Here is a 114,085-nt window from a genome sequence, read left to right as displayed (position 1 = left end):
AAATACTGGACTTGTGAGGAAAATGTGGCCTCTGTTATCACAGAAGTAGGAAGCTAATTCTTGACAAATAAAACCGCATCTGAGCTAACACTCGTACCCAATATATGATGTATATGGATGAATCTGGGGACACGTTATCTCTTTGTGTTCTTATCAATTTGCTGAATATGATATGGAGTCAGTTTGTCCTCATCATACAGAATCTATTTTGGGGATGCGTACACTGAGTGCACACTATGCTGAAGTTAAGTAAGGATAAGAATTTATGGATGAACAACTTCTTTATTACAATTTATAAATACAGATCGTCTTATATTTTATTAATTGGAACTAACTGAATGTTATTATAAAGTTATAGCTGTAGCAGTTTTAGACGCTAGTTCATTGTGGTCTGGAACTAACGTCACGGTACAGCATGTCTTGAATCTCAACACAAATACACACAGGCTGCTTTTCTGCTCCGTCTGATACACACGACGCCCCCGACAACGACGGTGAGCAGAGCAGCTACACCTACTGCCCCAACCCTTTTAGAGGGGATCTGAATCTTTGTCATCTGAAGATGCCACAAGATAATGTCACACTTGATCCAGGCTGTGTACAGAGCAGCTTCTTTGTTTGTTTGTTGTTTTTAACGCCGCACTCAGCAATATTCCAGATGTATGACGGCGGTCTGTAAATAATCGAGTCTGGACCAGACAATCCAGTGATTGACATCATGAGCACGTCATTGTGTGCGATATTATTGACAGGTGATATTATTGACACGGCTGAATTTATGGACAAATATGACAACATTTTTCAGGACCATGGTGAAATCTACAACACACATAATCTAACCATTTTATGCAAATCCAGGATTTATGATTGATGATACAATCATCCAGCTTACACAAACACTGTATCCCTTTACGCAACTGAAATACCTGTTCGTTTGTGTATTAAGGAAGTGACTTTTTGTCAAACATACGTACAGGTATTGCTGTTAGTGCGTGGATTAGGGCGGTGTGTTTATGTGGGTTGTTGATTAAGTGATTATAATGTTATCTATATTCATAAAGGTATGCCGCTATTTGAATCGTTGAAATAGGAAAGATTGATAGCATTTGTTTTGTTTCAAGTCATGTGTCTGACACGTTCATTCGTTACTGTGAAGTCTGTGTAACGGTTGTGTATGTTAGTATGACCTGTTGACAGATTCTCGGTTTCAATATTTAAATATCACATAGAATGCAGCTTGTTTCTATTACATCCTATGCTGTCATATCCCGAGATATGCTCTGTGCCCAGAACATCTGTATGGCATGTCGCTCCTAATATCAACCACTGATCTGTCTGTCCTTGTGAAATATTTATAGCTGCAATTCCTCTGACTGCGTAAACATAATCAAAAGTCAGGCACACTCCTACGGAGTTTTCGAATGATTTGTATCGGAGATGTTCATTTTGAGTGATCTGATCGTGCAGTGGTGAACAAACAAGTCCGAAACAGTGCCACAAAATACGCTTCGAAGGGGACACAACCGGATCATCCCAAGTAAGTCTAGGTATCTGTCCAGGTAGTTTAGACTGACTTCATTTCACTACGCTTATCGATTTACGTTAAATCAAAATGAAAGTTTTGAAATGGTTCGGGTGCGTCACGCTCATGGGGACCCTCGATCTATTGATCGGTACTCGTAGAGTGTAAATTGATATAGCTCGATAAAATAGTGTCTGTATACATAACTTATATAGAATGCAAACCAAATTTGATGCGTGCAACTATCTTGTTTGGTTTAATAAAGTGTTTGTTAATATCTCTCGCTCTTATGAGATTGCTTCAGTTTTGCCTTGTAGACCCGGTGTGGGTCAGGTCACGGTTATCTGATAAACGAATAAAACGAGGTCAACCTGGAACGACACACGTGTGACGTACGGATTTAGTATCTTACCACCTGCATCGTCACCACGTGGGTAATATGTGTCAATATTATCGTCCTACGTTGAGCAATAAACTTCATTACAACACGATTACATTTAGTTTTAGATGGGTGTTTTTTCTGGAACGAAATAGAACTATTTGTTATTGTACAACCATAATATTATACAATTGGACATGTAACTTTGCTGTCGCTTATGTCTGGTGTATGTCGCTAAAAGTGCTGATATATATACTGAAAAAAGGATGTTGTAAGTATGTGTACAATGTTATCAAATACGAATGACGAGAGATTGTAGTGTCCTTCAGGCTAGACATGGCGCGGTGTATGTGTTTTAACTATGTGTTTTACTAATGTAATCCTGACACAATAATAAACTATCAGTAGCAGTAGCAGTGATAGTAGTAGTATAGCAGTAGCAGTAGCAGTGATAGGAGTAGTATAGTAGTAGTAGTAGCAGCAGCAGAAACAGCAGAAGTAGTAGTAGTAGCAGAAGTAGTAGAAGTAGCAGCATGCAATTGTCGTAAAGAAAAGATGAATGGGTTATGCTGATATCGATTGTACCAAATACGTTTATATTAACAACAACGCAAAATTCACACTTCAAGATTCATATTATGAATTACTTATGTGAACATTTTGGCATACACGTATGATCAATAGTATTTAACATTATGAATTATTGAAACACGTACATAAAACGTTCATTTATTCTTATACATTATAATGTTTAAACAGCAAGATTGAATTCACATTTTTCCTTTAATGTCGAACATGCAGCGACATTCCATCAATGACGTCATACGGTGCCATGGCGTCAGTCAGTGAGGATACAATGTTTAAACAATTTGCAGCACTACAATGCCTTAAGGAATGCCCCTTAGTAAAATTGCGAAAAGACTATTTAAAGAGCGACAATTCGACAACGTGACAATGCGACAAATGGCTAAAAGGTTGTGTTGTCGAATTGTCCTGCTTTGGTTAATTTTGACACGTTTTGCTTGTTTTTGTAAGGGGGACATCGTGACAATGTCCCTTCCATGATTTCAAAGTGATCCGTGCGAATAAAACTGAGTTATGAAATAGAGGTCTAACATTCCAATTAAAATATAAAGTGTAAAAATGCGCTATAGAATCTTCTGATTTCATAGCTCTTCAAGAAGGATATCAATAATTGGATGGGTGATGCGTTCAGCTGCATGCCGAGTGTATACACAAATGCTCTGAGTCAATACATTTTGTCAAATGTATGACATATATTCCCTGTAGGAACATATTGTTTATACTCGTCCATGTTTTTGACGGACAATATTATTTACATGCTCGGTAATAGTGAGGACGGGCATCATTGTGTGTCTCCGTGCTTTTTTCAGGTGAACATTTGACTTGTCCTTGCATGTGTTTGTGACGGATGCAACCCGTGTGGTAGGATACGATCACCTTTTCACGAACACTCGTTGGATGGCCTGAGCCACTTCGGATTTTATCCCACATTAGTCTGATACACCGTGATATAACTGAAATACAATTCAAAGTGGCGTTTCATGCGATCACCGTAGTTTGTGACTGTAAGTTCCACATTTTATGAAGTGATGTTATGTAATATGTATAATTAAGCATATTCAATTATCCAATTGATTTAATTAGAATATACTTGCGTCAGTGTATTATATTAACGCCCCTTGGATGGGTTGTAGCGAGGGTATCCTTGCACGGGCATGCAACCAAACTCTATTACTTATCCCAGAGTATGCTAAGACACTACGTTCAAAATTAGAGGGTCTAAATGATGAGAAACAACGCTTCTGTATGAATTAGTACCTGGGAATTCCCAGGGTTTTCCCCAGGAATGTGAAGGTAGTCAGTGTTTACGTCATTTCAAGAATGTAGTCATGGAAAAACCGTCATGTGACCCACCTCTTGTCCTATGGAAAAGCCGTATATCGTGTAAACTTCACATTATAATATTAGTTATTGTTATAACTAAATGAAACACAACCCATTATCCGATAGAGGTAAGAGTGCAGGGATATGTGATCTCAATAAACTTGGTAACATGGTTTGGTTTGACTTCTTGGCTCTTGTCTGAATTCCATTAACTTGTTACATATCCTAAAACTGACTAATCAACAAATCTCGCTGCACTCCGCGCGACAAATACCAGAGCAAGGCATGCCAGAAATACGAAACCTAATGCTTAAGAATGGAAGCTTTGGGCATCATGTGCGTCGGGGGACCAGCACCATCTGATTGGCCGTTAACAGTTGCACAAGGCGGAGCAAAAAGCATCGTTTTCCGTCCATTTTACGCTTGAAAAACTCGACGCTTTTCCGGATACTTTCTAGACGCTAACCAATTAATCAATTTTACTGAAATTTTAATCGTTTTTCCGTCCAATGACTATATACGGAAAAAACGACGTTTTCTGTTGTTCCCAGCTATGTAGTTGCTGGGTGCCGTTGTACAAAACAACCTTAGCGCCACGACTGTCGTAAGTCTATGTTAAGGTATGGGAGTTGCGACCATCTTAGCGCTATGATCGCTTTCTACAACGGCATCCAGGACTATTGCTAAAGGTGGCGTAGAAATCTACTCGTTCACACAAATACACACGCACACAAACACAATCACGCACGCACACACATACCAAAATGATAAGAGATTTGTGTAAACATGCCTTATTGATACTATTGACGTCACTGTCTCTCAGGTATTGATTAGGCGATTACACCTGACATGACCATCTCAGGGAAAGTTAACACCTACACAAAGACATTTACAAAATGTAAGTAGATCTATTTGTTTCTACAAAAGGACAAGTAACTTTAGTCAGGGTTGGAGAGGGAGGACCCTTTCGCCTCACACGGATGGCATGCCATGCTATAGGTGTTGGCGGCACAACAGACATGCTAGTGTATTGTTGTGACACGTTTACAACAAACGATATCAAGGTTTCATTTACAGCTTCCTGAAAACGAACCCGAGATTTGCATTTTAGTCATTCAATGACCTCCACCCACGAGACAGAATTTGCTCTCATCGGAGAACATAACACGTGCCCAGTCACGCAATGGCTGGTCCATATCAGTCTGTCGAGGAGATGTTCAGGTGTCAACAACACTCCTCGGTAGGGTCGATGTGCTCTGATACCATGGGCTCGTAATCTCCTGTACACGGTTTGCCGACTGATATCTTTTATTAAAATATATATTAATTATTGAAATTGGCTGAAACCTTATAAACACATATCTAAATAGATGTGTGAGTCTGATAGTCAAAGCCATTAAACCGGAAGTGATTATAACAATGTAATGTCTGAGACAAACTGAAACATGATGATCATGATATTTGTGGTGGGACTACTTCGATTTTTGCATGTAAGGATGACAGAAATGTATGCAGTAATATGTGATCGAACGACAAATAAATCATTTAAATTTTGGTGAAAAGACAGGAGCTTTATTAACTAGTAGCAAAGGTTGTGACAAAAAGTGAGAATATATTACAAAATAGTGCATTAAATATATATTTATGTCATTGATTGGCATAGTGAAGTAATGGTTATACATTTATTTCAGTATAAAGTGCAATGTAGATACGTGTATTATATACAAAGTGAAGTATGGTTTTAACAAGAAACTGTATGAATGACAACTGCTTCTGTTATGATGCTTTAAGTTTTTGGTGCATATACATATACTTGAAACATGTGATTGTATCTAAAGTCAGAACAGTTAAAAGGTAGGAAGAAGTCATCCAAATACCTGATTGTATACAAGGAATACAGCTCCATACAAGGGATAACAAAGATTTTGGAATTCCACGAGGATTTGTCGATCACCGAAGCTTAATGCTGCCGTAAGAAAGACATTTCGTTCAAGAGATCAATATGAGGAGTGGCATCCACAATCATATGTATTCCAAACCTGTCTCATGGACGTAATAGTTAAGAGTGTTTACCTTGCAGTAACTTTTTTATGAGTGTACTAATGTTATATCATTTATTCCTTCGAACCAAGACGAAAGAATAGTTCCAAATGCATCAATGCACTATGAACGGCAGATGTATTTGGTATCTTGTTTGAGATGAGGTTGGACCATGTTAATTCAATGCAATTAAACTGATGTGCTAGATTTAATTGAGTGTTGCTGTTTTCAATTTTAGTTATGTATTCCAAACAAAGGACTATTTACTCGAATCAAGACTTTGTAAGGCATTTAGAAGTGATACACATAAGAGGAATTTATGGATGTCAACTTCTTTATTGTGAGGGACACAACGTTTCGGAATATATACTTACTCTTTCATCAGGTGAATAAATGCTATGAGGCAGAGAACATATATATGTACATGTAAGGACAACAAAAGCAAATTTTGCCCATTGTCCATTGCCTATTACCAATCAATGACATGTTAAGTGTTGGCTTCCATTTGTCCATTGCTAATCATCTATCAGCGCCCATTATCTGTTGGCTTGCTTGTTACGTTTCCCCCTTGTTATCCTTTTACTTTTGTTGTCCTTACAGGTACATATATATATATATTCTCTACGTCATAGCATTTTCTTTACCTGATGAAGGAGTAAGTATACACAAGTTGACATTCATAAATTCTCTTCCTTATTTTCTCGTAGCACAAAGGAGGTGAGAATTTATTCATGTGGGCCTTATATGTGTAATGCAAAAGACGGCCGTTTCTTTTCAGGTTGTTACTTCACATGTTGGCAATTACTTCATATGTTGTCAGATGTTCATAGATGTTTGAGGGTTGGACAGCATTCCTGTCAAGAGCAACATATTCTCCTCTCGTTTTAGGATGTAGGTTATCGCCACCTGAAATAAATGCCAAATTTTTCAAAAACATTTGGACAACTTGTGGTTTTGAATAAATATTGATCTTTGAAATTAGAACTGAAAATGACCAACAATTGAAAACACAATTTACATAATGCAGGTTCAAAATGTATTTTATTTATGAAATCTAATATTATTAAATAATAAAGATTCCAAAACTATTAATGGATTAGCATGTTAATATTTTCACCCGTGGGGATTCTAGGTTAGAACTGCAACCCAGTGACTAAGTTTGTCATAAGAGGTAACTTTATGAATTGGGGGTCCGTCTCCATGACTTGGTTGATTGTGTATAATCATATTCCAATTGTGTGGATCGATGTTCATGATGTCAATCACTGGATTGTCTACTCCAGACTCGACTATTTATAGACATCATTCAGGTGGAATATTCCCATGTGCGGCGTTAAATAACAAACAAATTGTATTATTTTGAATAATAATGTCAAACAATAACTGAGGGCAATTGTGGTATAAACAAAGAAAACGGCAAACGGGTACCACTGCTGATCGCCCTCGGCCAGGTCGACCAAGTCTGACGTCACATGCAGAGGATCGTCAAATTGTCTTACGTCACCTCCGTAACCTATTTTTGACGGCTACATCAACCAGAAATGAACTGTTTAGGGGTAGACTGAGTGCGCAAACTGTTCGAAACCGTTTGAGAACTGCTCACCTTCAAGCACGACGGCCATACTACGGGCCGATTCTGACTCAATTACACAGATTTCAACGTCAATTGGTGTCAATGTCAACATATATAGTTTATGAAATCCATTCTGAAAGTGTAAACATTGCGCAGCCAACGTGTATCAATATATTGATAGACATGTGTATTAGGATAAGAACCCTACATGCAATTGGAATGTCAAACTAGTGTCATGTAAAGGAGTGGACCTACCCATCACACCTGTCCCTGCCAATGTCCCTGTTGTGACTATTCTGTCACCTACAGTAGTTGGGACGTACGCAGGATTAATGCGCAGTGCGGGTCCTTGTTGATCATTACCAGAAGCAGATCCTCCAGGGCCGACTACAACCTTGTCCCCAGCCTGGTGCACAGCGTCCTCAGAAGGGGGATATACGACTGCTACCTTCCTTATTCCTTGTGACACAGTAACAACCAAGTCATCATGTGCATGAGTGTCTGCTGATGCTGGCACCTGTTGTAGTCAATGGCAAAATAAATATCCCATGTAAGTTACGTTAGCTTTTTGACATTGATATATTATATCAACAATTATATCTTGGTTATGGTTTTGGGCTGCCAATGATTAATCCATCCAACATTCACTCGCATCAATACTATATTTGTCAGGGAATTTATGATTTGCAGTAACCCAAGGTCTTCTATTAATTGCCCGACGAAGGAGCGCAGTTGAAAAGACCGAAGGCTTCTGCAAATATTACCCTGAAAAAAATAGCCTTACCGTTATTATAGCTAAAATGGATAGAATTTGTTTTCACAATAACAACAATATTGATTTTGAAACATTTACTGCAATCAACACGAATGTCACTGACCCACTTTTACAATAATGAAACATCATAGAACAAACCAGATGACGTCTCTATTGAACGTGACGTCATCTATCCCTATCCCTATGACTCTCCTAACAACGGGCGTGATAATGGTCCGTCGTCAAGCAAATATGAGGGCATTATCAAGTTACAGTGGCCCGCTCATTTTTCGATATCATGTGGGGGGTTTAATGATAATTCTATCCGTTTTAGCTATAAAGACGAATAAGATTCAATGTGAAGAATTTACTTCTGCATTGTGTAATTTGGAGTGTTTTATATTCACGTCGGAATCAGCCGTATTTGCTGGCCAATACACAGTTACAGTGTTAGGTTCAGAGCTGGCTTACCTGTTTTCTACACCGGCGGTAGCAGCAACCAATAGTGATAATTATGATGATAATAAAAGCTCCTGCTACAACTATAGATAGCTCTAACACGCCTGAAGAGTCTGAAATGCCACTTGTGTCGAGTAGAGTAGTTCCTGTAACAGAACAAATTGTATTTTCAACACACAAGTTTTTAATTAATAACTGTTGTTGTGACAAAGTAGCTGTAAAATATTTGCAAGATATTTCATACAAGGATGACGTGAATTCTTAGATGGACGACATATATCACGTCTTCACCGTCAATTACACGATTTTCGCTCTGACAAAATAATCCGTTCATGCCAGTGTTACATGGCACAATATGGTGCCTACTGCTGTCTCGTTGACGATCTCATTCCGTGGATCCAATGCCCCGAGCGCTCACCCTCGAGTATTGTCAATAGGTTTGACATGGATGTCAGCATTTAGTATAGTAAAACATTGTTTCCAGATTAATGTTAGTAAAGCATGACACGACGAGATGTCTGTACATGCCAGCCCGATGAATGTACACACTGAAAAGATTATAACTTACTTATTACGTGTGCTATTTAAATACCACATGGGACACATGTGATGCTTTTGATCTCGTCTGTAGTGATTGCCTTTGTGCTACTTAACGGACAAAACGTAGCATATGGAGGATTGTCCGATGAACAAAGGTATCGCGTGTCTTACGTTGACTGTCAGGTGAAATATTGTCAGTTGCATATGCTTGTCAAACAGGGCACATCGCTAGGTTTATGTATTTTTTAACACTAAACAACTATTTCAAGTTACAAGTATTCAGTAAACATTGATATTGAAGCGGATTTTTCTAAAATTGGTTTTAAAACTCGCATATCAGTATTTTACTTATTTTATGTACTTGTAATTCAAGTTAAACATCTCATTGTATGCTCGCAAGACACTCTGGTGGACACAGCACGTTTGATTTCTATTTCGAAGGCAGTTGCAATGTAAATTAACCGGTATCGGTCGTCCTCTGTTTATGTTAATGTTTTCAAATGTTCACCTACCATTTAATACATACATAACCGAAGGAAATGTCCCAGTTACCTTCCCAAATTATGCTTGCGGTATTGAATAATACTTACTGTTCTGCTGTAGCTCGTTTACACCTTCAGGGGTAATATTCCACTGGTGATGTCCACAGACAAACACAAGCTTCACGTCCCCGAAGTGTGCTTGTGTTACATTGATGGGTACAGTTTGGGTCAGGTGTTTGACAGTGGCGTTCTTCCAAGTCTCACGTGTATAGGTGGCACTCCCGATCTGTAGTGTTAAGCTGTAAGCGTCAGAGCAGTGGTAGTCTCCAATGTCCACTGTGAGGGATATTATGTCACCCAGATTCACTGAATCAGCATCCACCTCACTGGTTATGTTGACCGAGGGAATCTCTAAAACATCAAGTAAAGCATATTGTGTTACATTTTATTATGTTAATACAATCCTGATTTTGCAAACATATAATTGTATTACCTGCCATATGTTTGTATTAAGGTGGCTGACATCGTGCATACCACACAAAGTTTCTCAGAACGGAAAGTGTTGCTTTCAAATGTAGAATGATTACATACTAGTAATTGGCTGATTAGTACTTTTCATCTACAAGTTATCTTCTTTTGGTTTCAATATTGTAATGTCTCGGTGATATTTTAATATGGTTGGCAAGTGTATATCTCACATGCGCAGTGCTGATATAAGGTACCCTTTCAACAGAGATCTGTGAATGTCCCGATTTGTATTGTCCGAATGGCATAACACGCCACCGTTAGCCAGCTGACACTTGCTTTAAAAGTAAATGTTTCAATGCTTGATTACATTGTAGGTATTCTATATGTTATTCAAAGGTTACCTTTGCATTCTTTCACCTACTGTTCTCAATATTTGTCCGAATCATCCTACTTACTTGCGACAACAAGAAGACAAAACGTTGTTCCCACATTTCCTCCATCAGCACATGACCAGTTCCCTGCATGTTGTGGCTGTACACTGATTATCGTGATTTCAGTCTGTGTTTGGTTGATGATGCTTGCATTATATCCTGACACAGGGGTGCAGTTTGACATCGCCGGACACTGTGGTGCAGCTCCGCATGGGCAGGTGTAATGGATATTAGTGAAGTTGCCAGACGTGGAACAGGTAATTTGGGCAGAAGTACCCAAGTAGGCTATGTCAGGACAGTGTATTACAGCTGTATCTAAGAGAAAATAAACAGTAAAAGAATACACCATTTTGTGACCATATCTTACATGTTAAATATCTGTAAATACCCTCGTTCACAACTCCCATATACATTGTATTGCAACAATCCCATTACATATTATCATAGAGGAACAGTACTTCAAATATTGTTTTATCAAAACTCGCAGACAATGTTGTAAATCATCCATTCTCGTAACGTGATTATCCCGATGATGAAGTGACGAACACAATAATTAGCATTAACTGGTCAATCTGAACTATGTCAGAAGTGAGCGAGAGACCCGCGAAGATCCGGGGTAAAATAGGTCTTCATCAACCAATGCTTGCCGTAAGAGGCGACTAATGGGATCGGTTGGATAGGCTCGCTGACTTGGTTGATGCCATGTCATCTTATCCCAATTGCGCAGATTGATGTTCATGATGTCTCGATTATTTACAGACAGCCGTCATATGGCTAGAATATTGCTAAGTACGGCGTTAAACAACAAACAAACAAAAACTGAGGAGAGGTGAATGCAACCGTGCTACTTATTTCAAATATCAAGGTCAAGGTCAGGCAGTGTTAAGATGAAAACATTACCTCTGACAATTGTTTGTATTTTTGATTGTATCCCATTTTTCTTTATGTTTTTTTCTTTCTTATTATTCACTTTTTTTTAATACATTATTTTATAAAACATGCATTTTTTTCAAAATCAGAACATAGGTTACCGTCTGTTAATTAACTGAGAGTAAGAGCCAAATGACTGTTACATTTCTCAAATTAGGTGAACGCGATTGTTGTGGATATAGAACAGTTGTAACATTTAAAGGTGAACAACACTTATATGACAATACAGGCACTTAAAGAATTGAAACAAAATATGCTGTTTCGTTGTCGTGATATGAATATAACAATTCGGGGCCTTAATATAAAGATAATGGCCAGACATATTTTGTCTCAACTGAAAACCTTTAACTGCATTCATGTGCCGACTAACATTATAGATTCCTGTCAGACAGAACGCAAAATTAGTGTAAAAATGTGGTCGAGTTGATTGTATTTCTATTTTGTAAATATTTTAGTAAAGTCCTTTAATTGTCTTGTTTCTGTTTTAGCCTGTTTCTGTCTCAAGCTAGATTACTTGAGTAGTATATAAACAACAACAATTAGACTAGCTCCAGTACTTACATAACTACTAACATAACAATAGCCACTTTCACATATACAGTCACCAACAGCACAAGCGTCTTGCTTTGTTTTCCTTCCCAGCTTCTGTATTATGTAAGTAAAAGGTTTCTTCTGTTTTTAGCTGACTTTGCTAAATTAGTTGGTCACTTACACTTGAAGGAAATCAGTGGTTCTGTGGACTGGATTCAAATCAGTGGATGATATATTTGTTGTGTTCAGGATCACTATAAGGATAGTTTATGTTTGGTTCATATTTATGTATCTTGTAGATATGTCTGTGTATTTAGTTTTGTGAATTAGATGCATTAAGGTAATGCATTGATTGGTAATTATAGGTATTTTATATATATCTATATATGTCAAACTGAAAACAGTTGAAAATATAAACTAGTACTTCATAATAAGTATACATGTTATCTCGATATCTTCAGATATTCCATACCTTCCCTCTTAATTTGTTAAACACTTCAGTTAAATCTAAACTAAATCTATAATCAAATTTAACTATTAATCACTACTTAAATACCATCTAACTATCTGTGTGAATGCAGTATGTATGTATGTAGATTATGATTGAATGGATACATATGAAAAGGTCATTTTACATGTTCTTAATTTTATTGGGCATTTCCTTTTTCTTATGGGGCCTTATTGTTTCAATGTTTCTAGAATATGGCAATCGATGTTACGATGCCTGTGATCTGCCAACGCTAACATAGTTGCCAGCTCATTGTCACACAGTGGTAAGTTATGTGTATAGTTGGTGTATATTGTGTTTATAAACTGAAGTACAAAAGAAAGTACACACCCCACTATTCTGACAATAAAAGAAGACAGGGCAAACTTTATTGTGATTGTAATGTTTAATGTGATTGTTGAGTCATTTTCAAACATGTTTAGAATGGATTTAAAGATTTGTGGCCACATAAAACTTTTCAGTTGACAATAACGTCCATAGGCGGTCACTCATCAAAAATCACACTTGTAGAAATGATGACAGTCCCAGGTATGAAGGCCATGCGAGTGGTCTCAGTACCTCGTATGACCCCCATTTGAGTTAATGCAAGCCAGGACACGCCTTCTCGTGGAAAAGGTCAACCATCGGATGACGTCATTAGGGATCCGCTGCCACTCTTCTCGCAGAGCCTGTTCCAGCTGTGGTATGGTGGTTGGTGGCTGTGCACGTCGTCGCAACTGTCTACCGAGATGGTCCCACAGGTGTTCAATGGGTGACAAGTCCGGAGAGCGTGACGGCCAAGGCAAAAGCTGAATGTTCTGACGGTTCAGGAAGTCCATAGCGAGTCCAGCGGTGTGTGGTCGGGCGTTATCTTGCTGAAAAAGAAACCCCTGCCTTTGCCTTTGCCTCTGCATGACGGGGATCACCACCGGCTGTAACACTTGGTCCCTGTACCTCTGGGCTGTCAGGGTCTGGTGGAGAATGACCAAATCCGTCCTCTGTTCGCCGCAAATGCCTCCCCAAACCATAACGCTGCCTCCGCCAAAAGGATGAACTTGTTGGACACATGCTCCAGCCAGTCGCTCGCCTCTACGTCGGTAGACTCTCACTCTACCGTCAGCATGGTAGAGGTTGAATCGACTTTCATCGGTAAAGAGGACTCGTGACCATTCACGACGTTGCCAGCGTCTGACTCTTCTTGCCCAGCGAAGACGGCTGATACGGTGTTGAGCGGTCAAGGTCATCCCACGGAATGGTCGATAAGCCCGGATACCGGCAGCTCGTAGTCGTCTCATGACTGTGTTCCTGCTGATGTGGTGACCTAACGCTGTCGACGCTGTTGATGCCATGGTGAGGAACCTGTTGCGCAGGTGTAATGTGCGTATGTACCGGTCTTCTGCAGGGGTCGTCACTCTCGGTCTTCCTCTTCTTGGGCGGTCGGATGTCTGGCCAGTCTGGTTGACACGACGAAGGAGTCTGATAATGGTTTGCCTGGTGCAGCCAAGGGTCCTTGCGATGTGACTGTTCGACGCCCCCACTTGGGACATTCCCACGGCTCTCTCTCGCTCCGCTGCTGTTAAACGTGGCATGTGTCTTGTGTTTTTTTCGTTGAATGTGTACTGAACGATAGAATCCACTGCCTTTTATACTGTTTCTACGCACATTGCACGTGCAAATGGAGAAAATTGCCATTTTCACAATGTGTGCTTTTGTTGCCTATCATAATGTCAAGGTTACGTTTCTGCGATATGCTCTCAATGGTTTTGTTCATTACATTACGATAGCGCCAAAAATGTAACAACTTTTTCAACCATATGCGTAATATATGATATTTTAGGGGTGTGTACTTTCTTTTGTACTTCAGTTTATTATGTGTATATCATTGCAATCTGTAGAGGCGGTATTTATGTAACCGTCTTAAGTATTATTATATGTAATTTGGCTTAAAACCACTAGGGTAAGTGTAACTACTGCTCAGCATGTTTGATACATTAATCTAAAATATCAAGTATAAATAATGTTTATGGTATATATTAAACTTGATGAGCCGTTTATGCATTGGTGTGTTGATACTATGTGATATGTTTGTTATATTTCATCTATTAGATATTTTCATTGTATTTTTATACATATTTGCAGAGTTCAGAAACAACTAGCGTGTGTGCAAATAAAATCAGCTGTCAACTCACACCCCAGTAGCCTGTTCTGCGTTTACTGCCCTAACCGGAGCCTTGCCCGCTACTACAGAAACATTTGTATTCTTGAAAACAAATGGGGGAGTCATTTGAGCGTGGGGAGTTATCTCAGCCTACACCGGTTGTTGTGTTGAGGTTGGCTGTGTTCTGATTCGTTTTATTCATATCATCTGGGGTTGATAAGACTTGGTTGAGATTAGGAGCTGATTTAATCTGATGAGAGATTAAAATAGAGAGTTATATAATGAAATAGTTCCATGTCATTAAATAATATTCTGCTTTTGCTCTTTGTCCTCATCTTTCATGGAATGTTTCTTCAATCAGACACTTACCTTGCGCCCACACAGTAGTAATGATGGTGAATACAAAGAAGATATGGAGAAGCTTCATCTGTCAACATAAAAGAAACAACTGTCCTACTTGTCTAAAAGGTGAGGTGAAATGGGGTTTAACGCGTCAAAGATTATTGCACTTATAGCGACGTGCATGTACGTGTGTGTGTTTGTGTGGCTGCTTATACTAGTCCGGACTGATACCGATTTATAGTGCTAGCTCACTGAGATACCATGCCGCAGTTTAGCAAGAATACCCCACTCAGACACAGTATACTGACTTCGAGCTGGCCAGTCCTTGTTTTAGCCCCTTAATGCCGAGCGCCAGACATGGTAACAACAAGTACCATACCATCTTTTAACGTCTTTTGGTATGACGCGGTCGGGGATCGAACCCCGGACCTTCCGCTCTCCGGGCGGACGCTCTACCAGTAGACCACGGAGGCGGTCGTTGTCTGAAAGTCGACTATAATCGACAACAGACTACAGGAAAACAACTTCCTCACAGTGGGTCCCTATAACCTTGCAACAGTGCACCTAGTTTTTTTCTGGGAAATAGCACTGCGTGTATGAGATTGTCCTATACATATGAGAAACTCTGCTATGAAAATTCCATACATTCATTCAACATTCTATCAAGCTCCGTTCATCCAACATGGTTGGTTGCACATGATTATGTCGGATTAACAAGTATGTCGAATAAACGAAAATAAGTAGTATAAACGTAAAAAAAACACGATAGATAACGATACAAACATGTTGTAATAAAATATTCATATTGTTATGTTACATTGTCAAGCTTAACACAAAACTACTGTTATCGTATGTAATCGCCACTACTTCGCTTGTCGTGGGTAAAATGTGTGAAGTTAATCTGTTGTTCGCAGCTATGTAGTTGCTGGGTGCCGTTGAACAAAACAACCTTAGCGCCACGACTGTCGTAAGTCTATGTAAAGGTATGGGAGTTGCGACCATTTTAGCGCTATGATCGCTTTCTACAACGGCACCAGGACTATTGCTAAAGGCGGCGTAGACATCTACTCGTTCACACAAATACACACACGCACACAAACACAAACACGCACACACACACACACACACATACCAAAATGATGAGAGATTTGTGTAAACATGCCCTACTGATACCATTGACGTCATCGTCTCTCAGGTATTGATTCTACGATTACACTTGACATGACCATATCAGCGAAAGTTAAGACGTACACAAAGACATTTACAAAACGGCTTTTTACAACGGCACCCAGGACTATTGCTAAAGGCGACGTAGACATCTACTCGTTCACACAAATACACACGCACACGCACACGCACACGCACACACGCACACACACACATACCAAAATGATAAGAGATTTGTGTAAACATGCCCTATTGATACTATTGACATCACCGTCTCTCAGGTATTGTTTAGGCGATTACGCCTGACATGACCATCTAAGAGAAAGTTAAGACGTACACAAAGACATTTACAAAATGTAAGTAGATATATTTGTTTCTACAAAGTAAGTACGTTTAGTCAGGGTTGGAGAGGGAGGACCCTTTCGCCTCACACGGATGGCATGCCGTGCTATAGGTGTTGGCGGCACAACAGACATGCTAGTGTTTTGTTGTGACACGTTTACAACAAACGATATCAAGGTTTCATTTACAGCTTCCTGAAAACGAATCAGAGATTTGCATTTTACTCATTCAATGATCAGTTACCTCGATTCACTCGGTAGCATGAATTTGAAACAAATCCTTCAGTAAATGTTTGCAAACATGTTAAGCAAAAACCCTCAAAGCAACCTCGATCGAGATTAACGTGCATCAAAGATCATGTGGCCAGGTCCAACAAGAAACTCAATGTTATATCCCTAAGAATACAACCAAGTGTGCATGAGGCTGATGACCACACAGTTCAGGGAGAAGACCTCACCACTTCCATCAGACATACAATAACATCCATGCGACTGATATACATACGAATGAATTATTAAGGAAATCAAACTTTATGGCGATTTTTGTCGTTACACAATCACCTTTAGTTCGTGATATGTACGTTCAGTACTCACTCGTAAATCATGAACCATTCAATAACAATACACACAGTAAGCACAGTATATTAACATCTCCTGAGGACTATTTGTTAACTGGTGGAGTCAATATCACTGTGCAAAGGCTAATACTCCTAGACGGGTAATGTATTACTCACGATAGACAACACGTAAGTATATTTCTCATTTAACTCGTCAATCGAGACTGTTCGTTTCGCAAAACGCCATTTTAATGCCTTGACCAGCGTGTATCATTTCGCTTCCAACAACACTCTTGTAGTTTACAAGAGTACTTTTTGTTCAAGTTGATTTTGTATATAATCGTATCTAAATGTATTAGGAGTTTTCGTGACCTTAAATAACACACGCTGGTCAAGTTACAAAAATGGCACTTTGCAACATGAATAGTCTGGATTGACGAGTTAAATGATAAATTTACAGTTTCTAACGAAACATTTTCGAGAGAATAACAAACAGCAAGAGGACATTTAACACAAATAATTACCATCAGTCAGTATTTTGCCTTGTCAACCTAACGTCAAAAGGATGTCAACAGTCTGTGTACAAGCTAGACACGTACTATAAAGGGAGACAGTTTGAGGGGAGGTAACTTATGTATGACAATAGTTCCGAATTTGAAATATGTGGGTAATTAATAAAACAATTGTGGTATTATGCGAAATCAAGTCAGCCAATCAAAGTATATGCAATCGTTGTGAAACACGTGTTTATAACAGTTTTCCTTTTATGACATCTGTTTACATTGTACCGCTTGGGTTATTGTTCACGTGACAGGTGAAGATTCTGGGGTAGAATTGGTCCTCAGCAACCCATGCATACCTGTCGGGATTGGGTGGTCAGGCTCGCTGACTTGGTTGATGCATGTCATCGATCCCAATTGCGTGGATCGATGCTGATGATATTAATCACTGGATTGTCTGGTCCAGACACGATTATTTACAAACCGCCATTATATAGCTGTAATATTGCTGAGTGCGGCGTTAAACAACCAACCAACATATATAATTCAAGTTGTACTAGTGTCATTAAGTGCCTCACCTCAGAAAAGTGCCTCACCTCAGATAGTTCCCTTACACCCAGTCTGTTGTGAGTTATGTTTGCAAAATACCCTAACTTTTGTAAATACTGGACTTGTGAGGAAAATGTGGCCTCTGCGTTATCTCAGAAGTAGGAAGCTAATTCATGACAAATAAAACCGCATTTGAGCTAAAACTAGTACCTGGATATATGAGGTATATAGATGAATAATATCATAATCTGGGAACACTTTATCTCTTTGTGTTCTTATCAATTTGCTGAATATGAGTCCTATTTTGGGGATGCGTACACTGAGTGCACACTATGCTTAAGTGGTTATTATATTGCAAAGAATGATGTATTTAATGGTATATGTCACTGTCCAACTATATACATTAAATACTTTGTTAAAATATTGTATCGTATGGTAAGTTAAATATTTATTTTTGTTAAATTCACGTTTTATATCAAGTAAACTGTTAATTGTAAAAAAAATTAATTCACCAGACCAATAGAGATGCACTTAAAATATTAATAATTTGCACGACCGGAAGCTGGACGATGTGGAGGTATTTGCACTATTTTTTGTGCGTATCCGTTGCCTTTCAGGTTATTTTACTGCTCTGGAAGTTTCACTTTCAAAGGAAATTTCAATCATTGTTAAAAACCTGTAATATTGTACAGATTACAAACACAGATCGTCTTATATTTTATTAATCGGAACTAACTTAATGTTATTATAAACGTTATAGATGTGGCAGTTTTAGACGCTAGTTCATTGTGGTCTGGAACTAACGTCACAGTACAGTATGTCTAGAATCTCAACACAAATACACACAGGCTGCTTTTCTTCTCCGTCTGATACACACGACGCCCACGACAACGAGCAGAGCAGCTCCACCTACTGCCCCAACCCTTGTAGAGGGGATCTGAATCTTTGTCATCTGGAGATGCCACAAGAAAATGTCACACTTGATCCAGGCTGTGTACAGAACAGCTTGTCTGTTTCTTTCTTTCTTGTTTAACGCCGCACTCAGCAATATTCGGTATTGCTGTGCGTGCGTGGATTAGGCCGGTATGTTTATGTGTGGTGTTAATTTAGTGATTATAATGTTATCTATTCTTAATAGAGATATACCGCTATTTGAATCGTTGAAATAAGAAAGATTGACAGGGTTTTTTATTTTGTTTCAAGTCAAGTGTCTGACACTGTCATTCCTTACTGTGAAGTCGGTGTATGTTAGTATGAGCGGATAAGTGAGTGAGTGAGTTTGGTTTAACGCCGCTTTTAACAGTATTCCAGTTATATCACGGCGTGTCAGCTTAATGTTGGAGGAAAGCCCGAAGTGATGTAGGTCTCAGGTGTTTACCACTTCGGTGAAACCCACGAGCACGGGTATGGTGCTGACAAACCTAGAAACATAATAGGGGCGAACCGGGACTCGAACCCACAATCATAGGTTTCTGGCGTGTTTAAGGGACACAACTCTGCACAGTGAATCGCGGCGCCTTAGACGACTGGGCCCCCCGTGACCCCTATGTTAGTAAGACCTGGAATGCAGCTTGTTTCTGTTACATCCTACGCTGTCATATCCCGAGATATGCTCTGACCCCAGCACTATCGTATGGCATGTCGCTCCTGATGTCAACCACTGATCTGTCTGGTCCAGACTGATATATTTATAGCTGCAATTCCTCTGACTGCGGCGTAAAATAACACTCACTTATATACATTGACGCTATCGTATCAATATTATATCATATACATTGACGCTATCGTATCAATATTATATTGTTGTGGAACGTCGTTGCATATATCGCCCTCCTCTGCATTAGCAGTCGTTGTGAAGTGAATCATCACGTTTGTTAACACAAAAAATCCTGAACAGGTCCTTTTTGTTAGACTACGTGGGAATATATAAGAGCGTTGAGGGGTAGTCGCCAATAAAGTTGTGACAGAAGAATAATGTTGACAAGGTGATATATGCTTTGAGAACGTGACAACATGATAACAGAAAAAAAGCCTATGTGCGTGTAGTTATGTCTAAGGTTAGTAAATGGGCTGCCTGTCTAACAAGGAAGTTGTATATTCCTGGAGAAATATCAGTTGACTAACTTTGTTGTTCTGAAGTAAATAGAGTGTGTTATCTTTTCAACGCCTGTTCAGGGATTATTACCCGACTGTGCTTCCGTATCGTAAAAACCCTGTAATATGAATACACATTGATAGTTTGCGAGCTTTTGGCTTTGCTTACTTGATAGTGAAGTCCTAACATAAACACATTAATATGTTATCTATAGAGAATACCACACTCATTCTCGTTAGATACCATAGAAAGTTCGCGAGGTTCGTTAAATTGGTATCTAACGACAATGAGTGTGGTATTTTATTTATTACCCACGTTAACTATATCTGTAAGTGTAAATACATTACAACTTTTGTTCGTTGACAGACCAAACTGAAACCGGTTGCAAAATCTGGTTGTGCATGAACATTGATAGATGCTCAGATATGGGCATTGTTGACATTTCTATGCATACGCATTAACAACATGCGCCTGCAGTAGTGTTTGCCAAAAAACAGCACCGACGCTCAAGATCCTTTTTGAAAAAAAATCGTCAACTTATGGTTATTCGAGCGCCCTGTTGTTAGTACCTAGGACACCTATAAGAAAGTTTGCAGCAAAGTCACATTAGCGCCGCGCTTTGAATATCGGACCAACGGACGGTCACTCGCACTGCCGGAGTCCTGGCTGTGCAGTCAAAATTGTTCAGTTTCCTTGATCTATCAGCTGAATTCATATCATGTCCATACCATTTGGGGAGAGGAAAATCAGAGTGTTCGCCAAAGACATTCATGTTAACTGTACCACCCTACACTGAAGACGTTAAAATCAACAGACGCAAGTCTGCTTGCATGCCAGTGACAGCTTCGAACGATCGAATGGCAAGGTATCCACCGGAATAATAAAATACAACCGTGATCTACTCACAGCGTTTTACCCTGGAGACATGGAATGTTATTGTTCACATTTGGTATATTTTGGTAAACATAATCAGAAGTCAGGCACACTTCTACGGAGTTTTCGAATGATTTGTATCGGAGATGTTCACTTTGAGTGATCTGGTCGTGCAGTGGTGTACAGACAACTCCTGAAACAGTGCCACAAAATACGCTTCGAAGGGGACACAACCAGATCATACCAAGTAAGTCTAGATATCTGTCCAGGTAGTTTAAACTGATTTCATTTCACCACACTTATCGATTTACGTTAAATCAAAATGAAAGTTTCGAAATGGCTCGGGTGCGTCTCGCTCATGGGGACCCTTGATCTTTTGATCGGTCGTACATTGTAAATTGATATAGCTCGATAACTAGCGTCTGTATGCATAACTTATATAGAATGCAAACCAAATTTGATGAGTGCTACTATCTTGTTTGGTTTAATAAAGTGTTTGTTGATATCTCTTGCTCTTATCAGTTTTGCCTTGTAGTCCCGATGTGAGTGAGGAGTTGAACACTAAGCACTTTTAGAGAAGAGCTCACAATTAAACGTTATTGACTCGCGGACGGACTTGTGTTTTCAATTCAAGACGTACGTGTATCAGGTTGAAATTCAGCGACAGATATAACATGATTACCGCTCCCTAACTGTAACATTAACTGAACTTTATGCCTTTTATACACATTTGTGATGGGGCGACAATGCAACAAGGACACATATCTTGCATTGAAAATGTCGCCCTTTAGTAAAATATAGAAAAGGATAACTCAAAGAGCGACAATTCGACAACGCGACAATACGACAAATGGCCAAAATGTCGCATGGTCGAATTGTCGCGCTTTGGTTAATTTTGACACGTTTTGCTTGTTTTTGTAAGGGGACAACGCGACAATGTCCCTTCAAAGATTCCATAGTGATCCGTGCAAATAACACTGAGTTATGAAATAGAAGCCTAACATGCCAATTAAAAGATAAGGTTTAAAAATGCGTTATAGAATCTTTTGACGTCACCGTCTCTCAGGTATTGATTAGACGATTACACCTGACATGACCATCTCAGTGAAAGTTAAGACGTATACAAAACATTTAGTAAGTAAGAAGATATATTTGTTTCTACAAAAGAATAAGTAACTTTAGTCAGGGTTGGAGAGGGAGGACCCTTTCGCCTCACACGGATGGCATGTCGTGCTATAGGTGTTGGCTGCACAACAGAAGTGCTAGTGTATTGTTGTGACACGTTAACAACAAACCATATCAAGGTTTCATTTACAGCTTCTTGAAAACGAACCCAAGATTTGCATTTTATTCATTCAATGATCAGTTACCTCGATTCACTCGATAGCATAAATTTGAAACAAAGCCTTCAGTAAACGTTTGCACAAACGTTAAGCAAAAACCCTCAAACCAACCTCGATGAGTAGTCGAGATTGAGGTGCAGCAAAGAAGATGTGGCCAGGTCAGGCTAGATTGGAATAAGGTTCATTTCAAAGAAATGTATAAGAGTTGTTTGCAAGATTGAAACATATAAATTTAATTTTATCAGTTGTTGATAATAATAACAAAAGTAAAATGACAGTGAAATAAGTAATCATTAAGTAATGGAAGTAGTAAATAGTCGCAATAATTACTCTTAATTGAATGTTGTGTTTTGATAACATGACCAGCATTGTGTTTCACTACTGTTCATAGAAAGAATGGTGGACTCGAAATATGCGGATATTACAAAGCGGCATGAAGAAAATCAAAACCCTTTTCATTTCGTGCCACGGGAGCTAATGTATGAACAGGTTTCCTGGATTTGATTGAATGTTTAAGATTGTTAACATCTCTGCCCGGTATGTGATCTACATAAGCCTCACAAACAAGCAAAAGTTTAAACTCACATTCTAAATATCCAAAGTTACATACATTAAAGTCCAAAAGAAACGATACCAAGTGTTTGAAAGATTATGAAAGAAAAACAAAACCATATGGAAATATCGCTTCGCATTCATGTTAACATTAGTCTCGTTTTCAAGTCATCGCAGATTTCTCCCAGACCATTACGTCTCCGCCTCAAAAAGCCCGGACTTGATGAATGCAATTCAGCGCTAAATGTTCAACAACTCTTCTGCAAACACGTTGCCGACCATCGTTCCTCACGAGACCGAATTTGCTCTCATAGGAGAACATAACACGTGCCCATATCAGTCTGTCGAGGTGATGTTGAGGTGTCAACAACACTCCTGGGTAGAGTCGTTGTGCTCTGATATCATGGGCTCGTTATCTCCTGTACACGGTTTGTCGACTGATCCTGTGTCGCAGTGTCGTCGCAGTCGTTAACGTCGCCGTGACGAAACGGCTTTGGAGGTGAATTGTCCGGACGCAGCGTGAATTGAATTGGCGTGGTCACCTGTGGTCTTCCGCCTCTCGGCATATCTGTGGTCCGGCCTGCCTGACGTAACCACTGGAAAGGTTTATACGGGCACATTCAAACGTTCTGGCAATGACGGCGTCAGACGCCTCCTGTTAGGCCTTTCCAACGGCTCTCTCCTTTTCTATCGGAGTTACACGTGCCATTTCATTTTTGTGCTTTTTTTATTTTGGTGTTAGTTCAGCAGTTATTTATAGTAGATTTGCACGTGCATTTAGTGCTACGGCACCAGACATCGTTTTTGCAGTTGCAGGTTTCTAACACAAACTGTCATATTTTCCCGCCCTTTCCACCGATTACATTTGACTTGGTACGTGGGATATGTTTAAATATGTTTTTATATAAAATAAATCACTTATAACAAAAATATTTTAAAAAAATAGTTGGTATTGTTTCTTTTGGACAATAGTTTACTTTACAAATTCTTTCTTCTCTTGTTTTTTTCATTATATCGACCAGTTTTTTTGCATGCATTCTGATGTATCAATATCATACTCCCCGTTAATGACAACCTAGCTTGTGCAAGCTGGACAGAGCATCATGTGCATACATGAAGATTTGTTTCAAATTCACAATACAGAGTGAATCGGGGTCATAAACTCTTCTGCTAACTGTCAAAGTGGTTGAATCAAAACGTTTACGTTTTACATGGGTCATCTATTTAGGGTCTTAATGAATGATTGTCGGTGAGATAAATTCGCTGTCAACCGATCTCGAGGGTTATATGGTGGTATGTAAACTGAGTTTGACGGCTCGGGGTTCATATTACCATTGGCCCGTATGTCGCCTCCTACAGCTTAGTACTGGCCGCTAAAAGTAACACCATCGACGATTTCATCCAGGACCATTGAGACCGATAATGTATTATATACATTGTGAGTTTAGGAAATATAGATTTTCTTTTTGGAAATTTCGCCCTGGAGACAATGGCCGGCGCTATAACGTCCAGCACATTTACGACAGAAGCTTCACTCGAGCTTCCGAGAGCCTTCCAGATGGAACGTGAAGCACCCAAACTACAATCCCTACCAGAGCAACCATTCAGAAAACCAACTAAAACTGATCTAAAAGATTTGGAGAACTTGCACCAGTCTAAAGCAACCAAATCTCACCAAATTGGGTGGTAAAATGTACGTATCACTTGATCTATTTTCTAAAAGCAAATGTGAACGCTGATTCTAAAACTATCTTATTCAATACAAAGGAACAACAGAATCGGACAAGCAAAGTACGTAATATATATATATAAACAAACATGTTGTTCTCTAGTCTATTATCTGGACCTAGTCTCGCAGCTGCCACCGTGACGTTCAGATGCACATCATGTTAGACTATTGCAAGTTGTGTTGTTTTTCTTTACTGCAGTCATATTATATGCTGGCATTGAGTATTGTACTCCCGCTCTATTGTGTACTGCCATTGTAATTGCTGTGCAATAATTTGTGTTGATTTGTCCTGCATGTCTCAGTGCAACAAATCCTTTCATATTCAGTCATTTTAAAAAGCAATGTTTTTCACTTCGCCCCAAGATGTTTCAAAGCCTTCTGCCAGTCATATGTATAAGCAAAGTCCTCTGAAACACGGATGCAGTGGCTTCAGTTGTACAGCCTTGCCATCTCTTTATAAAATAGTGCCGGTCATAAGACAGGGACTGTATCTAGTTGAATGTTATCCCTCTATTCTTTCTTTCATTGATTGAATATGACAGGACTTGCTGCACTGATCCATGCAGGACAACAGTAATACTAAACATAATATTATTTGTATTAGAAGTGGAACATTTTAATCATGTTGTGGCAACACATGCATCTAACTTGTCCCAAAGAGAAGAAATAATAATATGTATATAAAACACATCTCACCGGACAGCCGTCTTGTCCACTCTGTGTATACCCCTTTCCACAACGTTCTGGTTAACAAATTATGCTGCAAAATATTATTCAACAGCCTGACTCGCTGTATTGGTATTGAAATCTAATCTATGAACCGTACACTGAACATGTATTGTCCTCTAAACACAGGGGAGGAAAAAAGGCGAATGATGACTTTTCATCGACACAATGATTCCGAAACACTACCGTGCTGGTTAACTACAATCCGTTGCTTGTGTATGCATTCGACCGGATATCTAACTGACTTTCCTTGTTATGATGTTGACAAACCAACATTAAAGATAGTCATTTAGTCATACTCGAAGAGGGGCACGGGTAGCCCAGTCGCTGTGCAGAGTTACGTCCCTTGGGCACGCAAGAAGCCTATGATTGTGGGTTCGAATCCCGGTTCGCCCCGATTATGTTTCTTGGTTTGTCAGCAACAGACCCGTGGTCGTGGGTAAACGTCTGAGACCTGCATTAGGCTAACACGCCGCGATATAACTGGAATACTATTAAAAGCGGCGTTAAACCCAACTCACTCACTCCCTAATACTAGAAGGCAGGAAGACTTCAAATTACGTGTGGCCTAAATTCTTCACAGTTGAATTCCCTTTCAGCGTACGTCAGCATAACACAAATTAGATAAAAGGCATCGCAAAAAAACACAATTAGTTGACTTAACGTTGTATCGTTGTATCATGTTGAAGATAATTTTAGAAGGAAACTTAGTGCAAGGCAAAAACATTAGGTAAAACATAATGAAAGCAAGAATTACATAAAATCGCGCCAACCGTGAAAGGTACTTAACAGTTTAAAAAGTTAGTCCTTAAACTGGTGCAAACCACGACATTGACTGCATGTTTCAAATGTTTCTCAGGTTAATGTTACGGGTGTCTGCTGATATTGTGTTGACTCTTTGAAGTGTTTTACCGGGGCGGTCGGGTAGCCTAGTGGTTACAGATTTAGCTCGTCGCGCTGAAGACCCGGTTCGATTCCCGACATTGGTACAATGTGTGAAGCCCATTTTTGGTGTCCCCCGCCGTGATATTGCTGGAATATTGCTAAAAGCGGCGTAAAACCGTACTCACTCACTCACACACTTTCAATGTTTCCAAAAGATTTCAAGAGATTTGGTCACTGGAAATGGTTTCTAAAGACCTGCACATTGATGCCCAAAACGAAAATTGGCACGTTTCTCAAACACACAAGGTAGAACAATGGCTTGTCGGTTTGCTGACTTGGAAGTCCTTTTGCTGGAGAGGTGAAAAACACATTTTTGTCAAATATCAAGCGATTTTAGTGCATGGTGGCTCGTTAGAAAGCTCTTCAAAATCTAAATTTGATACCAAATCCGACGTACCTATAAAGGGTCGTTAGAGAAATACAACCATTTGAAGGTGTTCAAATTGACGTCATAGGGCTCTGTTATATTAGGGTGGTAGCGCGCGTGCATGTGCGACACCATGCTGGTTACTTTAACATAGTTGGATAGCCAATGTAACTCTTTCAATGCTTCCGGGTGTCTGCTGATGTTGTGTTGACTCTTTGACGTGTTTTACCGGGGCGGTCGGGTAGCCTCGTGGTTTTCAACAGAAGTGGATTGTAAAAGGGAGCTCTGATCTGGATAGTATCTGTTCGCAAACGTCACTGTTGTCATACACAGTCATGTCAATATTAATGTCGTTTCTCTGATGTTGAGCTGACCACTTGTCACTCTTAGTGTTACTGCATTTTGTCAGAGTCAGGTAAAACGTTAGTTTTTAATGTTCGCTCTTGTTTTAATAAAACACATTGCTTTGTGGTGACAATGACGCTCCTGTGTCACCTCTAGTGGATGTTCTCTGACCACATTGACTGTCGAGCCAATCACACATGAACCCATCATTATTACGTTTGTTTTTGTAGCCGCACTCAGTAATATTCCAACTATATGCTGACAGCATGGTCTGGACCACACAAACCAGGGACATATATTAAGGTTGATAGGGATCTAGGGTAACCAGGAATCTCTTCTCTTATACTTCTGCTAAAATCAATACTATTATTGCTACAATTATTGATGCGTGTTGATTCCCAAACTGAAACAATATGTTAACCCAGAAATCAGGCCGTAAAAGAATCTAGTGTGAAACCAACAAACAACCAACAAGCGATGTACAACCAACAAATGTATTACACAAAATAACTAGATTAACAAATCAATACAAATTACTACACAGAAATAAGAATGGCGGTAAAAAATAAAGTAGTAGTACAATAGTCAATGAGTAATGAGCACTATGATGATTTTGGAAAAAATAATAGCATTAAAATTTTGTTGAGGGGTAGTCGACTTTAAGTTGTGACCGAAAACTCTAGTTGACAGGGTGGATATGCTCTTCGACAGCATGACAATGTGCTCACTCAGTTTAATGGGTGATAGTCCAAGGACGTGTAGTTAGGTGTAACGTTACGTAAGTGGGCTTCCAGTCTAACAAAGAAGTTGTGTTTTTCTGGAGAAATATCATGTGACTCCCTTTGTCGTTCTGAAATAAGGAGATTGTGATGCCCTTTTATTGCCAGCCCACGAGAAGCCGTTTGACACCCACGTATTATTGACGAGACCCTCAGTGAAATAATTTACACCCTGTATTCATAGGGAATACATTTATCAAACAACCAGTGATCATTATACGAGTGTGTTTCTGTATCGTAAATACACTGTATAATGAATAAATCTTAATAGTTCGCGAGCATTTGGCTTTGACTACTTCATAGTCAAGTCCTCACATAAACACATCAATATGGTTTCTTTGCCAATATATATTGGGAAAATGACTGCAATAACACGTGACCAATTCAGCAGGAATTAATCAAAATGCAGGAATTTAAATGAACACAATGAAAATTCCATTATTTAATATTAAAATCTCCTCATCAGTTCATCTATTATACCCAAAACACACAAAGTACACTTGTCAGTATTCATCTGTACGCATGTTTTGCAAAGGTTTGGCGATTCTAAATGAAACTATGCTTACTAGACCAAGACCTAGAACACTAAATGTTATGCGAACGATGAATCATTCACCAGTTTACACAATATAATTTTGCTTTAATAAATAAACCTGCATAAGATATCGACTCTTTGTAAACAAACTTATAAATGAGACAGTAATTTAATATATACACAACAGTACCAGAAAGTTACCAAAACCCGTATATTTCAATGAAAAGTGTTTTGGCACATAAGAATTTGTTATGCTATGTTTACATAGTTACTAAAACTATAAGTTTTGGCTCAGAAAAAGCGTGCGGTTTTTGCTTTGAAGGAGTGTTTTAGGGATGTGTTCTGTCTCTCAGAAATGCACGTGCAGATTGTAGTGCTCGTGGTGGGGTATAAGAGATTTATGCCTCGACTGAGAATTGTATTACCCTTCACAGTATTTGATCAAGATTCTGACAAGCAGATATGATAACTTAAAATAACATATGTATATTCTCCAAGGTAACATTAAAAGTAAACTAAAGGTAAAGATATTTATCTGTTCACGGGCTATGTATAACTTTTCATGCTTCTTTGTGTATTCCCAGCATCTGGAAATGAAAGACATATATTGAAGGGTCAATACCATAATGCCATAGTATCACATGAATACGGTACAGAAAGTGTCAGATTTGATACAAATTCTACAATAGAACAGAGAAGAAAGCATATGCTTCTGCTTGAGAGTAAAATTCGCTTCGTGTATACAGTTTATTATGTAAGCTTACATTTTGTTTTCAAGGGCAGAGCTATTTTGGATAGTAGCTACCCTAATGTTGAAAGCGGGTGTTCTGATATGGAGATGCGTTGATGGACTCGTAAGACAGAGGAGGCGCCTCTGTCATGTCTTCGTAGGTACTTGTCTCTGCTTTGGCTTCCACTGAAAAAAAAATACAAAAAACAAATTCAAATGTTGTATACCCTTCTGAAGGTAACACAACGTTTAATATCATGCCGGTATCCTGACAGTACCTTCACTGAGTTGAGAATGATTGAGAACTCCTATAGTATATAAACATGCCACAATAGCTATTTACCGTTTGTATTCTGGTAAATCTTCAACTGTGTGTAAGGTTGTTTTTCAGATCCCTCTTTATCCACGACTGAGTTCTGAGCCGGACCACCGATGTGATCTATAATATAAGCGACAAAACCATTTCCATAATCAGATTCATTGCACAATTCCAATTATATGACTTTAAGAAATCAATACGAACACTTAATATCGGTATCAACGCGAAATAGTTCCAGGCATAATTGTGACCACTGCAATGTATCTGACGAGCAATGCTTACTTAAACCTACCCAAGGAAGAATATCCTTTGTTTTCCATTTCTTCAATTTCTGGATTTCTGGTGCTACAAAAGTAAGTTAGGTCGGTTTATATAATTTATTATTGAAACGATCGACTTTAAAGCATTATGTTTGTTTCTCATTATAACAGACATTAATTTTTTTTGAAAACAAATTAATTCAAAACGTTGTTATTAGTACATTTACGCTACCTTGTTTGTGAAGCAGTTCCTGAAAAGCAGAGAATGTTTATAAAGTATCTGTAATATATACATCACAAAATGATGACGATGATTTTGGAAATATTGCAAAAGTGAAATGGAACTTATGATATCATTAATTGTGTATATATCAAAAACCTACTGGATATCCTCGTTCTTAGTCAATAATGATTTAGATCACGTCCACGCACAACAATCATCAATATTAATTAACATCACTTTGGAATGAAACATCTCTTCACTAGATATCGCCACACCACTGTTTGAAATATACTACAATACTACTGAGATTTAACAACATACCTTTCAAGATGTTTCCAAACCTGAACCCCTTCCTACAGAGGACCGTCAGAACTAGTCCTTCAATCAGCAGGGTAAGAAGGAGGGTTCCTATTGTGCTTCCTGCTATCACGGCCAGTGTGTAACATTCGACATTGAGTGGTTGTGGGTTTAAGGGGCCTGCAGTATAAAATGAGTATTGTATGACATAAGTATTGATTGCGTGTTTACTGAACACAGAGCTGACTTATTGACTTCAAGTTGTGTATTCTTTAAATGCAATATGTTTGATGCATTTTTTAGATAATGCATGTTACGGAGTCAAAGGTAAAGTTATCCCTGACTAATTTCCATTTCCAAATCCAAATATATTCTGTAAAACAGTAAGGAATTATGAAACATAGGTATCACATAGAGCCACTAGTATTTTTGATTATCAGTATCTACAGTAACGCGAAAGCTTTCAACGTTTGCTTGATGTGGTTTGTGATCAGACTGGGAATGCGTCATGTACAACGCGAAGAACGCATACGGACTGTTGACATGCTTGAAACTGGTACAACTCCGCGAGATGAATCCAGTGTATTTGATGTGTCTCAATCTGAATACGCGAAATCTAACTGAAAATGGAGTTTCCATCACAACATGATCCGTGTTCCTACGCAGCTGATGTGACTCATTCTGCAGTGAGCTAAGCACTCGTTCCGTTTTCGATCTAAGAAGGGTCAAGGCAAATACATCAATTATAACATGGTCGGTAAACACATGACTCTTTTGCATAACATACTATGAACAGACGGTGCGACAATGTTGCTGCATCCTATGCCTGTATAATGATTCCTATAGATCTCAAATTTATAAATGTAATTATATGATATGGTGCTTTATCATATAATGGGTAGGTTTCTCGACAGGATAAAGCCAACGGATAAAAACGATATCCGTTGGGGTCATATGCGGATAGAGATGCAAATATCAAAGGTCAAGTAGGGACTACTTCCACTGTTTATAAACAAACATGGCGTCGCCCTCGTCATTTGGCGATCGAGTCAGAATTAACCATCGGGAATCTGGATAAACTACAGGGATAATTGCTATCATTATCAAAAGAACAGTCTAATATACTGGAAATCAGTGTCTAAGTGTGACGTAGCTAAGGCATTTCATAAGTTTTGGCAACTTTCGAGATATAAATTTCGAAACAATTTTGCGAGGGCACGAGGCCTAGCCAAGTGGGATCAGTATCCATATCTGTGCTTGTAGACCTCTGTGGCTTGAAACCTTCTCCACAAATTAAAATAGTTTGATTTGGAACCAAATATGTTTGAATTGTTACCTTGTTTCGTTTTGTCGCTGTGTGTACATCTGACTACACTTCTCAACGTTATGACAGACCGACGGTCAACAACGTCTGACCGTGGCCGTGACGTCTCATAGACTAGGGTTAGAGTAGCTTCCCTTTGACAAAGGGCAGTTACTCTAGCGGACAGAGCGATGGATTGCCGCAAAAGGCAAATAAAAACAATAGTTGTTTTGCGTATATGTTGCTTCGCCACTGTATAAGAAACAGATTTCAGTTGGAACTATATTGGCTACTGTCACTGTCCGACTGACACATCACTTACCCTGTGACGTAATAAATATTAATGCGCGCATTCCAGGAAAACTCGCAATGTTTCGGTAATGTTTGTGAAAGAGGGAAAGTGATTTTGAAGCACAGAATTAAAGAATGACATTATATGATAAAGAGGTTATCACGCTTGTGTGTTTGGGCTCGCTAAATACAATGTTTATTCCTAATGCAGGATATTTACCATCCCCAAACACACTCGCGTGATAACCTCTATTTACTTGTTTTGGGTTAGGAATGTTACATGGGGACGGGGAAAGATGTAAACTTATTACTAAAAGGAACCTTATCTTTTTATAACACATGCATCATGATATTTGTACACACAAACTGCATAAATCATTATGGAAATATATTTTAAAACTGTAAACTGTAAATTATTCCACTAAACACGTTTGTGTTAGACGGGCTCAATGGTCAAAGGCAGGTCAGGTATGTCATAGGGACAGGTGGGAAACGTTGACCAAGAGTAGCGAGGTATGAGTACTTTTGTACAGCGTGAATAATTGATATATCAGGCCATATGAGTAAACATACAGTACGCTGAGCAATAAAGTGTGCTTCAAGGTTATATAAAAACTGTTCACTCACGACTGACAATATCGGCATGTCTCCATTCATCTACTTCATTAGAAAACAATAATGCAACCATATAGCAATAACTTTGAAAAGATTGATCACATTTGATCAATGCACTTCTAACATCGATAGTGAAGCTTTTCAATTCAAGTCAGGAAGAACCTTCTAAAACCACCCTGAAAACCCATTCAAGGCAGCTTTCAGGTCATCGTTGTCGTCAAAGTGCTTTCCACGAAGGTGTTCTTTCAGTTTAGGAAATCACTTGGTGACAGTTCTGCAGAATATGGAGGGTGATGAGGCTCTTGGAACGCACATTGTCGCACAACATCCTTTACATGTCGAAAGGTCTGAGAAGAATCATTGTCATGAAGTTACAGAACTCCGACTGTCAGCACATCATCGACGCTTTTCTGTGATAAAATCTCTAAGGCGATGATTTCTTTGGTGCCAGAGAAGTGGATAGGTGTCATTACATGGGCTGACGTTTTGACTCGGGATCATAGAGGTAGAACCATGTTTCATCACCCGTTACTAATCTCTTTTTGAATTTGACGAAATCCTACATAATTAGTGCTAATGTTCTGGACCTGTCGTAGTTGTTGCTCCATAGCATACATTCTCATGGATAAGAGGTCTGGAGAAACAGCCGGCCATGGCGGTACAGCAATGTTATGTTGCCTCTAAACGTCACCAAAAAACATAAGCTACCAGTAGCGAAGGCCTATCAAATTGCCATTAACAATTAGCTGTGTTCTCACATGAGCTGTGACGCTACCCTATACCGCGTCAAACGTGACAACGTTGAATAACATAAACCCTTGAACGGCCATTAGAGCTGTCCAGATGAAACCTGGACTCGCCTGTGAACAGTATACTGTCCACATCTTATCTTATGAACTTCGAATGCTGTGACGAGGGACTAACATTGGGCGTATCGCTGCACGTGGGGACCGTATGTTGCGCTCCCTCAAACGCTTGCGTACTATTCGGCCACTAACTGGACAGAGCTGTTAATGCGGCAGTTTGGTATCGATTCCGTAGATACCCCAAACTAATATGGTTGACTTGACGTACTGAACGTCTCCAAAGAGATGATATAGTATTTTGTTGAACATAAAAACATGTCTAGAAACTTCGTTTTTCGCCATTCCTGTTTGCAGCATACTCACGACGTGTAGACGTTGACAGTCAGCAAGCCATGACACAGTGTTCGCGTTATTTACGGTTAAACAAAAGTTGTTCTTTTAGCACCTGTTAGCTGCAGAATTATTGTGTGCTGTTCTCATTCAGAAACATGTGTATGAGGATCATGTTCCCCCAAAACAGGCAATGAATGTCCAAGCTGTGAATCGTGACCTTAAAATCGAGGAGATATATCATTTAATTTCAGAATCAATTCAGTTTCTTCAACTTTATATTAAGCATAGTTACGTTTTTCCCGTAACTATATATTGTATAATGTTTGTTCCATACCAGTGTTTGTGTGTGATAATGTATGTTCATTGATTAGGTGCAGTTCACCATGTAAACAGTGGTCAGTGTTGGGTTTCCTTGTACATCCTGCACCTTTCAGAATTCGATGTAGTCTCAATGTATCGGGTCGTGACTGATAACGATTGTGTTGAAATAAATACGTCACTGACTTAATGTTAGGGAATGTTCCATGGAAACATCAAGTAATATGTTCTTGACAACTTACTTGCCTCATTTAGCCTAATCTTGACACTAAAAAAATCCTTTTACATTTCCTTGAATACAAAGTGAAGAAAAGATCCAGGTTTCAAATATGTTAAATAATTTTAGACAACGATTTATCTGTTGGGTAATATGTTACTGCTGATGCAGAATTTTGTGGAATGTTTTTTCCAATGCCTCGTGTCTGTCACTGAAATAAGTATTTTTGCATAGTTATATTTTTCTACTAATTCATAGTGATAATGATTATGTTTGTGACAATGTTCTTTATCTTTAGGCCCGTGAAGAATCGGTCTTCAGCAACCAATGCTTGTCATAAAAGGTGACGATGCTTGTCGTAAAAGGCGACTAACGTGATCGGGTGGTCAGGCTCGCTGACTTGGTTGATGCAAGTCATCGATCCCAATTGCGTGGATCGATGCTCATGATATTAATCACTGAATTGTCTGGTCAAGACTCGATTATTTACAGACCGCCGTCATATAGGTGGAATATTGCTGAGTATGGCGTTAAACAACACACCAACCAACCAATCTTTATCTTTACACATTCTCATTTGAAAGAGCACTACCTTTCTTTAGCGTCACTGTATCAGGATCCGCTGTAGTCTCCATATATCGGTCCGTTGTTGATAATGACTGTGTTGACATGACAGGACTTGATGTTTGGTCATGCTCCTCGGCACCTGTAGGCAAGAGCTTATCTCTGTGTATATCGTTTGACCTGGCCATTCATTTTAGTAGCTCGCATAAGTAAATGAAGTTAATAGTGAAGGTAAAATAGAAAAACATTACAAATACATCAAATTATTCACACAACGATTTGTAATATGTTAATCCAGTGATTATGCCATACCCACCTATTGTATAATTGTTGCTTCTCGGGTATATCTTCGTATCGTTAACAAGTTCTCCACACTGCCACGCTGATCCCTGGTCTGTGGTGGAGTTAAATCTAAACGTCATACTATGGGCCGTGCTACTGCAACTCACAATGATACGGCTGATGATGTCCTGACCATAGGCGAGTGCTTGCTTCATACATTTAGAGGTTTTTTGAGTAACGACCTGTGGTTTGTTGTTCTGCAGCCAAGCAATGTTTCCTGCAGATTCTTCACCGATGCTACAGATCAAGGTGAAGAGTGCTCCATCTGTTGCTGTTAATGGTGAACTCGTCAGTAAAAAATCACCTACGGAAGCAAATTAATCGTCATAAAACTTCACATATCTGTTATCGAAAAACCAAGATAGCCGCCATTCGCTTGAAGTTCAAATATGGCAGAGACACGAGGTGACCACTTCACTAGCCTAAGCAACTGTAGCACTGTGTAAACCTGAGATGACTGGAGTGATGATGGTTATAAAGTTGATTATGTGCAATCAGTGACATCTTAATTCACATTTGATATGTTCTCGGGAACAGTGGCACTAAAGAAGCTGCATAGTGAGGGACCATATAATGGTTCATTGGCACAAAAAGGGTTAAGGTGGTTGGATTACCTGGATGTTAACGCATTCGCATCACACTGTGATTGGGAACGAACATGCTTATTGTTCTTGGAAACCTTAATGCCATAAACCATAGGATGATCACATTTTGAAACTAAGTGGGTTTACGCGGCAATGTAGAGCAAATATTTTGCATGATGTTACAAGATAATAAATGACGTCCGCAAGATGGTGTTTGTGTTAACTATGCAACGGACAGAAATGAAGACAAACAGTCAGTCAGGCGGCATATTTTAAGACTGTGAAAAGTAAACACATCTAAATAAACACATAAAGGCATTCATCTGCCTTGATCATTCTTTTTACATTTTTTTTGTTTATTAATGAGCAGTTTATTTTAAATATTACTAAATAAGTTAAAACAATATTATAATCATCAGATAATACAGGGTTTTAAAACGTATAACCAATATATTTTAAAACATTAAAACAAAATCATTTAAGAAATCATGCATATAAAGCATAATTATGCATCCACTGGACTGCCAAAACGACAGTGCGTGGTGCAACAAACACGACGATTCATGAAAGCGGAAAACGGCGTGCGGCAAGCCACTCGTGTTTGAGTTTTCTCGACTGTTTTAGTTAGATCATGTAAGATCATGTTAGATCTGGTGGCATCGATTGTCCCCCTGGTTACCATGTGGGATTCCACGATAAGCCCATTCTTATCGACAACATTTAGCCCAGCTTATTCACTCGCCTATGATTCTAAGCTGAGAGCCAAAAGACACGAACAATGGTTTCAAATCACCCTAGTTTAAAAAACAGAAACGATAGATGCATAAAGTAAAATGTATTGACAAAATCAGCAGGAATTGGGGTAGCAAAAATAAGATTTCAACTTAATGGACAAAGGCCACACACACCTAAAATTGCACAAGTTCAATGACACGTCACATCAATAGCGTATTTGACCTCCCCCTGCTACAAGCCAAAGCGCACAGGCAAAATCATTCGTCTGGTGACATCACTTAGGATACGTCGCCATTCTTCTTGGAGAGCATGGACCAGTCCATTGGTTGGCTTGAGGATGTGGTCGCTGTCGATCACGACGTTCCATGACACCCCAGAGGTTCAATGGGGACACGTCCGGGTAGCGTGCAGACCATGGCAACACGTTGACGTTGCTTTCAGCAAGGAAGTTCTGTACGATTCGGGTCGTGTTGGGTCGGTTGTAGAAATAATCATACGAATCGGACGACGAATGTCATCCATGTAACGCTGAACGGTCAAGTTACCGTTAACGATGACCAGTGACACCCCTCCACAATAAAGCACGACCGGTATCAGCTCTGAACAGACGGAACCGGTGTTCTTGGTATATATGCATATCTATAGTTGACTGTGATTTGATTATCTATTCATTAAGGTCTTGTGTTAGCATTTTGCAATTTAACTTTCTGCTTTTAAAGTAAATGTATGATACAAACTGGAAAACCCAAGATATTCAGAATTTGAAATCAGAACATCACCAGCGGTATTGACATACTACAAATTACTGTGGATCATAATTAACGTCAAAACGATGTTTCACAGTTTAGAACACGACATTGAGCTGTAAACATACCAACTGAACCTCGTCTGAGCCGAGTCACTCTTAAATACTTAGTGGATTGAGTAAGTGAGTGCCTTATGTTTAACGTCACTTTTACGCGGCTTTTAGCAATATTCTAGCAATCTCACGGCGGGGGACCCCAGGAATGAGGGGAATCGGAACCGCGATGAGAAAACACTTTAACCACTAGGCTACTCCGCCGCCCCACTTTGAAGAGTATTTGTAGATCGTGTCAGCACAGTAAACTAAACAAGATATTGCAGCATACCCTAAAATGTGTTCAGATCCTAAACAGCTTTTGTCATCTGGTGATCTGAACATGACATATAATTTTAGATCCTGAAGGTAAATCAACTCTTAACGTGAATGGTTATGAAGATGCATAGGCCTCTAAACTCTAAATATTCTGGATGTTTGGATCAGTTAGTAAGATTATCGTTAATGTGTTTTGACATACCAATCTACAGTAGATTAGATTTCGGTTAAGAAAAACAATCCTCAATAAGTTTCAAGCTAAACTTATTAAACACGTCTTTATAACCTTAACACATTTCTCAGAGTAGTTGATAAGGCAGTTCTGTGAGACGACTTTACTCCATTACTGTATAAGATCCGGGTGGATGTTTCCTTTGTCTGTAAAGGAAGTGCTGCATTTCAGTTAAACACAAGTATTGTTATGTTTGCATGCTGAAATAATGGTAAGACAACTAAGCTACTAACATGCTGGACGACTTCACGTCTGACTAAAACAGCCGATAGTTGGTGAAATCTAGATCAATACCTTGTGTGTTTCCGAGAAACAAGCGATGTGGCAAATATACTTGCCGGCACCTCGTTATATACTGAGGAAGAAGTTTGATATTTTTACAACGAATGAAATTCATCATGATTAAGGAAAGACGTATAAATATGTTTCAACCGTAGATGATGCGGCTAGTCGATAAAAAGAGGCTGAGCCATTAAACTCGACTGGTCTAACAGAAGTACCTAATGCACTGAGACGCATATATAAACGCGGACCACTAAAATGGCCTAAGCTATTTCAAGTAGATCCCGGTCGCGAGTTTATGGGATCAGTAACTAAACTGTTAACAAAACACGATGTCGAAATCAGGCATGGTGAAAAAGAGGCCCACCATAGTCAAGCTATCGTTGAAAGATTTAACCAGACATTAGCGGAACGTTTGTTTGGATATCAGTATGGGATTGAAATAAAACCGGATCGATTAAGGTCAACCGAATGGGTGACACGATTATCAGCTGTTGTATCAGCGTTGAATAATGAAGTAACGAGATTAATTGGGAAGAAAACATCCAATGTGATTAAAATGAAATCTGTGACTTCCGAATCTTCAGCACCGAGGAGATGCAAAAAACAAAAACTTCTGGATAGAGTAAGCGTAAGATGTTTATACCAGCCAGGTGAACTCGATCCGATTTGGTCCCTTAAGATATATAACATTAGTCGATTGGTTATGAAGGAAAGAGAGCCTTTTCTTTAATATCTTAAAGATGGACCGGGCAGGGCATTTGTACGAGAAGAGTTGCCCATAGTTCCCAACGATACAGTATTAGCACCATAACCATAAGCATAGTTGTTACACCATCCTTATCAATCCATCACTTTGTATCTAAGGGGGATAATGATGTCTTGTTCATTCTTAATCCATATATCCTATGATTGACACTTCTTAAAGTGTTCATCTCGTGTTTGAATGTTCTACCATTGAATAATGATTCTTTATACTGTTCGAGCTTTTTACCACATACTTCTTAACACCCTTAACTTTTCTTATCTCCCTATTATCGGATGTCTTTATAGAATACATCTTAGGTCTTCATCCGACATACTCCGCTCTAGGGGTCCCAGCACATTCATCCTTCATCTTACCAAACACCTGTTTATTTACCATTCTGTGCAGTGGGTTATCTTTTGGGTAATCGGTCGTGTTGTACATATCTATTTTTTCTGCCATATCTTTACACACATCCTCGGTTTGCATTTTTCATCAACAAAGAATCTGTGTCGGTTTATAACACCTCGCATCTATCGCCGTATTGCTTCTTAAGTTCGTTGTAATAAAAGTCATATGTTAAGTGTTTTGACAAGTCAAGAATACTCATACCAACGTACACCGGTCTGTTGAATTTTATAATACTCTTCCACATATGTAGTGTGGCTAAGTCGTTATCAAATATCTTGCTTCTGTTAAAAGCCGGACTGGCGATAAGTTTCCTGAGTATTTCTTCCTCATTAGATCTGACCAATTTAACATCAACACGCTTCCTTAGATTCTCCATAGTTTTACCAAATACTGAGTTATTCATGAGCTGATATAGGTTCTTTTCGAAATCGCTGGTAGCTTTCTTTCTTAAATCTGTGTTCAGGCTTTTATAGGGCTCCATCCAAGGGCTTTTATAAAACTTACGAACTCTGTGTATTTTCTTTAGTTTCATACCTAACGATAGATATAACTGGAGATTTCTGAAGTGAACTATATATTTTGTCTTATCCATCAAATTTGGTTCGAGTTTTTCTACGTTAGCCAACCTAGTATTACCCGTCAAGGAGTGTTGATATTCCGAAATCTAACCTTTATGCACCATTAATCTCTCGGGAGCTAGCGGATAACTGTTATGCTCTTTATGTAACTCTGTTGGATATTCCCAGTCAACTTCTACTATGTACCCTTTATCGGAATCTGTGTGGATATCATTCACATCGATCCATTCAAAACCACCCGTGGGTAAAGGTTGACAAATTGTTTGCGTCGAGATATAATATATGCGTATCGGGTTTACCCGAATCATGTTCTTCCACTAATTTATTATTAGCCTTAGAATACCTTTAAGCCTTCATCGATATACCACCTCTTAATCCTTTCTCAACAAACAAGTGTATATCGTAATTGGTGAGTGAATTCAGTTCTACACCGGTCTACTTCAACAATGCATCCAAAGATAGTACGGGACTGGAATAGTACCACTCAGGGTCCAAGCCGTTTTGTTTTAAACATTGTCTTTCTAAATATCTCGAATATATCGGCGAGTAACAGTACATCGTTTTTTAAGTACAAATCGTGGTGATCGCCTAAATTCTTACAACCTAATTTATCCCAGACCGCGAGGGCGTGTTCATAATCGGTTATTTTAGATTCCGTTAAGTTACTATATAATGATTCAAGGAGTGGTAATTTAATTTCGTCGAATCTAGACCAGTCAATCATATGCAGCAAATGTCGTGTTATCCTATCAGTATATTGATTTGTTATTGCAAAGTCATCGGGATTGTTCACATTAGCTAAATTGTCAAGGGAAGATAAGAGAAACGGTACGGAGTCTATGAATCTAAGCACAATACTTTGCTTTATTCTGGCTTTCCCATCCTTGTCCGTATAATGTATAGTTTTTGTCAACGAGAATGATACATGTATGTATTTTTTCCATATTATAAGGAATGCACGTTAAGCCACCGTCGGTCTTTGAGATAGCTTGCATGATGAGATGTGAATTATATCCTCTAAGGTTGTGAAACACAAGGGGGGTGGGTATTGTTTGAGAATTCATTTTTAGTTTCAAATTACACTCGTTATGCGCCGCTCCCGGATAATTACCCGTGGCAATGATCTCTTACAAAATCCCAGTTCAGGGGTTTATTACAAACATGGCAACTCGTTGACTTCTTATAAGTCCTCCAATCATCTCTCGTTATACGCATGGGTTTTTTCCGCGATAAATTTCCCCTGTTTATGCTCTTCGTTTTGTAGATATTCTATCGTAAGTATTCAACCAAAACACTTGAAATTAAATTTGATGAATATTTATAAGTCATTAATTGTTTCCTGAAAGTTTTATAACATGACACGTTAGATTAACCCGAATGTTCGTATGTCTGCTATTGACATAATGACCTGGAAATTAAGGTGTGTTTTTTCTGTTTAACGATTGGCTAAAAAAATCACTGAAATGGTTAATAATCTGTTATTTGCCGATAAAGAACATCGATTTTATACTCAGTTATAATTAAGATATCAGAGATATGATTATTGAAATAAATTGGCACAAATGTAACGATTTACAAAGGTTCCTAGCATGAAACTCAAGCCACCTCCAATAATGTTTGTGTTCGCTTTGGTCTTAACCTTGGTATGATTGAAACATCTTGATCAATTATTTTTATATGGTTATGTGCAGTTTTCTATCAGGAATAAATTGCAAAATATTTCTTCAGTAGGCCCTTGTTTAATGAAGCACTGACTGTTTGACTTCACCCATCCTCTACACAGCACTTTATGCTAAAACAAAGCAGCATCCTAAAAGTAAATTAATTGCAGTTCTCCATATAAACATTGGTCTGTCTTGGGTTTTCTTGTACATCATGCACTTTTCACAGAGTTTTAATTATCTTTCTTTGTCGTCGCTGTCTCAGAATCCAAGTAATTTCAATGTATCGGGTCGTTGTTGATAATGATTGTGATGACATGACTGGACTTGCAACGTCTAAAAATATATTTGTCACTGACATTATGTTTGGGTGTGTTCCATGGGAACATCGAGTAATACTTTCATGACTTCTTATTCAAGCTACTGGTCTCATATTTTGCCTTGACACTCAGAAGATGCTTTATGAAGAGATGAGGTGAGGTGAGGTGAAATGGGATTTAATGTCGCGTCCAAGATTATTGCACTTATATAGCGACGTGTTATGAAGATATCAGAGGTATACTATTTGAATACAACGTGAAGAACCGACCCAGGTTCCAAATATACTAAATATATATTTAGACAATAATTTATCTTTTGGGTAATATGGTAATCTTGATGCAGAATGTTGTGGTATGTTTTTCCAACGCCTCGTGTCTGTCACTGAAATGAGTCTTATTTCAGACTTACATATTTTAACTAGTTTTGAGTTATTAATGATTATGTTTGTGACAGTTTACTTTATTGCTTGATATATATAATACAACACAGTGATTATGTCATACCCACCTATTGTATAATTGTTGCTTCTCGGGTGTATCTTCGTATCGTTAACTGGTTTCCCGCACTGCCACGCAGATCCTTGGTCTATGGTGGAGTTAAATCTAAAAGTTATACTATGGGCCGTGGTACTGCAACTCACATTGATACGGTTGATGAAGTCCTGACCATAGGCGAGTGCTTGCTTCATACAATTATCGGCATTTTGAGTAACGACCTTATGTTTGTTGTTCTGCAGCCATCCAATGTTTGCTGCAGATTCATCAGGGATTCTACAGGTCAAGGTGAAGAGTTCTCCATCTGTTGGTGTTAATGGTGAGCTCGCCAGTGAAAAATCACCTACGGAAGCAAAATAATCATCATTAAAGATTCATATATAGAACATCCAATGTGCAAGAGAGCAGTCATTTGCTTGAAGTTCAAATATGGTAGAGAAGCGAGTCAACCACTTTACTAATCTCAGCATATAAAGTACTTTGTAAACGATGAGTGACACGATGTTGAACCTGAGATGATTGGAGGGATGAAGGTTTTAATGTTGATTTTATGCACAAAGTGACATCTAAATTCACAGTTGACATTTTCTCGGGAACATGTATGGTCCAATGGCACAAAGTGGGCTGCATTGTGAGAAACCATATATTATGCATTCACAACATAAGTGTTTAAGGGACGTTAACGCGTCCGCTCATCCCACTCTGATTGGGAACAAGGTTCGTTATTGTTCTTGGAACTCTAAATGCCATAACCCATGGAATGATCACAATTCAGAGTTGTTTATGGGAGGTTTTGAACAAATAATTTGCATAATAATGCATCTACAGTGTGGGGTGCAGCAAACACGACTGTTCATAGAAGCGGAAAACGGCAAGCGGCAAGCCACTCGTCTTTGAGCGAAGTTTTGTCAACTGGTTTGGTTGTCATGAACAAATCTGGTGGCATCGATTTTCTACCTGGTTACCATGTTTGATTCTACGATAAATCCCTTCTTATCAATAACACAATTTCAGCTTTGGCCCAACTTATTCACTCGCCTTCGATTCTAAACTGATGGCCAAAATAAAACTAATCATAGTTTTAAATCACCCTAGTTATAAACCACAAACGATAGATGCATGAAGTAAAAGTATCGACATGATCAACAAAATCAACATTTAAAATGACAGTCATACAGCAGACATTGGGGTAGCAAAACAAGATTTCAACTTAATTGGACAAAGGGCACACACATCTAAAATTGCTCAAGTCCAATGACATGTCAAATTAATAGCATGTATGACCACCCCCTGCTACAAGACACGTAAAAACTATCCGGCGCAAAGACAAAGTCAGTCGTCTAATGACGTCACTTAGGATACGTCGCCCTTCTTTTTGGAGAGCATGGATCAGTTCTTGTCGGTTGGCTGGAGGATGTGGTCCATGACATACCAGAGGTGTTCTATGGGGGACATGTCTGAAGTAGAGTGCAGACCACGGCAACACGTTGACGTTCCTGTCTGCAAGGCGGTTCTGTACAATTCGGGTTGTGTTGAGTCGGTTGTCGAATATTCGAACGAGTCGAACGACAAATGTCATCCATGTAACGCTGAACGGTCAAAATACCGTCAACGTTGACCAGTGACGCTCCCTCCACAAAAAAGCACGACCTTCTGAACGCAACATGCTGCTGTTCATTCTTTCCTTCCGTCTGACATCAGCTCTGAACAGACAGAACCGGCTTGCATCTGCCAATCACGTCGCTTGAGGCGTCATTGTCAGGAATCGTACAAAGTACGCAAGTTCCAGTCTTTATAGGGCGTAGTTACCATGCATCTGCCTGTTCTTGGCCTATCTGCCCGAGTGTCAGTCGTGGCATTGATATGTTATGTGGCACTGAGTTTGAGTGTCACTTATATACCCTTATTGCAAGTGTAGTTTCGGCTGCTGTTGCGGTACGTGTTTTATATCTTTTCGCATTATATTTATAAAACGTGTCGTGGACGTGTATCATTTACTGCATGGAGCATTTGTGTGTTTGGACGATATGTTTCACATTAATTTACTTTATAAATCTGAACACTTTCTTGTTTACAGTGGTGAAGTTTCTTTTGGCTGTCAGTTTATATGGTTTTTTGCATGTGATTCCTTACTATTCCTAAGAAATGTTATCATTTCTTGTATGAGTACCCGTAGGATATCGCTATAGTTGCAGTATTGTTATGATCTCACTCATACAATGTTATTAACTTATATTATCATCATGCTTGCAAACGAAATTAATTCTTTTTAGACACAAGGGGTGGCCAAGTCGTCTAAGGCATCGCGATTCACTGTGCAGACTTGGGTTACTTGGGCAAGCCAGAAACCTATGATTGTAGTTCGAATCCCGGTTCGCCCCGAATATGTTTCTAGGTTTGTCAGCACCATACCCGTGCTCGTGGGTTTCACCGAACTGGTAAACGTCGGAGACCTGCATCACTTCGTGCTTTCCTTCCATTTAGCTGACACGCAATGCTATGACAGGAATAATGTTAAAAACAGCGGAAACCAACTCACTCACTCTTATACACAAAATAAATATTTGGTGTAGACAAAAAATTGAAGACACGATTATATGTAACACTCTATGTCACACTTGTTTCACTTTTTTGTGTATCTTGGAGTGGAGTGGATTTTCGATTCAGGAATAGTCATAAAATCCCCTACAGTATGGATTGTATTGTGTTGTCAATATAGTATACATCTAGGCAAAAAGATCAACCTTGTATAAACGAATTCTAAAACGAACAAACACTTAAACCTTACTTGCATGGGAAAATTGAACAAAGACGATATACAAGACGAGTATGTGATATGTTAGTGATTGGGGTAGTGGGGAATTATATAAATTGTGAAATAAAGTAATCCTACTGAGGGGCCACATTCCTATATATTGTATGAAACGCCAGAGAATGTCTGATATTGTGTTTGACTATTTCAACAGATGCAAACAATTGTCGTGTTACCTTGAATGGTGCAATAGTCGGGTTGTGAATCTAAAATAAGGTGTGTGTCGGCGACAGTTTCATCCTCGTAATGTTTTGACGTTTCTAATTTTGTGGTTAAGTGTATACCTTCTTTTGCCTGATAAGTTACAGCGTATCTTAATTATATGCAGTTACTGCAATACCTGTAGGTTCATGTGATTTTTTAAACTCGTTATGCCTATGTTATACCATTTCAGATGGTCTCTTTGTAATACTGTTGTGAATATATTATGTCAATCCTGTCAACTTTATTATATTGTTTTACTTTACAATATGTATCTTGACTAACATATACTGTATCTTGTGCGAATGACTACTCGGGGAAATGTGTTTAGATGTAAGGAGTGGGCCATATCGTTTTAACCACTATTCAAGTAATAGTCCTTAACATGTAAATTATTGTGCGTATGATGCTGCTCTTAATAATTCTGATCAACCATTGTCATACAATCCTTCTATGTCATGTTCATCGGACGTTTTTTGTTCATATGTATGTCTTTGAGATATGTGATCTGACTTTCTATTCACTCTGGTCTTGTGTTAGTTTGAGCTTAATTCAATTTAACTTTCTGCTTTTAAAGTAAATGTATGACCCAAACTGGAAAACCCAAGATATTCAGAATTTGAAAACAGAACATGACCAGCGGCATTGACATATATGTGAATACACATCATTACTACACAATAGTGTGGAACAAAATGAAGATAAAAACGATGTATCCTTTGTGTATTAAGGATGTGCTGTATTTCATTTACACACAGGTGTTGTTATGTTTGCATGCTAAACTCAGGGTAAGAAAACCAAGCTACTAACATGCTGGACGACTTCACGTCGGACTAAAACTGCTGATAGTTTGTGAAATTCAGATCAATACCTTGTGTGTTTCCGTATCATAAAACTTGGAATAATATTTGGAATAAAAAGTATCGCTTGACAGCGGTGAGATAATACATATTTGTTATCCCTAATATATTATATTTACGTTATCGAAACATACGAGATTAAAAATCTCTAATTACTGTCATACTTTAACTGACATATTACTATTTACTACTTTCTGTTGAGTGAAACGCCCCATATATGATACAGTTCCAAATGATTTGCAGCCATTTATGCTTATGTAATTACTCTCACACCGGGAAAGCACTTTTTAATCTTTAAAGGAACGGTATACAATTGTATTTGAGCACGTAAATACTACCGGGCCTACTAAAAGTCATTTGCAAACTAGGTATTTTTGGTTCGTGACAAAAGGTTTATCGGGTAGGTTTTTTGCATTGAAAACTCTATCCATTGATCATGAACACTTTCCTGTTATGTTGACACTAGACTTTCTAATAATGAGACAATGCATACCCCATTACAAACGATATATGACAGCCTATATCAATGTGACTAATGATGAGCTTTTTGCGGTTTACTGTAATTGACGCGGGGAGTCATGGGGCATAGAAATAATTCCACTTAATACAGCATAACAGTATGAGAATCCCAGTTGGAACGCTTGTCTACTTTGTGGGGGGTCCATAATCTTATTAATGTGTACATTAATACTTGCCATTAACATGCTGAATATGGATAACACCTATCCACATACATATCGGTATATTCCACCAGGTCTTCATTGTAGCACCACACGGCCTAGTGAATGTTTTCCTGTATATCCTTCCTACACAACGTGTGTTGTCCTAGACTGAATTATAGAATCCACTTCTCTCACCTGGAAAGAAACAGGAGGCCGTAAGCAGCAAATATAACACTCTTCTACTCGCAACAAAGCATGACTTGAGTGTGGCTTCATACTTGCCAGCTATATGTCATCGCCAATATTATTGCATTGTATCCACAGCATGACCTGGGTATGAAACGTCCATATGCCCCAGTCCTCTCTGTCAGGCATTAATACTCTTTCCTTCTTATGCGATTCACACTTGACAGAGGTAGGACAAGTGCTTTGTAGAAAGGAATCCTGTGTCGTAACTCAGCATAAGAACTACATGTAGTTTTATCCACACTAGCTTGTCTGTTCACAAGTGTCACTTGGCAACCCTTGTGTAAACAAAATACCGCTCCTTCCTGTTACTATTTATACTACACGAGCTTTGCTCTTTCCCCGAGACACCTTTGTAGTCTCGACAGTTAACAGAGCGTGGAAGTGTCATGTCATGGGGATTTACAGCACGAATGGACCGGTAATAACATTGAGATTGTGCATGCATCTGTCCTTAGTCAATAGTATAAGTTGCTGTATTCGTATTACAACATGCTACAAGGCTTTTTAACGTTGTATATACTGGCCTTGTCATGTTGTATACAAAGGCCTTGTAACATTGTATATACTGGTCTTGTCATGTTGTATTTGCTGGACTTGTAACGTTGTATATACTGGCCTTGCTATATTGTATATACTGGCCATATTGACAGTAACGGGTGACGTCGCCAAGATGAACACTACCAAGCTGACTGTCGTTCATTTCCCGATGAACGTCAGTATGTCACGTGATAACGTTATACATATAGCGGAGACATACAGAGCTACTTTAGGGGAATTCCTCAATGTCTAAAAATAACGTCAAACAGGGACGGTATCATCATATGACATTTTTTTTAGATTGTGCACATTCGAGAAAAACTAATGCCACAATCTACGTTTTCAAATAAAGAATTTATTTTGATCTTTTTATAATATAATTGTTGTCACAAACATATGTTTGTTAGTATCGAACGCGTCGCGTGCGCTGAGCGAACCTCACTGCATGGCCCATGACATCACCGATACCAGAACCATGGCGAACGCTGGTCAGGACGTGGATTTTGATGAATTGATGTATTTTAGCGATTTTGATATGGGCGTTCCTGATGTTATTGCACACATTTTTAACGAAAATATCTCGGCATCATCGGAAATATCAAAACGAGAAATTGAAGATGAATTAGCACTTTCTGACTGCAAAGGTTTAACACCCCCAGCAATTCCGTCTCAGTCAAACACTGTTCTGAAGCATTTCAAAGTGGCTAATCAGGACAAGTTAATGCAATAGGAGTCATTACATCAGTCTGAATCAACGAAGAAAAACACAAAGTGGGGACTGAGAATTCTTCAGGGTATGAGAATATTTTTAAATGTTTGGCTAAATGAGCCTAAATCCAACTAATTTAAGTTTATGGAATTCTGGGTGTGCATTACATTTACAGCTTGTTTTATGAAATGGAAGTATCAGACAAAACGAAACATGAAGAAATTACATTTATTTCAGAGTGGCACCTGGAAACTTTTAACGAGGTGCTCGACGTGGAAGCTGTACCCCCGGAGGCACTTGCTGAGAAGATGGCCAAGTTTTATTGTCAGGAAAAACCTAAAGGTTCCGAGAAAAGGTCGTCACATTGTGTAGACTATCACAGAAACACACTGAAAAACATTCGTGCTGCCATCAATCGTCATATATCTGATATTGGTAGACAGATAGACATTGTTCATGATAAGTTGTTCAAAAAAGCAAATTAGACCTTAGATCGTTTGCTGAAGCACAGGATGCAGAGTGGCACAAAGAAGTTATTGAAATGGCGGATATACAAAAACATCAGTAGGGGAAACTAGTTTCAAAGGTTTTATGGCTGATGTTTTCAAAGTGTTCAAAACGGTTCTCAGCCCAATGTCTGAGAGCGACATCGATTCAGGCTATGAATGATGCAGGCTTTGAAGCCAGACAGATTATGTATATGTCGGGTCACCGAAATGAAGCGTCCATTCAAAGCTATAACAGAGAATGCTCGACTTACCAAAATAAATCACCGAGCTACCCACTATCGTGCATCGGGAAATCTACTGCGCCTCCTCAAGGGGTATTACCCGTCATCGGCAGCCGTAGTATGACTTAAACACACACCAAAAATTCCCAGAACGTTAATATGTATCCATTTTCAGCATGAACCGGGTCTGGATTTCTTTCCAATTCCAACGCTACTCTACACTTGTATTTCAAGCGAATGACATTGCGGTAGCCGCCATTTTCTGCCGTTTGTAAAACCAAAGGATGTCACTCCAAATGGAAAGTTTGGGACGGATGACGTCACGACTCTCCTTGTTGATATATTTCGCTTCTAATAATTTGATGTTTAATGGATTGTTTTGTTATGATTTATGCGTTGAGTGATTGAGTTGGGTTTAACGTCGCTTTTAACAGTATTCCAGTTATATCACGGCGTGTCAGAAACCAACGAGCACGGGTATGGTGCTGACAAACCTAGAAACATAATCGGGGCGAATCGGGATTCGAACCCACGATCATAGGTTTCTGGCGTGCCTAAGGGACGCAACTCTGCACAGCGAATCGCGGCGCCTTAGATGACTTGGCCACCCGTGCCCCCCTCCGCGTTGATATAGGTCACTTTCAATAAATAAAGTTTGGATTGTTTTGTTATGATTTATGTATCTGTCAATATAAGAATTGAAGTTGTATTTGTTGACGTTCATCAGCTGATGAAGACAGTGCCTCTGATTGACCATGAAGTTGTTGCATTTAAAGGCCTTGTTTCGTGGTATATACTTGCCTTGTCATGTTGTATATAATGGTCTCGTCCTGTTGTATATACTGCCCTTGTCATGTTGTATATACTGCCCTTTTCATGTTGTATATGCTGATCTTGTCATGTTGCATATACTGGCCTTGTTATGTTGTATATGCTGATATTGTCATGTTGTATATACTGCCCTTGCCATGTTGTATATACTGGCCTTGTCATGTTGTATATACTGGCCTTGTTATGTTGTATATACTGCCCTTGTAATGTTGTATATACTGGCCTTGTTATGCTGTATATACTCCCCTTGTCATGTTGTATATGCTGATCTTGTCATGTTGTATATACTGCCCTTGTCATGTTGTATGTATTGCCCTTGTCATGTTGTATATACTACCCTTGTCATTTTGTATATACTCCCCTTGTCATGTTGTATATGTTGATCTTGCCATGTTGTATATACTGCCCTTGTCATGTTGTATATACGGCCCTTATCATGTTGTACATGCTGATCTTGTCATGTTGTATATACTGCCCTTGTCATGTTGTATATACTGCCCTTGTCATGTTGCATATACTGCCCTTGTTATGTTGCATATACTGCCCTTGTCATGTTGTATATAATAATAATAATCGATTTGTAAAGCGCCTAATATCCATCGACAATTGCTCACCTGCGCTGTGACAAGGTTAAAAAGTAAGATCTATGTACATATGCCAACAATAAGGAGATCTATTGAAAAGCTGAGGTGAAGAAGTGGGTTTCGAGGAGAGACTTAAATGTTTCCTTAGAAGCAGAGTTTCTCAGATTCAAAGGCAAAGCGTTCCATAACTGTGGACTGCAAAAGGAGAAGGCACGGTCAGACATAGCAGAAGTAGACAGAGGCTGATACAGTAGAGTTCCACCAGAGGATCGGAGAGCACGCTCTGGAGTGTACAGAGATATAAGATCTTTGAGATAGTCTGGATAGTCGCTATTGTTGAGGCAGTCGTGAGTGATGATACATATCTTATAGTGTATACGAAAGGAGACTGGAAGCCAGTGTAGTGCTTTGAGGACAGGACTGATGTGATTGGATCTTGGAACTTTAGAGATGCATCTAGACGCAGAGTTCTGAATGCGTTGTAGCTTTGATATGGCTTTCATGGGAAGATTAGCATACAATGCATTGCAGTAATCCAGTTTGAAGGTCACAAGACATTGCATCAACAATTTAACTGTTGGAGTTTCAAGTAGGTGGCGGACTTTACTGATGTTATAGATGCTATGGTAGCATGCTCTGCTGGTTAGTGAAATATGAGTGTCCATGGCCATTGTTGAATCAAAGGTGATTCCCAGATTACGGGCCCTGGCAGTTGGGTACACAGTGGTATCACCAATATGAAGGTATACAGAGTCAGGGTGAAGCTTTCTGACTTGCTGTCGTGAACCAATGATTAAAAACTCAGTCTTCTCTTCATTGAGTTTGAGATAATTGAAGCTCATCCAGGATCGTATGTCATCAATACAGCGCTCAAGGGCGGCGATACTTTACCTTGTCATGTTGTATATACTGCCCTTGTCATGTTGTATATACTGCCCTTGTCATCTTGTATATACTACCCTTGTCATGTTGTACAAACTGGCCTTGTCATGTTGTATATACTGGTCTCGCCCTGTTGTATATACTGCCCTTGTAATGTTGTATATACTGTCCTTGTCATGTTGTATATACTGCCCTTGTTATGTTTTATATACTGCCCTTGTCATGTTGTAAATACTGCCCTTATCATGTTGTATATACTGCCTTTGTCATGTTGTATATACTAGCCTTGTTATGTTGTATATACGGCCCTTATCCTGTTGTATATGCTGATCTTGTCATGTTGTATATACTGCCCTTGTCATGTTGTATATAATGGTCTCGTCTTGTTGTATGTACTGCCCTTGTCATGTTGTATATACTGCCCTTGTAATGTTGTATATACTGGCCTTGTTATGTTGTATATACTGCCCTTGTCATGTTGTATATACGGCCCTTATCATGTTGTATATGCTGATCTTGTCATGTTGTATATACTGCCCTTGTCATGTTGTATATAATGGTCTCGTCTTGTTGTATATACTGCCCTTGTCATGTTGTATATACTGCCCTTGTCATGTTGTATATACTGCCCTTGTCATGTTGTATATAATGGTCTCGTCTTGTTGTATATACTGCCCTTGTCAAGTTGTATATACTGGCCTTGTTATGATGTATATACTACAGCAAATTTACTGAGGCGCTCGTACAATTTTTAGTTGTGGTTGTGATCAAGAGTGACCCCGGAATCACACAGGCACTTAATCAAACAGACAATGACTGAGAGATGCTTATGAGTAAGCATATACTCCGAAACGCTGTGTTCATCATTATAAAGAAGTTGACATCCATAGACCCTCTTCACTATCAGGGAGGTTTCATGCTTGAGATGTTAAAATGACACAGCATACAACTCCGTGCTCCTTCAATGCAGCTAATGTGTGATTTCCCCTGACACAATTACTGTGTTGTTTGCGAGATACTTCAGACAACATACAGATCAACCGTCACTGGTTGTTCCCTCGCGGAGCTGTTGGCGTCTCTACCATGTTCAGTATTAGAAATACCGGTCCGTCTTGGTTCACATATCTCCCTCAACAAAACCTATGTAAACACAGTTTCTCCGCCGTTGCCTCAGTGCATTGTTCAAATGGAAAAGAGACTCCCATTAACAACTGTTTAACGAGTTAAATAAGTAAGAACACGATCGAAGTCAAGTGCTCTAACTAATAGTGTGTGTGTTAGTTGGATATAAGCCTCCACAGATAGAGGGCCGAACATTCGTGCGTGCTCCAGTGAATAAGTACAGATTTGTGAAGAGTTTTAATGCATGAACCCCCTTTAACCGCAGTGTACACTTGCATTCAATTGATGATAGGTTCGAGTTCTAAATTGATGATGGTTGACATGGTAGCACCGTACCCGTGATGTTTACGGCTGCACTATATTTGTCGAACAATAAACTCAATGTTATATCCCTTTAATACAACCAAGTGTGCGCGAGGCTGATGACCTCAAAGTACAGGGAGAAGACCTCATGTACACAATGTTCCTCAAATTTACAACGATTATTTTTTTAATCAATTCCGAGCAAAAATTAGCCTGTGTGTCCTTACAATCCGATCAAAGTGCGTGTGAATACAACATGCGCAAAATGTGAACACTGAACCGCATCACTTCCATCCGACATACAATAACATCCATGCGACTAATGTACATACTTCACTTGCTTGATAAAGTTGTTCGGATCTACACCGAAACGTTGCACTAATTGTAATAAAGAAGTTCATTCATTGAACTTGTCTTTTTTTCTTAATGTACATCCTACTGAATTATTAAGGAACTCAAACTTTATGGCAATTTTTTTGTCGTTACACAATCGCCTTTGGTTCCAGATATGTTCTTTCAGTACCTGTTCGTGAATGATGGAACATTTAATAACAATACACATTGTTGTAAGCAGAAGTACTATTTGTTACATGAGGTGATTACAACTCGGGGAGTCAGTATCACTGTGCAACGGGTAATGCTCCTAGACAGGTAATGTATTACTCACGATAGACAACACGTAAGTATATTTCTCATTTAACTCGTCAATCGAGACTGTTCGTTTCGCAAAGCGCCATTTTAATGCCTTTACCAGCGTGTACTCTTTCGCATCCAACAACGCTCTCGTTGTTTTCAAGAATATTTTTTTGTTGAAGTTGATTTGGTATATAATCATATCTAAATGTATAAGGAGTTTTTCGAGACCCTAAATAGTACACACTGGTCAATTAACAAAAATGGCGCTTTGCGACACGAACAGTCTAGATTGACGAGTTAAATGAGAAATTAACAGTTTCTACGAAAAACATTTTAGAGAGAATAACAAACGCCAAGAAGACATATAAACTCAATAATCAGTCATTATTTTGCCTTGTCAACCTAACGTCAACAGTTTTTGTACACGCTAGACACGTACTATAAAGGGAAACAGTTTGAGGGGAGGTAATGTATGTAAGTAGTTCCCGTCAAAGGGCAATGTTCAATGCAATGAAAATATCACTTTTCTCAACTTCAGAAAAATCACTCTTTCACATTGAAGTACATGACTAAATCACGAACGTGGTTTCTTAATTAAAGTCTATGCTTATCACAATTAATTACGGGCGATCTGTTAGCCTAGTGGTTAAAGCGTTCGTCACGCCGAAGACCCGGGTTTTAGCAATATTCCAGCAACATCACGCCGGGGACACCAGTAAAGGGGCTTCGCGCATTGTACCCATAGCGGTATTCGAACCCGGGTCTTCAGCGTGACGAGCGAACGTTTTAACCACTAGGCTACCCGACCGCCCCCGTTCTAGTTTGGAATATCACAGCAACAATATACCTGTGGTGTTAGTATTACTAGCAGGTTTAAGAAAATGTCATTACCCTGGATGATATTCGCTATTTACTCTTTATGATTATAATAACATAACGGATTTCATGGGTGTCGATCAGCCGGCGAGGACATAAAACACAAAGTGCAAGATACAAATAGAACATTGTGTAGGTTCACCCACGACCCATCTGACTGGATTTCTTGCATGACAGACCATATAGCATTCATTTGGTATCAAAACCTCACAAGCAACAGTAATATAGCTTCAACTTCATTTTACAAAAGATCCATCTATTTTCATTTTGTGTACATGGCTTTTTGTTCGACCCCTTTTTCCAGTTGATCAGGAGGCAGGTCCTTGTTGTATCAATTGTTTCTAATCTTCTACACACTGTCCTTGTTGTTTCAACTGTTTCCGATCCACTACACACTGGCTTTGTTGTATCAATTGTTACCAACCTCCAACTCACCGTCCAACTGTTTTAATCTCCCTACACACTGTCCACGGTTTATAAAATGTTTCCAGCCCCCTACACCCTGTCCTTGTTGTATCATCTGATACCAATCCCCAACACACTGTCCTTGTTGTTTCAACTGTTCTCCCATCCCCCAAGACACTATCCTTGTTGTATCAACTGTTGCTAACCTCCAACTCACTGTCCATCTAACATCAACTGTTTTAATCTCCCTACACACTGTCCACGGTTTATAAAATGTTTCCAACCCCCTACACCCTGTCCTTGTTGTATCATCTGATACCAATCCCCAACACACTATCCTTGTTGTATCAACTGTTTCCAGCCTCCAACACACTGTCCTTTTTGTGTCAATTGTTTCCGGTCCACTACACACTGTCCTTGTTGTATCAACTGTTACCAACTCACTGTCCATCTAGCGTCACCGTTTTATCTCCCTACGCACTGTCCTCGATTTATCAATTGTTTCAAACCCCCGACACCCTGTCCTTGTTGCATCATCTGATATCAAACCCCAACACACTGTCCCTGTACGATCCATTTTTTTTCAACCCCTACACACTGTCCTTTTTGTATCAACTGTTTCGAAACCCCAACACACTGTCCCTGTACGATCCACTTTTTCCAACCCCCAACACACTGTCCTGTTTGTATCAACTGTTTCCGACCCCCTCAACACTGTCCTAGTTGAATCAACTGTTTCCAACCCCCAACATACTGCCCTTGGTAAATCAATTGTTTCAAACCCATTCACACTGTCCTTGTTCTATCTGCTGTTAACAGCCCCAAACACCCTACCCGTGTTGTATCAACTGTTTCCAACCCACTGCACACTGGTCTTGTTCTATCAACTGTTTCAATCTCCCTTCACACTGTCCTTGTTTTATCAAATGTTTAAAAAACCCAGCACACTGTCCTTGTTCTATCATCTGTTTACAGCCCCCAAAACCCTGTCCGTATTGTTTCATATGTTTCCAACCCCCTACACCATGTCCCTGTTGTATCAACTGTTTCCAACCCCAACACACTCTCCTTTTTGTATCAGCTGTTTCTATCTCTCTACACGCTGTCCATATTGTATCAAATATTTCCAAATCCCTACGCACTGTCCGTATTTTATCAACTGTTTCCAACCACAACACACTGTCCTTGTTTCACTACCTCTTCCCGACCCCTATATGCGGTCATTGTTGTATCAACTGTTTCCATCCCCCGACACAATGTCTTTGTTCTATCAGCTGTTTCCAACCCCCCAAACACCCTGTCCGCGTTGTGTCAACTGTTTTAAACCCTCTTAATCCTGTCATTATTGTATCAGCTGTTTCCAACCCCCTACACCCTGTCTTTGTTTTATCGACTGTTTCCAACCCTCTTCACACTGTTGTCAACACCCTACACACTGCCCTTGTTGTATCATCTGTTTACAGCCCCCAACACCCTGTCCGTATTGTTTCATATGTTTCCAACCCCCTACACCATGTCCCTGTTGTATCAACTGTTTCCAACCCCAACACATTGTCCTTTTTGTATCAGCTGTTTCTATCTCTCTACACACTGTCCTTATTGTATCAAATATTTCCAAACCCCTACGCACTATCCGTATTGTATCAACTGTTTCCAACCTCAACACACTGTCCTTGTTTCACTACCTAATCCCGACCCCTATATGCGGTCATTGGTGTATCAACTGTTTCCATCCCCCGGCACACTGTCCTTGTTCTATCAGCTGTTTCCAACCCCCAAACACCCTGTCCGTGTTGTGTCAACTGTTTTAAACCCTCTTAACCCTGTCCTTGTTTTATCGACTGTTTCCAACCCTCTTCACACTGTTGTCAACACCCTACACACTGTCCTTGTTGTATCATCTGTTTAGAGCCCCCTTTAGACTGTCCTTGTTTTATCAACTGTTTTCAACCCTAAAACACTGTCCGTAATTAATGACTACACACTACCCTTGTTGTATCAACTGTTTTCACCCCGCTACACACTGTCCTCGTTGTATCAACTGTTTTGAAACCCCAACACCCTGTCCTTGTTTCATCAATCTTTCCAGCGCCCTACACACGGTCCTTGTTGCATAAACTGTTTCCAACACCCTACATACAGTAATTGTTCTATCACCAGTTTCCATCCCCCTATACCCTGTCCTTGTTGTATTAACCGTTTCAAACACTTGCACACTGTCTTTGTTGAATCAACTGTTTTACCCAGATACACACTGTCCTTGCTGTATCATCTGTTTAGAACCCCTTACGCACTGTCCGTTTTGCATCAACTGTTTTCAAACCAAAACACCGTGTCCTTTTTTCATCACCTGCTTCCAACGCCCTACACACGGTCCTTGTTGCATCATCTGTTTCCTACCCCCTACATACAGTACTTGTTCTATCCACTGTTTCCTACCTCCCACACCGTCCTTGTTGTATCAACTGTTTCAAAAGACCAAGACTCTGTCCTTATTGTATCAAATCATCCCAACTCCCGACACCCTGTCCTTGCTCTACCAAATGTTTTCAACCCCCTACACACTGTCCTTGTTGCATCAACTGTTTCCATCTTCCTACACACTGTCCTTGTTGTATCATATTCTTAGTGCCCCCGAAACACTGTCTTTGTTGTATCAACTGTTTCCAACCCTATACACACTGTCCCTGTTGTTGGATATGTTCACAACCCCCTAACCACTGTCCTTGTTTTATCAACTGTTTCCAACCCCCTGCACCCTTTCCTCGTACTATCAACTCGGAGACAAATCGCAAACTATACGGATTTGGATGACAATGTCGAGAATGAGTTCCAACTTCACGACAGGTCGCTTATGAATGCCAGCAGCGCCGTAAATCTTAATATCTGTTTTGAAAATTTAAGATGTTCACTTTCTGAGTTGATTGTATGAATTATATCCTCTGCTGTTCTTGTAATTCCGTGTTTTTCAACAGAAGTGGATTGTAAAAGGGAGCTCTGATCTGGATAGCAGCTGTTCGGACACGTCACTGTTGTCAGATAAATGTCAACATTAATGTCGTTTCTCAGATGTTGAGCTAACCCCCTGTCACTCTTAGTGTTACTGCATTTTGTCAGAGTCAGGTAAAACGTTAGTTTTTCATGTTCGCTCTTGTTTTAATAAAACACATTGCTTTGTGGTGACAATGGCGCTCCTGTGTCACCTCTAGTGGATGTTCGATGACTAGATTGACTGTCGAGACATTCACACATGAACCCATCATTATTACGTTTGTTTTTGTAGGCGCACTCAGTAATTTTCCAACTATATGATGACAGCATGGTCATCCACACAAACCAGTGACATATATTAAGATTGATAGGGATCTGAAGTAACCGGGAATCTCTTCTCTTATACTTCTGCTAAAATCAATACTATTATTGCTAGAATTATTGATGCGTGTCGATTCCCAAACTGAAACAATATTTTAACACAGAAATCAGGCCGTAAAAGAACCTAGTGTGAAACAAAAACACAACCAACAAGTGATTTCCAACCAACAAATGTATGACAAAAAATAACTAGATTAACAAATCAATACAAATTACTACACAGAAATAAGAATGGCGGTTAAACATAAAGTCTTAGTACAATAGTCAATGGTAATGAACACAATGATGATTTTGGAAAATAAGATAGCATAAAAATCTTGTTGACATTCAGAGGGACATTTGTTGATGATAAACAAATAACATTGTAAAATGTTTACGTTATCAATGAATAATATTACCTGTTGAAGTGTTCTTTCTGTTAAATATATTTTATTTGTAAAATATATCTACATCTGCATGTACCTTGCAACAATTGAAGACAATTTGAGAAAGGTACTCAGCTTTAAATAGATAATAGTACAATATTAGTGTGGGTAGAAGACAACAGTGCTGTGTCGGTAGTGCTTCCTTAGCAGACTCAGCATACATTGTAGCTGGCAGTCTTTGATAGTTGAGTTTATTTATTCACAACATTACATCCCAGTGCTCCTTTGTTGCATATATCTTCACGCTCTGTATTATTTGTCCTTATTCGTCGTGGTGTGATGAGGCATTGCATCTGTCCGACACCAAAAAAACAGTATTTGTAATCCAGTAATCGTCTTTGTTAAACCAGTTGTGGATATATTACAGCGTTGAGGGGTAGTCGACTATAAGTTGTGACCGAAAACTCAAGTTGACAAGGTCAATATGCTCTTCGACAGCATGACAATGTGCTCACTCAGTTTAACGGGTGATAGTGCACTGACCTGTAGTTAGGTGTAACATTACGTAAGTGGGCTTCCCGTCTAACAAAGAAGTTGTGTTTTTCTGGAGAAATATCATGTGACTCCCTTTGTCGTTCTGAAATAAGGAGATTGTGATACCCTTTTATTGCCAGCCCACGAGAAACCGTTCAACACCCACGTATCATTGACGAGACCCTCAGTGCAATAATTTACACCCTGTATTCATAGGGAATACATTTATCAAACAACCAGTGATCATTATACGAGTGTGTTGCCGTATCGTAAATACACTGTATCATGAATAAATCTTAATAGTTCGCGAGCATTTGGCTTTGACTACTTCATATAGTCAAGTCCTCACATAAACACATCATTATGGTATCTATGCCAATATATATTGGAAAAATGAATGCAATAACACGTGACCAATTCAGCTAATCAAAATGCAGGAATTTCAATGAACACAATGAAAATTTAATTATTTAATATTTAAATCTCCTCATCAGTTCATCTATTTAGTGTTTAGTGTTGATACCCCAAACACACAAAGTACACTTGTCAGTATTCATCTGTACACATGATTTGTAAAGGTTTGGCGATTCTAAATGAAACTATACTTACTGGACCACGACCTAGAACACTAAATGTTATGCGAACGATGAATCATTCACCAGTTTACACAATATAATTTTGCTTTAATAAATAAACCTGCATTATAAGATATCCACTCTTTGTAAACAAACTTATAAATGAGACAGTAATTTAATATATCAACAACAGTACCAGAAAGTTACCAAAACGCGTATATTCCAATGAAAAGTGTTGTGACACATAACAGTTTGTTATGCTATATGCTTACATAGTTACTAAAACTATAAGTTGTGGCTCGGAAAAAACGTGCGATTTTTGCTTTGAAGCAGCGTTTTGGGGATTTATTCTGTGTCTCAGAAATGCACGTCCAGCCTGTAGTGCTCGTGGTGGGGTATAAGAGATGTATGCCTCGGTTGAGAAGTGTATTACCCTTCACAGTATTTGATCAAGATTCTGACAAGCAGATATGATAACATAAAATAACATATGTATATTCTCCAAGGTAACATTAAAAGTAAACTTAAGGTAAAGATAAAGATAGATATATATATCGGGCTATGTATAACTGTCCTTTGATGTCATCACGTTTCATGCTTCTTTGTGTATTCCCAGCATCTGGAAATGAAAGACATATATTGAAGGGTCAATACCATAATGCCATAGTATCATGTGAATACGGTACAGAAAGTGTCAGATTTGATACAAATTCTACGATTGAACAGATAAGGAAGCATATGCTTCTGCTTGAGACTAAAATTCGCTTCGTGTATACAGTTTATATGTTAACTTACATATAGGTTTTCAAGGGCATAGCTTTTTTAGATAGCAGCTACCCTAATGTTGAGCACGGGAGTTCTGATATGGAGATGCGTTGATGGACTCGTAAGACAAAGGAGGCGGCTCTGTCACATATTCGTAGGTACTTGTCTCTGCTTTGGCCTCGACTGAAAATTGGATTCGAAACGCATTTACAAAAAATCAAATTCAAATGTTGTTTACCCTTCTGAAGGTAACGCAACGTTTAATATCATGCCGGTACCTTCACTGAGTTGAGAATGATTGAGAACTGCCATAGTATAAAAAAATGCCACAGTAGTCATTTACCGTTTGTATTCTGGTAAATCTTCAGCCGTGTGTAATGTTCTTTATCCGATACCTCTTTCTCCACGCCGGAGGTCTGAGCCGGACCACTGATGTGATCTATGATATAAGCGACAAAACCATTTCTATAATCAGGTTCATTGCACAATTCCCATTATATGACTTTAAGAAATCAATACGAACATTTAATATCGGTGTCAACGCGAAAAAGTTCCAGGCATAATTGTGACCACTGCAATGTATCTGACGAGCAACGCTGACTTCAACCTACCCAAGGATGAATATCCTTTGTTTTCCATTTCTTCAATTTCTGGATTTCTGGTGCTACAAAAGTAAGTTAAGCCCGTTTTAATAAGTTATCATTGAAACGATCGCCTTTTACGCCTGTTTCTCATTATAAGAGACATTTAATTTATTTTGAAAGCAAATTATTTCAAAACGTGTTATTGGTACATTTCACTACCTTGTTTGTGAAGCAGTTCCTGAAAAGCAGAGAATGTTTATAAAGTACCTGTAATATATGCATCACAAAATGATTACGAGGACATTTAGGAAATATTGCAAAAGTGAAATGGTACAAATGATATTAATTGTATTAATCAAAAACCTAGTGGATATGCTCGTTCTCAGTCAACATTGATTAGATGCATTGGCAACGTGCACGTCCACGCACAACAGTCATTAATATTAATTAACATCACTTTGGAATGAAACATCTCTTCACTAGATATCCCCACACCACTGTTTGAATTATACTACAATACTACTGAGATTTAACAACATACCTTTGAAGATGTTTCCAAACCTGAACCCCTTCCTGTAGAGGACAGTCAGAACTAGTCCTTCAATCAGCAGGGTAAGAAGGAGGGTTCCTATTGTGCTTCCTGCTATCACAGCTAGCGTGTTACATTCGACATTGAGTGGTTTTGGGTTTAAGGGGCCTGCAGTATAAAATGAGTATTGCATGACATCAGTATTGATTGCGTGTTTATTGAACACAGAGCTGACTTATTGACTTCAAGTTGTGTATTTTTTAGATGCAATATGTTGGATGCATTTTTTAGATAATGCATGTTACGGAGTCAAATGTAAAGATATCCCTGAATAATTTCCATTTCCAAATCCAAATATATTCTCTAAAACAGTAAGGAATTATGAAACATAGGTATTACTCTGAGCCACTAGTATTTTTGATTATCATTATCTACAGTAACACGAAGGCTATCAACGTTTGCTTTATGTGGTTTGTGATCAGATTGGGAATGCGTCGTGTACAACGCGAAGAACGCATACGGACTTTTGACAGGCTTCAAACTGGTACAACTCCGCAAAATGAATCCAGTGTATTCGATGTGTCTCAGTCTGTGATTGCGAAAATGACGGAAGGGTCAATACACTAATAATAACATGGTCGGTGGACGCATGACGCTTTTACAAAACAGACTAAGAAGAGTCACGGTGGGATAATTCCCATAGATCTCAAATTTCTAAATGCAACTACATGATCTGTCACTTTTCTTGTTTTGGGTTGAGAATGTTACATGGGGATGAGTAACAGTTGGAGAGAAATGTTTCTGAAAGAAACTTTGTATCTTTGTATCACACATATATAATGGTATTTGGTCCCGTTAAATGCATAAACCTTAATGAAAATAGTTTTGAAAACATTCCTAAATGTAAATTATTCCACTCAACACGTTTGTGTTAGTCGGGCTCAATGGTCAAAGGCAGGTCAGGTCTGTTATGGGGACAGGCGGGAAACGTTGACCCAGTTTCGGAGTAGCGAGGTATGAGTACTTTTGTCCAGCGTGAATAATTGACATATCAGGCCACATGAGTAAAGATACAGTGCGCTAAGCAATGCTTCATGGTTACATAAAAACTGCTCACTCACAGCTAACAATATCTGCATGTCTCCATTCATCTACTCCATTAGAAAACAATAATGCAACTATACAACTATTACTTTGAAAAGATCAATCACATATTGATCAATGCACTTCTCACATCGATAGTGAAGCTTTTCCAGTCAAGTCAGGAAGAAGCTTTCTGAAACCACCCTGAAAATAACATTCAAGGCAGCTTTCAGGTCATCGTTGTCGTCATAGTGCTTTCCACAAAGGTGTTCTTTCAGTTTAGGAAATCACTTGGTGACAGGTCTGCCGAGTATGGAGGGTGATGGGGTTCTTCAAACGCACATTGTCGCACAGCAACCTTTACATGTCGAAAGGTCTGAGAAGAGGCATTGTCATGAAGTTGTAGAACTCCAACAGTCAGCGCATCCTCGACGCTTTTCTTTGATAGAATCTCTAAGGCGATGATTTCTTTGGTGCCAGAGAAGTGGAATGGCGTCATTACATGGACTGACGTTTTGACTCGGGATCATAGTGGTAGACTCATGTTTCATCACCCGTTACTAATCTCTTTTTGAATTTGGCGAAATCCTCCACAATTAGTGCTAATGCACTGGACCTGTCGTAGGTGTTGCTCCATCGCATACATTCTCATCTTCTCATGGATAAGAGGTCTGGAGAAACAGCCGGCCATGGCGGTACAGCAATGTTATGTTGCCTCTAAACGTCACCAAAATCCATAAGCTACCGGTAGCGAGGGCCTATCAAATTGCCATTAACAATGATTAGCTGTGTTCTCACATGAGCTGTGACGCCACCTTATACTGCGTCAAAGTGACAACGTTGAATAACATAAACCCTTGAACGACCTTTAGAGCTGCTCAGATGAAACCTGGACTCGCCTGTCAACAGTATATTTTCCAAATCTTGTCTTCTGAACTTCGAATGCTGTATTCACCAAGTTAGGCGTGACTGACGGTGACGAGGGAGTAACATTGGGCGTATCGCTGGACGTGGAGACCGTATGTTGCGCTCCCTTAAACGCTTGCGTACTATTCAGCCACGAACTGGACAGAGCTGTTAATGCAACAGTTTGGTATCAATTCCATAGTACCCCAAACTAATATGGTTGACTTGACGTGTTGAACGTCTCCAAAGAGATGATATTGTGATTTGTTGACCATAAAAAAAAAAATGTCTGAAAACTTCGTTTTTCGCCATTCCTGTTTGCAGCATACTCACGACGTGTATACGTTGATAGTCGGCAAGCCATGACACAGTGTTCGCGTTATTTACGGTTAAATAAAAGTTGTTCTTTTAGCACCTGTTAGCTGCAGAATTATTGTGTGCTGTTCTCATTCAGAAACATGAATATGAGGATCATGTTCCCCCAAACCAGGCAATGAATGTCCAAGTTGTGAATCGTGACCTTAAAATCGAGGAGATATATCATTTAATTTCAGAATCAATTCAGTTTCTTCAACTTTATATTAAGCATAGTTACTTTTTTCCCGTAACTATATATTGTATAATGTTTGTTACATACCAGTGTTTGTGTGTGATAATGTATGTTCATTGATTAGGTGCAGTTCACCTTGTAAACAGTGGTCAGTGTTGGGTTTCATCATGCACCTTTCAGAGAGTTTGAATAACCTTTCTTTTGTGTCACTGTCTCAGAATTCGATGTAGTCTCCATGGATCGGGTCGCGACTGATAACGATTGTGTTGAAATATAATACGTCACTGACTTAATGTTGGGGAATGTTCCATGGAAACATCAAGTAATATGTTCTTGACAACTTACTTGCCTCATTTAGCCTAATCTTGACACTAAAAAATCCTTATACATTTCCTTGAATACAAAGTGAAGAAAAGATCCAGGTTTCAAATATGTTAAATAAATTTAGACAACGATTTATCTGTTGGGTAATATGTTAATCCTCATGCAGAATTTTGTGGAATGTTTTTCCAATGCCTCGTGCCTGTCACTGAAATAAGTATTTTCGCATAGTTATATTTTTCTACTAATTCATAGTGATAATGATTATGTTATGACAATGTTCTTTATCTTTAGATCCGTGAAGAATCGGTCTTCAGCAACCAATGCTTGTCATAAAAGGTGACGATGCTTGTCGTAAAAGGCGACTAACGGGATCGGGTGGTCAGGCTCGCTGACTTGGTTGACTCGATTATTTACAGACCGCCGTCCAAGGTGGAATATTGCTGAGTATGGCGTTAAACAACACACCAACCAACCTTTATCTTTAAACATTCTCAGTTGAAAGAGCACTACCTTTCTTTAGCGTCACTGTATCAGGATCCGATGTAGTCTCCATATATCGGGCCGTTGTTGATAATGACTGTGTTTGGTCATGCTCCTCCGCACCTGTAGGACAAGAGCTTATCTCTGTGTATATCGTTTGAACAGGCCATACATTTTAGTAGCTCGCATAACTGAATGAAGTTAATAGTGAAGGTAAAATAGAACAACGTTACAAATACATCAAATTATTCACACAGCGGTTTGTAATATGTTAACCCAATGTCATGTCTTTTTGGTCTTATCGCATAGTTTCGTAATTTAAATAATTTATGGCCTTTGGTGCCCATCTTTGTGACAATTTACTTTATTGCTAAAGATATATGGTACAACACAGTGATTATACCATACCCACCTATTGTATAATTGTTGCTTCTCGGGTATATCTTCGTATCGTTAACAAGTTCTCCACACTGCCACGCTGATCCCTGGTCTGTGGTGGAGTTAAATCTAAACGTCATACTATGGGCCGTGCTACTGCAACTCACATTGATACGGCTGATGAAGTCCTGACCATAGGCGAGTGCTTGCTTCATACAATTAGAGGTTTCTTGAGTAACGACCTGTGGTTTGTTGTTCTGCAGCCAAGCAATGTTTTCTGCAGATTCTTCACCGATGCTACAGATCAAGGTGAAGAGTGCTCCATCTGTTGCTGTTAATGTTGAACTCGTCAGTAAAAAATCACCTACGGAAGCAAAATAATCGTCATAAAACTTCACATATCTGTTATCGAAAAACCAAGATAGCCGCCATTCGGTTGAAGTTCAAATACGGCAGAGACGCGAGGTGACCACTTTACTAGCCTCAGCAATTGTAGCACTGTGTAAACCTGAGATGATTGGAGTGATGATGGTTATAAAGTTGATTATGTGCAATCAGTGACATCTTAATTCACATTTGATACGTTCTCGGGAACAGTGGCACTAAAGGAGCTGCATAGTGAGGGACCATATAATGGTTCATTGGCACAAAAAGGGTTAAGGTGGTTGGATTACCTGGATGTTAATTATAACGCATTTGCATCACACTGTGATTGAACGAACATGCTTATTGTTCTTGGAAACCTTAATGCCATAAACCATAGGATGATCACATTTTGAAACTAAGTGGGTTTACGCGGCAATGTAGAGCAAATATTTTGCATGATGTTACAAGATAATAAATGACGTCCGCAAGATGGTGTTTGTGTTAACTATGCAACGGACAGAAATGAAGACAGACAGTCAGGCGGCATATTATAAGACTGTGAAAAGTAAACACATCTAAATAAACACATAAAGGCATTCATCTGCCTTGATATATTCTTTTTACATTTTTTTTTGTTTTTTAATGAGCAGTTTATTTTAAATATTACTAAATAAGTTAAAACAATATTATAATCATCAGATAATACAGGGTTTACAAACGTATAACCAATATATTTTAAAACATTAAAACAAAATCATTTAAGAAATCATGCATATAAAGCATAATAATGTGTCCACTGGACTCACGCCAAAACGACAGTGCGTGGTGCAACAAACACGACGATTCATGAAATCGGAAAACGGCGTGCGGCAAGCCACTCGTGTTTGAGTTTTCTCGACTGTTTTGGTTCTCATGTAAGATCTGGTGGCATCGATTGTCCACCTGGTTACCATGTGGGATTCCACAATAAGCCCCTTCTTATCGACAACATTTAGCCCAGCTTATTCACTCGCCTATGATTCTAAGCTGAGAGCCAAAAGACACGAACAATGGTTTCAAATCACCCAAGTTTAAAAAACAGAAACGATAGATGCATAAAGTAAAATGTATTGACAAAATCAGCAGGAATTGGGGTAGCAAAAATAAGATTTCAACTTAATGGACAAAGGCCAAACACACCTAAAATTGCACAAGTTCATTGACACGCCACATCAATAGCGTATTTGACCTCCCCCTGCTACAAGACAAAGCGCACAGGCAAAGTCATTCGTCTGGTGACATCACTTAGGATACGTCGCCATTCTTCTTGGAGAGCATGGACCAGTCCATTGGTTGGCTTGAGGATGTGGTCGCTGTCGATCACGACGTTCCATGACACCCCAGAGGTGTTCAATGGGGGACACGTCTGGGTAGCGTGCAGACCATGGCAACACGTTGACGTTGCTGTCTGCAAGGAAGTTCTGTACGATTCGGGTCGTGTTGGGTCGGTTGTAGAAATAATCATACGAATCGGACGACGAATGTCATCCATGTAACGCTGAACGGTCAAGTTACCGTTAACGATGACCAGTGACACCCCTCCACAATAAAGCACGACCTCCTGAACTCAACATGCCGCCGTTCATTATTTCCTTCCGTCTGGTATCAGCTCTGAACAGACGGAACCGGTGTTCTTGGTATATATGCATATCTATAGTTGACTGTGATTTGATTATCTATTCACTGAGGTCTTGTGTTAGCATTTTGCAATTTAACTTTCTGCTTTTAAAGTAAATGTATGACACAAACTTGTACAAAATTGAATGTATTGTCTAGGACTTTGAATTCAGATTAGGGATATTCTTGGGTGAGCCACTCTCACACATATGTTTATTGTATGTCAGTAATTAGTAATTAACAGCACAGCAGTATTCAGCATTTCAGAGTTTTGATGTCGGAATTAAGGATATTTATTTCTTGGGCATCGCACCCGCAATATCTGGGCAAGCTCCGTCAAAGACACGGGAAGAGCACCCATTGTACTTAAAAGGACAGTAGTACCCACAAGTAACGTTTAAGTTGCGCGGTAAAGTTAGACTCCTGGTTTCAAATTTCTTTATTGTGAAATATTTGCTGAGATGTTTTATTTGTACTTTTATGACATTACTCATTATCATTATTCGGTACTGAGTCGCACCGCCAAGCCAGACTCCTGAATTCAAAGAACCTCAATAATATATTTATTGAATCTGTCCAAAGCGGTAATTAACTTATAGTGAAATTGCACATTACAAAGATCACTTTCAAACTGGCACTTAATCAAATTGGCTAGATGATCACTTTCATACCGCCATTGCATAGGTATATTTGTTGCACAAGAATTTCAACGATATCATGAATTCATCTAACTGATTTTGTTCACATTTGCACTATTGTTTCCGTTGGTGAAAAAGTTCACACATATCAATTTGGACTTGTCAAAGCTTGGGGTCCAAGCTCCACGGAACGGAGGGAAGTTGTCATAGCGACTGATTTATTACTGCCATTGTCTGCAGTACATTTGACTCCAAGGGCAAATTATCCTGTAGCCATGTCTCCTTAACTTAATTGTCATTACGTTTTCGGCGCTAACCCCCGTTGTTAATCCTCACCAACATTTCATTGTATATTGACTGTCAGTCAGCCTGGACTACCATATCACTTTCCTTTAACTACTGCTTTTTATAGTATGGCATTTATTGCCCTAATTGATCATCCCATGAACCGTGTTGGTTAATCACGCCCATATGTCAAATGTCCAAAGCAATGTCATTGTCTCTTTGTCTGTCCATTTTTGTTTATTACTATATATGTGCTACCATTACACTGGTACTTGGGTGTTAGTCAGACTTGGTATTCCGAGTGCTGGCATAGAGACGACCTCGAGCAGCATGTGCTGCTCGTAGGAAACGCCCTGAGGTGAGCTGTATTCATGAGCTGATATAGGTTCTTTACAAAATCGCTGGTAGCTTTGTTTCTTAAATCTGTGTTCAGGCTTTTATAGGGCTCCATCCAATTAATCTCTCGGGAGCTAGCGGATAACTGTTATGCTCTTTATGTAACTCTGTTGGATATTCCAAGTCAACTTCTAGTATGTAGACTTTATCGGAATCTGTGTGGATATCATTCACATTGATCCACTCAAAACCACCCGTGGGTAAAGGTTGACTCATAGCGCATCCGTACAATTTTTTTGCGTCCAGATATAATATATGCGTATCGGGTTTACTCGAATCATGTCCTTCCACTAATTTATTATTAGCCTTAGAATACCTTTTAGTCTTCATCGATAAACCACATCTTAATCCTTTCTCAACAAACAAGTGAATATCGTAATTGGTGTGTGAATTTAGTTCTACACCGGTCTTCCAACAATGCATCCAAAGATAGTACGGGACTGGATAATAGTAACACTCCGGGTCCAAGCCGTATTGTTTTTTACATGTCTTTCTAAATATCTCGAATATATCGGCGAGTAACAGTACATCGTTTTTTAAGTACAGATCGTGGTAATCGCCTAAATTCTTACAACCTAATTTATCCCAGACCGCCAGGGCGTGTTCATAATCGGTTATTTTAGATTCCGTTAAGTTACTATATAATGATTCAAGGAGTGGTAATTTAATTTCGTCGAATCTAGACCAGTCATCCATATGCAGCAAATGTCGTGTTATCCTATCAGTATATTGATTTGTTATTGCAAAGTCATCGGGATTGTTCACATTAGCTAAATTGTAAAGGGAAGATAAGAGAAACGGTACGGAGTCTATGAATCTAAGCCCATTACTTTGCTTTATTCTGGCTTTCCCATCCTTGTCCGAATAATGTATAGTTTTAGTCAACGAGAATGATATGTATTTTTCCATATTATTAGGAATGCACCTTAAGCCACCGTCGGTCTTTGAGCATGATGAGATGTGAATCATATCCTCTAAGATTGTGAAACACAACGGGGATGGGTATTGTTTGAGAATTCATTTTTAGTTTCAAGTTACACTCGTTATGCGCCGCTCGACGATAATTACCCGTGACGTGGCATTGGTCTCTTACAAAATCCCCATTCAGGGGTTTATTTCAAACATGGCAACTCGTTGACTTCTTACAAGTCCTCCAATCATCTCTCGTCATACACATGGGTTTCCTCCGCGATAAATTTTCCCTGATTATTCTCTCTTCGTTTTGTAAATATTCTATCGTAAATATTCAACCAAAACACTTGACTTTGATGAATATTTATAAGTCATTAATTGTTTCCTGAAAGTTTTATAACATGACACGTTAGATTAACCCGAATTTTCGTACGTCTGCTATTGACATAATGACCTGGAAATTAAAGGGTTTTTTCAAACGATTGGCTAAAATAATCACTGAAATGGGTAATAATCTACCATTGCTCTGTTATTTGCCGATAGATTAAATCGAATTTATACTCAGTTATAATGAAGATATCAGAGATATGATTATTAAAATAAATTGGCACACATGTCACGATTTACAAAGGTTTCTAGCATGAAACTCAAACCACCTCTTATAATTTTTGTATTCGCTTCGGTCTCAAACTTGGTATGATTGAAAACATCATGATAAAATATTTTTATATGGTTATGTGGTTTATATGGTTTTCTATCAGGAATAAATTGAAAAATCTTTCTTCAGTAAGCTCTTGTTTAATAAAGCACTGACTGTTTGACTTCACCCATCCTCTATACAGCACTTTATGCTAAAACAAAGTAGCAGGCTAAAAGTAAATTAATTGCAGTTCTCCATGTAAACATTGGTCAGTCTTGGGTTTTCTTGCACATCATGCACTTTTCACAGAGTTTGAATTATCTTTCTTTGTCGTTACTGTCTCAGAATCCGATGTAACCTCAATGTATCGGGTCGTTGTTGATAATGATTGTGATGATATGACTGGACTTGCAACGTCTAAAAATATATTTGTCACTGACTTTATAGTTGGGTGTGTTCCATGGGAACATCGAGTAACACTTTCATGACTTCTTATTCAAGCTACTGGTCTCATTTTGCCTTGACACTCAGAAGACCCTTTATGAAGAGATGAGGTGAGGTGATGTGAAATGGGGTTTAATGTCGCGTCCAATTAAGATTATTGCAATTATATAGCGACGTGTTATAAAGATATTAGAGGTATACTATTTGAATACAACGTGAAGAACCCAGGTTCCAAATATACGAAATATATATTTAGACAATAATTTATCTTTTGGGTAATATGGTAATCTTGATGCAGAATGTTCTGGTATGTTTTTCCAATGCCTCGTGTCTGTCACTGAAATGAGTCTTATTTAATACTTACATATTTTAACTAGTTTAGAGTTATTAATGATGATGTTTGTGACTGTTTACTTTATTGTTTAAGATATATAATACAACACAGCAATTATGCCATACCCACCTATTGTATAATTGTTGCTTCTCGGGTATATAGCTGTATCGCTAACACTTCTCCCGCACTGCCACGCTGATCCTTGATCTGTGGTGGAGTTGAATATAAACGTCATACTATGGGCCGTGCTGTTACAACTCACGTTGATTCGGCTGATGATGTCACCCCCGAAGGCGAGAGGTTGCTTATCACAATTAAGGGTATTTTGAGTAACGACCTTATGTTTATTGTTCTGCAGCCACCCAATGTTTGCTGCAGATTCATCACGGATGCTACAGGTCAAGGTGAAGAGTTCTCCATCTGTTGGTGTTAATGGTGAGCTCGTCAGTGAAAAATCACCTACGGAAGCAAAATAATCATCATTAAAGATTCATATATAGAACATCCAATATGCAAGAGAGCAGTCATTCACTTGAAGTTCAAATATGGTACAGAAGCGAGTCAACCACTTTACTAATCTCAGCATATAAAGTACTTTGTAAACTATGAGTGACACGATGTTGAACATGAGATGATTGGAGGGATGAAGGTTTTAATGTTGATTTTATGCACAAAGTGACATTTAAATTCACAGTTGACATTTTCTCGGGAACATGTATGGTCCAATGGCACAAAGTGGGCTGCATTGTGAGAGACCATATATTATGCATTCACAACATAAGTGTTTAAGGGACGTTAACGTGTCCGCTCATCCCACTCTGATTGGGAACAAGGTTCGTTATTGTTCTTGGAACTCTAAATGCCATAACCCATGGAATGATCACAATTTAGGGTTGTTTATGGGAGGTTTTGAACAAATATTTTGCATAATAATGCATCTACAGTGTGGGGTGCAGCAAACACGACTGTTCGTAGAAGCGGAAAACGGCAAGCGGCAAGCCACTCGTCTTTGAGCGAAGTTTTGTCAACTGGTTTGGTTGTCATGAACAAATCTGGTGGCATCGATTTTCCACCTGGTTACCATGTTTGATTCTACGATAAACCCCTTCTTATCGACAACACAATTTCAGCTTTGGCCCAACTTATTCACTCGCCTTCGATTCTAAACTGATGGCCAAAATAAAACTAATCATAGTTTTAAATCACCCTAGTTATAAACCACAAACGATAGATGCATGAAGTAAAAGTATCGACATGATCAACAAAATCAACATTTAAAATGACAGTCATGCAGCAGACATTGGGGTAGCAACACAAGATTTCAACTTAATTGGACAAAGGGCACACACATCTAAAATCGCTCAAGTTGAATGACATGTCAAATTAATAGCATGTATGACCACCCGCTGCTACAAGACACGTATCTGGCGCAAAGACAAAGTCAGTCGTCTAATGACGTCACTTATGATATGTCGTGCTTCTTCTTGGAGAGCATGGATCAGTTCTTGTCGGTTGGCTGGAGGATGTGGTCCATGACATACCAGAGGTGTTCTATGGGGGACATGTCTGAAGTAGCGTGCAGACCACGGCAACACGTTGACGTTCCCGTCTGCAAGGAGGATCTGTACAATTCGGGTTGTGTTGAGTCAGTTGAGTCGAACGAGTCGGACGACAAATGTCATCCATGTATCGCTGAACGGTCAAATTACCGTCAAAGATGACCAGGGACGCTCCCTCAACAAGCAGGAACGACCTTCTGAACGCAACATGCTGCTGTTCATTCTTTCTGACATCAGCTCTGAACAGACAGAACCGGCTTGCATCTGCCAATCACGTCGCTGCCAACGACGATTTTTGTGCCGTCAATAACTGTCCTCTGTAAGTTCTGTAAGCCCTAATTCCTTGAACCATTAGGCACCTGGCCACTGCCTTTCGACTAACCATATACCTTAAGGCATTTATCGCTGGAGGCGTCATTGTCAGGAATCGTACAAAGTACGCAAGTACCTGTCTTTATAGGGCGTAGTTACCATGCACCTGCCTGTTCTTGGCCTATCTGCCCAAGTGTCAGTCGTGGCATTGATATGTTATGTGGCATTGAGTTTGAGTGTCATTTATATACCCTTATTGCAAGTGTAGTTTCGGCTGCTGTTGCGGTACGTGTTTTATATCTTTTCGCATTATATTTATAAAACGTGTCGTGGACGTGTATCATTTACTGCATGGAGCATTTGTGTGTTTGGACGATATGTTTCACATTAATTTAGTTTATAAATCTGAACACTTTCTTTTTTACAGTTGTGAAGTTTCTTTTGGTTGTCAGTTTATATGGGTTGTAATAATGAGGATATTATGTTTTTTGCATGTGATTCCTTACTATTCCTTAGAAATGTTATCGTTTCATGTATGAATACCCGTAGATTATCCCTATAGTTGCAATATTGTTATAATGTCACTCATACAATGTTATTAACACTTATTATCATAATGCTTGCAAACGAAATTAATTCTTTTCAGACACAAGGGGTGGCCCAGTCGTCTAAGGCGTCGCGATTCACTGTGCAGACTTGGGTTACTTGGGCAAGCCAGAAACCTATGATTGTAGTTCGAATCCCGGTTCGCCCCGAATATGTTTCTAGGTTTGTCAGCACCATACCCGTGCTCGTGGGTTTCACCGAAGCGGTAAACGTCTTAGGCCTGCATCACTTCGCGCTTTCCCCCCATTTAGCTGTGACAGGAATAATGTTAAAAACGGCGGAACCCAACTCACTCTCTCTGATACACAAAATAAATATATGGTGTAGACAAAAAATTGAAGACACGATTATATGTAACACTCTATGTCACACTTGTTTCACTTTTTTGTGTATGTTGGAGTTAAAGAGTGGATTTTCGATTCAGGAATAGTCATAAAATCCCCTACAGTATGGATTGTATTGTGTTGTCAATATAGTATACATCTTGGCAAAGAGTTCAACCATGCATGAACTAATTCTAAAACGAACAAAACACTTAAACCTTACTTGCATGGGAAAATTGACAAGCCGATATACAAGACGAGTATGTGATATGTTAGTGATTGGGGTAGTGAGGAATTATATAAATTGTGAAATAAAGTAATCCTACTGAGGGGCCACATTCCTATATATTGTATGAAACGCCAGGGAATGTCTGATATTGTCTTTGACTATTTCAACAGATGGAAACAATTGTCGTGTTACCTTGAATGGTGCAATAGTCGGGTTGTGAATCTAAAATAAGCTGTGTGTCGGCGACAGTTTCATCCTCGTAATGTTTTGACGTTTCTAATTTTGTGGTTAAGTGTATACCTTCTTTTGCCTGATAAGTTACAGCGTATCTTAATTATATGCAGTTACTGCAATACCTGTAGGTTCATGTGATTTTTTAAACTCGTTATGCCTATGTTATACCATTTCAGATGGTCTCTTTGTAATACTGTTGTGAATATATTATGTCAATCCTGTCAACTTTATTATATTGTTTTACTTTACAATATGTATCTTGACTAACATATACTGTATCTTGTGCGAATGACTACTCGGGGAAATGTGTTTAGATGTAAGGAGTGGGCCATATCGTTTTAACCACTATTCAAGTAATAGTCCTTTACATGTAAATTATTGTGCGTATGATGCTCCTCTTAATAATTCTGATCAACCATTGTCATACAATCCTTCTATGTCATGTTCATCGGACGTTTTTTGTGCATATGTATGTCTTTGAGATATGTGATCTGACTTTCTATTCACTCAGGTCTTGTGTTAGTTTGAGCGTAATTCAATTTAACTTTCTGCTTTTAAAGTAAATGTATGACCCAAACTGGAAAACCCAAGATATTCAGAATTTGAAAACAGAACATGACCAGCGGCATTGACATATATGTGAATACACATCGTTACTACACATTAGTGTGGAACAAAATTAAGATAAAAACGGTGTATCCTTTGTATATTAAGGATGTGCTGTATTTCATTTACACACAGGTGTTGTTAGGTTTGCATGCTAAACTCAGAGTAAGACAACCAAGCTACTAACATGCTGGACGACTTCACGTCGGACTAAAACTGCTGATAGTTGGTGAAATTCAGATCAATACCTTGTGTGTTTCCGTATCATAAAACTTGGAATAATATTTGGAATAAAAAGTATCTCTTGACAGCGGTTAGATAATACATATTTGGTATCCCTAATATATTATATTTACGTTATCGAAACATACGAGATTAAAAATCTCTAATTACTGTCATACTTTAACTGACATATTACTATTTACTACTTTCTGTTGAGTGAAACGCCCCATATATGATACAGTTCCAAATGACTTGCAGCCATTTATGCTTATGTAATTACTCTCACACCTGGAAAGCACTTTTTAATCTTTAAAGGAACAGTATACAATTGTTTTTGAGCACGTAAATACTACCGGGCCTACTAAAAGTCATTTGCAAACTAGGTATTTTTGGGGAGTCATTGGGGCATAGAAATAATTCCACTTAATACAGCATAACAGTATGAGGATCCCAGTTGGAACGCTTGTCTACTTTGTGGGTGGTCCATCATCTTATTAATATGTACATTCATACTTGCCATTAACATGCTCCTCTCCATTGATAACACCTATCCACATACATATCAGTATATTCCACCAGGTCTTCATTGTAGCACCACACGGCCCAGTGAATGTCTTCCAGTATGTCCTTCCTACACAACCTGTGATGTCCTAGACTGAATTATAGAATCCACTTCTCTCACCTAAAAAAGAAACAGGAGGTCGTAAGCAGCAAATATGACACTCTTCTACTCACAACAAAGCATGACTTGAGTGTGGCTTCATACTTGCCAGCTATATGTCATCGCTAATATTATTGCATTGCACCAACAGCATGATCTGGGTATGAAACGTCCATATGCCCCAGTCCTCTCAGTCAGGCATTAATACTCTTTCCTTCTTATGCGATTCACACTTGACAGAGGTAGGACAAGAGCTTTTTTTAAAGGAATCATATGTCGTAACTCAGCGTAACAACTACATGTAGTTTTATCCACAATAGCTTGTGTGTTCACAAGTGTCACTTGGCAACCCTTGTGTAAACAAAATACCGCTCCTTCCTGTTACTATGTATACTACACGAGCTTTTATCTTATCCGGAGACACCTTTGTAGTCTCGACAGTTAACAGAGCGTGAAAGTGTCAGGTCATGGGGATTTAAAGCACGAAGGGACCGGTGATAACATTGAGGTTGTGCATGCATCTGTCCTTAGTCAATAGTATAAGTTGCTGTATTCGTATTACAACATGCAACAAGGCATTTTAACGTTGTATATACTGGCCTTGCCATGTTGTATACAAAGGCCTTGTAACATGATTGTATATACTGGATTTGTCACGTTGTATACACTGGCCTTGCTATATTGTATATACTGGTCTTGTCATGTTGTATATGCTGGGCTTGTAACGTTGTATATACTGGCCTTGCTATATTGTATATACTGGACATATTGACAGTAACGGGTGACCTCGCCTAGATGAACACTACCAAGCTGACTGTCGTTCATTTCCCGATGAAGGTCAGTATGTCACGTGATAACGGTATATATCTAGCCGAGACATGCAATACTACTCAATTCCTCATTGTCTAAAAATAACGTCAAATAGGGACGGTATCATCATATGACAATTTCTTTTAGATTGTGCACATGCGAGCAAAACTTATGCCACAATCTACGTTTTCAAATAAAGAAGGATTTTGATCTATTTATAATATAACAGTTGTCACAAACTTCTGTTTGTTAGTATCGAACGCGTCGCATGCGCTGAGCGAACCTCACTGCATGGCCCATGACATCACCGATAACAGTAATATAGCTTCAACTTCATTTTACAAAAGTTCCATTTTTCAAAGGGAAAAGACGTGAGCTATCATTTTTTTCTATTTTCATTTTGTTTACATGGATTTTGGTTCGGCCCCTCTTTCCAGTTGATCAGGAGGCAGGTTGTTCGAAATGGACTTAGAACATTCAATATAACTTGCAATATAATAATAACAGTTTTCTTTTTATGACATCTCTTTACATACATAATGTAGTACCACTTGGGTTATAATTCACGTGACAGTTGACGATTCCGGGGTAGAATTGGTCTTCAGCAAACCATACTTTTCGGGATGCTATTAATCACTGGATTGTACATGCTTGGTCCAGACTCGATTATTTACAGACCGCCATCATATAGCTGTAATATTGCTGAGTGCGGCGTTAAGCAACAAACCAACATATAATTCAAGTGGTAGTGTCATTAAGTCAAAACGGAAAGTGCCTCACCTCAGATAGTTCCCTTACTCCCAGACAGTCTGTTGTGAGTTATGTTTGCAAAATACCATAACTTTTATAAATACTGGACTTGTGAGGAAAATGTGGCCTCTGCGTTATCTCAGAAGTAGGAAGCTAAATCATGACAAATAAAACCGCATCTGAGCTAACACTCGTACCCGACACATGAGGTATGTAGATGAATAATATCATAATCTGGGGACACTTTATCTCTTTGTGTTCTTATCAATTTGCTGAATATGAGTAAGTTTGTCCTCATCATTCAAAATCTGTTTTGGGGATGCATACAGAGAGCACACTGTGCTTAAATGATTATTATATTGATATAATGATATATACATGTATTGTCTGTATCGCATTGAGAAGAGATGCATGTAAACTGTTAACTGTAAAAAATATATTAATCCATCAGACCAATAGATACACACTTCAGCTATGAATAATTTCCACGACCGGAAGCTGGACGATATGGAGGTATTTCGACTATTTCTTATGCTTATCCGTCGCCTATGAGGTTATTTTACTGCTCTGGAAGTTTCCCCTTCAAAACAAATTGCCGCACTCAGCAATATTACGGCTCTGTGACGGAAGTCTGTAAATAATCGAGTCTGGACCAGACAATCCAGTGGTTGACATCATGAGCACGTTATTGTGTGCGATATTATTGACACGGCTGAATATATAGATAAATATGACTTAACATTTTTCAGGACCTTGGCGAAATCTACAACACACACAATTCGAACCATTTTGTGCAAATCCAGGATGAATGCTTGATGGCAAAAGGTGTCTCTCATTCAGTTAACACTAACACTGTATCCCTTTACGCGACTTATCTTTTGTGTATGAAGGAAATGTCTTTTGTCAGATATACATACAGGTATTACTGTGCGTGCGTGGATTAGGTCGGTATGTTTATGTGTGGTGTTAATTTAGTGATTATAATGTTATCTTATTTCATCAAAATATACTGCTATTTGAATCGTTGAAATAAGAAAGATTGATAGGATTTGTTTTGTTTCAAGTCAAATGTCTGACACTGTCATTCCTTACTGTGAGGTCGGTTGTGTATGTTAGTATGACCTGTTGACAGATTCTCGGTTTCAATATTCAAATATCACATGGAATGCAGCTTGTCTCTGTCACATCCTATGCTGCCATATCCCGAGATATGCTCTGACCCCAGCACTATCGTATGGCATGTCGTTCCTAATATCAACCACTGATCTGTCTGGTCCAGACTGAAATATTCATAGCTGCAATTCCTCTGACTGTGGCGTAAAACAACACTCACGTATATACATTGACGCTATCGCATCAGGGGCGTTCGGGTAGCCTAGTGGTTAAAGCGTTGGATCGTCATGCCGAAGACCCGGGTTCGATTCCCGAGGTACAATGTGTGAATCCAATTTCTGGTGTCCCCCGCCGTGATATTGCTGGAATATTGCTAAAAGCGGCGTAAAACCATACTCACTCACTCACTATCGTATCAATATAATATTATATACATTGACGCTATCGTATCAATATTATATTGTTGTGGAACGTCGTTGCATATATCTCCCTCCTCTGCATTAGCAGTCGTTGTGCAGTGAATCAAAACGTTTGTCAACACAACAAATCCTGAACAGGTCCTTTTTGTTAGATTTCGTGTGAATATATTAGAGCGTTGAGGGGGAGTCGCCAATAAATCGACAGAAGAATAATGTGGACAAGGTGATATACGCTTTGACAACGTGACAACATGCTCACTGAACAAAAAGCGCATGGGCGTGTAGTTATGTCTAAAGTAAGTATATAGGCTACCTGTCTAACAAGGAAGTTGTATATTCCTGGAGAAATATCAGGTGACTAACTTTGTTGTTCTGAAGTAAATAGAGTGTGTTATCTTTTCAATGACTGTTCAGGGATTATTACCCGAGTGTGTTTCCGTGTCGAAAAAAAACTGTAATATGAATAAACATTGATAGTTTGCGAGCGTTTGGCTTTGCTTACTTGACAGTGAAGTCCTTACATAAACACATTAATATGTTACCTATAGCGACTACCACACTCATTCTCGTTAGATACCATGGAAAGTTCACGAGTTTTGTTAAATTGGTATCTAACGAGAATGAGTGTGGTATTTTATTTATTACCATCGTTAAATATATATTTAAGTGTAAATACATAACAACATTTGTTCGTTCACAGACCAAACTGAAACCGGTTCCAAATCTGGTTGCACATGAATATTGATAGATGCTCAGATATGGGCATAGTTGACATTTCTATGCATAAGCATTAACAACATGCGCCTGTCTGAACTATATCGACTGTCTGAACCATGTCGTCTGTCTGAACTATGTCGACTGTCTGAACCATGTCGGCTGTCTGAACCATGTCGACTGTCTGAACCATGTCGGCTGTCTGAACTATGTCGACTGTCTGAACCGTGTCGTCTGTCTGAACTATGTCAGCTGTCGGAACCATGTCGACTGTCTGAACTATATCGACTGTCTGAACCATGTCGGCTGTCTGAACTATATCGACTGTCTGAACCATGTCGGCTGTCTGAACCATGTCGGCTGTCTGAACTATGTCGACTGTCTGAACTATGTCGACTGCTTGAACCATGTCGGCTGTATACTAATGTTTAAATCTTCTCAAATCAGTTCATCTAGTATACCTAAAGTTGTTTATATTCATCTGTACACATTGATTTTCAAATGTCTGGCGATTCTGAATCAAACTATCCTTACTGGACCTAGATCTAGAACCCTACATGTCATGCGAATCATGTATGTAACCGAAGAATCATTCACGAAACTTAACCATCAATTTTGTTTTAATAAATAAAGATACATTATAAAATATCCACTCTTTGTATGCAAACTTATAAATGAGTCAATAATTTAATAAATCAACAATAGAACCAGCAAGTTATCAAGACGCGAATATTCCGATCAAAAGTGTGGTGATACTAAGTGAGTGAGTGAGTGAGTTTGGTTTTACGCCACTTTTGGCAATATTCCACCAATTTCACGGCGTGGGACACCAGAAATGGGCTTCACACATTGTACCCATGTCGGGAATCGAACCTGGGTCTTCGGCGTGACGAGCGAACGCTTTAACCACAAGGCTACACGACCGCCCCTTGTGGTGATACAGTTTGGTATGCTATATGTTCACATAGTACAAAGGTTAATACAATAAAATAACATAGGTACATTCTCCAAGGTAACTGTCATATGTTAACATTAAAAGTAAACTACACGAAAGGTAAACACGATTATCAGTTCACGAGGTATGCGTTACTGCCCTTTGATGTCATCACTTTACATGAATGTTTATGTAATTCCCAGGATCTGGAAACGAATGACAAATATTGAAGGTCAGTAAAATAATGTCATAGTATCAGATTAATTTGGCACTAATTTGATACAATATCTACATTAGAACAGAGAAGGAAGCATATGATTCTGCTTGAGACTGAAATCGCTTCGTGTGTACAGCTTATTATGCAAGCTTACGTTTTGTTTTCAAGGGTACAGCTGTTTAAGATAGTGGTTACCGTAATATTGAGCACCGCTGTTCTGATATGGAGATACTCTGATGGACTCGTAAGATACTGGGGGCGTTTCTGTCAGGTTGTCGTATGTACTTGTCTCTGCTTCGGCCTCGACTGGAAATGTGATTCGAAACGCATTCACAAAAAACAATTTCAAATTCTGTATTCCCTTCTGAAGGTAACACAACGTTAAATATCACGCCGGTATCCTGACAGTACCTTACTGAATTGAGAAGGATTCAGAACTGCTATAGTATACGGAAAAACAAAAGTTCCTGTGACATTGAATAAGATTTAATGCCAAGTTATATTTTTTACAAAATCTGAAACAATTTCAGTTTGCAACAGACACAAGACTCCTGTAAGTGTTCAAATGGTTTAATTTGCCATACTGACTTCAGAAAATGCATGATTTCATAAAAAAACATGAACATGCCAAAATGTCAATTTACAAATCAACAGCGTGTGTGTCCACCACTGGTTGCGATGCAAGCAACACATCTTCGTGTCATGGAATGGACCAGGCGTCGCACAAAGTCCTGTGGGATATCTTTCCACATCTGCTGGAGTATGTTTTAAAGTTCCTGGAGTGTCTTTGGAACACGTGGTTGACGTCGAAGGCGACGATCCATCTCATCCCACATGTGCTCGATTGGTGAGGCATCAGGGGGCCGAGCCGACCAGGGGATGACATTCACGTTGTTTTGTTGAAGACAATCCTGAACATGTCGAACAATATTAGGCCGGGCGTTGTCATGTTGAAAGGTAATGCCTGGGCCATGACGACGCCAAAACGGTAGAACAACAGGGCCGATGATCTCGCCGCATTAGCGTTGTCCATTGAGATTTCCGTCTACCACTATAAAACGGGTCCTCTGTGTTGCTGTAATCCCACCCCATACCATAACGCTGCCGCCCCCGAACCGATCTTATTCCATGACACAATGATTGACGTAACGTTCACTTCGACGTAGGTACACTCGAATCCGTCCATCGCTGTGGCTGAGTTGACAACGAGACTCGTCAGTGAATAGAAATTTGTCTCCACTGCCTGGCCGTCCAGCGTAGACGCTGTCTGCACCACTGTAGACGTGCTTGACGGTTGTTTCCTGTCAAAATGGGACGTCTGAAGGGTCACTGTTGCTGGCTGGAATCGATTTCGTATGTGTGTTGTTCGAATCCAGTTGTCTTGTTGATTATTGGTTACACATGGCCTGCCACTCCGAGGATGGTCTCAGACTGCATTCATCTGTTGCCAATGTTGCCATTAACACCATATGGTGTTTCTGTGGACGTTAAATTGTCTTGCAAAATCACGTTGACTCGATCCTGCTTCAAGTATACCAATGGCTCGCAGATGCTCATTTTCAGACAGGCGTGGCATTTCGTAATGTTGAATAATTGCGTAATTTTGTTGTTTTTCTGAGTGGTTGTTGTCCGCACGATGCTAAACAATGCATATGGAATCCCGTTAACGCACATGTTTTTATACCTATTCTTGGGTAGTGAAGTCAACTTTTGCATGGAATGCATGCTTTTATGTAGCAGTTGCGTTTTTGTGACTTGATTCCATATATGTACTACAATAATGAAAACCAAACTTTACTTGTTTGAAAAATACACTAAAATATTGGTGTCACGGGAACTTTTGTTGTTGAGTTTATATCGATGTGTACCTTCAGATGGGTGACGTCGCCTTCTGATATACACAACGACGACGGCGATGACGATGATGACAAGTACGGCCGCAGCACATCCAACTACGATGTACACAACACCTTGCAAGCCCCAGTTTTGAACTGAAAAACAAATACTGACAACGTAACTGTGTACATCCTGGACAACAGTACTGCACAGGGTTTTGAATTAAACAAATCAAACAAACTCTTGTGACAAGCTCCTCAATTCTGTTATTTAACCTTCACATTAGTTTCAATAAACGTATGCAGAATTAAGCAAAATGTACCACATGACGTTGCGCTTTAAGTAGTGGCATTAATTACAGACGTTAACAACTTGACGGATGGACGCACCATGTACGTCATGCTTGTTGGAAGTATACAGGCAGTATCTAGGCAGTAACTAGGCAGTATCTAGGCAGTAGTGCATGTCCTTCTTTCTGGCAGGTCATTATTGGGCGTTTTCAAATGGATTTGTTCCTGAGGATTGCAATGAATGGCTGGTAGAAGGTAAAGAATCCTTACAAATGTTAAACCATTAGTGTGAGCATTCTGACACCGTTTTTGACTGTTCTGTGAGGGTTGCCAATATGGGATAAAAACAATACGGAACCAAAACGTTTCAGAAATAACCTGCTGGTGAATGACAGTGATACCAGTACGTGACAGTATCAGTCGAGGAAGGGTTGAGAGACCAACCGATATAGGAGGTCACGTGATAGTTGTTGGTTGTATTTTAGCAGATCACTTGGAAGCTCAGAACCCGGAAAAATGTCACAAATGAATAATATCAATTTGGGGGTATTGGTTACTTGATTATCGATTGACAGGTACGGAATAAGAAAAAATAGTAAGCAATGACCGAAACGAGTGCTATCGAATCGACCCGAGGTCCAGCCTGGTCGAGCATAGCACGCATGTAAAATATGAATATCAAAAGTTACTTCTTTCTCTGATTCAAGCAGATTGTGAATTGGAACGTTAATTGTTAAGTCGGAGACGTGTCCCACACGGACTATTGCCTCCATGCCTGACGTACCCGGCCACCCTCTAAGCCACAGGTATATTAGGAGTGCGCCTACCGGGCCACATCCCTGATAGAACCTCAGATATGGTAGATACTGACGGAGAGTTTCGGCGACCCAAACGCAAGTATGTCAATAACACATTCATACATACATCACGTCAATTACTATAAGTTAGGAAATAGACGTACGTGCTGATACTACGTCGCTATATAAGTGCAATAATCTTGGACGCAACGTTAAACCAAATTTCACCTCACCTCACCTCACCTCACCTCACCTCACCTCACCTCGCTTCATCTCACCTTCGAATGCTGACACTGTTGTTGCTGATGTAGTAATTGTCGAAAACGTTGTAGCAAAAGGTGTGGCAGAGATGTTTGATGCTGATGAAACAGTTAAGGTGGTTGAAGATGGTGTAGTTATTGCTTGAGGTGCAGTTGACGTAGATGGAACAGTGGAAGTCGTTGGAACAGTGGAAGTCGGAGTTACGGTGGAGGTTGGTGGAACAGTGGAAGTCGGAGTTACGGTGGAGGCTGGTGGAACAGTGGAAGTCGCTGGAACAGTGGCAGTCGGAGTTACGGTGGAGGCTGGTGGAACAGTGGAAGTCGGAGTTACGGTGGAGGCTGGTGGAACAGTGGAAGTCGCTGGAACAGTGGCAGTCGGAGTTACGGTGGAGGCTGGTGGAACAGTGGAAGTCGTTGGAACAGTGGAAGTCGGTGGAACAGTGGAGGTTGATGGAACTGTGGAGGTTGATGGAACAGTGGAAGTCGGTGTTACGGTGGAGGCTGGTGGAACAGTGGATGTTGATGGAACAGTGGAAGTTGTTAGAACAGTGGCAGTCGGTGCTACGGTACAGGTTTGTTGTTGAACAGTGGACGTCGTTGGAACAGTCGATTGAGGTGGAAAAACCGACGTTGTCCTAGGTTGTACAGATGGCTGGTCTGAAACTGGAATGGATGCTTTAGCTCACTTATATGAAACTGACAGTTCTAAGATGCTATGCTAAAAAGATGAAAGGCGCCAACTACACCGTAGATCAGCCCGTCAGTTGGCCCTGTTCGGGGATTTAAGGCACGTTTAGTACAGATTGGATTTTAAACCCATCTCGAAGAATACACTTGATTAGTTTTACATTCGGCATTTACGAAAAGTAATGAAGTTTGTTCTTTTCTCATGTGTAGTGTTATACAATATATACTCAACAACAAAAGTTGCTTGGACACCAATATTTTAGTGTATTTTTCAAACAAGTAAAGTTTCGTTTTCAATATTGTAGAACATGTATGGAATCAAGTCACAAAAAGGCAACGGCTACATAAAAGCATGCATTCCATTGCAGAAGTTGACTTTTATGCAAGCCCCATGCATTTCACTACCATAGAAATGGGTATAAAACATGTGCGTAAATGGGATTCCATATGCATTGTTTAGCATCGTGCTGACAGCAACCACTCAGAAAAACAACAAAATTTCGTAATTATTCAACATTACGAAATGCCACGCCTGTCTGAAAATGAGCGTCTGCGAGCTATTAGTATGCTTGAAGCAGGTTTGAGTCAACGTCAACGTCCACAGAAACACCATTTGGTGTTAATGGCAACATTGGCAACAGATGAATGCAGTCTGAGACCATCCTCGGAGTGGCAGGCCACGCGCAACCAATAATCATCACGACAACTGGATTGCAGCGAAATCGATTCCAGCCAGCAACAGTGACTGCAAGAAGCATCCCTGCCCTTCGACGAATATCTTCACAAACCGTACGTCGTCGCCTCAGATGTGCAGGGACTGTCGCCAGAAAAAACGCCAGACGTCCCATTTTGACAGGAAACCACCGTCAAGCACGTCTACGCTGGACGGCCATGCAGTGGGGACAAGTTCTATTCACTGACGTTTTCACCTCAGCCACAGCAATGGACGGAATCGAGTGTACCGACGACGAGACGAATGTTACGTCAATCATTGTGTCATGGAAGAAGATTGGTTCGGGGGCGGCAGCGTTATGGTATGGGGTGGGATTACAGCAAGACAGAGGACCCGTTTGATAGTGTTAGATGGAAATCTCAATGGACAGCGCTACCGCGACGAGATCATCGGCCCTGTTGTTTTACCGTTTTGGCGTCGTCATGGCCCAGGCATTACCTTTCAACGTGACAACGCCCGGCCTAATATTGCTCAACTTGTTCAGGATTCTCTTCAACAAAACAACGAGAATGTCATCCCCCGGTCGCCTCTCTCCCCTGATCTCTCACCAATCGAGCACACATGGGATCGTCGCCTTCGACGTCAACCACGTGTTCCACCAATCTCATTAAAAACAGATCTTAGTTCTCGCTACGGGTAAACAAAGATCTGAAGACATCCCATTACGAGTCACGTCAGACCGACCTTCCACAAACTTTGACCGACAAATGGAATGACTGACAAGAAGTCGACATTAGCCAATCAGAAGGCAGCTTTCTCTTGCTTTACGGCACTAATTTCAAATTGGCGACTACGCTTCTAAACATATTTTGATAAGTTCTCGATTAAAAATTTGAAACCTGAACAAAAGAACATTCTGGAATGGCTAATATATGGTCTGGGTTGTATGGATTCAGTCGTTAAGCCCGAATCCATCGTTCGGAAACCCCTGTGTTAAAGTTTCCGAGGTTGCATGATCAGAAATCACATTCCGACTTTCACTTTCATTATCTGGTAAGGGACGGTCTGATTGGTCGGATTAAAGGTCGTTCTGATGTGGCCCCTAATGGGATGCCCTCAGATCTTTGTTTAGCGGTAGCGAGAACTAAGATCTGATTTTAATGAGATTGCGTGTTCCACAGACACTCCATGAATTTCGAAACATGCCCAGCAGATATTGACAGATATCCCACAGGACTTTGTGCGACGCCTGGTCCATTCCATGACACGAAGATGTGTTGCTTGCATCGCAACCAGAGGTGGACACACGCGCTATTGATTTGTAAGTTGTAATTTTGGCATGTTCATGTTTTTTTACGAACTCATGCAGTTTCTGAAGTCAGTATGGCAAATTAAACCATTTGAACACTTACAGGAGACTTTTATCTGTTGCAAACCGAATTTGTTTCAGATTTGGTAAAAAACATAACTTTGCATGAAATTTTATTCAATGTCACAGGAACTTTTGTTGTTCAGTATAGCTTTGCCCTGAACTGTTATAATGTCAAAGCACTCACACTCAAGTTCTTAACCACAACAGTTTTATTATACTTCACATGAGGCCAGAGCAAACTTTATTTCTTAATTATAAATTATGACAAGCAGACCATGGAATAATTATAACCACATTTGTTCTGTAGCTATTGCATATAAGGCATAAGTACGGTTGTGGCTGAAATGTGAGTAAGGGAATACACATGTCATTGACAACAGATACAGATGTTGGATAAAAAAAAATAACTTACTGATCGTTATAGTGTTGCTCTTTTGCCTTCTCACAGTATCCCCACACCGCCAAAACGTGTTGTAGTCGTAGGAAGGGTTTATGAGGACAGTAACATTGTGCTGGAAGACATCACAGCTGACAGTGGTGCGACCTACGTACATGGGCCTGTAGACGATGTGGTTGACTACAGGTAGCTCACACGACTGTGGTGGATGGAATGTCGTCTTGAATAAAAGAGTACCGCTCCTATACCACTGTATAGAGTAACCGTCTCCACCCGTGGTGTTGCTGGTGCATATCAGTGTGAAGTTGTCTCCTTCGGTTGCTGTCGTTGAAGAACTTGACAGTACAAGAGACCCTGTGAACACACATTAAATCATACATGTACGTACGTTCTCACAGGCTACATACACAGACAGACAGACATAAACACACACAAGCACACACACACACACAAACATACACACACACACGCGCGCGCACGCGCACACACACACACACACACACACACACACACACACACACACACACGCATACATACACACATACATCATGGTGCCATCATGTAAGCCCTGTATCTGAGCTCAAGAATTGCAAAAAGAACACATATAATTGATATTTGTATGAAACCACTTTCTCACTTACCTTCAGTGCCTTGACAACAGAAAAGGAACAACAGCAACAAGAACGCACAGGTATCCAATGTGGAACTCATTATGTTGATACACAGGAATCAGTATCAGAACATACCCTCACCTATCGGTCCTCAGACAAGGCAACCCATCTATAGGTTGTTACATGAAATTCACTTCAAAACCGAGGTACAACTTGTATATCTACAATACCATTGGATTCAGAGGATAAATGTAATATTTAACACACACACCTCTGATGTACATACAGAAACGAACTGGGGTTTCTTTATGATGATATTCATTTCAGAACCTGGAAGTTTACATTCGCCATGAACCTTTTCAATGTCATGTTTACACCCACCTGGCGTTGAACCCGGTAAAAAAATCATCGCAAAGCAGCATCACAGCAGTGACTACCTGTGTAAACATTGGACAAAACACTCATCAACACTAATGCATGTGACATGGGCGTGTCTGCTTAGGTGGTGTGTGCTTCTATATATTTACCTCTTGGCAAGTACATCAATATTACTTGCATCAACTTGTTTGCTTAAACTGAAAAACCAACACACTTTACCAGTTATAGTGTGTGATGCTGTCTGCATCCTGTTCTATAAATATTCATGATTTCAAGTAATGTGTACATTACACTTGTCTGCTTATTTGTAGGAACCAATTTCCTCTTATAGACATACACGTCTTTGAACATCTTCAGGATTTCATGTCATGGTGTGCTGTATTATGCGCTCGTATTCTTGAACATGTGGTCGGACCACGTGGACTAGAGTTTGTTGTTTTATATTCTCTTGTTATTGATGCACGTAAATAATTGCGGCAGATATTTGCATAACGAGGTGTCACCGATATTCTACCAAACTATAAACCCGGCAATCACGTTGACACAGAGTGGATTATCCAATCAGCAGCGGATGTCCATAGCATAATGTCCGTAACCACACTGGCTGAGCTGGGGCACCTTGCAAGTCACGAATCGCAGAGAGAAAGCAAATTAATCGCTCATCCCGGGGTCTGCAACAGTTCGAAGCGCTTGCCCATCCTTCCAAAATGACGGCGCAACTACCGATTTGTTGCCTTGGCGTAATGAAGAACGTAATAGAAGAGGCTCGATGACGAGCTGATGAAATCTATGACTACTTTGAAGAAGTGGAGCTGACTGAGAATGATGGGGTGTCAGCTGCCTTTGCTCATTTCCTCGTTGATGAGTGCGTGAGTGAGTGAATATAGTTTCACGCCGCTTTTAGCAATGTTCCAGCAATATCACGGGGGGTGGGGCACCAGGAATTGGCTTCACACATTGTAACTGTGTCGGGAAGCGAACCCGGGTCTTCGGCGTGACGAGCGAACGCTTTTACCACTAGGCTAATGTGCCATCTGTGCCGTCTACACATCTGTGCAGAGGATTTGGCACCGTCTGGACATGGATCTTACACCAGTTGCTTGTTGCAACCGGTTCCTTATCTGAGTGGAAGTTTTCATCCGATTTCTCAATGCCAGCTTTCTGACTAATCTGTCCTGAACTTGGGCGTAGAGACCGGACTGGTCCATCGGCGATATGTGTTTGTTGCTATCGGGCCCACAATCATATACCTTCATGTTCACTTATTAAGGTTCTACATTGAATTAAGTATTTTGGATTGCATATATGTGTTATGGTGTTTTGTTGTGTCAATGGCGTTTTCCCTAGATTATCAAGCTTCCATTGGGTTGGTTTGTGTACTACAGAAACTAGTTTGTCACGCACCTGTTCGTCTCTCGAGGCATATTATTTATTGTAGGAATATCACGGGCGTTAAACGGTTTGATGTACATCTGAGGTCAGTGTTAATGACCCGTGAAGATCCGGTGTAGAGTAGGTCTTCAGCAACCCATGCTTGCCGTAAAAGGCGACTATGCTTGTCGTAAGAGGCGACTAACGGAATTGGGTGGTCAGGCGCGTTGACTTGGTTGATGCATGTCATCGATCTCAATGGCGTGGATTGATGCTCATGATGTCAATCACTGGATTGTCTGGTACAGACTCGATTATTTTACAGACCGCCGTCATATAGCTGGAATATTGCTGAGTGAGGCGTTAAACAAAAAACAATCACAATCTGTCAGTGTTAATATACAGTACGTGACGCTCTAATGTATTTTGCCATGAGGGCGTGGGGTATCTTCGACAGTCGTGCACGGCTGAAAACGAACGGCATTCCAGAAACTTATGGTTTGTCAGCACCATACCCGTGCTCGTGGGTTTCACCGAAGTGGTAAACGTCTGAGACCTGCAACACTTCGGGCTTTCCTCCCACATTAAGCTGACACGCTGTGGTATAACTGGAATACTGTTAAAAGCGGCGTTAAAACCCAACTCATTCACTCACACCTCCAATATTAAGTTGACACATAATTCTCTTCGACGCAGCGCTGGACCCAACTCATTCACTTCATTTGAAACTTAAGTCCATAGCAATTTTCATTCAAACAATAATAGCGACAAAAATGTTTCAAGAATTCCAGAACCACAAGATGGTCGTAAGTAATATGTAGTCATATGTTTTGAGTAGTCGTAGTGTAGCTGAGAATGTATTCATGTCAAGAAAGGTTATGTCTTCTCAGCTATGCTTACACTGCAACCTAATCCCACAGACTGTCAGTACCTATGTACACATATTTCCTTTCTTTGCGACTGCATCACTTCGGGCTTTCCTCCCACATTAAGCTGACACGCCGCGATGTAACTGGAATACTGTTAAAGGGGCGTAAAACCCAACCCACTCACTTTCTTTGCGATCCCGTGTGAATGTCGTCGGGTAGTATAATGTATGGCCTGACACATTGTATATCGTTGGATCGTGGATCATATGGTAATCTACTGGTTTGCCTGCTCAGACACGACAATTTGTATAGCTAGAATAATGCCGATTGTGGCGTAAAACAACAATCACCTTTCATTCAATGATGGTGATCTATGTATAATAAAACCGACATGACCCTTTTCAGTATTTGTCCAAAAGTCTCCAGGGTAAGATTTCGACAATATCGTAAGCTGGCGATTCTTAATCACTATCCAACAGATATGTTACCAGTAAGTAATATTTAAAAAATAATGATAGCAACCCCCTTCGAGGAGGTCAAGTTACAATACAATATACCCTTTCCGGATTTTTTTAACATACACGTAACTGACACCAGTGAACAATGATTTATACAGGAACGCATACACATACACTCAAATAACTCCTCCCTTACCTGCAGTGTTTGTGAACTACAAACATGAAGAAGCAACCTCAATAGATATGCAATCCTAAACATCGTGGACCTCATAATGGAATTGAGCTAATATGTAGGTCACTACATGTCATACTTCACACGGGGCATGGGTGGCCCAGTCGTCTAAGGCGCCGCGATTCGCTGTGTGAGTTGTCGTCCCTTGGGCACGCCAGAAACCTATGATTGTGGGTTCGAATCCCGGTTCGCCCCGATTATGTTTCTAGGTTTGTCAGCACCATACCCGTGCTCGCGGGTCTCACCGAAGTGGTAAACGTCTTAGGCCTGCATCACTTCGGGCTTTCCTCCCACATTAAGCTGACACGCCGTGATATGACTGGAATAATGTTAAAAGCAGCGTTAAACCCAACTCACTCACTCACTCATACCTCACACTCACAGATCAGGCATTTGTTCCATTTAGCACAAACCTAGCTACATGTATATCTACACGATGAAAATGTTTAGAGACCAATATGATCAAACCACACCAGACCCTTGCACGCTTCGAAACGTATTCGAAAAGTGAGGAGATAGACCTTGTGAGTCTATTCGTAACCGTACGCAGCAGTGTTGGAATTAGAATGTTAAAATCTTACAGGTATCACATCTAGGTTGGAAACAGCGAAATTGATAACACGTTTTGTTTATCCCCATGTTTATTTGTTTATTCTACCATGGCATAATGACGAAACAAACGCGAAAGCTTTGGTTATAGCGGAATTATTAGTGATTTAGCATCATTACGCCAATATTTCCGTGGGTTGAAAGAGCGAATTCAGGAATCAGTGAAAACCAGTTTTAATCTGTATGTGCGTTTGCTTTATTCAAAGGCAAAAAGCGATTTGTGTAATGTTCTGTTCAAAAGATACAAACTACAATTTAAACCTCATAAAGTCTTAACACTGTAACGCGGTAGATATGACGTCACAGCACGTGATAGGGGAGAGGCAATAGTCACACCGTATTGATTTAACTGAATTTCAAGTACGCTCGGGTGTTTGTTCGTCAAAAGTTTCCGCCCGAAATATTTTGCCACACTTGCTGTAAACAGCGTAGGAACCACAATACATTCGTTAGCAACGTTAAAAAATTACGATAGTAGTGCTTCTGAATATATATTTTCTTTCGCCGTAATGTGGTCATCAGCAAGATGATGGTCAACCGTATAATGAAACCCCTGCAGGCATGGAATGCAGGATTCTAAGATGTCATGACGGATTTTTAATAAACCAGGCAGTACTATGTCATCACACTGACGCGTGTGAACACGATGTTTACATATTGAATTGCCCCGCTAACATGTAGTACAGTGTAGCATCACCACAGGGAGGTCACGTGTACTCCTGGGGGTAGACACGGGGACTGGGGCGTGGTTGTTGTTGTCGGGTATGCCATCATTGCTGCTTCCTGGATTATGATGTGATGTTATGTACTCAACGCTTAGATAGTATCTTCACTGTTATTGTGTCATTCTGCTATTCCGCATTTCCATCAACATCTAAATTATTTGCGAGGTATTCTTTACGTTACCCACCAAAACGATTCTTGTATACATACATGTGTGCACGTTGTTGATGAACTGCCTTGCCTATTCATATATGAGTTTAGTTAATATCTTTTTGTTTCGCGAGTACTTCGTTCACGGAGAATAGTCTGTTTGTAAGACACGTGGCCTCGAGAACGGTCTCGTACATAGGGTCGGGGCGTGGCAAACAGACGGGGGATTCACTCTAAACGTCATCTTGTATGGCTGTGAAACTTGACGTGTAATGCTACTTGACGGGACTTGATGCTTGAGGTGCTCGGTGGCTGAGTGGGTTACATCGCTGACTTTGTGTTTGGCGATAAGGTGCCTCACTCTGTGAGTGTGGGTTCGAATCCCGGATGTGACGTAAGATTAAAATGAACGAGAATCTGTACTTTATTAAGAAAGGGTTATCCCAAATATACCTAAATGAAACGCAAAGCCGCACTTGTGTGAAGAGGCAAATACATTTATACGAGCAACCGTACATGGTATTGAACCCAATTGTTGTGGAGAGAACACTTGGTGATTGTAGTCATCTCAGTTATTGGTACATAGGAAAAGTCCAAGGTGAAGGTCAGCTACCATCAATCACGCGTATGTACCCCGTTGGAATCGATAGCGCCCTGACATCTGCCCATGGAAGAGACGAGTGTGCGAATCACATCCTGGGGACGTCGGCGTAGCCGTCTATCCAATTCATCCCACAGGTGCTCTATCGGGTTCAAATCCGGGGATCTGGAGGGCCAGGGGAGAACATCAACGTTGTTGTTGTGTAGACAGGCACTTGTGATCCGTGCTGTATTCGGTCGAGCGTCGTCCTGCTGGAATACACCTGTGCCGTTGGCTGCAATTGGGAGGAGGTGGAGTAGGAGAATTTCATTGATGTATCGTTGAGCCGTAGGATTGCCCTGGATATGGACCAAACCTGATCTCTCATGACTAAATCTGTCCACCTCTTTTTGTCAGTTTCCGGCGTAACATTATCATCGACATCTGTGGACCCGTGCTCTTCCATCCCCTGGGAGGAGGAGAAATCTTGATTCGTCGCTGAACCAGACATCTCTCCATCTCAGTTGAGGCCACACCCTGTGTTGACGACACCAATGCAGTCATTGTTGACGCTGTTGTCGACTCAATATGACGCGTCGAACAGGACGTCTTGCTCGTAGACCCGCTGCTCTTAAACGGTTTCGTACGGTCTGGTCGGAGATTCTGCACAGTCCGGGTATAGGGGATGCGGTTGATGTGGCTGTTGTCGTCCTTTCACGAAGGTAGCGCAGTCGGTTGTAGCAATCTTGGGCGAGGGATGGTTACTCTTGGTCGTCCCGACCTTGGCCGATCACGTGTTGACCCATGCTGTTGAAACCGATCCTATAGACTTGTGATGGTGCTGGGCGCTACATTATAAACCCTGGGTATAGCTGATCGGGATTTTCCCTGCCTGAAAGCGGCATATTACGTTGTTTCTTTGCACTTCTGTTAATCTTTGCATGCTTTTGAACTGGCACTGTTCGATTGACGCAGATGCCAGGCGATCAATCACCCTGCACTTTAATACCGTTCATACTGCTGCTGCACGTGCAGTACGTGCAGCTCCATGGCCCTTTTGTTGATTCACTGGGTGCGTTTTTTTCCGAATCGTACGTGTTTCCCGACTTGTTGTGATCATTTTGATCTAGGAAATTTGTCATTGACACTATAACACATTAAACCTCTACATTTTGCACCTATTGGCTCGCTGTTTGCTTTTATGGTAAAAAATATCCGTATTGCGTTTCTTTTTTTAAGAGTATATAGTTTTGAAGGAGATTTACAGTAAACTACAAACGCAGTATTAAATCATTTTTGAAGCATATTTAAAGAAGTACTTTGAAGGAACAAAATCTAAAGGCAATATTTAAGGTGGAAAACGCTAAATCCTACTCGTATTCCGGAATACTCCGAGAGTTAATGAGCAGAGTTATCATCTGGTGACGTGACAACATGGTGGAGCGTAGACTCGGTGAAGATCACTGTTTCTGTATAGGGTTTAGTAGATTACTGGCGTTCGCCATGGCATCACCTGAATTTGCGCTCAGTGACCTCACACACATTCATCAGTATCGATATGAGCCAGTGATTAGACAAAATAGTCTTGACAACGAGGAAGATCTACCGAGCGAAGACGATCAGTCTGATATCAATACGGAAAGACAAGCGATGCCGGGGTCACACAATGTAACAACCCCGCTCTCAGGTAATACAGGGTACTGGCTTCCCGTTCTGCCTCAGCATTTGACTGATCATTCAGATTTGTATATGAGGTCCGACTAATTACACTTTACAAAAAATCACACACCAAAAATCTTTACAAATCACAGAATCAAAACACATGAGCAGGCTACTAAAACTCCAACAAAGTGCTCTGACAACACTGCAACCGATAATCACGCCTTGAAGGCGGTCTTGTGCAATCACTGATATGTGCACATTCCACAGGTCATTGAACAAGGCTAATTATTTATTTTTAAAAATAGAGCTACAACATAATACTTGATAAGACAACGAGTGAAGTGATTGGCTACGGTTGCATGTTTGGTGGAGCAACGTTCTTTAAAATGAAATGAAATCAAACGAACGTGGCATTACACACGCAAAGTTATCTTCAAATGGCATTTTAGAAGTTGTAGTATTTATAGTGATGTAGTTGACTTATGGACTCTCATCCAGTTCCAGCATCTGTACCAAAAAGTGACAATGAAAGAATAACGAAGTGGCATACCCGAGTAAAGCATGAACAAGGAGCTTATTAAAACTAAAAATACAATGTGGTCTCCGTATGGTCACAATGTACAAAGAACACGCAGTACCCTACATCGAATTCCTAAACAGACAATATAAACAACACTTATACATTTGATGCAGATAATGTCACTATTTAAATACATGTACATCGATTCAGTATAAAACACGATGGACGCAATATAAGACATATATTACCCAACATGACTTTCAAATAGATAGATGTATTTCACAAATCCAAAATATATACAGCTGGGTGTACAAAAATGGTAGGGTTTTAAAACAGTTTAGATCCTGATTATCCAAAAAAGTGTACAGTGGACCTTCCATAACGGTAGCGGAAGATATCTAGTCAATACCAAGGTACAGAGAAAATACCAAATACAACCAGTAGAAAGATTAAACCTGACTATAGAGAGGTTGTTGATTGTTTGGTTTGTTGTTTTATGCCGCACTCAGCAATATCTCAGCTATATGACGGCACTATAGAGAGGAATTACCTTTTGGAAAACATACTTGGAAAATGAGGATTAGAAAATTAAACATACAAAAAGTAGAAATGTTCGGATAATTCTCCAGGAACAAATTACAAGTGTTTCATTACAGATGTTGAATAAGGAGAGTCACGTTTAAAAAACGTCCACTGTAAATATTTAATTTATATTTCAAATCCTCATTGTCAAAATCTTCACATTTTCAAAACGTTATCAACATCTCCTATCAAGTATGCCATACAAAGAATAGAGGTAAGGTAAACTCCATGCAAAAATGCTTAGTTCTTAGGATGAGGGTAAAAATTAAGGGACGGCCTCCTTTTCTTCCTTGATAAATGCCTTGGTCTCCTCCTTGGAGCCGGACTTCTTGCCCTTCCTGATTGAAGACTTCTGCTTGAAACAGTCCCGCTAAAAGAAGAGAAAACCACATGCTAATCTTTCAGTAACTACTGCATTTCTACATTTAATTGTATGTATATTCGGAAATATTATTTTTTGTCAAAGCATGTCCATGTGTTGTAACATGTTACAACTAACGCGGTGTTTCCTGTAACTTTGGATGACATTGACGTCATAGTATCGTTATGTAAAAGGTTAACTGAGAGATGCCAGGTGTCCATCGATACAAGCAATAGTTCCAGATTGGTGTGTGTAAGATACTGTCGCGACTGTGTGATATCCTGTATACAAACAATAGTTCCAGATTGGTGTTTGTGTAAGATACGGCCGAGACTGTTAGATATCCTGTATACAAACAATTGTTCGAGATCGGTATGTTTGAGGAACAGTCGAGACTGTAAGATATCCTGTATACAAACAATGGTTCGAGATTGGTATGTTTGAGGAACAGTCGAGACTGTTAGATATCCTGTATACAAACAATGGTTCGTGATTGGTGTGTTTGAGGAACAGTCGAGACTTTTAGATATCCTGTATACAAACAATAGTTCGAGATTGGTGTGTTTGAGGAACAGTCGAGACTGTTAGATGTCCTGTATAGAAACAATAGTTCGAGATTGGTATGTTTGAGGAACAGTCGAGACTGTATACAAACAATAGTTCGAGATTGATGCGTGTTAAATACAGTCGAGACTGTGGGATATCATGTATACAAACAATAGTTCGAGATTGGTGTGTTTGAGGAACAGTCGAGACTGTTTGATGACATGTATACAAACAATAGTTCGAGATTGATGCGTGTTAAATACAGTTGAGACTGTTAGAGGTCCTGTATACAAACAATAGTTCGAGATTGGTGTGTTTGAGGAACAGTCGAGACTGTTAAATATCTTGTATACAAACAATAGTTCGAGATTGATGTGTTTGAGGAACAGTCGACACTGTGGGATATCCTGTATACAAACAATAGTTCGAGATTGATGTGTTTGAGGAACAGTCGACACTGTGGGATATCCTGTATACAAACAATAGTTCGAGATTGGTGTGTTTGAGGAACAGTCGACACTGTGGGATATCTTGTATAAAAACAGTAGTTCGAGATTGGTGTGTTTGAAGAACAGTCGAGACTTTTAGATATCCTGTATACAAACAATAGTTCGAGATTGGTGTGTTTGAGGAACAGTCGAGACTGTTAGATGTCCTGTATACAAACAATTGTTCGAGATCGGTATGTTTGAGAAACAGTCGAGACTGTAAGATATCCTGTATACAAACAATGGCTCGAGATTGGTATGTTTGAGGAACAGTCGAGACTGTTAGATATCCTGTATACAAACAATGGTTCGTGATTGGTGTGTTTGAGGAACAGTCGAGACTTTTAGATATCCTGTATACAAACAATAGTTCGAGATTGGTGTGTTTGAGGAACAGTCGAGACTGTTAGATGTCCTGTATAGAAACAATAGTTCGAGATTGGTGTGTTTGAGGAACAGTCGAGACTGTTAGATGTCCTGTATAGAAACAATAGTTCGAGATTGGTATGTTTGAGGAACAGTCGAGACTGTATACAAACAATAGTTCGAGATTGATGCGTGTTAAATACAGTCGAGACTGTGGGATATCATGTATACAAACAATAGTTCGAGATTGGTGTGTTTGAGGAACAGTCGAGACTGTTTGATGACATGTATACAAACAATAGTTCGAGATTGATGCGTGTTAAATACAGTTGAGACTGTTAGAGGTCCTGTATACAAACAATAGTTCGAGATTGGTGTGTTTGAGGAACAGTCGAGACTGTTAAATATCTTGTATACAAACAATAGTTCGAGATTGATGTGTTTGAGGAACAGTCGACACTGTGGGATATCCTGTATACAAACAATAGTTCGAGATTGATATGTTTGAGGAACAGTCGACACTGTGGGATATCCTGTATACAAACAATAGTTCGAGATTGGTGTGTTTGAGGAACAGTCGACACTGTGGGATATCTTGTATAAAAACAGTAGTTCGAGATTGGTGTGTTTGAAGAACAGTCGAGACTTTTAGATATCCTGTATACAAACAATAGTTCGAGATTGGTGTGTTTGAGGAACAGTGGAGACTGTTAGATGTCCTGTATACAAACAATTGTTCGAGATCGGTATGTTTGAGGAACAGTCGAGACTGTAAGATATCCTGTATACAAACAATGGCTCGAGATTGGTATGTTTGAGGAACAGTCGAGACTGTTAGATATCCTGTATACAAACAATGGTTCGTGATTGGTGTGTTTGAGGAACAGTCGAGACTTTTAGATATCCTGTATACAAACAATAGTTCGAGATTGGTGTGTTTGAGGAACAGTCGAGACTGTTAGATGTCCTGTATAGAAACAATAGTTCGAGATTGGTATGTTTGAGGAACAGTCGAGACTGTATACAAACAATAGTTCGAGATTGATGCGTGTTAAATACAGTCGAGACTGTGGGATATCATGTATACAAACAATAGTTCGAGATTGGTGTGTTTGAGGAACAGTCGAGACTGTTTGATGACATGTATACAAACAATAGTTCGAGATTGATGCGTGTTAAATACAGTTGAGACTGTTAGAGGTCCTGTATACAAACAATAGTTCGAGATTGGTGTGTTTGAGGAACAGTCGAGACTGTTAAATATCTTGTATACAAACAATAGTTCGAGATTGATGTGTTTGAGGAACAGTCGACACTGTGGGATATCCTGTATACAAACAATAGTTCGAGATTGATGTGTTTGAGGAACAGTCGACACTGTGGGATATCCTGTATACAAACAATAGTTCGAGATTGGTGTGTTTGAGGAACAGTCGACACTGTGGGATATCTTGTATAAAAACAGTAGTTCGAGATTGGTGTGTTTGAAGAACAGTCGAGACTTTTAGATATCCTGTATACAAACAATAGTTCGAGATTGGTGTGTTTGAGGAACAGTCGAGACTGTTAGATGTCCTGTATACAAACAATTGTTCGAGATCGGTATGTTTGAGGAACAGTCGAGACTGTAAGATATCCTGTATACAAACAATGGCTCGAGATTGGTATGTTTGAGGAACAGTCGAGACTGTTAGATATCCTGTATACAAACAATGGTTCGTGATTGGTGTGTTTGAGGAACAGTCGAGACTTTTAGATATCCTGTATACAAACAATAGTTCGAGATTGGTGTGTTTGAGGAACAGTCGAGACTGTTAGATGTCCTGTATAGAAACAATAGTTCGAGATTGGTATGTTTGAGGAACAGTCGAGACTGTATACAAACAGTAGTTCGAGATTGATGCTTGTTAAATACAGTCGAGACTGTGGGATATCATGTATACAAACAATAGTTCGAGATTGGTGTGTTTGAGGAACAGTCGAGACTGTTTGATGACATGTATACAAACAATAGTTCGAGATTGATGCGTGTTAAATACAGTTGAGACTGTTAGAGGTCCTGTATACAAACAATAGTTCGAGATTGGTGTGTTTGAGGAACAGTCGAGACTGTTAAATATCTTGTATACAAACAATAGTTCGAGATTGATGTGTTTGAGGAACAGTCGACACTGTGGGATATCCTGTATACAAACAATAGTTCGAGATTGGTGTGTTTGAGGAACAGTCGACACTGTGGGATATCTTGTATAAAAACAGTAGTTCGAGATTGGTGTGTTTGAGGAACAGTCGAGACTTTTAGATATCCTGTATACAAACAATAGTTCGAGATTGGTGTGTTTGAGGAACAGTCGAGACTGTTAGATGTCCTGTATACAAACAATTGTTCGAGATCGGTATGTTTGAGGAACAGTCGAGACTGTAAGATATCCTGTATACAAACAATGGTTCGAGATTGGTATGTTTGAGGAACAGTCGAGACTGTTAGATATCCTGTATACAAACAATGGTTCGTGATTGGTGTGTTTGAGGAACAGTCGAGACTGTGGGATATCCTGTATACAAACAATAGTTCGAGATTGATGTGTTTGAGGAACAGTCGACACTGTGGGATATCCTGTATACAAACAATAGTTCGAGATTGGTGTGTTTGAGAAACAATCGAGACTTTTAGATATCCTGTATACAAACAATAGTTCGAGATTGGTGTGTTTGAGGAACAGTCGAGACTGTTAGATGTCCTGTATAGAAACAATAGTTCGAGATTGGTATGTTTGAGGAACAGTCGAGACTGTATACAAACAATAGTTCGAGATTGATGCGTGTTAAATACAGTCGAGACTGTGGGATATCATGTATACAAACAATAGTTCGAGATTGGTGTGTTTGAGGAACAGTCGAGACTGTTTGATGACATGTATACAAACAATAGTTCGAGATTGATGCGTGTTAAATACAGTTGAGACTGTTAGAGGTCCTGTATACAAACAATAGTTCGAGATTGGTGTGTTTGAGGAACAGTCGAGACTGTTAAATATCTTGTATACAAACAATAGTTCGAGATTGATGTGTTTGAGGAACAGTCGACACTGTGGGATATCCTGTATACAAACAATAGTTCGAGATTGATGTGTTTGAGGAACAGTCGACACTGTGGGATATCCTGTATACAAACAATAGTTCGAGATTGGTGTGTTTGAGGAACAGTCGACACTGTGGGATATCTTGTATAAAAACAGTAGTTCGAGATTGGTGTGTTTGAAGAACAGTCGAGACTTTTAGATATCCTGTATACAAACAATAGTTCGAGATTGGTGTGTTTGAGGAACAGTCGAGACTGTTAGATGTCCTGTATACAAACAATTGTTCGAGATCGGTATGTTTGAGGAACAGTCGAGACTGTTAGATATCCTGTATACAAACAATGGCTCGAGATTGGTATGTTTGAGGAACAGTCGAGACTGTTAGATATCCTGTATACAAACAATGGTTCGTGATTGGTGTGTTTGAGGAACAGTCGAGACTTTTAGATATCCTGTATACAAACAATAGTTCGAGATTGGTGTGTTTGAGGAACAGTCGAGACTGTTAGATGTCCTGTATAGAAACAATAGTTCGAGATTGGTATGTTTGAGGAACAGTCGAGACTGTATACAAACAGTAGTTCGAGATTGATGCTTGTTAAATACAGTCGAGACTGTGGGATATCATGTATACAAACAATAGTTCGAGATTGGTGTGTTTGAGGAACAGTCGAGACTGTTTGATGACATGTATACAAACAATAGTTCGAGATTGATGCGTGTTAAATACAGTTGAGACTGTTAGAGGTCCTGTATACAAACAATAGTTCGAGATTGGTGTGTTTGAGGAACAGTCGAGACTGTTAGATATCATGTTTACAAACAATAGTTCGAGATTGATGTGTGTTAAATACAGTCGAGCCTGTTAGATATACTGTATACAAACAATAGTTCGAGATTGACGTGTTTGAGGAACAGTCGGGACTGTTTGATGACATGTATACAAACAAAAGTTCGAGATTGGTGTGTGTTAAATACAGTCGAGACTGTTAGATGGCACGTGTACAAGCAATAGTTCGAGATGGTGAGTGTTTGAGGTACAGTCGAGCCTGTTTGATGACATGGATACTAGCAATAGTTCGTGATTAGTGTGTGTAAGGTACAGTTCAAGATATGGGGTAACAAACAGGGTCACAATGAGGTATCACGAGTTAAAGTAGAGGGATATCATACATTTATCACGAGTTAAAGTACAGGGATATCATACATTTATCACGAGTTAAAGTACAGGGATATCATACATTTATCACGATTTAAAGCACAGTGATATCATACAGGTATCACGAATTAAAGTACAGTGATATCATACATTTATCACGAGTTAAAGTACAGTGATATCATACAGGTATCACGAGTTAAAGTACAGGGATATCATACATTTATCACGAATTAAAGTACAGGAATATCATACATTTATCACGATTTAAAGCACAGTGATATCATACAGGTATCACGAATTAAAGTACAGTGATATCATACATTTATCACGAGTTAAAGTACAGTGATATCATACAGGTATCACGAGTTAAAGTACAGGGATATCATACATTTATCACGAATTAAAGTACAGTGATATCATACATTTATCACGAGTTAAAGTACAGTGATATCATACAGGTATCACGAGTTAAAGTACAATGATATCATACAGGTATCACGAGTTAAAGTACAATAATATCATACAGGTATCACGAGTTAAAGTACAATGATATCATACATGTATCACGAGTTAAAAGTTAAAGAACAGTGATATCATACAGGTATCACGAGTTAAAGAACAGGGCTACAAAACAGATATCGAGGAATGCTTAGTCAGCATTGATGGAGGAACTGCTGTGCTGTAATGTATAATTGACACAATAACAATATGACGTATGACAAACAACTGATTCATCTCAACTTTTGATGAGGTCAAAGACAGCCACTTACGCTTGTATAGCAGAAGCACACGATGAAGATGCAGCTCTATTGATCGGTAGTCGTACATTGTAAATCGACATAGCTCGATTAAATAATGCCTGTAGAAGTATGTCGGCTGTCTGAACCATGTCGGCTGTCTGAACTATGTCGAGTGTCTGAACTATGTCGACTGTCTGAACTATGTCGACTGTCTGAACTATGTTGACTGTCTGAACTATGTCAACTGTCTGAACAATATCGACTCTCTGAACCATGTCGACTGACGGAACCATGTCGAATGTCTGAACAATGTCGGCTGTCTGAACTATGTTGACTGTCTGAACCATGTCGACTGTCTGAACTATGTCGACTGTCTGAACTATGTCTGCTGAATCAATCAGGAAAGAACGCCAGCATCAGGAAGTTACCATGAGCTGGCTTACTTTTACAAATATTTTAGATTTTTAAGGAGAGTGATATACAGAGTCATTATTTTGCTATCCGAGATACTTAATATTTAAATCTCCTCAAATCAGTTCATCTAGTATACCTAAAGTTGTTTGTATTCATCTGTACATATTGATTTTCAAATGTCTGGCGATTCTGAATGAAACTATCCGTACTGGACCTAGATCTAGAACACTACATGTCATGCGACACATGTATGCAACCGATGAATCATTCATGAAACTATACCATACATTTTTAATAAATAAAAACAGATACATTACAAAATATCCACTCTCTGTATACAAACTTATAAATGAGTCAATAATTTAATAAATCAACAATAGTACCAGAAAGTTATCAAGACGCGAATATTCCGATCAAAAGTGTTGTGATACTGAGTGAGTGAGTGATTATGGTTTTACGCCGCTTTTAGCAATATTCCAGCAATATCACGGCGGGGGACACCAGAAATGGGCTTCATACATTGTACCCATGTCGGGAGTCGAACCCGCGTCTTCGGCGTGACGAGCGAACGCTTTAACCACTAGGGTACCCGAACGCCCCTGTTGGTGATACAGTTTGGTATGCTATATGTTTACATGGTACAAAGGTTAAATACTATAAAATAGCATAGGTATATTCTCCAAGGTAGCAGTCATATGTTAAAATAAAACTATACGAAAGGTAAACAAAATTTTCAGATCACGAGCAATGTATAACTGTCCTTTGATGTCATCACTTTACATGCTTCTTTGTGTATTCCCAGGATCTGGAAATGAATGACATATATTGAAGTAAAATAATGTCATAGTATCACATTAATACAATACTGAATATGTCAGATTTGATATAAATTGTACAGTAGAACACAGAATGAAAATCGCTTCGTGTACACAGTTTATTATGATTTTGTTTCTCAAGGGTATAGTGAGTGAGTGAGTTGGGTTTAACGCCGCTTTTAACAGTATTCCAGTTATATATCGCGGCGTGTCAGCTTCATGTGGGAGGAAAGCCCGAAGTGATGCAGGTCTCAGACGTTTACCACTTCGGTGAAACCCACGAGCACGGGTATGGTGCTGACAAACCTAGAAACATAATCGGGGCGAACCTGGATTCGAACCCACAATCATAGGTTTCTTGCATGCCCAAGGGACGCAACTCTGCACAGCGAATCGCGGCGCCTTAGACGACTGGGCAACCCCCATCCCCCCCCCCCCCCCCCCAAAGGGTATAGCTTTTGTAGATAGTGGTTACCGTTCTATTGAGCACCGCTGTTCTGGTATGGGGATGTTCTGATGGACTCGTAAGATACTGGGGGCGTCTCTGTCAAGTTTTCGTAGGTACTTGTCTCTGCTTCGGCCTCGACTGCAAATCGGATTCGAAACGCATTAAAAAACAAATTCAAATGCTGTATACCCTTCTTAAGGTAACACAACACATGCCGGTATCATGGCAGTACTTTCCCTGGGTTGAGAATGATTGAGAACTGCTATAGCATATAAAATGTCAATGTGTTCATCTACCGTTTGTGCTCTCGTAAATCTTCAACGGAGCGTGATGTTGTTTTTCCGATCCCTCTTTATCTATGCTTGAGTCCTGAGCAGGACCACCGATTTGATCTGTAAATATAAGCCACAAAACCATCTCCATAGCCTTGTCCATTGCACAATTCCAAAGAAGTAAAGTTTCTTTGTGTTGATTGTAATTCCTGCATTCTGGTTAGCTGAATTCGTCACGTTTTATTTCATTCATATCCAAATGAATGTGAAAAAAAAAAATAAGCCATGCCCACTGAAGCGGACTACTTTTATGTCAACAAAATGTCAGGGAATCCCAATATTACAGTCGTGGGAATTCCCTTTCTGTTCCCGCGTATCGTCAACTACGGGACATTTAGGGAAATTCTTGCATACTTATTGTTCAATCTACCCTTTCATTCGTCACCACTCGCCCCTTTCCGTAACCTGCAAGAAGACTCGTACCCCTATCGATTAATGTTATGTGCGAAAATACGACAAACCAATTAGAATGCGCGTATGATTTCAAGTTCTTCGTCAAAGAATCCCTCAGATATAATTTTGGATTTTACATATGTCTTGCATCTAAAAATATACCCAAGACACAGTTAAATGTGTTCAATCATACTGTATAATACCTTACGTCCCGATGTGTCTTAGATAGCATCTGCAATATATATGACATATGGGAAACTTGCGTGAATTATTACGCAACGAGTTGACAATTTCTTTAGTTATGCCCGTTTGCGCTTAGACGGAACTCAGTCGCAAAAAATGGCCACGAGAGGGGCACGAGTCGAATAACACGAGTTGGTCACGAATGCTACCCTTTGATACCGGGGGCCGAGAAGGAACGAAACATCAAACATGCAGACTCGCTTGTTTTTTTGTCTGCTCGCCTGGGTTCTTCAAATTTTAATGTCTTTCGGTTTCATTTCTAACCTGCAATTTTCCAACTGTGTCTTCCCGTTCTCAAGGAACTAATGTTTGAAGCTGGCGGTGACAACCGCCTTCTCCCAGACATTTATTCAGGTTCGTTACAGTCTGACTGTTGCGGCTCTTCACGTTTCTTGCGTTGAGTGACAGGTCTTGTGAACTTTGTTTTGATCCTACTCTCCGTTGATTAGCTACTAACTTTGTGGGCGGGTTAAGTTATGTGCACAAATTAAACAATCACCTGATTCACGTCACGCCATATTATGCATTCCCACCAGTGGATGTTTACCAATTTTGTCATTTTTGTCTGTTTTGATATATAAAACTTTTGTTGGTTAAACTATTGTAGATAACACATATTTTCGTTGTCGAATTGACTGTGTACGCGGATTCATACAGTTTTGGAATTTGGGATTCATGCCTCAGTGAATCGAACAAAATACCCAGTCAATCCTTAATCCTTAATTCAAATAACAAATCAATAGGAATATATAGTATCTGTATCAACACGAAATGGCCCCAGACATATTTGTGACCACAGCCATGTATCTGACGAGCAATGTTGACTTCAACCTACCCAAAGATGAATATCCTGCGTTGTCCATTTCTTCAATTTCAGGATTTCTGGTGCTACAAAAGTAAATAAGGTCGGTTTATAGCCATTTATTATTGAAACGATCGACTTAAAATATATTATGTTGGTTTCTTATTATAAAGGACATTTAACATATTTTGAAAGTTAATTATTTCAAAACGTGTTATTGGTATATATAGTCTACCTTGTTTGTGAAGAAGTTCCTGAAAAGCAGATAATAGCTAAATAGTGCGCTGTAATACACAAAATGACGACTAGGTGCAAAACAGGTTATGTCATAACTAATTATACACTCGAAACTGTTGGATGTGTTCGTTTTGATTCAGTATTGATTTAGATGCATTGGTATCTTTCACGTCTACTTATATCAGTCATCGTTATCAATAATGTCCCTTTGGTATGAAACATTTCGTCTGTAAATATCGCCAAACCACTTCTTGATTCTTCTTACAATACTATTGAGATTTAACAACATACCTTTCAAGACATTTCCAAACCTGAACCCCTTCCTATAGAGGACAGTCAGAACTAGTCCTTCAATCAGCAAGGTGAGAAGGAGGGTTCCTATTGTGCTTCCTGCTATAGCACCCGTCATGTTACATACGGTATTGAGTGGTGGTGGGTTTTTGGGACCTGCAGTATGAAATGTGAATGACATGAAATAGGTCTTGATGGCTTGTTTACTGGGCACAGAGTTGACTTGTGGACTTCAACTTTTATATTCTTAAGTGAGACGTGCGTGAAAAAGGTGGCATCTACATCAATACTACATGTTCTAAAATACCATTTAAGTATAATGGACGTAAGAGATAAGGTTATAGACAAACGCAAATGATTTCCATTTACAATTACAATTATGTTGACGGTAATTCATCTGTGCGGAGGTCTGGAGTTTAAGCAGGTACTCATGACTGACAAAGACACCCGGCCCAAGGGTATGCGAAATTCAGTTCTGTAAAATCATAATAACTGAAATGATTTGCAACAAATCTCATCTTGTGAGACATATAGACATAAAACTTTGAAATATGAAGATTATTTTAAATAGCCGCATATCAGGCACTAAAATCCAACCCTTACGTTAATCATAGTCATGTAATTGAAACATTTTGTTTGCCTGTTCTAGACATTCGAACTGATCGTAAATATTCAGTTTACAGCTTCCCATTACAATAATAAAACACCTGTGTGTTAACTTACTGGTATTGTTAGGTTCAGGAAACAGAATAAAATATCAAAATGTTTGGGAATGAAATTGTTATTTCCCCTTCCCTATAGAAAATGATTGACCCACTCTGACATTTTATTAATGAATGAACAGACTGGAAAAAAAACTCTCAAAGAAGATTTTTGTAATTTATTGTTTGGGATATAATATGGGGTTGGTAGATCCATGGACCCAGTAATGAAACCCACCACTTACATGTGTTTGCTGGTAGATAACATTGCTGGACTTAAAATAATCTAATGGATGATAACATTTTAAAATGAGATAATTGTCAACGATACCTCCAAACTTAGATTATCACCCATTAACAACATGCTTAACTAACAACAACAAACTTGACAGTTTGCATAACATAATGATGGGATTCGTAGAATATCGTAGAATATGTTCTACGAGACTCATCGGGTCATAACTGATTAACGGACACGAAGTTGTAACGTATAGATACGTGACGCCATAACATTTAGGAGAACTATGGCGTCACAATACAAGGTAACAATGGCCAAAAAACTCACACCTTTACAGTTATCTTATGAATGAAATGTTGCTTTTTTAGAAACAGTGTAGGTTCATCATCAACAGTAAGCTTCTATACAGAGAAAACTAAAACGTTGCCGCTTACACTGAAGGGAATTGTACGGTTGTGTGTCTGCTCTATTTGTGAACGGTGAAGATTCATTTTTCTTCTTAATTTGTGTTCTGTCTTCCCGATATATGTTTCAGGGACCCACTACACACAATCAACTAAATAACATTTCTAGTACAACAGGTCATATTTTGCTTTACAGTAAATTGAGTGTCTTGAGTGGACTGAACAGCCGCCAATGATGTTGCTGCAAGTTAGGCAACCTTGTCAACACTTAGAAAGCTGTGGAGTAACGACAACAGAATCAAATGTAGAACTTGTTAAAATTTGTCTAAGATTATTTGTTTGTTTTTCGCTGTTCTATTTTACATGCAATTTATCTTAAGTTTTATTTAAACAGATTTTAAACATTCAACACATGTCTGCTTTGTCATGCACGATACGATATTATTTAGTAAAGTAAGAGTAACGTTTGGAGAGGATAATTATTTTGGTCATCTTTCATTGTATAATAGAGTTAACGACCCTCCTACATTTGTTTTATGACACGAGTTATTCTCCTATTCATTCACATCGTAATACTATGAATGAAAAGAACATAAAGTAGTTCCTTATGGCGACTGGGCTAACGGCAATACGATACTCGTGTAAAGAAACATGATCACAATGCACAGAAGTTTTGCATGTCATACATCGGCTGCAAACGTGCAATCTGTTTCGGAAATACGTATCACGAAATGCACCATTCGATTCACTTCCGCGTCCTTGAAAGCACAACGAGCACATTTTTATTGGACCTCAGCATTGGATAAACTCATATCAGTGAAAGTCAGGAAAGTGGAGCGGTAGTTGTCCATCACAACACGCTACCGATCAGATGATGACACTCACTCTACATTGAGCTATGCTCTCCAAGCCACATGTTCCATACAATATGGGGAAAGAGGGAGTGAGCGAGTGAGTATGATGAGTGAGAACGCAATATTAGCAATATGCCAGCAATATCACGGCGGGGGACACCAGAAATGGGCTTCACACATTGTACCCATGTCGGGAATCGAATCCGGGTCTTCGGCGTGACGAGCGAACGCTTTAACCACTAGGCTACCGGACCTCCCCTGGTGAAAGTGTGACAATGTTCAATATAACATGGACACACTACTCCTTTACATAATTGATAAAGAGCAAAACGATGTGACAGTGTTCCTCCATGTTATGCCAACATTGTTTTCAGGCAAAATATTTCTAAATGTAAATACATGATATGTCGTTACGTATTTTACCACTGGCACGATAGCGTTCCGTTATTTGCAGTTTCTGATGTTTGTTGCATATTCGTGGCGTGTATGATAATGTTGAGTTATTAAATACGCCATACTCCATGTAAACTGTTAATGTTACAGTAGACAGTCTCGGGTTAACCTCTACATATCCTAAGTACGTCATGCTTATTTGAAAGTGAACTACCTTTCTTTGGCGTCACTGTCTCAGGATCCGATGTAGTCTCCATATATCGTGTCGTTGTTGATGTTGATTGTGTTGACATTACAGGTCTTGTAACGACTGAAAGTAGATATGTCAATGATTTGAACCTTGAGTATGTTCGTCCTTACTGGTATGAAAGTAGATAGTGAGTTTGATGTTACGCCGCTTTTAGCAATATTCCAGCAAAATCACTGAGGGGCTGGGGGTGGGGTCCAGAAATGAGCTTCACACATTGTACCCATGTCGGGAATCGAACCCGGGTTTTGTCTGTTGGATAATATGTGAGTCCTAATAAAGAATTTTGCGCTTATTTTCTGATGTCATGTGACCGTCACTTAAATGAGTCTTATTGGATACTTGCGTTTTCTAAATAATTAATGGCCATTGATGATGATGATTACTTTATTGCTCAAGATGCATGGTAAAACACAGTGATTATGCCATACAAACCTATTGTATAAACGTTGCTTCTCGGGTATATATGGGTTTCGTTAACAAATGTCCTGCACTGCCACACTGCTACTTGGTCTGTGGTGGAGTTGAATCTGCACTCTGCACAATCTGTCATTGCAACTTACGTTGATACGGCTGATGGTATCATTCCAGTGAGAGAATGCTTGCTTTGTGCAAAATGTGGCCCATTGAGAAAGGAACAATTAATCGTGTGTGGTGCAGCAATCAGGACTACTCGTGAAATACACAGACGAAAGAGTACAAAACACAGAAGTGTTGCACTTTATGCTTGAATAAACTCATTGTTTTACCATGACATCGGCGGCATACGTCAATTTATTTCGGAAATACGTATCACGAAACGCTCAGTTTGATTCACTTCCGCGCTCTTGAAACCACATCGCCAAGCACATTTTCATTGCACCTCAGCATTGGATAAACTCTTATGGTTGAAGTTCCCATCAGTGAAGCGCGGGAAATGGAGTTGTCCATCACAACAGGCTCCCGATGGGATGATGCCGCTCACTCTACACTGAGCTGTGCCATCCAAGCCCTATTTTCCATCCAAGATGATGACAATGTGGAAATGTTAAATGCAACTATAATAACATGATTGGTAGACACACTACTCGTTTACACAATAGTGAGTGAGTGAGTATGGTTTTACGCCGCTTTTAGCAATATTCCAGCAATATCACGGCGGGGGACACCAGAAATGGGCTTCACACATTGTACCCATGTCGGGAATCGAACCCGGGTCTTCGGCGTGACGAGCAAACGCTTTAACTACTAGGCTACCAGACCGCCCCGTTTACATAATAGACGAAGAGCAGCACGATGTGACAATGTTCCTCCATGTCATGCTTATATCATTTTTGTTCATACATTTATTTTACATAATATGTTCCTTACGTCTTTGTTTACCATAAACGATAGCATTGCGTTATTTGCACTTTCTGATGCTGAATCGTTGTGATATATATTGTATAATGCCTGTTGCGTATTCGTGGTGTGTATAATAATGTTCATTCATTAATTACGCCTGATTCTCTGTGTAAAATGTTATAGTTACAAACTTGGGCAGTCTTGGGTTGCCTTCTAAATATCCTCAGTACGACATGCATACTTGAAAGAGACCTACCTTTTGTTTGCGTCACTGTCTCAGGATCCGATGAAATCGCCATGGATCGGGTCGTTGTTGATAATGACTGTGTTGACATGACAGAACCTGCAACGTCTGAAAGTAGATTTATCATTGACTAGAAGATTGTGCATGCTCCTCCCTACTGGTAGGACAAGTGTTAATATGTATGTTCATGATGAGTGTACTTTGAAAACAGACCAGGAAAAGATAGCTATTAATTTCGGTAGGCCATATATGTTTTCTTGAGTAAAGAGTGAAGCTGAAATAGACCCAGGTTCCAAATATATCAAATCTACTTAGATAACGATATGTTGGAGAAAATGTTAATCCTGATGAAGAATGTTATTTACTTTCCAGTGCCATATGCCTGTCACTGAAATGAGTCTTATTGCATACTTTCGTTTGTTTGAAAAATATATAGTCATCGATTATTATGTTTCTGACAATTCACTTATTTGCTAAAGATATATGGTACAACACAGCGATTATGTCATACAAACCTATTGTATAAATGTTGCTTCTCGGGTGTATATCGTAGTCGGAAACCTGTTCCCCGCACTGCCACGCTGCTCCTTGGTCTGTGGTGGAGCTAAATCTAAACGTCATACTATAGGCCGTGGTACTGCAACTCACATTGATACGGTTGATGATGTCCTGCCCATAGGCGAGTGCCTGTTTACTACAACCAGGGGTATGTTGAGTAATGACCTTAGGTTTGTTGTTCTGCAGCCATCCAATGTTTACTGTAGATTCATCACAGATCCTACAGGTCAAGGTGAAGAGTTCTCCATCGGTTGGTATTAATGGTGAGCTCGTCAGTAAAAAATCACCTACAGAAGCAAAATAAACTTTAAAAAAAGTTTCATGTACGGGTTATTAATTAACTAATTTTTATTTAATACGGAATATATGTTGTGATAAGAATCCCGGTTGGTAAAATATGTCTTATTTGCGGGTCGGCAATCCTCTTATTTTTAATATGTCAATGTAGTCTTTCCTTGTATGCTACCATTCCAAAATCTAATAATGCGACAATGCATACCCTATAACATATCATCATATCAATATATTGAATTAAATCAATGTGACAAATGATAAGCCTGTTGTGGTGTTGTGTTTATGACCCAGGGGAAAGATGGGCCAGAAATTTCCGATAATACAGAACAATAGTGTCGTATCTTAATACTTCTTACAATAGACCGCCTCCGTGGTCCAGTGGTAGAGCGTCCGTCGGGAGAGCGAAAGGCACTGGTTTCGATCCCTGGCCGCGTCAAACCAAAAGAAGTTAAAAAATGGTACTTGGTACCCTGTCTGGTGCTCGGCATTAAGAGGCTTAAACAAGGACTGGTCGGCTCGGAGTCAGTATGCTGTGTCTGAGTAGGGTATTCATGTTAAACAGCGGCATGGTATCTCAGTGTGCTAGCACTATAAATCGACATCAGTCCGGACTAGTACAAGCAGCCACACAAACACACACACGTACATGCACGTCGCTATATAAGTGCAATAATCTTGGACGCGACGTTAAACCCCATTTCACCTCACCTCACAATTCTTACAATATGTGAATCCTTGATGTAGAACACGTCTATATTTTGTGGGAAGTCAGTGCTCTCACTAGTATGCACATTCATACTTACCATTGACATGCTCCGCTCTGTGGATAACCCCTATCCACATCCATATCAATATATTCCACCAGGTCTTCATTGTAGCGTCACACGGCACAGTGTATCTCTTCTACTTCCTAATATCCGTTATACACTACTTCTGATGTCGTGGGCTGTAATCAAGAATCCACTCGTCAATCCTAGAAACAAACCGGGGGTGGTGAGTCACAAATATAAACCCCTTCTACTTTCGACAAACAATGGCAGGTGTATTGGTAAATGGTTGAAACTACATGTCTACGTTAGTACAATCAACCAAACTGTATTGTATCACAATCGTGAGCAGTATGTAAAGCGTCAATACACGTCAGAGTAGTTCAGGTCTCTATATGAGTGAGTGAGTGAGTGAGTGAGTGAGTGGTTTAGCGCCGCTTTGAACAGTATTCCCGTTATATCACGGCGTGTCAGCTTAATGTGGGAGGAAAGCCCGAAGTGATGCGGGTCTCAGACGTTTACCACATCGGTGAAACCCACGAACACGGGCATGGTGCTGACAAACCTAAAAACATAATCGGGGCGAACTGGGATTCGAACCAACAATCATAGGTTTCTGGCGTGCCCAAGGGAATCGCGACGCCTTAGAAAACTAGGCCACCCGTGTCCCCGTATGGTAAGTGAACTATATGTAGTCCTGTGTCTTACCTCAGTACGTAAAATATGTGTAGTCCTGTGTCTTACCTCAGTATGTGAACTATATGTAGTCCTGTGTCTTACCTCAGTAAGTATGTGAACTATATGTAGTCCTGTGTCTTACCTCAGTATATGAACTATATGTAGTCCTGTGTCTTACCTCAGTATATGAACTATATGTAGTCCTGTGTCTTACCTCAGTAAGTATGTGAACTATATGTAGTCCTGTGTCTTACCTCAGTATATGACCTATATGTAGTCCTGTGTCTTACCTCAGTATGTGAACTATATGTAGTCCTGTGTCTAACCTCAGTGTGTGAACTATATGTAGTCCTGTGTCTTACCTCAGTATGTGAACTATATGTAGTCCTGTGTCTTACCTCAGTGTGTGAGCTATATGTAGTCATGTGTCTTACCTCAGTATGTGAACTATATGTAGTCCTGTGTCTTACCTCAGTGTGTGAACTATATGTAGTTCTGTGTCTTACCTCAGTATGTGAACTATATGTAGTCCTGTGTCTTACCTCAGTATGTGAACTATATGTAGTCCTGTGTCTTACCTCAGTATGTGAACTATATGTAGTCCTGTGTCTTACCTCAGTGTGTGAACTATATGTAGTCATGTGTCTTACCTCAGTGTGTGAACTATATGTAGTCCTGTGTCTTACCTCAGTATGTGAACTATATGTAGTCCTGTGTCTTACCTCAGTGTGTGAACTATATGTAGTCATGTGTCTTACATCAGTGTGTGAACTATATGTAGTCCTGTGTCTTACCTCAGTGTGTGAACTATATGTAGTCATGTGTCTTACCTCAGTGTGTGAACTATATGTAGTCCTGTGTCTTACCTCAGTTTGTGAACTATATGTAGTCCTGTGTCTTACCTCAGTTTGTGAACTATATGTAGTCCTGTGTCTTACCTCAGTTTGTGAACTATATGTAGTTCTGTGTCTTACCTCAGTGTGTGAACTATATGTAGTCCTGTGTCTTACCTCAGTTTGTGAACTATATGTAGTCCTGTGTCTTACCTCAGTTTGTGAACTATATGTAGTTCTGTGTCTTACCTCAGTGTGTGAACTATATGTAGTCCTGTGTCTTACCTCAGTTTGTGAACTATATGTAGTCCTGTGTCTTACCTCAGTACGTAAAATATGTGTAGTCCTGTGTCTTACCTCAGTATGT

The 114,085-nt window shown here is 39.6% G+C and overlaps 6 protein-coding genes across 6 annotated transcripts; 2 read left to right on the top strand and 4 right to left on the bottom strand.

The window, feature by feature from the left end:
- Positions 1 to 29,177: 29,177 nt before the first annotated feature.
- On the bottom strand, positions 29,178 to 46,820 carry LOC139457557 (uncharacterized). Its single transcript, XM_071238934.1, has 9 exons — positions 46,754 to 46,820; positions 42,199 to 42,528; positions 35,000 to 35,329; positions 34,712 to 34,825; positions 30,261 to 30,416; positions 29,949 to 29,967; positions 29,749 to 29,801; positions 29,481 to 29,576; positions 29,178 to 29,323 (listed from the first exon to the last, which is right to left on the bottom strand). The coding sequence occupies exons 1-9, from the start codon at positions 46,818 to 46,820 to the stop codon at positions 29,214 to 29,216; spliced, it is 1,275 nt and encodes a 424-aa protein (XP_071095035.1). The 3' UTR covers positions 29,178 to 29,213.
- Positions 46,821 to 47,981: 1,161 nt separating this feature from the next.
- LOC139457038 (uncharacterized) lies at positions 47,982 to 49,074 on the top strand. Its single transcript, XM_071238483.1, has 3 exons — positions 47,982 to 47,994; positions 48,453 to 48,691; positions 48,826 to 49,074. The coding sequence occupies exons 1-3, from the start codon at positions 47,982 to 47,984 to the stop codon at positions 49,072 to 49,074; spliced, it is 501 nt and encodes a 166-aa protein (XP_071094584.1).
- An 11,194-nt stretch (positions 49,075 to 60,268) lies between these two features.
- Positions 60,269 to 75,378, bottom strand: LOC139457558 (uncharacterized). The gene is made up of 9 exons (XM_071238935.1): positions 75,309 to 75,378; positions 70,830 to 71,159; positions 65,055 to 65,393; positions 64,682 to 64,774; positions 61,321 to 61,476; positions 60,999 to 61,017; positions 60,807 to 60,859; positions 60,539 to 60,634; positions 60,269 to 60,378 (listed from the first exon to the last, which is right to left on the bottom strand). Exons 1-9 carry the CDS (start codon positions 75,376 to 75,378, stop codon positions 60,269 to 60,271), a joined length of 1,266 nt encoding a protein of 421 aa, XP_071095036.1.
- Positions 75,379 to 79,334: 3,956 nt separating this feature from the next.
- Positions 79,335 to 79,667, bottom strand: LOC139457037 (110 kDa antigen-like). Its single transcript, XM_071238482.1, has one exon. The coding sequence runs from the start codon at positions 79,665 to 79,667 to the stop codon at positions 79,335 to 79,337; it is 333 nt and encodes a 110-aa protein (XP_071094583.1).
- A 4,087-nt stretch (positions 79,668 to 83,754) lies between these two features.
- LOC139457036 (uncharacterized) lies at positions 83,755 to 84,231 on the top strand. Its single transcript, XM_071238481.1, has one exon. It carries the CDS (start codon positions 83,755 to 83,757, stop codon positions 84,229 to 84,231), a length of 477 nt encoding a protein of 158 aa, XP_071094582.1.
- A 19,171-nt stretch (positions 84,232 to 103,402) lies between these two features.
- Positions 103,403 to 112,313, bottom strand: LOC139457035 (uncharacterized). The gene is made up of 11 exons (XM_071238480.1): positions 112,244 to 112,313; positions 111,104 to 111,433; positions 110,601 to 110,687; positions 108,989 to 109,084; positions 108,630 to 108,639; positions 106,185 to 106,390; positions 105,892 to 105,910; positions 105,690 to 105,742; positions 104,183 to 104,278; positions 103,914 to 104,024; positions 103,403 to 103,428 (listed from the first exon to the last, which is right to left on the bottom strand). The coding sequence occupies exons 1-10, from the start codon at positions 112,311 to 112,313 to the stop codon at positions 103,918 to 103,920; spliced, it is 1,074 nt and encodes a 357-aa protein (XP_071094581.1). The 3' UTR covers positions 103,403 to 103,428; positions 103,914 to 103,917.
- Between the last annotated feature and the right edge of the window lie 1,772 nt (positions 112,314 to 114,085).

This window comes from Haliotis cracherodii, unplaced genomic scaffold (genome assembly GCF_022045235.1).
Source record: "Haliotis cracherodii isolate W230 unplaced genomic scaffold, xgHalCrac1.p SCAF_12, whole genome shotgun sequence".
Taxonomy (NCBI): Eukaryota; Metazoa; Mollusca; class Gastropoda; order Lepetellida; family Haliotidae; genus Haliotis; species Haliotis cracherodii.
Note: the sequence above shows the minus strand (reverse complement) of the source record. Positions and strands in the feature narration are given on the sequence as shown.

Coding starts and splice junctions, on each gene's coding strand:
- LOC139457036 (XM_071238481.1), top strand. CDS start 83,755: ATGGAACAGTGGAAGTCGTTGGAACAGTGGAAGTCGGAGTTACGGTGG.
- LOC139457557 (XM_071238934.1), bottom strand. CDS start 46,820: ATGAAGACCTGGTGGAATATACCGATATGTATGTGGATAGGTGTTATC. Junction 42,529..46,753: donor CCATATTCAGCATGTTAATG/GCAAGTATTAAT, acceptor TTGCTTCCGTAG/GTGATTTTTCACTGGCGAGC. Junction 30,417..34,711: donor TACAGTGACGCTAAAGAAAG/GTAGTGCTCTTT, acceptor TTTATACTGCAG/GCCCCTTAAACCCACAACCA.
- LOC139457038 (XM_071238483.1), top strand. Junction 48,692..48,825: donor ATGATAAGTTGTTCAAAAAA/GCAAATTAGACC, acceptor ATGTTTTCAAAG/TGTTCAAAACGGTTCTCAGC.
- LOC139457037 (XM_071238482.1), bottom strand. CDS start 79,667: ATGGTTCAAGCAGTCGACATAGTTCAGACAGTCGACATAGTTCAGACA.
- LOC139457558 (XM_071238935.1), bottom strand. CDS start 75,378: ATGAAGACCTGGTGGAATATACTGATATGTATGTGGATAGGTGTTATC. Junction 64,775..65,054: donor TTATACAATAGGTGGGTATG/GTATAATCACTG, acceptor CTTGTCCTACAG/GTGCGGAGGAGCATGACCAA. Junction 61,477..64,681: donor TACAGTGACGCTAAAGAAAG/GTAGTGCTCTTT, acceptor TTTATACTGCAG/GCCCCTTAAACCCAAAACCA.
- LOC139457035 (XM_071238480.1), bottom strand. CDS start 112,313: ATGAAGACCTGGTGGAATATATTGATATGGATGTGGATAGGGGTTATC. Junction 110,688..111,103: donor AAGCAACATTTATACAATAG/GTTTGTATGACA, acceptor CAGACGTTGCAG/GTTCTGTCATGTCAACACAG. Junction 104,279..105,689: donor CGCAGGATATTCATCTTTGG/GTAGGTTGAAGT, acceptor TTATATTTACAG/ATCAAATCGGTGGTCCTGCT.